The sequence below is a fragment of the Fundulus heteroclitus genome, unplaced genomic scaffold (genome assembly GCF_011125445.2).
Source record: "Fundulus heteroclitus isolate FHET01 unplaced genomic scaffold, MU-UCD_Fhet_4.1 scaffold_111, whole genome shotgun sequence".
Classification (NCBI taxonomy): domain Eukaryota; kingdom Metazoa; phylum Chordata; class Actinopteri; order Cyprinodontiformes; family Fundulidae; genus Fundulus; species Fundulus heteroclitus.
This window is the reverse complement of record NW_023396524.1, coordinates 140,277-250,533: the sequence shown is the minus strand read 5'-3', so window position 1 is coordinate 250,533 and position 110,257 is coordinate 140,277. Positions and strand designations below refer to the sequence as shown.

The following is a 110,257-nucleotide window of genomic DNA, read 5'->3' as shown; positions in this document are numbered from 1 at the left end:
TTCTGGACTTTTATTTTGACACAGGAAACGTGTGAACGTGCACACAGAGCCGCAGCGTGCACGGCGTCCTGCTGCTCCTCTTAAAGGGACAGTCCCACATTTTCAGCTTCAGGTACCTGTTAGCCCTGGGCCAGACTGACAGAGGCCAGGCTGCCACACATCGGCGCCACCGGGCCCTCTGACCACCGCCAGCAGCAATTCAGGTGAAGTGTCTTTGTCTCTTATTGGTCGGCTGTGTCAGGTAATTCATGTCTCTGAGAAAAAGCTGCTTTTAGAGCAGGGTTAAAGTTCTCCGTCGCTGCGATGGATCTCTGCCCATTTTTTTTCTTTATCTAACCCTTTCAGAATGTGAAACAATGTTCCCTAACCCTAAAAAAACGAATTATTCCAGCTGCTCTTTTCTGAAGCAAAGAAGGCAGAGCTGCAGTCAGAGCGGCTGCCAGTCAACATGCAGCAGCGTCCATCTAATGAGCCGCTGCTCACCAGGACACTCGTTAGATAAAATCACAAGGATTTAGATTATTATGCAAAATATATAATCATTTTTAAGTTAATAGCTCCACTAAGACTCCAGGTGCAGACCAGTACAGGAGTTATTTATGGGGGCTTTGCAGAATACTACTGTTTTCAGAACTATCTCATCATTCTCAATATTAGCTTAGTTAACTCCTAGAAACTGGCCAGGTCAGTTACTTCCAACTAATGGCTGAAGTGTCAGAAAGCATATGTCTGCTGGAGATTGAATGTCTGCAGGGTTGTTAATCCAACCCCTTTGGGAGTCCTTGAGGTGTTGTTAAAAGGACATGTTTGGGGTTGGACGATGAGACAACAGCTTAGGACCGCGCAGAAGACACTTTGGGGGTAATAGGCTACATGAAGGTGATGGTAAAAGTTTGTAAGTGTTGTCTCCCTTTTTGGAATTCCAAAATGAAATAAATGTACAAGTGTTTGGTCTCTGATAATTGTTTCTTCCTTTGTGACCAAATTCCTGGACCAGGGAGACGGGCCGTGGTGAAGCCACAGGAAACAGACCCGGAATCATAAGAAGATGCAAACAGATTATTAAGGAAACTGTGTCAAAAAAATGTAAAAAATAAACAGGAGAACAGGATCTAATTGGGTGAGGCCAGAGAAAGACGATTCTCAGAGAGCTTTTATAAAGTTATTTTTTATTTTTACACAGAGTGGAGCGCGATGTGAAGGAACATTATAGAAGCGAGTCGTAGTAGAAACATGTTAAAAAGCCTCCTGTGGATCTATGGACTCAATTTACTCCAACCCAAAAACATCTGCCAGACAGAAAGGTACAGCAGCCAAGATTACCTTCAACAATGTTTAAATTTATGCAAAACTTTAATAACATTTTTCTGATTAAAAAGTGATCATCTTTAAAATAAAGTTATGTTTTTTTCTGATAAAGGTCGTGGGGGGGGGGGGGGGGGCAAAGCAGAGACTGATTATTGTACTGTGAGATCTGTGTTAAATTAAAATGTCTGACGTCATCATAAGCTGTGTCTCAATTCGGCGGCTGCGTCCTTCGAAGGACCCAGCCTACTCAGCCTTAGGAGGACGCAGCCATCGGAGGATGCTCCGGAGGATCCTCAGCCGTTGGTAAATGGGACGGTCTAGCCTTTGGAGCACTTCCTGGTTGCGACACGACGTCATCACGTCTACCCCAAGCCCGGGGAAAACCAGCACCAGCGCCGATAAACGACGCAAAAAAATGGATATTGAATTATTTTTTTTATTTACTTGTTATTGGAGGAGGAGAGTCGGTTTACACGGCTTCGGCGGCAGCAAAACCGGCGACGAATTTTTCTCAGGCTGGGAGAGCGCAGTGGAGAGGTAACATTTACCTGCTATTATTTTCACCCACAGGGACCTGCTACTGATCATAATATACCAGTTATTAAACAAACGCTTGTCAGCAGATTGACGAATATGTTTAAATATAAAATGTTATATTTATTTGTAAGACTTGATATAAGCTTATGTTTGTAACTTTAGTAATTTGAATTGAATAGTTAAATGTGTACAAACCCTGTAAATAACTGACTTAAATCACTACTTTCAGTATCACTAATGTGTTGAGAAGCCAAATAAAACTAATATTGAGAAATAAATCATTATTTGTCTAAATTGTTATCCCCTTACTGCCTGATTTTATTTGTAATTATATAACTAAAAAATAAAACAGGAAAAATAAATCTAAATATATAACGTAAAAAAAAAAAGTTAAATAGTGGATCTAGATGAAGTAAAATAAGTAAAGGCCAGAATTGTTTGGTCACAAATTTGCAACACCAGGCGTTAAGCGGTTAACATTCACTAGAATTATATCAGCTAAAATGAAATTGCTATCATCTAATCCTGTTGTTCTTAATCTTCATGTCTCTATCCAGACAAGGCCGATGTACTGCTGCATCAACTTAAATGCACAACATCTGCCTGGGAGCCGGTGACATCATAACCCCAGACGATAAAGTGCAGGACGACATGCCAGAGGATGAGGAGAGGGAGAACGTGTTGGAGGCAGTCAGTGGTGCTCCTTGGTGGGACCAGCTGTCTGCTGAGGTGTCTGCCCTGGAGGAGGTTCTACCCGACCACGATTACATTTAGATGGCAAGTATAATCACTTTTTAGCTTTTCTCATGTAAGGGTTATGAAAACAGTTGTAGTAAAGTAATTTTCTGCATCTTCTTAAACTTTTTAGGAACATGGCAGCGGTCAGTTGGGTCAGCCCTGCAAACCCTGATGGACGATGTGGTGAACAGTGGAGAGAGGCATCCCCCACCCCCCAGATGATGTCCCACTCGCAGTCAGAAGACTCCAAAGTCATCTGTGTGGCATCCCATCCAGTCCAGCAGCACCACCAGGGACTCCTGCTCAGTCAAAATTGTATATATGTTCTTTAGTAATATTTATTTTATATCTTCTGTAAATAGTTGTAGTAGTTACTTTTAAAATCTAATGTAAATTGTTAAAATGTTTTTGATAGTTTATTGTAAATACTTGTTTCTCTAAAAATAAATTGATGTCGTCACTGAGAAGTTGTTCTAAGTTTACTTAAATTGTAAAGAAGTGATGAAACGGATAATGTAACAGATTAAAAGACTTTAAGAACACACAAACAACAATAACTTTTATAAACAATTTATTAATTTAATTTAACAATAACAGCAACACAGAACCTGAGGATAAACCATGGCCGGGTGGCAGCAGTAGGCTTCCCACTGACCCCCTGCCCTGTCCCTGGATCTTTGCATTCCTAAAGTAGAGGAAAACAATTTGTGTCAACAGATGCAATTTTCTGTAGTGTTTCTTTGAAGCTAGAAAAAAGGAGTGTTTCATATATATATATATATATTTGGCCACATATATATATATATGTGTGTGTGTGTGTGTATTTCATTACATTACCCAAACCTGAACATCCTTTGTATTTTTTTTTTTTCAAGTTGTCCCACTTTTTTCTGGCCTGTTGTGGCTCAACTTCACCCTCCAGACCCGTTTTTTGCAGGATTGTTCTAAACAAGAGAAATGAGAAGAGATAAACACACAAGGATCACTACTATCACAACTATAAGATTAAAAAAAGTGACATCTGGGCATCATTTGATGTGATCAAAAGATTATATTTGTACGTTGGTGTTTGAACAGGACTTCTTTGAACTTGTGTGACTTTTACATACAAATGCAACATGTATATGGAATTATGTCTCAACTCTTACCTTCATCCGACTGCGGCAGTGTTTTTGGCCCCGGTAAAGAGGTGGTCATTTTGCCCACGGAGTTTTATCAACTCCTCTGTATGCTCCCTGCTCCCCCTAGAACAAAATGACATGTAAAGCATATTTCTCTTATGTCAACAGGCAAAATGACTGTTCTGTATAATTACGCCGGTGTTGTTCTTCAAGTGAATTATACTTTAAACCTTATTATACTGTACTGTAAATTAACTATACGTTATTGAGTATTCAAACAAAACTTTTGCAGTATTGACAGCCCAGTACAGCTGGACTGATGTTATTTCTTCAGCTGCATTAAGCTTTGACAGTTCTAATCATTTGTAATAAACTGTATGAGAATAAATTGATCGAATTTGTGAGGGACACAGTTATCAGTGCAGTTACAATAAGATGTAGGTTAAAATTTTAATGTTGTTGAACGTCTCGTATCAACAGATTAGCTCTAAGCTTTAGCTTCAGCTGGTCCTACAAATTCCGGTGGCTCCGTTACCGTCATGTATTTTAATAGATGTTCAGTTAAAAAAATAAAAACAAACTACTTACATTTAAAGCTGTACTCAGCACTACTGCCAGCGCCGCTGCTGCTTTCCAGTCTTGATGAAAATCCGCCTTCTTTCTTTTTTTTCTTCAACTACTAAAAAAAAAAAGCGAGCAAAGCACCTTGGGAAATCTTATGGCAGGCGAGGCCACTAAGGATGGTAGCGATGCATCCTCAGAATTCGGGGAAAAGGAGGACGCATTTGAAGGCTGCATTTTAAGCATCCTCAAAATTTTGGCCAAATGGGACAGCCTCCGCGCATCGCTGTGACGTCACCGGCCTTAAAATGCGTCCTTCGAAGGACGCAGCCGCCGAATTGAGACACAGCTATAGTGTTGGTTGTGTGTCCTGAATTGTCCAGCTTGGGGTTGGCCTTGTATGATCATAGGATTAATTTATCCTGAATGTGAATACAGATGTGAAGTAGATGATGTAGTGATGCAGCTTTAGCGAAAATTCAGACTGAAGAAACACTATTGCCTACCTCCATCAATCAGGGACTCATCCGCCTCCAACGCAAGCCAATCAGCTTTGAACTGCTCCTCCTCAAAGCCAATCAGCATCCTGGGTTCATCTTAAAAAGAACTCCACATCCTCATCTCGGCCTTGTCCTCAGCGAGCAAGCAGTGGCTGCGCGTGTCCGGTTTGGACTCTGTCGACCGGTTTCAAGAGACAATAACTTATCCTGAAATCCTCCTGCCATAGGAATACCGTCTAGCTGCACATCTTCCTTTCCAACCTCTGTTTTCGTCAGCTCCGGTTCCTGGCGCAAAGAACTCGCAAGCAACGCAGACGCGTCGCAACTCTGCCTAAGTTCCGGTCAGCTTCGCTTCATAGCGCGCCGGGGGTCTTTCTCAAACTGATCCCGTGGGGCAGGCTCTTGGTTCGCGGATCCGCCGACTCATCCGGGACCTTCTCTGGTTCTCATCGGCTTTGCGGCGCCACCTTGCCGCTCGTCCCGGCCGCATCTTTTCCGCCGGATCTACTCTCTCATTCACTCGCTAATGCGTTCGGAGCCAGCTCAGGTAATATGTATTCACCCATGTTTGTTTTCGTTTTCTTCTTCTTCTGGTGTTGCCGGTAGCCACCGGGCTTGTGGTGGCATTGCTGCCACCTACTGGTTGGAGTATGAAGTGCATTTTAAAATTCAGCAATTGATACCAATCGTTATTAAACCGCTGCAACTCTGGTGCAATTTGGCATCTGCTTGGACTGGTCTGTATTGGGTTCAGACTTCTCATTTATGCTGACCAGGCCACTTCTGTCACTCTTGTCATTTCAATGTTTTGCCAATCAATTATTCAGGTGTTGTGAAATGATACATGTTAAAGTTATTTAAGGTTTAGTTAGTAGGTATTATCTGAATGTCAGCTGGGACCCTACGTACGGATGGCTGTGGGGGATGGTTTGAGTATTGGGCGATCTTTAACAGCAACTTGCTCATGTATTTAGGGATTGTCTATTTCTTCTTTTAGGTTCAAGGATTCATTCAAGATGAATAACCGGAGAGCATCACTGAAGGTGCTGTTGTCTGGTTGATACTATTTTCAATTACGGATCCTCTCTGCAGTTGTGAGGCTAACTAAAGCTACTAAGCAACGAGATCATCAGTCAGCAGGATGCAGTGCAGAATCTGAATTAAATTATTAAATTCATCCAAATGACATGGAATAAGCTAAATAGCTAATCGATTCATAACAGCATTTGGTATGCGTTTAGCACTCTACGTATTTATGAGCTAAGCAAACATTATCGATTATGTCTTAAGAAGTGTTAACCGTGTTTAATGGTCCTTCATTTTCTGGATGTTTTCTTCTTATAGATATTCTTTTCACTATTCCCAGTTATTTTCTCAAACTAAACCTGTCAGCCTGCATTGAGTTCTACGTATTGATCTTAACCTAGTTCCATGATGGCTTTTGCCTGCAGACAAGCTCTCGAATTCTGGATATCAGTTTTATTCTCATATCAGTTATTTCTGAGCGTCAGCTGCTCTCCTCGCTCGGTCACCTCAATCTCGCAGGTGCATCATTTCAAGAGTCACGTTTTTATTTCCAGGCAGCTTGAGCTCACTAATTCCGTTTCCTTCCCTCCTAGAACAGGATACTCTGGTTAAGAGTTGCTGTTCTGAACTTTCCTTCTGGTCTGGCATGCTTCCCGTCCGGATTTGGAACACACTTTCTATAATGTATTTTGTCTGTAGATGCGTTAAATTTTACGGATGTGCATCCGTAAGTTTTGGAGGATTCTAAAAACAGTTGGTTTGCAGATTCGTGAAATTGTCAAAGAAATCGTTAATCTTGTGACCTTTCATCTAGAGTTATTTCAGCATTCAGGATGTGAGCTGCGCAACAGCAGACGCTTGTGGAGCCCAATCGTAGGTGATGGCTATCATCAGCATGCCTCACATATCTGCTCTTACTTTTCATCTTAGCCGCCTAATGCTCATCTTAAAGGTAATCTAACTACGAATACTGGTGGTGGATTCAATCTCATTCAAGTCTCATTAAGCCCGCGTCCTGTCCTGTTCATTCCCTCTTGGTCACTCATTCATTTATGTGCATCATCCCTAAGCATCCTCTGTTATTTATTCTGTCATCCAGGCGTCCCGCCATGCAGGCATCCTGTTGTTCTGTTCATTCTTTCATGGTCATTCATTTATTCATGTTCCCTGCCATGTTCCCCACTACGTTCCTTGCATACTCCTTGCATGCTTCCTGCATGCTCCCAGTGTGCTCCCTGTGTGTTCCCTGCCATGCTCCCTGCCATGCGGCCTTCCCTGCCATACTCTGCCATGTTTCCTTCTATGCTCCTTGCCGTGTTTCCTTCTACGCTCCCTGCCGTGTTTCCTTCTACGCTCCTTGCCGTGTTTCCTTCTATGCTCCTTGCCGTGTTTCCTTCTATGCTCCTTGCCGTGTTTCCTTCTACGCTCCTTGCCGTGTTTCCTTCTACGCTCCTTGCCGTGTTTCCTTCTACGCTCCTTGCCGTGTTTCCTTCTACGCTCCTTGCCGTGTTTCCTTCTACGCTCCTTGCCGTGTTTCCTTTTACGCTCCCTGCAACGCGGCCTGCCCTGCCATGTGTTTCCTTCAATGCTCCTTGCCATGTGTTTCCTTCAATGCTCCTTGCCATGTGTTTCCTTCTATGCTCCTTGCCATGTGTTTCCTTCTATGCTCCTTGCCATGTGTTTCCTTCTATGCTCCTTGCCATGTGTTTCCTTCTATGCTCCTTGCCATGTGTTTCCTTCTATGCTCCTAGCCATGTGTTTCCTTCTATGCTCCTAGCCATGTGTTTCCTTCTATGCTCCTTGCCATGTTTCCTTCTACGCTCCCTGCAATGCCCTCCTCCCTGCCATGCGGCCTGCCCTGCCATGTGTTTCGTTCCATGCGGCCTGCCCTGCCATGTGTTTCGTTCCATGCTCCTTGCCATGTGTTTCCTTCTATGCTTCTTGCCGTGTTTCCTTCTATGCTTCTTGCCATGTTTCCTTCTACGCTCCCTGCAATGCCCTCCTCCCTGCCATGCGGCCTGCCCTGCCATGTGTTTCGTTCCATGCGGCCTGCCCTGCCATGTGTTTCGTTCCATGCTCCTTGCCATGTGTTTCCTTCTATGCTTCTTGCCGTGTTTCCTTCTATGCTTCTTGCCGTGTTTCCTTCTATGCTTCTTGCCGTGTTTCCTTCTATGCTCCTTGCCGTGTTTCCTTCTATGCTCCTTGCCGTGTTTCCTTCTATGCTCCTTGCCATGTTTCCTTCTACGCTCCCTGCAATGCCCTCCTCCCTGCCATGCGGCCTGCCCTGCCATGTGTTTCGTTCCATGCGGCCTGCCCTGCCATGTGTTTCGTTCCATGCTCCTTGCCATGTGTTTCCTTCTATGCTTCTTGCCGTGTTTCCTTCTATGCTTCTTGCCATGTTTCCTTCTACGCTCCCTGCAATGCCCTCCTCCCTGCCATGCGGCCTGCCCTGCCATGTGTTTCGTTCCATGCGGCCTGCCCTGCCATGTGTTTCGTTCCATGCTCCTTGCCATGTGTTTCCTTCTATGCTTCTTGCCGTGTTTCCTTCTATGCTTCTTGCCGTGTTTCCTTCTATGCTCCTTGCCGTGTTTCCTTCTATGCTCCTTGCCGTGTTTCCTTCTATGCTCCTTGCCGTGTTTCCTTCTATGCTCCTTGCCGTGTTTCCTTCTATGCTCCCTGCCGTGTTTCCTTCTATGCTCCCTGCCATGTTTCCTTCTATGCTCCCTGCCATGTTTCCTTCTATGCTCCTTGCCATGTTTCCTTCTATGCTCCCTACGTTCTCTGCCATGCTCCTTGCGTGTTCCCTGCGTTCTCAGCCATGCGTTCTCAGCCATGCGTTCTCAGCCATGCGTTCTCTGCCATACTCCCTGCGTTCTCTGCCATGCGTTCTCTGCCATACTCCCTGCGTTCTCTGCCATACTCCCTGCGTTCTCTGCCATACTCCCTGCGTTCTCTGCCATGCGTTCTCTGCCATACTCCCTGCGTTCTCAGCCATGCGTTCTCTGCCATGCGTTCTCTGCCATACTCCCTGCGTTCTCTGCCATGCTCCCTGTGTGTTCCCTGCGTTCTCTGCCAAGCTCCCTGCGTTCTCTGCCAAGCTCCCTGCGTTCTCTGCCATACCACCTGCGTTCTCTGCCATACCACCTGCGTTCTCTGCCATGCTCCTGTGTGTTCCCTGCCATATTTCCGGCCATGCTCCTGTGTGTTCCCTGCCATGTCCCCTGCATGCTGCCCGCCTTGCTCCCTGCCATGATTATTCATTCATCACGTGCATCAGCCCAAAACTGACCATTAAAATCACTTTCCACCTCTCCATCAACCTCACCTCATCTTTCCATTCATCTTGTTTAATCCTGGTAAGCCTTTGCAGCAATGGCCCTCTTTGCTAAGCTTTCACATATTTTCTCCTTCTTTACTCATCCTTCTCTCTGCCTTCTGAACTTGCTGACGCTCTGGCCTGGACCTCAGCATTTTTGGGGGGTAATTTCCCTATTCTCATACATCTGCTTATCTACGTTAAAGTATAAATCACTGTTTATGTTCCTGCCGAGGTCCGAGCGCCAAAGTTTAAACTATTGTATCAATAAATTCCTATCGCTTTTCTCTCTTTGTGAGTCTTTAGTTTGAAATGATGCTAAAGCGGAAATACAACCGAAGAACTCTTGCTTACTTCCATTCAATCAGAGGCTTGTCCGCCTCCGATGGAGCATTTGCTTCAAGCCACACCTCCTCGAAGCCCAATCATCCAGTGTTCACCTTAAACAGCAACTCCAAATCATCTCTCAGCCTGCTTTTGGCAAGCGCAAGAACCATTGCACTAATATCGTATTTCGCTTCAGACATTCCCCTTTGCAAGCCTTTCAGTTCCAAGTATCATCCCGTGACCGACCATCTCTATTCATGCACTTTACCATACACCTCACCTCATCTCCCCATTCATCTCACTCAACTTTGGTAGGCCTTCGCGGCAACCGGCCCTGTTTGGTAAGCCTTCGCAGCACTTTTCCTCTATAGCTCATCCCACTTGTCTCTGTTTTTAGTTTAATCCAAGTCTCATTGTCTTTCAACCATGCAGACGCATCGGCCTCGACCTCGGCAATTTTTGGGGGGAAATATCCCTATTCTCATACGCCTGCTAATGCATATTCAAGTATAATTCAGCGTGAATTTTTCCTGCCGAGGTCTGAGCGCCAAACTCTTAAAATATTGTATCAATAAAATTCTTCTAATTGCCTTTTCTTTCTGTGTGAGTTTTTCAGATTGAAATGCAGCTTTAGCGAAAATTCAGACTGAAGAAACACTATTGCCTACCTCCATCAATCAGGGACTCATCCGCCTCCAACGCAAGCCAATCAGCTTTGAACTGCTCCTCCTCAAAGCCAATCAGCATCCTGGGTTCATCTTAAAAAGAACTCCACATCCTCATCTCGGCCTTGTCCTCAGCGAGCAAGCAGTGGCTGCGCGTGTCCGGTTTGGACTCTGTCGACCGGTTTCCACCCACCTCTATCCCCTTCTCCACCATCGTACCAAGCTTCGCCTGGCTTTCCTACGGTGCTCCTTCAACCTCGTTCCTATCAGAGTGTAATTCCTGCTGGACTCTCATGGAATTCCCAGCCACTCATTAAAACGGTCCGGCAGAAGACCGCCATGCTGAGCCTGGTTCTGCCAGAGGTTTCTTCCCAAGGGGGAGTTTTTCTCTCCACAGTCGCTTCATGCTTGCTCATCATGGACAGTTCATGCAAACCTGTGTTTATCAAGTTGGACATCAAGCTCAAACAGATCATCATATGGACTGAACAAACTTTGCTTATCTCCACTCCACCACCAGTTTCAGACCCGGGGGGAAATATCCCTATTCTCATACGCCTGCTAATGCATATTCAAGTATAATTCAGCGTGAATTTTTCCTGCCGAGGTCTGAGCGCCAAACTCTTAAAATATTGTATCAATAAAATTCTTCTAATTGCCTTTTCTTTCTGTGTGAGTTTTTCAGATTGAAATGAAAGCTGCTGTCTTTGGTACTAGTCGTAGTTTATGGAGGTTTTCTGAGGGACAGGGAGGGAAGAGAGCTGAAATTATAACGTCAAGCGGAGAGTCGACTGAACCATTTAGTTAAAAGTGTGAAGGAAGAAGTTGATGCTGTAGAGATGAAAGTGAACCAGGTGATGTTGTGGATGTGGAAAGTGAAGGAGAGGATGGAGAGGCTGTCCAAGATGACACCAAGGCTCTGAAGCTAAAAGGTGGAGAGATACAGGAATGGTCAACGGATAATTTAAAAGTACCAGACTTTGCACAATAAGCACATGAGGTAATTAATGTGGCATGATGTCGACGGCCCGGGAATTGATGGGCTGAATGGAAAAAAATTCAGTCAAATTGATTATCTTTGCTTTAACCCCTAATTTAAAAGGGAATGTCAGTCAGAAAGCAAAATCAACATTAAAAACATCCCAAAAAGTTAAAAAAACAAAACAACTGGACTTTTTTCTGAAGTTTGAAGATGTTTAGCTTCCCATCCAGGAAGCTTTCTCAATTTAAAAGTCTGGAGTAATGTGGCGTTCCAAGCTTTATATTATTGCCCAAAAAAAGGTTTTGTTATGGCTTAGATAACATGCAAATTGAACCAAAACTGGTCCCCCCCTTTTCAATGGGGAGTCGTTAGGGTCACTGTGTTCTGCCCGACATTCTCAAATGTTAACAATTTTGCCCTAATTAAGAATAAAAAGTCTTCATCATTCAGATGTGCTGCTGCGTCAAATAATTGTTTCAGTTATGGGCCACACAAAATCAGTCCAGAGGCCAGAAATGGCCCCCGGGCCACCCTTTGGACCCCCCTGCTCTAAATGCTGAAGCAGATCCAGTCTGGCTGAATTCATTCACCTGCAGCTCGGACCCATCAGAACCTGACGGGTCCTGGGGAGAAGTCCATTTAGTGCTGATAACCGCTGACAGGAAACTGCAGTCAGATTAAAGCTGCTGATGAGGCTTTTTCTGAGGAATTACCTGCAGTCTGAATGAAAATCATGACAATAATGGTTTATCAGGAGAAAAACCGGGTTCTGACTTCTGGACCATTAGACGGTCTGGACCAATGGTTCTCCTGAAGGAACCTCAGTCCTGAACGTTTTACGCGGAAAACATTCATCACGTCTGCAGTAAATCATTTAAAACCTTCAGTCACCGTCCTGACTGCCACCATCTGCTGCAGGTCCAGGTCCGAATCGTCTGGGCCTCCATCCCCGGTGTGTATCTGGACCGAACCGGGCCGGTCCTGCTTGCTGCTAAACGCTGCATTCAGACCCGTTTTATGCATCTCAGTGTTTCCTGTAGCAGCGAGCCGCCAGCAGCGGATTCTCAACCCTCTGATGATCTAAAGCAGCTCCTACGGGCCTGTTGGAGCGGATCAGAACATTTGGTACCAGCGGATCAGAACATTTGGTACCAGCTGACACGGCATCAATAACCCAATCACACATCGTCTCCTGAAGCCTCATTAGGAGCCTCGCTGGTGTTTGATCAATAAAGCATTTAGCTGTGATGGTTCCATCAGACAAACACGCCGTGTTCTGACCCGGTCCGGATCTAACCCTCTGGGTCCGGTTCCCTGCAGAGCTGAGCAGTCTGGATGGATGGAGGAGTCTCTGTTTCATGCAGGGAACCGGTGGAGAGGCAGGAACTCTGACATGTTGCTGATGTTCTGCAGGCCCGTCTGACCCGGCTTGTTGAAACATGTCAGAAATAACCGGATCATGATGCCACTGTGGAGCACCTCTCAGCACCGGCTGCATGTTTTTCTCCGACCAGAACCAGAACTGTTTCCTCCTCAGGCTGAGAGGCCACCGAGGCCGTCCTGGTACCAGAGCCGCTCCAAACGAACCCAGAGGTCCAGATAAACCCGGCCTGACCCTGACGGTCTGGAAGGAAATGAAACCATAACAGTGAGAATGGACTTCAGAACCAGAGGTTCTGAGGAACAGATGGGTTCTGACTGCCGGCCCAGATAAAGGCGAGGCCCACTTCCATCTCAGGGTCGCTCCAGATGAACGGGTTCACAGGACACGGTTCGGTCCAGATGGGCAGATGGAGCTTTACCATCTATGCTGGTGTTTGTGACCCGTTTCCTGTTTTCTGGTGTGGCTGGACCTAATGGAACCAGAACCGGTCCCTAAAGCTGCAGGGTTCCAGGTTTGGGTCCAGGTGAACCTTCAGAACCAACTTAAACAGCTGCAGGTTCAAATCTGAAAAAGCAGAGAGTTTCTCTAATGCTGCTTTTAGCCAAAACAACAAAGCTGTAATAGGAACAGCGGGTCAGCGCCGCAGTAGAACCAACAGAACAGCACCGACCCAGAATATTCAGGCACCGAGAGACAAACCTCTGATTAGAGTTTGTGACTGAAACCGTCTCTATCAGAGGAGAACCGGCAGACTGGTACCAGAAAGGCAACAGAAGCCCAGACAACCACTGGTCCCGTCCAAGTTCAGCAGAACTTAGAATCCAACTCATCTCCATCGTCTTATTTCTAGTGCAGTAAATCTGAATATCTTAGTTTAGGGGTTAAAATTCTGATTACATCTGCAGATTAGATTATTTAGCTGCTCAAATCAAGAAGAAATAAACTAATTTTACTTTTTGTTCCTTGTTGCAGTGTTTAGGTACCAGGTTACAGGAACAGAATCTTGTCCTTCATTAGTAAACGGACCTAATAAAACCGACCCACCCCTGAAATAAACGTCTGGCTCCACCAACGTGATTCTGGACCGAGCTTCAGACAGACGGACTCAGATCTGGTTCTGCTCAGTGACCCGGGTCCTGAGGCAGCTAAACAGGCCCAACCATGACCCGTCCTCCACCGTGCTCAGCAGCTGACACCGGCTCTGTTTTTAGGTTTCTACCGTCTCGGTGCTGTAAACGGTCCAAAGCACTTTGGTCCCCAACTCTTCCTTCAGACGCAGATTTAGGAACCAAAGCTGAGCTTCATCTTCTCTTTACTGACGATTTCAGACAATCTGTGAACCGTGTTGCTGCAGCAAAGTTAAACTGGGGTTAAAATCAATTAGTTTATTCCATTTGTGGGAATTAGGCGCTTCTGTAACTCAGCATCCTGTAACGGACTTTAAAACCCAGAGAGACGACATGAAACCTGAACTAAAACCTTTAAACGCTTCCTGCTTCACCGCGGTTCTCAAAGACTTCTTGAGCTCCCACATGGATGAGGCCCACTTTCACAGCCACCCTTCCTCTCCCTCATCTTCCTCATCCTGTGGTTCCGCTCGTCTCTCCTGCATTCATCCTCTGTTCCTGATCACGACGCCTCAGGACGACGGCCTGCGCTCTGCTGCAGAGATCCTCCAGCAGGTGGACGTCCAGCAGCGCCTCGTCCTGTTAGTCATCAGGATCGCTAACATGGTTCTGGTTCTGGAGGACCGTTTGGGACCCATCAGGTCAGACTGTGGGAGAAAAGCTGCTGAGGGACTCTGAAGGTGGTTTTCTGGACCGGTGGACAAAGCTGGACCGGCTCTGTAATTCACTGACCATTGATCCAAAGAAGTTATTGAGGTACTGGTTGGTGAAAGAAACTAGGTGTGGACAGCGTTCTAAAGATAAATTTAACAACCCCATTAGCTCCACCCACAGGTGATGATGGGTAAAGTTCACTGGTGAAACTATTCCATGGTGATTCGTCTGCATGGTCGACATAGAAGGAAATATGCATCTATTAGCAAGACATCAGAGAAAGACTCAAGTATGGATTTGAATTTTTAAAATATCTGTTGATGTCATTATTTAAGATATGTTTAATTTCAATATATATGAACATGTATTTGTTTTACAAGTGTAAATATTTTTGTAATTTAGATGTTGTCTGTGGGTATTTTTGTCCTTTTAAGTCAGAAATGACAATTGTTACATTCTAACTGGTATTTTTTACAGGTGAATTCTGACAAATACAGGAGCATTGTGACATTTGTCAATGTCAACCAGAGTTACTAGAAGCTTCTGGTTAGTAAGCAAAAGTTCTACCTAAGAAACACATTGTGTCATTTCACAATGTTGTGATGTCAGGCACTAAATAGCTTCTTTCTATCAGTCCATAAATCAGGAGACAGAAACAGTTTGTCTGGTGGATCAAATCCGGCAGAAAAAGATGAAACTCAACTGGCTGCAGATAAATTTACGTCAGTATTTAATAGAAAGAGGACTAAAGTAGATAAAGTCAATATGTTTACAGAGCTTCACTGACAGCCAATCAGAACTGCTCTCTGACGGTCTCATCAGGTCAGGGAAGTCTGAGGCCAAAGGTCAAGGTTCAAGGTCAGGTCCAAAATCTCTTTCCATTCATCGGGTCCAGCAGGAAAAGCCCAGCCTAGGAACTACAGACGGGCTTTTATCGGACCGCTTCCTTTAAACAAGAAATTATTGAAGGTCAAACTTGATTTTAAACTAAAACGATCGTTCTTCCTGTTTTCTCCAACCGAGCAGCAACAGAATCAAACATCAAAGCTGCGTTTGGAGCTTTAATCCATCGCCAGAGAAAACTGGGATGGAGTTTTAAATACGATTTGTTCTCGTTTTTATTATTATTCTCATCATCACACTGCAAAAACAGAACTAAAAATAAGCAAAATCTTCTTGAAATAACTGTATTTTTCCTTGATTTGAGCAGGTAAATAAGATTATCTGCCAATGAAAAGAGTAATTTTACCCCTAAAATTAGATAACTAAATATAATGCATTTAAAATAAGTTGATGGAGATGAGTTCTTCCTATTTTAAGCGTAAAAATCTTATTCCATTGGCATTATTTTACCTACTCAAATAAAGTACAAATACACTAATTTCAAGAAAATTTTAACTTATTTTTAGTTAAGTTTAGTCTGTTATGTTATCATCAGTTTCATCATTATCATTATAACTAAGTAAATATGATATCAGAGGCTGGGACCTGGACATGCAGACTCGACCACCAGCTGCTTGGTTTCCTGCAGAAATCTGCAGCAGCAGCTGATGAAGAGGAGGAGGGACGAAGCTGCGGTTCTGACGTCAGAATGAAGGTAAACGTGGCGCCGCCTCCAGCAGGAAACCCAGCAGGTGGATTCATATCAGGAGAAATGTGGAGCAGCTAAAACCACTGACCTGGTGAAGCCTCTTATTAATGACGACTTCTTCACCTTGTCAGCCGTCTCCTCCATGCTGTCCTCCATCAGACTGGAGTCTTGGTCTTCACCCTGCTGGACGGATGTTTTAGATATCAGGGATGACTGAGACGTCAGCAGCTACACGGCTAAAGGCGACTCCTTCCCACCTGAAGGTCTTCCAGACTGGCTTCCCAGCCGGTCAGGGAGCTGCTGCTGCTCTGCAGCGTCTTCCTGCTGCAGGAAGCAGGAGGAACGACGGGAAGGAGCCTGGAGATCACAACCTCCACCTGAAACAAAGCCAACAAACTACCTTTCACATTTCTCTCTGTTCTATCCACCTTATTTTTGAACAAGGAAGTAACTCTGGGTCCAACTTCTGTTTTTTTTGTGCTCCACTTCCGTTTCAGCGCTTCCTTCGGCCAAATAACATTAGCTTGACTGAAATGATAAACTGTTGCAGCAACATTTCCAATAATTGCAGAGCGATGGAAGTGGCAGGTCAGCGCCGCAGCCTTAAACTATTCATGACTGAGAGGATGACATGAAGAAGTGGCCTCTTAGAACTTACCAGGACATTTTAAACCATCTTGGGTCGTCACTTGGTGCGGACGGCTCTGCTATGTGAATGTACCAAGGCGAGCCTCCACAGTGGAAAAGTTAGCACGGTGTTAATGAACAGCAACATGGATGACCTGGTATTCATGGAGGCTGATGTCCGTTCAAGCCAAAGCAAGTCCAGCGTTCACTCTGCTGGATCCTGACCACATCAAGCGGCTCTACCGAGACCTCAGAGCGCTCTGGTGCTGCGGCTCCAGGGGAAGTTCTTCAGTCATGCAGCGGTGATCTTAGGGAAGGTAGGCTGATGAATCGTCTGAGTCAAAAACATAATGGCTGCTTCCCCGTTGTGATTAGATTGCTGGTCAGTTTATTTCACAAAGACAGCAGTGCTAAATGTTTGGGAGTGAACTGATGTTCTAATTGGATATCAGAACTTAAGGCTCAACAACTTGAGGACGTTGAGGGTCTCGTCGTACATGGAGGCACACTGGCTGACGTTGACCACCATGCAGGCCTTGCTGCTGCTGCAGAAGAAGCCCTGCAGGTAGTGGGTCAGCTTGCTCTCCCTTAATGGGACGTGCTGCAGGAGCCTGGAGGCAGCAGACAGCGGGTCACTCAGGACGCTCCAGGACCAGAACTGGTTCCCAGAACCATGAAGGTCCTACCCAGTGTGCTGGTTGTGCTGCAGAGCCTTGATGCATTTGCCCAGAATGAGCAGCGAGGCGTTGATGTTTCCAGCCTCCTTCAGGTCCTCTCCTTTGTTCTGGGTCCTGGAGCTGCGCTCAGAGCCTGCCAGGTGGCACAGACACAACCTGCGGGACGTTAACACCGTTAGCACAGCAGACGCTCAGAGACGCTGAGGTGGCGCCGGCTACTCACGCGCTGACGGCGTGGACTGGTGGCGGCTCGCCGTCCTCCACTCTCAGGATGCGGATGGAGAAGATGCTGTGGCTGCAGCAGAAGCTCAGACTTGGAGCCCAGCAGGACCAGAACCTGCAGCCCCATAAATACAGATAATCCCCATAAACACATTTAATAATGTAGCTTTTATTAAAACTAAATGTGTTCCATTAAGAAATGTGATTTTTAGCACTAAACTACACACAGTAACTTTTTATTTTTCAGTGTAGTGACATTTATTGATGACTTTCTCAGTACTTGATAGTTTTAGAACATAACATAAAAGTATAAGGCATTTAACATTTTAAAAGTTTTAAGCCCCCCTGAACATGAGAAAATCCTCATTATTTGATGCTGTAGCGCACATATTCCCTAGTTACTGGAGGAAAATAGGGAGTACCAATATGGCGGCTGGTGGCTTCACAGCGACTCGTTCTAACAGCGGCTATTAGCACTCCAGTGTATAATAGAGATCAGTGATCAAAACCGACTCATACAAAAAAAACAACCTGCATAGAGCAGCAGCTTTTACATTAATCTCTTTCTCTTTTTATACATTTACCCAAATCAACTATACAGTATTTATCCTCTTTTTAATCTTAAATCAATGAACGTGAACCATTCAAATTGACAAAGTATCACATAGAGCTATAAAATTAATTTTTAAACAGCCCACACACACAAAATGGTGTATTTAAATTATTTTAAATCACATTTCAATCATGTTTGTTAATCATTCATTAAATTACTGTCTCTCAATAACTCAAAAGCACACTGTTGCTTGTTTTAGCTCATAAAACCAGCTCGCTTAACTATATAGCATTAGTTGGCATATAGTAATAGTACAAATCACATGCAGCAATAGCTCAATTAACACAGATAATTTACACAAAACACATTTTTTTTTACATCCTCAATTCACTCATATACCTTCCTGTCTCCAGCTGGTTTTAAACATCGTCTCCAAGCATAACAATATAACAAAGATACTTTCTCCATGAAATCAGTGAGCAATCAGCCAGAATCAGCAGTAGTTAGCATGCTATGCTAAGCGCTAATCATCATTACTCACCGCAGTTTTCACTCGACAAAACACAACAACACGGTGATGTCCCGCAACCAGAAACCCTCCTGGCAGGTGCAGATAATCTCCTAGGATCAATAACTCAAGATATAACACAGTTTTAATCAGTATTTACTTAGTAACTAGTTATATTGACGCCTCCTGTTCTAACTCTCTCTAAACTGCAGTAACGGCATCAGCGCAAAGAGAAAAAAGACAAAAGAAGAAGCGCGTAGAGCTTGTAGTTGTGAATACGCTCCCTGCTGGCAGAAATATGGAACTACAACAGAAACAAACTATTGAATATTACAAATAATACAAAATTAATATTCTGCCTTTTTTTTAGATCACAAGGGAAGTGAGGAAAGCTTTTCCAAATATTCCAGCCATCAGCTTTTCTACATCAAAAAGAAGATGGAAAAGGAAAGAGTTGCTCTGGGTGAACAAATACTGACGGCATCAGGTAGGACCAGGCAGGGATTTTAGGGCTAAATATTGCCATGTAGAGCTAATATATAGAATATGCAACTAGAGTATATTGCAAAGTGGTAAACATTGTTTCAGTGTCTAAGCTCTGTTTAGGGAGATGCTACAAAATCTGCTGGCCACGCCCACATTAAGACATTTATGTCATGTGGAATATGAAACGCATGGAAGTGATAAAAGCCGACTATTTGATAACATTTATAGTTACATAGAGACAAAGAAAAAGAAACTTCATGTCCTGTTAAATCCCCAAAGAATGTTTTTTAGCCTGTGGAACAAGCAGTGATCAGGTAATGCTCCACAATAACCACACTAAAATGTTTTCACTTCAATTTGATTTTATTTCTATAGCGCCAGTTCACAACATGTCATCTCAAGGCTCTTTACAAAGTCACATTCAATCAGATCCTAAAAAGTAGCTCTCAGTGTTTCCAGTCCAGAGTGCATGTAGGAGGGAAACATTTGGTACTAAAACGCCTCTCACTGCATGGCAGAAATTGTGGCATTAAGCACATCTGTGGTCAGAAGCTTTGGGCATTACGCCATCCAGTTGAGTCCCAACAGAAACAGTTTATGAAATATGGAACCTGGCAACTTCTCCCCTTCATGATACGCCTTCACTCAAGGCTTTGGATGCAAGCATAGAGACATATGCAGCAGCTTCTTCTTCTTATTTGATTATTATTCTGCTTCCACACAAACATGAGTGTCAGATACACTGGAGTGCTAATCAGGCTTCCGGTTTGGGCAGCGCCATGTGAGGACGTGTTTTACTGAGCTCCTCACCAGCACTATTAATAAATATTGAAGCAGCTATTTAAGGAAAGAAACCTTGAGCCCCACATACCAAGACGACGAACCAGACTTTAATCTTTGGATCAAACGTCTGCTAACAATGTCTAAAAACCAACGGAAAGCGCCCGACACAAAGGCTAGCTCTAAAACTAGCCCGGAAGCTAACGCCGCGCCTGACGCTACACCCGACCGAGGACCCGGGCACCAGGCTATCCTCTCAGCGATCGCCGAACTGAGGACGGAACTGCTCACTAAAGCAGAGGCACAATCTGCTGAAATTCGCAACCAGGTCGACCAACTAAGAGCAGAGATTAAACTAGCAAACGATAATGCTAATGCCAAGAGTGAAGCCCTAGATAAACGAATGGTCGCCCTTGAGTCTGCAGCTGATAGCCACTCCGACCTGATTGCTGCTTTGGAGCGGGACATGGCTAACGTGCAGAAGGAGCTCGCTGTCCAGAAAACACGTAGTGAGGATTTGGAAGCACGATCTCGCCGTAATAACCTGCGCATTACCGGGATAAAGGAAAGACGAGAGGACGGTAAGAGCATGACGGACTTTATATCTCAATGCCTGAAGGAGACGCTTGGTCTCGATAAACCTCCTTTATTGGACCGGGCACACCGCACGCTGCGCGTGAGACCGGGCAACAACGACCCGCCGAGGGCCATCATTATCAGATGTCATTATTATCGGGAGAAGGAGGAAATGCTTAGAAAAGCGGTGCAGATGAAACAACTGACTACAGGGGACGGTGATAAGATCCGCATCCAACCAGACTACACACAGGCAGTAGCCAAGCAGCGGGCGGAGTTCAACAAAGTGCGGGGCTTATTAAGGAGCTGTGAGGGAGTACGCTATGGCCTGTGGTACCCAGCGGAGCTGAGAATAACGACGCCCGATGGTGTGCGCAAAAGCTTTAAAGATCCTAGACCGGCTAAGGATTTTATAATGGAAAACCTGAAGCACGTCGCCTGAAGACTTGATAGCGCTGAAGAGAAATACTCTGTGGTGGCCCCTATCCCGTACAAAGAGGTATGTTTGAGTAATCGTCACCCTTTTAAGGACTTTAGTTTAAATAGAGGGGATTTTAATGTCCCCAATCATAAGACTGACAGCGGGGCCACAGATATGCGGCAAACTTTCGGTTCTGGACTAGATCAGCCCCAGGGACGCAGGACTGGTCGGTCTGAAATGGGCACTTAAGCCTAAAAAAGTTCTTAAGCATTTTCAATGCCCATTTTTGGACCACAAGACCTGGTTAACATAAGTGGAGGGTTCAGACTCCACTGAAGGTTAATAATTTTCTTGGGTGTTCAGTTGGTGCAAGTAGAAATTTAGTCCTTTAATTCTTTATTAAAAAAAAAATTGTTTTGGATTGTCAGAGCCCTGATAGGATATGATGGGTGAGTTCAGACACTTTGTTCATGTTTTTTGTCATTGTTGTTTGTTTATGTCAAGGTTACTTGCATAAAGTATATAGAAATAAGTTAAGGCACGAGAAACTCATTGAGTGTGCACTGTAACAGATTATGGTTAGATTAGCTGCAGCATATTGCTCTGTCATTCAGATAGTGTTGGTGAGACTCGGTCTCACAGGGTAAGTTTTGTTATGTTGTGTGATAGAACACGACTGGGGGGGCATGCAGCCTTTCGTTTGGGGAGAGGCCGGCAAGGGGATTGTGTAGGGGATGCGTTTGATTTTATGTTTTTGTATTTCTTATGGTTTTCATGTTTTACATTATCGACTCCAACTGTACAATGTCTAAACAGAGATCTGTCATGTATAAAAAGGTTTAATGATGAGGTTGTTTCAAAACAGGCTGCTTTCAGACCATTTCAGATACCGGAATATGATTACCCCTAATAGTAGCAGTGCAGGGGGGAATATTAAATTTACAAACTGGAACGTCAAAGGGCTTAACCATCCAGTGAAGCGTAGTAAAGTGTTTTCTCATTTATCAAAGCTGCGAACAGACATAGCATTCTTAACTGAAACACACCTGCTTAATAAGGATCACTCCAGGCTTAAGAGAGGGGGGTTCTCCCAGATTTTTCACTCCAGATTTAACGCTAAATGTCATGGAGCGGCCATTCTTGTACATAGAGAAGTGCAATTCGTTCAAACAAACATGATCCAAGATAAAGATGGCCGGTTTATTATTGTTCAAGGACACTTATTTAATTTACCAGTGGTACTGGCCTGTATTTATGCTCCAAACTGGGATAATTCTAAATTTTTTACCGACTTTTTCTCACGCCTTCCAGAGTTAAATAGTCACCAGCTGGTCCTCGGGGGAGATCTAAATTGCGTTCTGGATCCCAATATGGACCGTTCTAGAGCTGTAAGGGGATCACTTAGTAAATCAGCGGAGACTATTAATGCTTTTCTCCAAGAATATGGGGTGATTGATGCATGGAGATACAGAAACCCGTTTTCTAGACAGTATTCATTTTTCTCTCCAGCCCATAATTCCTACTCCAGAATAGACTATTTCTTATTAGATAAGAAACTCCTCCCCCTACTGAGATCTAGTGATTATGAGAGCATTGTTATATCTGATCATAGCCCTATGACAATGGTGCTTTGCTTCCCAGATAATGAGCCCTCACAACGCACCTGGAGACTTAATCCAAGTCTTTTGTCTGACGAAGATTTTGTCAATTTCCTGTCCACTCAAATTGACTTCTTTCTAGAAACAAACCAATTACCAGAAACAAGCCATTCTACCCTGTGGGAAGCTATGAAAGCGTATTTACGGGGTCAGATAATATCCTATAATGCAAGCATGAAAAGAAGAAGGTCAGCACGCCTTAATGAGTTGATGTTTTTGATAAAGGAGGTTGATCAAAAAAACTCTGAAGTTCCATCTACGGATCTCAGTAAAGAAAGGATAGGTTTGCTGACAGAATTTGATATTCTCTCATCTGAAGCTGCTGAGGAGCTGCACCGTAAATCTCGTCAGGAATTCTACGAACATGTGGAGCGAGCCAACAAATTACTTAACCATCAGTTGAAACGTTCCGCAGAGGCGGGGTTTATAGCAGAGGTTAATGCTCCGCATGGGATCACCACAGATCAAAAAGACATTAATAAACAATTCCAAAAATTTTATGAGGACCTTTACACTGCGGGAAAATGTGATGGTATTAAATTAGCTCGGTTTTTCAATGGTCTTGAGGTCCCTACCCTAGGCAGACAAGACAGGACTGACCTCGATAGCAGCATCTCAACAGTTGAAATTGATCGGGCAATTAAAAAAATGAAAAACGGCAAGGCTCCAGGGCCGGATGGCTTCCCTATTGAATTCTTTAAAAAATTCTCATCCAAACTAAGCCCTCTTTTAAAAAACGCAAGACTCTCCCCCCTACAATGACACAGGCCACTATGTCATTGTAGGGGGGATAAAACACGTTTTCCGCGGACAGACTCGCGGAGCGGGGGTATCCATGCTGTTTTTTCCCTGCCATTCACGCACGCGCAAAAGCAACAACAACAAACCGCGTGTTAACGTCACTTTTTTTTTTTTTTTTTTGTTGGAATGTTGGCGTGGCGGTAGCGTGAGTTTGGCGTGGCGGCCGCCACGCCAAGATAGCGCTGCGGGAAACACTGTTTTCAGTTCAAGGACCCCCTGAAATGTGAGTCATTCAGGCCTGTGAGTCTACTCTGCTGTGACTACAAGATCTTGACTAAGGTTCTGGCTAGTAGATTAGAATCAGTTATGTGTACAGTGATTCATCCAGATCAGACTGGTTTTATTATAGGGCGGCAGCTTTATAGTAACGTACGGAGACTTTTTAATATTCTTTATTCCTCGGAAACCTCACCTATAGCAGAGGTTTTGCTCTCTCTTGATGCTTACAAGGCATTTGATCGGATTGAATACGAATATCTTTTTGCAGCTCTGGAAGCGTTTGGTTTTGGTCCGGCTTTCTGTTCGTGGGTAAGGATTCTATATGCTACACCACAGGCCTCTGTCCGTACCAATAAAATAACCTCGAACTATTTCCCTGTGTGTAGAGGGACAAGGCAGGGCTGCCCATTGAGCCCGCTTTTGTTTGACCTAGCCATAGAACCACTAGCGGTTGCACTGCGGGATGCGAAGGAGGTCGTGGGTGTTGTCAGAGGTGGTCAAACTCACAAATTGTCACTATATGCAGACGACTTGCTACTTTACTTGTCCGATCCTTGCACCTCTATTCCCAAGGCTTTGGATATAATCTCTAGTTTTGGTGAGATCTCAGGCTATAAGATCAATCTCTCTAAAAGTTTGCTCTTTCCTATTAACGACCAGGCTCAACAGATGTCTTTTGGGTCATACCCACTGAAAGTAACTCGCAACACTTTTACATACCTTGGCGTATCAGTAACCCAAAAATATAGTGACTTATTTAAACATAACTTTAAGCCTGCCCTGGAGAGGGCTAAACTAGACCTTACCCGTTGGTCAGTGCTGCCTATATCGCTGGCTGGCAGGGTCAACTCTGTGAAGATGATAATCATGCCCAGGTTCTTATTTTTGTTTCAAACAATACCTGTTTTTATCCCGAAATCTTTTTTCAGAGAGCTGGATAAATTTATATCAACATTTATCTGGAATAAGACCATCCCAAGAATAAGGAGAGCACATTTGGAGAAACAGAAAGAGGCTGGAGGCCTAGCTTTACCAAATTTTTTGCAATATTACTGGGCAGCTAATATTCATAAGTTAATATACTGGGTCTCTTCTTTTTACGAGGGGAATGGACCTGTATGGGTTGAAATGGAACAACATTGTGCTTATCCTGTGTCCTTACCTTCTTTAGTATGTGCACCATTGCCACTCAGTAAGCAGCGACGCACAAACAACCCTATTGTAAGTGACACACTTCGAATATGGTCCCAATTCAGAACCCACTTCAAATATAGACAGGCTATGCCTTCTATGCCGATCTCGGCCAATGCACTCTTCCCACCCTCACTCATGGATACAGCATTTAAACAATGGTCCAGGAGTGGATTGAAACGGGTAAGGGATCTTTTTAAGGATGGTGTGTTCATGTCATTCGAGCAACTGTTAAAGGAGTATAATATCCCCAGTTCCCAATATTTCAGATATCAACAGGTGCGCGTCTTTATTCGGAAACATTTTCCTTCCTTTCCGTTACTCCCACCAAATGACTGGGTAGACAAGTGGTTGGAAGAGGTTCTAAAACAAAGAGGAGTGAGCAGAATATATGAGGATATCCAGAGGATCGCTTCGCCATCTATTAATCATGTTAAGACACAGTGGGAGGAGGAGTTGGGATTTGGGTTGTCAGATGTCTCCTGGCAAAGCGCAATCAAGAGAATACATTCAACTTCGATTTGTATCAGACATGGTTTGCTCCAGTTTAAGGTGCTACATAGGCTTCATTTATCTAGGAGCAGGCTGGCGAGGATTTATCCAGATGTCGATCCGACCTGCTCTCGATGCTGTCAGGCTACAGCTACCCTCCACCATATGTTCTGGGCATGCCCAAAGCTGAGACAGTTCTGGTCTTTAATTTTTGACACATTTTCTTACATTTGTGACAGAGAGATAAGCCCTGCCCCTGAAATTGCCATATTTGGTGTGGCCCCCGCTGAGATGGTGATATCTGGTCCACAATCAGATGCCATTGCATTTTCATCCCTATTGGCCAGACGTCTCATTCTGTGTAATTGGAAGTCAGAGAGGCCTCCCACATATAGACGCTGGGTCGAGGATGTAATGGCTCATTTAAAACTCGAGAAAATCAAGCACAAGATCAGGGGATCAACCCGGAGATTCTATAAGGTCTGGCAGCCGTTTCTAAATTATTTTCACTTACAATTCCCTGCTGGAAACACTGGAACATAATTAAGTCATAGACTCTGTAACCCTACTGTAACATGTCGATATATTATTATTTATTTATTTTGTTATTTATTTATTTATTTTTACTTTTATTTTTATTTTTGCCAATGTTATTGGAGTTTGTTGTTAATATTGGGGTTATTGTTTGGCTGTTATTTTATGTGAAGAATTCAAAATCCAATAAAAATATTTGAATATATATAAACATGAGTGTCAGCCGCATCTTGGCTGAAGGAAGAATGATGAGGGCGGACTGCAACAAGTTTGGAGTTAACACGGTGAAATCTAGCCAGAGTTGAACTAAACTGGAGCATTAGAAGACAAAAGGGCAGCTAGAGAGAGCAACGGCAACGACATAAAGCAACTGGAATCATTCTAGAGCTCCGTATACGCATGAGGTGTTCACTGTCAACATCTGGTTGAAATCACTAAGGTAGTTGAAAAGATGGCCCAGACAAAAAAGAATTTAAAAGGTGCACCAAGAGGTAAAAAGCTATTTATTCAAGGATTCACAGCACACCTTCATAAATATGAAACCATTTACTATTTACATAAACTGCATTTATTTCACATTTCAAACACACATCACTGTCACATTTAACTCTTCCAAAGAATGTCAAGAATCTTCTTCAAAATGAGCAGAGCTTAAAATGTTGGTCTCTATGTAGTAATAAAGATTCTGTGCATGTGTAACAAAGGCAGGTTTTTAGGTTGGCCCTGAAGTGTTAAGCTTTACTGTAAATGTCCCAGCAATAGGTTGGATGATGTGGGCAGAGAAAAACAGCGTAGCTGCATCCCTGTTGCCTTGCTGGCCACATCTAGCTTCAGCAGATCATTTGGTTTTCACAAACTCTGTCACACTTCATTGGGATTGTCTGCAAACTGCATTGCTTCATTATAAATATGATCTGGATGTTGACAGATAACAATGATCCTGTAGTTTAACACATAGCAGCAAAAGAAAAGGATGGAAGCTTGTTTTCTATGAAGATGTGGTAGTGTGACCTCTGAACATGGAGCTGATCTTAGTGGATGGAACACATGGAACCATAAAGGTGATGTTACCTATTTTCTGCCATTGTAGACTTTGATTCATGGAACAACTGCTCCTTGTGTTCTATGGTAAAAGCAGCCAGAGCCTCCAGTTACAAACTGGCTGAGTAAATGTATTGTTTGCTGCTGATTTTCTGCCCTTTAGTAACTGAATCCTCAGTATGTGGAGCATTTCATGGTGTCATAATGGACGTGTGATCATGCTATATTCAGCTAATCCTCAGCAGGATCTGCAACATGAAAACAGTAGACGGCTTTCAGATTGTCTGCAGGTAACTAAATGCCAGCTTAGTCAGCTACTAAGTCAGATGAAGGCCTGATTGCTCACTCGCATTAGCATTTGTAATTATTTAGTCATTTGTATACCTGTAGCTCAGTAACAATGCTTATTCAGAACGTTGTGAATCTGTGAACTGACTTAGTTTTAGAGCATAAAGTAAAAATACAGGTCTAACAGTCATTGAGGGAAAGCAGATCATCAAGGGTTTCAACATGAAAAAATAATAATATTACCTTTAATTGGATGTTATTGGATGTACTGTTTTAGTGGAATATGTGAAATGAAGCGATTTGTGTTCACATGTTTTATGTGCCATTGTTATAGATATATCAGTATTTAGAATACACTGTAAAAAGATAATGATGATAATGATGATGTGGTGAGGGAAAATCCCCAGGGATTACTTCAGGAGAGTTTCCTATGAACATATTACTGAGATAACTTCATCAAAGAAGCAGCTGTGACTTTTAAAAGTCATTTCTCTGTGTTCCAAAGGTAGTAAAGTGATTGGCTGTAGAAGTCAGTGTTTGGATGAAGAACATTTACCTCCACAGAAATCTACAAAACAATACATGTGAAATTCTTTGAGTTCATTTCATTAAGCTTCCCAGTATTTGAGCTGATGTGGCGGCCATCTTACCTGGGGCTGACTCCCACATTTTAATCATTTATTGATTTGATAAAAACTCATTTTCTGGAACATAGCTTGACCCGTTCTGTAGTTGTTCAATAACCAAATGTGACGATGAAAAGATAGTATAAAGCCAGCAAAAGCCACCTCCTTGTCCCCTAATGTGTATATTGTGTAAGTTGTTGTGCAGATCCAGGGACACGTGTGGCAGATGGTTCCATGAGCCGTGCCTAGGCTGACAAGAAGATGTCCTGAAAGCTCTGAGGGAATCCAGCTGGAACCGTCTATTGTGTTGTTGGAACCAAAGTTCTGTGGCAGCAAACTATGGAAATGTTCTTCATCATTTCAACATTTTATACTTACCTGTTTCTAGTTCAGCTTTTTCTGGACCTTGTTTTATTTTCTGTGTAATTAGTATGTACATAGTGTGGCAATGTAAACCTCAGCAGTTTTGATCAATAGAATTGTAAAGTCACATGTTGATGAGCTTTAAATGTGAAATTCCACATCATATCTTAATGAAATGTGTTGAGTAACATCTGGAGGTGTTCTCCTGTCAAGCTGAATCCAAATTGTCCACTGAACACGTCCTAAAGGTTTACTAGCAACATTGACAGCAAGCTAACATGCGAACTGTGGAGCTGGAATGTTCCAGATGCTGGAAAAGTGCAGAAATCAACGTTCCAGAGCCGTTGTTCAGGAACCAGAAGCTGCTCTCACATCAGTTTTAGTCCAGATGTTTGTGTTGCACTAAAAGCTGAAAAGATGAAAGCCATGAGTTGCTTTTAAAAGCAGAAGCTTCATGTTTCTACTGTGCTGTGTGTGATGTGTTGCCAACAATCAATGAGCTTCATGGAAGGAAAGAACGTCTGAGTCGCTGCTTTGATTTTCTTTTGCAGCTTTTCTCTGACTTCTAACTTCAGCTTTAAGCAACAGTTCTGGTTGCTGCTGAAGCTCAGAAATCTGATCCACACTTGGAGCTTTTTACTAAAAGCCATTTTCCATCAATACACACAGAACTGTTAGAGGCTTTTTCTTTGTGCTTAGAAATCAAATGGAGTTGATTCAGATCAAGTCCTGCTGGGTGCGCTCCATTGAGCCCACCTGAACACCACTGGATGGGAGGAGTGAAGATTTCAGAGCTTTCCCTCTAAAGAAGCACAGCTCTTCACAGCTCTGAGAGACATTTTCTTCACAAATCCCAGTCAGTGGCATCTGCAGACCTGATCACATCCAAACATCCCATTTTTCAGGACTCAATCATTTCATCTGTGCAATTGTTTCAGCTGCTGTGGGAAGAATCCAGCTGTGAACATCTGGAGCTTTAATGTGCCGCTTCTCTCCTCCCAAACATCCAGCCTCCACCTGTGGAGAACAGCTGGAAAACAGCTGCAGGTGGAAAGAAGGAGTTTGGACCAAGCTGCCTCCTCTCTGCTCTTTTCTCTGACTCTGACTTTAAATTCACTTTGATGGTTTGAAATGAAATCAGGGTTTCAACCTGGATCTTCAGAACATCCTCAGCTGATGCTGATTTTAACCAGAGACTGTCGACGCTCTGCTCAGCAGCACTAAAATAAGGAGAAATAATTCTCTAGGAGCTCTAGTAATAATCTGCATTAGAACAACGGCTCATTTTAGCAGCAGCAGTGTGCTGATATTAAGGACTACAGTTTACTTTGTTACTTTGATGGATTTTTATCATTATTTGGTGTTAGTTTGTGTTTTTAGTGTATTCTTGTTTTTTATCTTGTTTTTCTGTTTCTGTTTTGATGCCATAATTCCACCAAAGCATCAACTAATTGTTGTTTAGTGTTAAAGGGCTAAAAATGGTTAAAGTGCAGATTGTCATGTGATCAGCAGCTCCTTGCAGCTACTGAGCCTCTGACCTGCTGTGGAAGCAGAAAGGATGGACTTAGTTTTTCACTCACTGCTTCAGGGTTCTGCTTCTGGTTCTGTTCACTAAATAATGACCCAATGGAATCTGTGCTGCTGTTGTATTTCCCTCATTTTAAGAGCTGCTGAGGAACAGATGATCTTTTATTCATGTCCTGATAAATGAAAGCTTAGAACTGACTGTGGTTCTGCTCACTTTTTACCATCACTGACATGTTTGGATCATTTAAAAACGCAGCAAATGGGTTTAATAATCAGACATCATGCAGTTTATCTTTTCACCAGCAGAAGGAGACAAATCTCCAGCAATGAAGAGTCCAGTTGGTTCCCAGTTAAAGCAGGTTGTGGTTCCATCAGAGCTGAACAGAAGCTGGATCAGCAGAACAACAATGAAGCCATTTAAACAGCAGCAGAGTGTTTGTGTTCACACTGGGAGTCATGAGAAGGCTTCATGTCTTCAGACGTCAGCAGGTGAACTTTCCTCTGACTCCCACTCAGCCAGACCAGTCTGAGCAGTTCCTGCAGCAGGAAGCAACCAGCAGCTCTGTTCTCTGGGCTCATTTCTCCTCAGGACGCCATCAGGAAACATTTTCAGCACAACTTCTCTCCTTTCTCATCAAGACTTTATCAACCTGCCTCTGATATCACTGCAGACGCTCTGCTGACTGTTTTAGTCTGAAAGGAAAACTACAAACCAGGTGAGCTGTGACGTCATCAGAGGATCAGAGCTGATGTGCAGATGAATGATTTGTGTTTCCTCTGCAGGTGAAGGTAGAAAGTGTTTCTGAGCTCTAGAACTACACTGAACAGAACTAGAAACATGAACTTCCAGAGAAATAGTTCCTGTTTTGCTGCTTTGAGCAGAGCCGTGCATGGAGCCAACGTGATGTAGCAGAAAGTAGCAGCGTTCACATGCAGCCCTACCCTGAGAAAGGCATCTAGCTTCAACAGACTCGCTCCATCATGTCAGAAGTAATGTGGAACATTTAGATCCAAGACTAAAACTACAGCCAGCTTTATGTTCTGTTCTCCAGTTTTTAGACCCAGTACCATCCCAGCTTTATTTATAGAGCACTTTCAGCACCACAGAACCAAATTACTCTATATGAATAAACAGCAGCCATATGATAACATGACAAGACATTAAACTTTAAAACTTGAACACATTTTACTCTTTGGCCTAAAACACAACATGAGACTTCTGGTTTTTACAGTTAAAAATGTTGATTCTATTGTTTTAACTGTTTTTCTTTTGACATAAGCAGCTTTGATTGTTTTAATGTGTTTTTATAAATAAAGTAAGCAAATTAAAACCAATGGTATATAATAAATAAACAGCCCTATGCTAAAATGATACAACAATCATAAAATCTGTAATAAATGAAGTAAAAGGAAAGAGAATCAAAATGTTATTAATGATAATCAGAACAGTTTAATGTCTCTGATGGTGTCAGAGGTCAATGAGAATAGATGGTTTTCTAAATGAATGTGAAACACAGGGAGGAGAACTGTCTGGTGTCCAAGGGAAGGTTGGTTCATAATTCTAGATCTGCTGCAGCTAAAGCTCAGTCACCCTGAGCTTAAGCTTCATCTTTGGCTGACTCAGGATCAGCTGATCAGTGACCTGAGGGAACAGAGGATGTGCAGGATGTACTAGTTCAGACAGCTAATGTGTGGCAAGGCCATTTAGAGCTTTAGAAGCAGATAAAAGCATTTTAAAATGAATCCTAAAATGTTCAGGCAGCCAGTGCAGAGAGACTAAAATAACAGAAATGTGGTCAAAGCTTCATGTTTCATAGAGTCTAGCTGACCACTGATCTAGATCCTCACAGTTCTGGACTAAAAATGATGTTTTCTGTCTGCATGAAGCTGTAGCATATTGTGACTGATGCGCTCATTGATATTATGGACACACTGACTCAGTGAGTGCAGTGAGCCAGGCTCAGCAGCAACATGGAGATTACAAGTCACATGTAGTCAGCATGGATGTTAGGAGATGCTGGAGAACTCTAGAATCTGACCTGTTGGCATCAGATGGAGGAGAAATAATAGTGGCTGAAAATGGATCCTTGAGGAACCCCACGTTTAATTTTTGTTGGTCCAGATTTATATTTATTTACCAAATGACACAAAGTCATCCATGTCTGCCAAATATGGTGTGAACCAGTTTAGCCCAGAACCAGATAATCCAGCCAGTGTTCTAGTTGGATCATCAACATGTTGTGATGAACTGTGTTCAGCAGAACTGAGATCCAGTAGAACCAACAGAGGAGTTCTGGAGCCATTCCAGTCAAGATGAGCATCATTGTAAACGTTTAGCAGTGCAGTCTCTGTGCTGTGGTCTGAAGCCTGACTAGAAATCACTGAAGAGATTCATTTCATCAGAAAGTCATACATTTGTTCATCAGAACCATTTTCAATGATCTTTTCCAGAACCAGTGGATTAGTTCTGATCCTGTAGGGACTTATTCTCCATGGATCTAGAGTTGGTTTCTCTAACAGAGGTTTGATCTCTGCAGTTTTCAGCCTTTAGAAAACAAACTAACTGGAGGGAAGTATTTATTATCTGTAATATTTCAGGAGCATCACAGCTAAAAACTGCTTTTAGAAACTCAGAGGGAACAAATCCAGGCAGCAAGTTGTGGATTTTCTCTTCTGATGTGTTTCTGTCAAGAAGACATAATTCAGTTTGTTAAAGTCATTTAGATGCTGTAATGATTGTGGAGGCTCAGGAGACATCAGCAGGTTCTCAGAGGTGGAGATAGATGGTGCTGGTCTCCATCAGGAGGGATGATTGGTGAGCTGTTGGTCAGCCTGTCAACAATAGCAAACAAAGTTCTGCTATTATTAGTGTTTTTATTGCTGAGATCAGAGAAATAGAACTGCCTCGCTGGTTTTAACTCCACAAACTCACATCATGATGGTAAGATCTGTTTCACTTCAATCATTTCTCTGACTGATCAACACTCTGTAGACATGAAGTTTTCTGCATCACTGATGAGGAACCTTCAGGACATCTGAGAACAAGAACAAGGCAGAAACATGGAACTTATTCATGATTATGTGTTTATGAATCATAACACAGATTAAAATAATTCAGGTTAACATTATTCCAGCACAGTGACTACATGTGGGGATAATAGCTCATCACATGTGGGTCAGAAAAATGTCCAACAGTGAAGCAAAGAATGTGGTTTAATAGTGAGGAACACATTCAGACTGATGTTCTAGGCTGAGCAGAAGAACGTCAGAGTTTCTCATGGAGATCCTGCAGGAAGCAGCTTGTCTTCTCAGTCTGTTCCTCAGAGTCAGACTGGTCCCTCTTTCTGGAGAAAAGAACCAGAGTTTCTCTGAATTCACTGTTAGCAGACAGTTAAACTGAGTTTTTACATCACCTGCTTTCTAGGTAGCACCAGGTTCTTCAGCAGAACAGCAGAGATGAGTCTGAGAACCAGAAGGCAGTCAGATCTGAACTCCTCCCACTAACCTACCTGTCCTGCCTCCATCACAGCTGAAGCTCCGCCTCCTTCCAGGTAGCAGCTCACCTGTGTCTCAGTGGTTCACATCTTGTTCTTCAGCACTTTGGACCGTCTGAACAAACTGTAAGTTTGCTTTGTTTCCTACCAGAACTTTGTCTTGAGGAACTTTCCTCTTTGTTTCTGCTCTCTGATGTCTGGAGACTAATCTATGAGAAATGGTGTTTAATTTGTCTTAATCTGAATTATCTAAGTGCTAGAATCAAAAGTAATGTTCCTTGTTTAGATTATTTTTTTCAAACAGAACAGAATATATATGTTTTTACGGCACAAGTAGGTTGTTTTTTTCGTTTAGTGGGCTGACAAAAAGGGGGAGAGACATGCAGCAAAGGACCAGAGGTCAGAGTTGAACCTTGGTCGGCCCCCATATATAAATCGTGTCGCTATCCACTGCAGCAACGAACTACACCCAACAAAAACATTTTTATTTCCTGGTTCTAAACCGTCATCTGTGGTTCTGCAGCTGCTTCGGTTTTTCAAGTCAAACTGGAATCACTGGGGTCCTTCAACGTCTTCCTTTAGTTTGTTGTCAACAGATTTCTGTATTCATATTTTACATTTGATTTAGTTTGTCTGACTTCCAATGTGATAAAATGAGAACAAATAGTTTAATCTTCTTTATTAAACTCCTCCCAGCTGCTGACATCTAACATGTGTTTGTAACAGCAAACAGGCTTTAATCAGAGGAAACCAGACTTTGGTTCAGTTCTTTCTGAAAACATTTCTACATCTATCCAGGAGTCGTTGTAAATTCTGGTGGCTCACACCTGAACAACCTGCAGTTGCTGTGCTGCTGTTTTTACCCACATGGAGGCCCATCCTCCTATAGGCACATTCTGAGTCAGACTTCATTCCCAAAGTCTAACACCTGAGACTGGAACCAGAGGAAACCATTGTTTCCTTTGATGTCACCTCTCTGTTCACCTGCATTCCTACATCAGAGGCAGTGAACCTGTCAGGACATGATGGAACATGATGATTCACTAAAAGACAGAACCAATTAACACCAAACCAGATCAGTGACTTTGTGGACCTCTGTCTCTAAACCACATATTTCAGGTACAGAGCCAGCTTTTACCAAAAGAACATGTCTGTGTCCATGGAGGAGGTGGAGAGAAGGGAACTCCACCAGCTCTCTGGTTCAGACAGCTGAGCGGCGTTGTGTCTGCGGTCCAATGCAGTGATGACGGCTCAGACTCCTACATCAGAGAAACTAAACAACAGCTACACAAACGCATGGAGCAACACAGGAGGGTCAGCAGCTCAGGGCCAGATTCAGCAGTCCTCACCAACAAAGAGCATTTTTTAGACAACAATGATGTCCAGATGTTGGACAGATGGTGAGAAGGAGGGGTGAAAAGAATCCATCTTGGTGAGAAGAGAAAACGCCGTCACTAAACAGAAGAGAGGATTGAGCTTCCAGCTCCCCCGTGTTTACAGCTCAGTCCTCCAACACGTTCCAGAGAGATTACATCAGCAATTTATCATCATTCAGGTGACCAAGTCCTCCACTCAACCAAGCAACAACTTCTAACGAACTAGTCACTGATTTGCATCTGAACGAGAATATGCCTAGGATGCACCTCCATGTCCTTTAAACACCAGAACTGATAAAGACTCTTTGGTGTCCAAAGCTTTTCTGATTTAAACTTTTGCTGTTGAGATGACTTGGATATCTGATAATTTGCACAGCAATGTCTGTTTGTAGTTCCATCTCCAAAATCCTCTGAAAACTACCCATGAATAAAGAATCTGATGCTTTGAGCTCTGATGATCCTCTGCTGCATAAACCATCAGCTGAAATGGTTTCATGTGTTGAACTGAGTCAATGTGACGGACTGAAGCTTCCAGTCAGAGTGAATCAGTGTCAGTGGATGAAATGTTGCTCCATGGCTCCATCTAGTGGACTGATAGTAGAAGTACAGCAGCTGATGGCAGCTTCCTCTGCCTCTCACTGCTGTCTGACTGCATTCAACTGACACTGATATGAAGCAGAGAAGAAGAGCCAATCAGAGGAGGAGCAGCTGATCTTTTTCCAGCACTAATGATGTAAAGGATGATCAGAGTTGATGTGCAGATGAATGATTTGTGTTTCCTCTGCAGGTGAAGGTAGAAAGTGTGTGTGAGCTGATGTGGATGTGAATTCAGCAGCATGGATCAGTGTGAGGACAGAGAGGAGGGAGTCCCTCCCTCTAAAACCACTCTGTGTGGGGAAGCTGAGAGCCAGAGCCACGCTCAGAGGTGAGATCAGCATCTCTAAGTGTCCAGAGCCCTTTTCACACAGCGTTCTCACTATATCAGGCCAGAAGAGACCAAGTGGTCCTGAAGCTGCTGCTGTTCCTCTTTGCTGCTTCATCCAGACTGAACAGAGCAGCTCAGCATGGTACCAGTGGGTTCTGACAAACAGCAAGTCAGTGTTGCACAACCAGCTGAGTGACACCAGCCTGTTGCTTAGAGCTCTGGGTTCCAGCAGGACACATCTGGAAAAACTCACCAACTTCCAGAACGTTTCCTGGATCTTGATGACCAACATGTGTTCAACATTATTCATCCTAGAAAGAAGGACGGCTGATCAGACATTTATGGAAGAATCTTTACATTTAGTTTCTGTCTAAATACGATTAAGACCAACAGAACCAGCTGGTCCCTCTATGGAGGTGTTAAAATAAGTTATGTGTATGTGTTAAAAATAAGTTTTCTTCTTACAGAATGCTTGAGAGACTGAGATGTAAACCTCAACCAGAACCAGAACCCAGCTGTGTGTCCTTTAAGAGCGACTGGTCAAAGGATGACTTCATTAACTTCAAATCTTCAGGACCTGCATCCTCAGAGAGGTGAGCTGTATCTAACTGCTGTAACTGTGGAAACTGAGTCAGTCTGAAATGTTTATTCCAACATGTGTTTAACGTGAGCTCAGCTCTTTTTCCCACATTTCTATGTTCATATGTGAAGCGGTGTGTGTTGGATGTTCTCCAGAACCACAGCAGTGAAAGTGGAAAGAATGGATGTTGTTGGAGGCGTCCTGGATGCTGCTACATCATGTTTAACAGCTCTGATCTGTTTGCTTTTGGGCCTCATTGATTAGTCGCCATCATTAAACACTTTTCTCTGCTTAAAGTCAAAGATTTAGTTTGGACTGGAGCTCACTCTGATTGGTTCTGTTCCATGTTAATGAGCTAACTGGACTGTTTAGCAGTGTTGTATAGTAATGAAGTAAAAATACTTCACTACCGTACTTAAGTATATTTTGGAGTACTTTATACTTTTCTCGAGTGTAACATTTTTTGATAACTTTTACTTTTACTTCACTATATTTCTGAACTTAATTGCATACTTTTACTCCAATACATTTTCAATGCTTGGTTTAGTTACTCGTTACAAAAGGAGAGAGAGAGACTCGTATAGGTAGAGCATCTAATAGCAGAGACTCCTAATTTTCTTAACTAAAGGATAACCTGCAGGTGTATCTATTAGCAGGTTTACCACTTCCTGTAGGTTAAATAAGCCTGCTTTATCACTTAACCATGTTCTTAGTATACACCCCCTGGTCTAAATTTTGCCTGCACTTGGTTGTGTACAATTTTAAAGTGTGTTCTGACACTGACCTTACTTGAAGAAGGAAAACTGAAAGCTTACAAAAAGGTTGTATTTTCTGTCTAAACTTGGTCTAAATTTCTCCTGCACTTGGTTGTTTATATTATTTCAAGTGAATTTGACTTTCAAAGTTTACCAAAATCTAAAAATGTCATTCAAACTGCATTTGCTTTGTTTTATTTTTTACTTGTACTTTTTATTACATTACTTGAGTACATCTATTTTTACAGTAATTTTCATACTTAAGTACAAGACATTTCAGATACTTTAAGACTTTTACTCAAGTAACATTTCAGTCAGTGACTTGGACTTTTATCAAAGTCATATTTTGGAGAAGTACTTATACTTTTACTTGACTCTGAGATTTCAGTACTTTAAACAACACTGCTGTTTAGTCCCTGTCCCATATTCATAGTGATTGAATCAAATCCAACTGTTCGGTAGAACCCTGTTCTGTTCCTATGCACCACTAAAAGTCCCTGAACCTAAGGCTTCTTTATTATAATACAAAAATCTAATCATGATTATTTTTCTTCATATTGAAGTAAATATTTAAATTATTCTTATGGCGTTTAAAAAAATTAACAGTTTATTCCACTTGGAATTCAGTAAATTTTCTTGACAATGAACCTTTCCCAGAAAAACTTTATTATTGAACTTTCCCCTAAAATAACTGATAAATTATTGATTTAAACATAAAGAAAAATACACACTAATAAGATAATCCACAACATCTTAACTGGCTCCCCCAAAGTTCCAACAATTCCTAACAAAATATACCCAAATTAAATTAGACGCTGCTCCTGAACCCTTTGGAGAAGAGGCAAAGGTTTGGTGTCTCTGTAAAGATAACACTTTGTAGTTTTAAACAAAGTCTAGTGTGGTTTTCTGGTAACCAGTTTTTAGTTATTGTAGTTGGAACACACATAAAATTGTCCGTTGTTTTGCTCAGTTTCTTGTTTCTGGTGAAAATGTACGTCTAACAATTAAAAGCTGGCTTTTACACACAAGAATGCAGTAATCCAATGGGCACAGAGAGTGCAGTAATCCAATGATCTTTACACATGCTGTTGCTATGGAGCTTTAAATGTCCTGCTCCACAAGTGATACATCATCATGACGGTAATTTCACTGGTTATAAGATAAGATAAGATAGTCTTTATTGATCTCACAATGGAGAAATTCACTCGTCGCATCGGCTCATACAAGAAGGTGCAGAGTAGGGAAGGTGCATTCAGTTATATACAGTGAATCTTCATATATACAATGGATCAGAAAGAATACCAAAAAATACAAAAATAAATAGGAATGGGCATATGATGTCTTATTTACATTCATAGTGGTCTATATCTATCTATCTATCTATCTATCTATCTATCTATCTATCTATCTATCTATCTATCTATCTATCTATCTATCTATCTATCTATCTATCTATCTATCTATCTATCTATCTATCTATCTATCTATCTATCTATCTATCTATCTATCTATCTATCTATCTATCTATCTATCGATGGTTTTCTGATGCCTTTTAATTTTCAATGTAATATTAATATATTATATATATTAATATAATTATATATATTGATAATGGGCAGGTCAGCAGGTCGAGGCATTAATGAAGCCATAGATCAGAAATCGACCATATGCTCCTCATCACTGCATTTTTTTTATTTATGCAAGGTTTTTGCTCTTTATTTGACAGAGAAGACTCTAAAACTACAACTGAGCATTGAACAAAAGGTGAAGAAGCGCCAATTATAAAGCCGCTTCATTACATTTAAAGTGATTTATAAAAATCTGTAACTCAAAGGCCAGAGCTTAAGGAAGCTGTGGCATCATATAGCAGTTTTTCTTTCTAAGGCTTACTTCAGGAGGTTGCTTAAATGCAATTACTTATAGAAAGATGCTGGTTTGGTTCTCCCTCTTCTTCGTCTGTATAAAAGTGTGCTTTATAATTTATCAAGGAACGTTTTTCCTAAATGCACATAATGTGTGGTCATTCAGTTATATACAGTGAATCTTCATATATACAGTGGATCAAAAAGAATACCAAAAATCTATCTATCTATCTATCTATCTATCTATCTATCTATCTATCTATCTATCTATCTATCTATCTATCTATCTATCTATCTATCTATCTATCTATCTATCTATCTATCTATCTATCTATCTATCTATCTATCTATCTATCTATCTATCTATCTATCTATCTATCTATCTATCCATATACCTATACGCCTAAATACATACGTACCTACACGTATATATGGGCATATACATACGTGCATACATTTGTACATACATACATACATGTGTACTGACATATGTTCAGGTGTTGATAGCAAGAGAAGTCACTTCTTCAGGATTATTGCACGGGTTGTAGCCCAGTGTATTAATTAGATTATTGCACATTAGTTGTTACAGTTACAGTGCAGCATTGTAAGATCTGATAGCAGCAGGAATGAATGACCTGTGGTAGCGCTCCTTTTTACAGACAGGAGGTCTAAGTCTGGCACTAAAGGAGCTGCTCAGCTCCTCTACAGTCTGGTGCAGGGGGTGGAAGGTGTTGTCCATGATGGATGTGAGCTTGGACAACACCCTCCTCTCAGCCACTTCCTCCACTGAGTCCAGAGTGCAGCCCAGGACAGAAGTGGCCTTCACACTTCTCTCCACATGTCGCAATGATCGTCTAAACTGACTGGTCTGACTAACGTACATCAATCCAGGAGGAGGGAGTGTTTTAGAAATGAGCTATGGTGAATAACATTAGCTCTGGAGAAACTGGGGATCAACACAGTTGGTCAACAGAGTCAATCAAAGGAGGAGGGCCTAGACGGCCATGTTGAAACAAGAGTTTTTAAAATAGAAGTTTACGGTAGGAACTACATGACTTTGAAGTCAAAATTACGTTCTGATGGGGCCCTGGTGACCGGTTGCCAGTTCTCTGTAAATATTTTGTGTAAAAATCTCTAAACTGGACATAAAGAAAGGAGGCGTGCTGACCAGCACAGCTCCACAGGGTCCAGAGCTTTCAGCATCTCAGGATGATTCAGATTTCTCTTTATTTGCCGTTTGCAGTTTAAAAAATCAACATTGGAATAGAGATGCAAGTAGCTGAAGTGCACAATTTGACATTTAAACGGCCAGAGGGATGAAAACCATAGTTACCCAATCTGATACGACGAGAGGGGCACATAAACATGTTAGACAAATACTAAAACCCTAATAAATAAAATAAAACAAAGAGTTACAAGTGCTTTTATTGTTCATCATAGAGTCTGTATGTTTAAAATCATCACAGCTTGAGGAAAGAAGCTTTAATTGTGGCGTGATGTCCCACATTTATTCGCTCCATAGCTCCTCCCAGAAGGGAGAGGTTCAAACAGCTCTCTGGCAGGATGCAGAGGGTCCTTAATGATGCTAAAGCCTGAGAGCAGACAGGATGATCCACTCCTGTTACCATGACAACAGGAAGCTTTTTAATTCCTTCACTGACCTCGAACAAAGTAATGGACTCACCTTCCTGCAAGCACTCAGACTCTTCCTCCTCCATGGAAGACATGGTGACCAGATGGAGGAGATCCTTTGAGTGCTTCTTCCACTATTCAACAAAATCCTAAGTCCAGGTCTGCAGTCCCTCCCAAACCAGACCCAGCTGGGGATGTACCGTTCTGAACCTTTTGGACCCATCAGTTTACAGAACTTCTTCAAAGCCAACTGAAGGTCCATGGACCACCAGAATCCTCTCTGGGTAACCCTAGAGGAGGAGAAAGTCCAGCCCCTCTGCAGGAGTTTGTTTCCAGAACCCCAGCTGTCCATGGAGGTGAGTCCAAACATCTGACTGGTACCAGTTAACTTCATCCACCAACTCTGGTTCCTGACCCACCAGTGAGATGAACCTCCCTGTCTCTAGATCGAGTTCAAGATCCCAGGAATTATAACACCCAGCTCCCCGTCCTCACCTGTTACCCAACTCCTATAGAACCCGACCTCCCTGCAGATGGTGGCCCACATGGAGGGGGTTCTGTAGCTTCTTGGACCCGGGTCCATCCAGGCTCAAGGAGTCAGGGCTAGAACATTAGATGCCCACTTCTGAACCCCTCCTGACCCCCACCCTGCAGGCCTGGCTCCAGGGAGGTGTCAGATCGTTCTTTGTCTGATCCTCTGCTGAGGTCAACATGACATGGAGACCCAACCAGCCCAGAAGACCATGGTACCAGGATCTCAGGAACCAAGAGAACTGCTGTTTCTGCTCTTGAAACAAGGCTGGACTTTATTCTGGAGGATCAATGATCAGGAACATTATGGAGGACCGGTTCTGATGGGAACCATTTAGAACATCAAGTTGTAACGGGTACCAGGGTTCTGAACCCGTCAGCAGCAGATGTAGCTGAAAAACAGCATGTAAATGAGCACACTGGAGACGCAGTCTGTGTTACTCCAATTTCTCTCAGCTTATTTTATTGAACAAACCAGCTCCTTTAACTGTCAATACAGCTCCATTTATAGTTCAGTAATTTACTGTACATATTAGACATATTCCATCATACATAAAATCAACATTAGCTTTCTTTAAGACAGAAATAATCCATTTGTTACAATCCCCTCAAGTAACCTTTACCTTCAATTCACTGCACTTTTTGTGCACATTTAATCACACACAGTGACTTGTTTCATGGGCAAGTATTTTACAGTTATTGTAAACTGGCATAACTATTTTCAAATTCAAACCACTTTAATTAAATGTATGCATTAAATCACAGTTTAACCATTCACCACTGTGTTTAGAACACAAATAAACCATGGAGCCTGATAACAGAATATAACTCACATACCATAGAATATACATATGCCAATTTCCTTTACCAGCGGTTACAGTTAGTAATTCAGTGGTTGCACCTACATAACCCGCTATTATCCGGCGCTACTGTGTGCTGGCCAACTAGCATCATTGCATGTTGGCTACTTCCTTTAGCTGCTGCTGGCTCCGAAACACTACAAAACTCTCCCAATATCCTTCACACATTGACGCATTTCTCTAACCATTTCTCAAACAGTACCAAATAATAGATAAAACTACTTTATTAACATAAACTTGGAGCTTATTCTCACCTGAAAAACAGCATGTAAATGAGCAGTGTTGTATAAAGTACTGAAATCTCAGAGTCAAGTAAAAGTATAGGTACCTCTCCAAAATATGACTTTGGTAAAAGTCCAAGTCACTGACTGAAATGTTACTTGAGTAAAAGTCTTAAAGTATCTGAAATGTCTTGTACTTAAGTATGAAAATTACTGTAAAAATAGATGTACTCAAATAATGTGATAAAAAGTATAAGTAAAACGTAAAACAAAGCAAATACAGTTTGAATGACATTTTTTAGATTTTGGTAAACTTTGAAAGTCAAATTCACTTAAAATAATATAAACAACCAAGTGCAGGAGAAACTTTAGACAGAAGTTTAGACAGAAAATACAACCATTTTGTAAGCTTTCAGTTTTCCTTGTTCAAGTAAGGTCAGTGCTGTGCACTTTAAAATTGTACACAACCAAGTGCAGGCAAAATTTAGACCAGGGGGTGTATACTAAGAACATGGTTAAGTGACAAAGCAGGCTTATTTAACCTACAGGAAGTGGTAAACCTGCTAATAGATACACCTGCAGGTTATCCTTTAGTTAAGAAAATTAGGAGTCTCTGCTATTAGATGCTTTACCTATACCACAAGGTTAATTTAACCTGCTTTACCACTGGACCAAGCTTCTTATCCTGTTGGTGGTGATGAACAAGCCCAGGCAAGTCCCGACTTTGTCGCAGTCAATCAATAAGTGGGGTCAAAACACTTGTGTGCGTGAGTCTCTCTCTCTCCTTTTGTAACGAGTAACTAAACCAAGCATTGAAAATGTATTGGAGTAAAAGTATGCAATTAAGTTCAGAAATGTAGTGAGGTAAAAGTAAAAGTTATCAAAAAATGTTATACTCGAGAAAAGTATAAAGTACTCCAAAATATACTTAAGTACAGTAGTGAAGTATTTTTACTTCATTACTATACAACACTGTAAATGAGCACACTGGAGTGGAGACGCAGTCTGTGTTACTCCACTTTCTCTCAGTTTATGAGAAACAGCAGAGCAACAGGCAGCTCAGATTCTCCATGCGCCATCTACAGGTGAAACACAGTTACTACACCCATCGTCTCCTGTTAACAACAAATAAAATAACTACTGATTATAACCTAGGAACATTTAAAGAAATGCATGCTCCTTTTTTTTCTATTGTGGGCACACATCAGTGGGCATCACAAAGTTTATGAACCATCTGGTTCTGTTGTGTCTCACAGCTCTTTATTTTTTTCAGTCATATTTAAAAATAAAATAAAACTCTCTTAAACTATTATATTTTTTTTCCTGACAGGATTCCTAAGACGCTGACAGATAAACATCAACCAGAACCAGAACCCAGCTGTGTGTCCTTTAAGAGCAACAGGTCAAAGGATGCCATCATTGACTTCAGATCTCCTGGACCTGAATCCTCAGAGAGGTGAGCTGTATCTAACTGCTGTAACTGTGGAAACTGAGTCAGTCTGAAATGTTTTTATTCCAACATGTGTTTAACGTGAGCTCAGCTCTTTTTCCCACATTTCTATGTTCATATGTGAAGCGGTGTGTGTTGGATGTTCTCCAGAACCACAGCAGTGAAAGTGGAAAGAATGGATGTTGTTGGAGGCGTCCTGGATGCTGCTACATCATGTTTAACAGCTCTGATCTGTTTGCTTTTGGGCCTCATTGATTAGTCGCCATCATTAAACACTTTTCTCTGCTTAAAGTCAAAGATTTAGTTTGGACTGGAGCTCACTCTGATTGGTTCTGTTACATGTTAATGAGCTAACTGGACTGTTTGGTCCCTCTCCCATATTCATAGTGATTGAATCAAATCCAACATGGAACCAACTGGACTTTCTTTCTTTGTTCCTGAACCGTTTTGTCATCGTATCTGAAAGTCTTCCTCAGTTTTAGTGACTGAAGAGTTTCAGTTCTTCTCAGCTGGAGCTGGAACAATCACTGGGATCAGAACCAGAGACTTGGTGTTGTTCCCTCACAGGAGTTTAGAGCTGCAGCTGTTCTTCAGCTCTTAAATATCTCAATGGATTTATTACATTTCGGTTGAGCTTCAGACAAGTTAGCAGAACTGCAGCAACTCATTAAAATGGGTCCAGAAATGCTCTGGTCTAAATGCTTCTCTAGATTTTTCTTCAACAGCTTTATTGTTACTTTGGGAAACTAATACAATCCTGATTTCACTGCAAGGAATCATGTTGTGATATTTTAGCCAATCACCAGCCCTAGTATGGACCGGTCTCCTCAGTCGGGGTCTGAGGTTCTGGAAATGACCCGTTACATTTCTTTAAGAGCCAAGAACAGAAACCCAGTTCCTCCCAGTGAGCTCTCAGATGTTCCAGTTCTATTTGCAGACAGAGGTTTGATCCGTTATCTCCAGAAATCAGCTGCCCTGTTCTGATGAAAACACCTTCATGTCTTCATGTCTGGAGTGTTGATGCTGATCAGGAGGTTCTGCTGCTTCCTGGCTCCATGTCAGACTAACAGTGGATCACATTTCCACGACCCGCTGGGAAATAGCTGGTAGAGCCAGTCTGACCCATCAAGACTTGGTTCCTGTGTGCGTTGTGAGAACAGTTCAGCAGGGAAGGAAAGCTTCATCATGTGGTTGGTGGAACCAAGCTGAGCTGAAGTGGACCATCAGAGGTTCTGCTGGTTCTTAGTGGATCAGCAGGAACATTAAACATCTCCAACTACCTGGATCCTCTGGTTCTCTGCTCACATCCAGATGTCCTTCATGGACCTTTACCTTCTGATTGTCTCTGTGTGGACAGATATAATGTGAGCTCACTGGCTTCCAGGGACCTACAGGATCCATTTTAAAATACTCACCATCACATCCAGGACAGAACCTTACATGGACACACAGCCACATATCTCAGACCTCCTCCAGGTCCACACCACCTCAGATCTAGTCATCAGAACCTGCTGGATGTCCCACACACTGTCCTGAAGACCTGTGTGGACAGAACCTTCACCTCCACTGTCTCCAAGCTCTGGGTCACTGTCCCCACCAGCATCAGATCTGCTGACAGTGAGGACAGTTTGAAGTCCCAGTTCAAGACCCACTTTTTAAAATGTCTACTGGGAGGTTCTGGTGGTTCTGGTCTTCATCCTTTTATTTCATCTTCCTCTTTTTAACTTATTTGTATCGTGTTCATTTGATGCTCAGTTTCTCTGTTTTAAGGACTTTTACTGTGAAGCTCTTGGTGATTTCATCTGTGAAAACTGCTGGATGAATATTTCCTTCCTTCCTAATTGTTCTGGTTCCTCCACAGAGTGGACCAGCAGAACTCAGAGGTTCCCAGAGGTCCGTCTGCCTGGCAGCATCAAACCCAGCTGGACTCCATATTTATGGTCTGTACATGTACAACAACTACTTTTCCATCGGTTCTGTTCAGTCGTCTCCATGCTGGACTTTGTGGACCAGTGGACCGTCAGTCTGTCCAACATGGTTCTGATGTTTGGATCCATGATCTCAGTCTGATGTGTCCTTCATATATTATTCTGTTCCAGCTACTGGAGGACAACATTGTCACTTTTGTGAAGAAGGAGCTGAAGAAGATCCAGAAGGTTCTGAGTCCAGATGACCCAGACTGCTCAGAGAGTCAGAGAGATGATGAGGAGGTGTTGGAAGGTGAGGATGAAGAGCAGAGGAGGAGCAGCAGAGAGGCACTGATGAAGATCACTCTGAACTTCCTGAGGAGGATGAAGCAGGAGGAGCTGGCTGACCGTCTGGAGAGCAGTAAGATGATTTCTACAAAGATTTAACCTGATGGATAAATCACACATTTACTGATGTCTGAAGAGATGGAATCACATTTATTCACATCATCTTCACAAAATCATTTGGTTTCCTTCCTGATTTCACTTTTTGTGTTAATTTAGAACATCTTGCTGCAGTTTGTCAACATCAACTTAAATCTGGTCTGAAGGAGAAGTTCCAGTGTGTGTTTGAGGGGATCGCTAAAGCAGGAAGTCCAACCCTTCTGAACCAGATCTACACAGAGCTCTACATCACAGAGGGAGGGACTGGAGAGGTCAATGAGGAACATGAGGTCAGACAGATTGAAACAGCATCCAGGAAACCACACAGACCAGAAACAACCATCAGACAAGAAGACATCTTTAAAGTCCCACCTGGAAGAGATCAACCAATCAGAACAGTGATGACAAAGGGAGTGGCTGGCATTGGGAAAACAGTCTTAACCCAGAAGTTCACTCTGGACTGGGCTGAAGACAAAGCCCACCAGAACATCCACTTCATATTTCCATTCACCTTCAGAGAGCTGAATGTGCTGAAAGAGAAAATGTTCAGCTTGGTGGACCTTGTTCATCACTTCTTTACTGAAACCAAAGAAATCCACAGCTTTGAACACTTCCAGGTTCTGTTCATCTTTGATGGTCTGGATGAGAGTCGACTTCTTCTGGACTTCCAGAACCAGGAGATCCTGACTGATGCTACAGAGTCCACCTCAGTGGATGTTCTGCTGACAAACCTCATCAGGGGGAAACTGCTTCCCTCTGCTCGCCTCTGGATAACCACACGACCTGCAGCAGCCAATCAGATCCCTCCTGAGTGTGTTGGCATGGTGACAGAGGTCAGAGGGTTCACTGACCCACAGAAGGAGGAGTACTTCAGGAAGAGGTTCAGAGATGAGGAGCAGGCCAGGAGGATCATCTCCCACATGAAGACATCGAGAAGCCTCCACATCATGTGCCACATCCCAGTCTTCTGCTGGATCACTGCTACGGTTCTGGAGGACGTGTTGGAGACCAGAGAGGGAGGAGAGCTGCCCAGCACCCTGACTGAGATGTACATCCACTTCCTGGTGGTTCAGACCAAAGTGAAGAAGGTCAAGTATGATGGAGGAGCTGAAACAGATCCACACTGGAGTCCAGACAGCAGGAAGATGATTGAGTCTCTGGGAAAACTGGCTTTTGATCAGCTGCAGAAAGGAAACCTGATCTTCTATGAATCAGACCTGACAGAGTGTGGCATCGATATCAGAGCAGCCTCAGTGTACTCAGGAGTGTTCACACAGATCTTTAGAGAGGAGAGAGGGCTGTACCAGGACAAGGTGTTCTGCTTCGTCCATCTGAGTGTTCAGGAGTTTCTGGCTGCTCTTCATGTTCATCGGACCTTCATAAATCATGGTCTGAACCTGATGGAAGAAATAAAAACATCTAAGTCTTTATTTTCTAAGGACCCTAAACCAAAGTCTCTTCACCAGAGAGCTGTTGATCAGGCCTTACAGAGTCCAAATGGACACCTGGACTTGTTCCTCCGGTTCCTCCTGGGACTTTCACTGCAGACCAATCAGAGACTCCTACAGGGTCTGCTGACACAGACAGGAAGTAGCTCACAGACCAATCAGGAAACAGTTAAGTACATCAAGGAGAAGATCAGTGAGAATGTGTCTGCAGAGAAAAGCATCAATCTGTTCCACTGTCTGAATGAACTGAATGATCGTTCTCTAGTGGAGGAGATCCAACAGTCTCTGAGATCAGGAAGTCTCTCCACAGATAAACTGTCTCCTGCTCAGTGGTCAGCTCTGATCTTCATCTTAGTGTCATCAGCAGAAGATCTGGATGTGTCCTCCCGCCTCAAAGAACTGGACCTGAGTAACAAGCCCCTGCAGGATTCAGGAGTGAAGCTTCTCTGTGCTGGACTGGAGAGTCCAAACTGGAAACTGGAAACTCTCAGGTACAAAGTTCTCCATCCTGTTGAAACCAGATTTCTGTCCATTACCTGCTAAAACATGATGGAAATGTTAGTTCACTGATAGATTTGTTAACTTTTGTCTGACCTTTATTGCCTATGAATAGAAACCAGGCACAGATTCACCATATATGATTGATTCTCAAAGGTTTTTTTGGTGCCCCATTAAAGAATTAAACATTTTCAGGACCTCCCACAAGAAAATGTGTCAGAAATTAAACTTTTATTGTTTTCTGTTTTAATGCATTAAAGCAGTCACTTTTAAGATTATGCGGAATTTAAAATTTAAATACATTATAAAACAAAGGTTGACACAATGCTAGACCCATCACTCTCATTTACAATGCAGACTAACTTGGCCTTAGAACATTAGCTAAGATTACTGTATTGACGTTGTATAATTTTCTCAGATTTACCGAGTGGTTGGGTTGCTTTAACCTGCTCATTACACAGCCTTGTGTTCTGAAAGCAGCCCAGCTTAGCGCAGGTTCGGCTACATGTTGCTGCCACTGAGAGACCTGATGTCTCCGCCACCGTCATCATCAGCCATGGCAGCTGTTGACGGCCCTGCCACAACCATTTCTGTTATTTTTGAACATTTGGCAGCAAGTGCTTGAAAAGCAAGTTGTTTTTTTTATTCACACAGTTTCTCTAAACCTCTTCACTTTTTCTCCTTCTCAGCATCATAAATTACACCTAAAGGTAGTTTATTTATAATGAACCAGTTCACAATAGAAGGGAGACATAAAGATGTGTAAAATCAGACAGATCCATCAATCTTTCCAAGGATAACATTGGTGACTGTAAAGAAATCAACAATATTTTTGATGAATTGTTAATTATCAGATATTTCTCCCTGTCTCCTCAGACTGAGTGACTGTAACATCTCTGAGAGAAGCTGTGAAGCTCTGTCCTCAGTTCTCAGCTCCCAGTCCTCCAGTCTCAGAGAACTGGACCTGAGTAACAACAACCTGCAGGATTCAGGAGTGAAGCTTCTCTCTGACGGACTGAAGAGTCGAAACTGCAAACTGGAAACTCTCAGGTACAAAGTTCTGCATCATCAGAATCAGAATCAGACATACTTAATTAATTCCAGAGAGAAATTACTACTATACAAACATTTATATATGTATATATATAATTACAACATTCCACACAAAGTAATATAAATATATACGTATATAAAGTGAAAAAAAATTATATATATATATATATATATATATATATATATATATATATATATATATGTGTATATATATATATATATATATATATATATATGTATATATCTATATATGTATATATATATATATATCTATCTATATCTATATACACACACACACACACACGTCAGTGCCACCGGTCTGTAGTCCTGAGGGCCGCTAGGACGGGGCATCTTTGGCACAGGAACGAGGCAGGATGTCTTCCACAGCACAGGGACTCTCTGGAGGAGCATGCTCAGGCTGAAGACTAGGCTAAGTACTCCACACAGCTAATAGGCACAATGTTTGAGAACCCTGGGGAATACACTATCAGGGCCTGCAGCTTTGCCGGAGTGGAGTCTGGTCAGCTGTCTTCTAGCCAGGTCATGAGTGAAGGACACTGTAGAGGTAACGGTTGAGGGAGGGGTGAGGTCCTCAGGTTGTGGAGGACATAAAGTGAAGCAGGGGGAGGGGTGGAGTCGGTGGATGTGGATTGAGGAGGTGAGGAGCTGCTAAGGGGTCTGAAAGGAGGAGGAGTAGGGGAAGGTGGAGTGGTCGTTGTCGGGAAGCCAGCAGCAGAGAGTTGTAGGGGATGGGCCGCAGTATGGTCCACACAACCTTCCAACCCCATGCCAGTGGACTTCTGGAACCCTGTGATGGTTCTCATCTCACTCCACACATCCCTCATGTTGTTGGTCTGGAGTTTATTCTCCAACTTTCTCCTGTATTTGTCTTTAGCCTCCTTAATTTTATATTTGAGTTCCCCCTGCACTCTCCTCACCTCCTCACGGTTGCCATCTCTGAACGCCCTCTTCTTCTCATTTAGAATGGCCATCGACGGGCTCATTCTGAATGAGCCCTTGTCGTTGGTGATCCATGGTTTATTGTTGGCGTAACACGTGACAGTCCGAGCTGGAACATTGCAGTCCACACAGAAGTTGATGTAGTCCGTGATGCACTCTGTGAGCCCATCGATGTCCTCCCTGTGGGGCTCACATAGTGCGGGCCAGTCAGTCACCTCAAAGCAGGCCTGCAGTTCCTCATAAGCCTCCTCCGACCACCTCCTCACAGTTCTTGTGGTCGTAGGCTTCCTCTTCACCAGAGGCACATAACAGGGTTTGAGGTGAACCAGGTTGTGATCTGACCTGCCCAGAGGGGGGAGAGAAGAGGAGATGTATGCATCTTTAATGTTAGCATACATCAGATCCATGGTCCTCTCCTCTCTGGTAGGGCAGCTCACATACTGTTTGAAGGTCGGCAGAACTTTGTTCATGGTGACATGGTTAAAGTCTCCCCACATGATGATGAGGGCATTAGGATGTTGGGTCTGTAGTTTGGAGATGGTGGTGTGTATGATGCTGCAGGCAGATGTTGGGTTTGCAGACAGAGGGATGTACAGGACAGCAGTGATGACGTGTGTGATCTCTCTGGGCAACTGATATGGACGAAGTCCAATGGCTAGCAGTTCAACATCCGGGCTACAGAGCTGTTCTTTAATGGTGATGTGACCCGGGTAACACCATCTAGTGTTTACTAGAATGGCAAGCCCTCCTCCTTTCCGCTTACCACTCTTAGTGTCTCGGTCGGCCCGGACGGTGTGAAAGCCATTCACGGAGACAATCTGGTCCGTAATGTCCTTGTGCAGCCATGTCTCTGTGAAACACATCAGACTGCACTCTCGGTATTCCGGTTGGCTCCGCGTTAGCGCCATTAGCTTGTCCATCTTGTTGCTAAGGGACCGCGCATTTCCCATAACAACAGAAGGGAGACAACGCTTAAATCTTCTCCTTTCAATAAGCCCGTCCTGTCTCGACCCTCCTTTCATCCCCCAATGTTGCTTTCCTCTTCTGCAACCTCGGTGTGTTTTTCTCCAGAGTTCGGGTGGTATTTCAGCTGGTCTGGCCACTACGACCGGTCGGCATTAGAGCGATCAGCTGTTCTCCGGAGTAAACCAAGGCAGCGTGTCGTGGTAGGAGCAGCATGATTTAAACAACAGAAAAAAAGCACAAAAACTCTATGAAAACCACCTCATTAGAGAGGACAATACTTCACAGAGTTACTGTGAAAAAACAAGAGCAATCAAAAAAGATAAAAGTAAGAAAGTTAAAAAGCAAGCCAGAGTGGTGTAACGGCAGCATGCTGCTTTCGTACATTCGCACTAACTGTTGAAACCAGATTTCTGTCCATTACCTGCTAAAACATGATGGAAATGTTAATTCACTGATAGATTTGTTACCTTTTGTCTTACCTTCATTCCTATGAATAGAAACCAGGCACAGATTCACCGCATAGGAGTGATTCTCAAATGTTTTATTTTGTGAACACTTTGAATAATGAAATGTATTCAGGAGCCCTATCCTAACAGAATGGGTCAGAATTGTAACTTTTATAGTTTTCTGTTTTAATGTATTAACAACAAGAACAATAATAATAATAATAATAATAATAATAATAATAATATATAACAATATTATTATTTTTATTATTATTGTCCTGCCTTTTTTTGAAAGACAGCAATAAAATTATGCTGTGAATAAATTACATACATAAGATGATAAATAAGTTAATAGTTTCAAATTAGTACAAGTAAATTCATGCTAAAAACTGTTAAAAAGGTTTTGGGTTTGACGTTTAATCAGAGTGAGACATCACATCTTCATCAGATCTGTAAGAGAATTACGTGACATAGTGAGATTTCTTACCTTAAAACTTTTTTAAGGTAAGAGATTTGCTGTATTTTTTGCTGTATTACCGCTTTTCTCCGTCAACCAACCCCCGTAATCGTTTGTGGTCAGAGCTGCGGGCGTGCTCGCCCTCCAGGGGCTGCACAAGTGATCATTGTTGTGCCTACGGATCTCACCTGCTGTCCAGTGAGTCTGTTTTCTTTCGTTTTCTGAACCCTGTGGGTGGCGTCTTGCCCTGCTGGTGTTGTTTAATATAGCAGCTGGTGGTTTTTATAGGTGATGACTGCTCATTTTATTTACTCATCAGTGGAGTTTTCTGCCCGCTCTGAATTTTTACACATAAACACGACCACAGTGTTGCATCACGGACAATCTGCTTTGCCGAGCCTATGATTCAGGGGCTTGGATGGGGCGTATTGGAAACTCCCTCTCCCATTTCCTGCTGGGTCTTGCATCTTCCATGGAGGCCCAATCGCTTGACCAGTCGACTCTCTCCAGGCTTTTGCCTTGATGTCAAGGGAGCTGGGTCGTACATTGTCCACCCTGGTCTGTGCTCGGTGGCAGGTGGGGCTGGCTCAGTCGCCACTCACTGAACCCTGCAGACGGACCCGTCACACCTTGCAGGTGGTTCCAGGGGAACTTTTTGGTTTGGCTGCGGTTGAGGCTCTAGAGCGTACTGCCCAGGCTTCTCGCACAAGGCAGCAGCTTGCGGGGCTCCACAGGCATGACCGTCGGCCCGCTAATGCTTGGGCAGCTTCTGGCTCAGGAAGGCGCTCCTCTCGTTAGTCCGTTGCACCAGCCTAGCCTCAAGATCCCGCTTCAAGGGTGACTCGAGACCAAACAGTCTGGTCAGGGGCCCGGGCTTCACACCCCTTTTGGGCTGTGGAACCAGTTCCCCCACTCCCCCCCCCCCCCCCCCCCCCCCCCCCCCCCGGGCCCCCAAGAGGCCGAGGGACCCGTGGGTGATGCACTGGGGCTGGTGGTTGGACATTTTACCCCAGGTCAGCTTTCATACTGTGGCGAATGCACCCCAGATTTTTGAGTGCTCTCCACTCTGACCAGGGGATACCATCTCCAGTTCCGCCGCCAGCCCCCAGTCTTATGGAGGGGTTCAGATGACCACCATCTGGAACACTCTGATGGCACAGGCACAATCGAATTCCGCAACTCACAGTCAAGCGTTCTGGGACACCCAGTTGGTGCTCTCCCATGTGCACCGGCTGGGTTTGAAGGTGAATTTGGAGAAGAGCAGCCTCACCCCGAGGTGACAGTGTTCCTGGGTATCCTCTTGAACTCTGTCTCCATGACCGCCCGCCCTTCTCCCCAGCGGGTGACCGGTATTCTAACCACGTTGCCTGCCTTCCAGCGTGGCCCAGCACCACGGTTCTTGGATTATCTGCGCCTTCTGGGCACGCTTACCGCTGCTTCCAATGTGGTTCCACTGGAGCTTCTCTCCCTGCGCCCTCTGCAGATGTGGCGGAACAGCCTGGCTCTGAACCCCGCCCGTCAGGCACACAGGCACAGACGAATTTGTGTCGCGCCGCACTGGTCGGACAACACAACAGTGGCCTCCAGGTCCCCGAGACTGCTGTCCCTAACACACCAGCTCCTGGTTTGGGCGTCATCTCTCCACACCAGCCTCAGAGTGGCCTATATTCCAGGCTGGTGCAATGGACACAACGGGCCCGCGGACTTCCTCTCCCGCACACCACCTCTCCCGGGGGAGTGGCTGCTCCACCCGGAGGTGGTGGATCACATCTGGAGGACATTGGGCAGAGCAGGCGTGGATCTCTTTGCCTATAGGGACACTGCCCACTGTCCCCTCTGGTTCTCCCTGTCAGACAGTTCCTGTGGGATGTGATGCACTGGCCCACGATTGGCCCAGAACTCTCCTGTATGCCTTTCCCCCGTTGGGCCTGATTCCCCAGACCCTCCTGCGGGTTCTCCAGGAAGGGCACAGGCTCCTGCTGGTAGCCCCCTTCTGGCCGGCAAGGACTTGGTTTTCTCTGCTGCGCAGGCTTTGTTATAGCTTGCCGATGCGCCTCCCATCCAGGAGGGACCTCCTATCCCAACTGGGGGGTCGGGTTCTCCGACCCGGACCACCTGCGCCTTTGGCTTTGGCCTCTCCAGGGTCCAACCCAGCGTTCTTCCGATTCTGGGGCGACGTGGGCCACACAATAGCTTATCCATGGGCGCCATCCACCCAGGCTGTTTACACTGCCAGACAGGCAGCTTTTGCTACCTGGTGTAAGGATACGGGGTTGGACCCCATACGTCCCATTCGACACTTAAGGCCCGTTTACACTACACTTTTTTAACCGAGCTGAGACCAGTCCGAGCTCAGTAACCGAGATAACTCTTGTGTGTAAACGGTCAGCAGACTGAACTGGACCTCGCTAAACATAACCGGATAACGAAGAGCGCATGAGCAGACCGCGTCATCCCCTTACAGTCAGCTGACTGTCCACAGGTTTTCTGGCATGTCTGGCTGCACGTCCCGATTCACACTCCATTCAGACAAGTTTCAGACATTCATAAAAATACTAGCTTCCTTACCGTGACACACGGTTTCCAGAGATGATTCTGCTTAGCAGTGTGATGAACCTCAGTGTCTGTTGTTGTTTCCTGCGTCTGTAAATCCTTATTAGATGTTTGTTTGTCTTATCCACGTCCCAAAAGCCGACTCTATGTCTAACCATAACATCCTGAATGTTACGGGCGCCGCCATTTTGATTTGCTCGGTCCCGCCTTCAATTCCAGAGAGCGGTAGTACCGCAGATCGCCACTAGGAGGCGAGGAGCAACCAAGGAACCGAGATAACCGAAATAACTCTTGTGTGTAAACAGCCGTTTTTATCTCGGTTAACTGATCCAAGCTCGGACTGGTCTCGGCATGGCTCGGTCTTTAGGTGTAGTGTAAACGGGCCTTTACTGGCCTTCCTTCAGGGGTTACTTGACCGGGGCGGTCCCCTGAAGGTCTATGTGGGTGCCATTTCCCATTGGTACACTGGGTTCAATGGCTGCTCTGTTGGAAGGTGTAGGGACATATCGCTGTTCCTGAAGGGCACTAGACATTTGCATCCTCCGAGGCGCTGGGTGGCTCCAACCTGGGATCTTCATTTGGTGCATGAAGCTCTTCATTCCCCGCCCTTTGAGCCGATTGCAGCAGTGTATCTAGAACGGCTCTCAATGAAGACTGCCTTCCTGCTGGCCATGGCTTCTTGTTGTCAGTGGAACCCGGATGGCTCCGGGGTTACCCTGTGGACCAATTCCTCATTCAGCTGACTGACAGCCTCTTTTTATGTTATGCTGGCCCTCGGCGAGGTCGTGCCCTTTCCAAGCAAAGGTTGGCACGTTGGGTCATGGGGGTGATATCTGTGGCATACTCTGCAGGATTAGCCCATGCCTCAGGGAGTGCGGTGCCACTGGAGTCCATCTGCGAGGCGTACTCATGGTCTGTGCCGACCACTTTCATGAGGTTTTATAGGGTTAACATGGCTACGCCTCATCCTCTTCAGGGCATCCTGCAGCAACCACCTGGTGCATCTTGTTAAGGTAAGTGCTTCTGCCGGGTTCCGGCGAGTTGTTCCTTTTCTTTCTGCATCCCTCGGGACCTGGTTGGCATACCTCTGGCAGTCAGTAGGGATGAAATAGAACGAGAGTTACTAATGTAACTCCGGTTCTATGAATCCTGGATGACTGCCAGAGCGTTCGGTCCCACGGTATTGCTGGCTCACGAGAAGATCAAGGGACTGAACTACCAGTGTCACGTGCCTATATAGGCTTCCTCTGATCACCGGTAGGTCACAGGTGACTTTGTTGATACTAATTCTCGACCTGCGCAAGTGTAAGAGTGATCACTCAGTGCTCGAAGCACACCCTCTGGCGGTCATCCAGGATTCATAGAACATAAGTAACTCTCGATCTGTTTACTTTCTCAGAACGTGTTATATTTGGTGATCAATCGAGTTTTAACCAACATAGTAATCCCCTACAATAGCACTAACAAGTGTTACATTTTCAGTTTTAACCCACTAACTGAACGATAATGTAACGACACCATTGCTATAGTTCATTAAGAAAAGTAAAACATCTTCATTTCCACGCCTAATAGGTTAGAAATGAGGCGGAGTTGACTGGATTCATTCTTCCAGCTGAATGCGCTCCCGACGCAGGGGATCCAAATTCTGGCGGGGATAAGTTGTTTGGCACGACAACACCTGTGCTATTCTAGCACAGCAGGTCTTGGTGATACTACAGTAAATTGGGCAAAAGACGGGGCTATTTCCTTCCTGGGATGGACTGGCGACCTGTCCAGAGTGTACCCCGCCTCTCGCCCATTGACAGCTGGAGATCGGCACCAGCACCCCTCGCGAATCCAGCAGGGATAAGGCAAGGCAAGGCAAGGCAAATTTATTTATATAGCACAATTCAGTACAGGGACAATGCAAAGTGCTTTACATGATTAAAATATAGCAAATTAAAACAGAATAAAAGCAAGTAGGAATAAAATGTAGATAGAAATTAGAACAAAGAAGTGGTGATTCAGTTAACTAGAACAGTTGAAGGCAATCCTAAACAAATGTGTTTTTAATCTTGATTTAAAGGAACTCAGGCTTTCCGCACTTTTACAATTTTCTGGAAGTTTGTTCCAGATAAGTGGAGCATAGGAACTAAATGCTGCTTCTCCATGTTTAGTTCTGGTTCTAGGTATGCAGAGTAGGCTGGAGCCAGAAGACCTTAGTGGTCTGGATGGTTGATACACCAATAACAAGTCTGTGATGTATTTAGGTGCTAAGCCATTTAGGGATTTATAGACTAACAGAAGTATTTTAAAGTCTATTCTCTGAGATACAGGGAGCCAGTGTAAGGACTTTAGAACTGGGGTTATGTGCTCTACTTTCTTAGTCTTGGTGAGGACGCGGGCAGCAGCGTTCTGGATCAGCTGCAGCTGTCTGGTCCACTTTTTAGGCAGACCTGTGAAAACACAGTTGCAGTAATCTATTCGACTAAAAATAAACGCATGGATTAGTTTTTCCAGATCCTGCTGAGACATCAGTCCTTTAATCCTGGAAATGTTCTTCATGTGATAGAAAGCCAACCTCGTAACTGTCTTTAGGTGCTTTTGGAGGTTTAGGTCTAAGTCCATCACTACTCCCAGATTTCGGGCCTGATTAGTGTTTTTTAGCTGAAGCAGCTGGAGCTGTGTGCTAACTTTTGATCTCTCCTCTATTGGTCCAAATGTTATTACTTCTGTTTTGTTTTTATTCAACTGAAGAAAATTTTGGCACATCCACGTATTGATTTCTTCTGGGCATTTACTCAGTGCCTGAATTGGTTCATAGTCACCTGGTGACATGGTGATGTAGAGCTGTGTGTCGTCTGCATAGTTATGGTAGCTGATGTTATTTTTTATTATCATGAGCTAGAGGGAGCATGTAGATATTGAAAAGGAGGGGACCCAGGATGGACCCTTGGGGAACCCCACATGTGATTTTTGTCATCTCTGATGTAAAGTTACCTACTGATACAAAAAAGTCCCTGTCCTTTAAGTAGGATTTAAACCAGTTGAGAGCTGTACCAGAGAGACCGACCTAGTTCTCCAGGCGCTTTAACAGAATGGAGTGATCGACAGTATCAAATGCTGCACTGAGGTCCAATAGAACCAGCACGGTGGTTCTTCCACAGTCTGTATTTATATGGATGTTATTAAAAACCTTGATAAGGGCGGTCTCTGTACTGTGGTGAGCACGGAAGCCAGACTGGAAAACGTCAAAGCAGCTGGTCGTTGTTAAGAAGGTGTTCAATTGTTGAAATACAGCTTTTTCAATAATCTTACTGATAAAGGGGAGGTTTGAGATGGGCCTGTAGTTCTGGAGTAGAAGTTTGTCTAAATTGTTCTTTTTCAGCAGTGGTTTGATAATTGCTGTTTTTAGGGACTGGGGGAAAACACCTGACAGAAGGGACGTGTTTATTATCTGAGTCAACTCAGACGCTATGACAGGTAAAACTTTCTTAAGGAAAACTGTGGGTAGAACATCAAGGCAGCATGAAGAGGAACTTAGCTGCTGAATGATCTGCTCTAAGCTTTTGTGGTTTATTTGGCTGAATTGGGACATTTTGTCAGGATAAGTTCCAGCTGAATACGGCTTTGGTTCTGGAGCTGGTGTGGATGTATAAACTGATCCTCTAATTTTTAGGATTTTTTAGCAAATTCATTGCAGGCCCTGGTGGAGTGGAGTTCAGAAGCCACGGACACAGGAGGATTTGTTAACCTGTCGACTGTGGAAAATAAGACACGAGCATTATTAATGTTTTTCTTGATGATCTCTGAGAAGAAAGATTCTCTTGAATTTTTCAGTTGTAAGTTATATCTGTAAAGTCTCTCTTTATAGATGTCGTAGTGAACCTGGAGTCTATTCTTTCTCCACCTGCGTTCAGCTTTCCGGCACTCCCTTTTTTCACTTCTAGCTGCTGGAGCATTTCTTCAAGGAGATTTTTTCTTCCCGGAAACAACTTTCACTTTAACTGGAGCAATGCAGTCAATGATGTCTGAGACTTTAGAATGAAAGTTATCTACTAGCTCATCTACTGAGTTGCAGCCCAAGGTTGAAGTAGCAGAGTAAGCTTAAATAAAATTTTCTGTGGCATTGTCCTTAAAGGTGCGTTTTCTTACGATGTCCCTTTGGCTAAATGAGTCACTGGAAATGATACATTCAAAGGTAACGGAGAAGTGATCGGATAAGGCAACATCAGTTACATTGACCTGTGAAATGTTTAGACCTTTAGTGATGATCAAGTCTAAAATATGTCCGTGTTTGTGTGTTGGCTGTTTAACATGTTGGGTTAAACCAAAGTTTCTAAGTGTGTCACACAGTTCTTTTGCACTTCTGTCTTTAGGGTTGTCAACGTGAAAGTTGAAGTCTCCCACAATAATTAAAAAGTCATAATCAACACATATCACAGTCAGCAGGTCACTAAAATCATTAAAAATGTTTGATGTGGACTTAGGAGGCCTGTAAACATTCAGAAACATAGTTCGTATCGGGCCCTTTACCTGGAGAGCCAAATGTTCAAAAGAGTAAAATTTTGCCAAAAACACCTTTTTAAACTTTAGTGAATCATTAAACAATGTTGCTACTCCTCCACCTTTCCTTTGCTGTCTGCTCTCACAAAGAAAATTGTAGTTTGGAGGTGTCGACTCCAACAGAATAACTGCTTCATTAAATTCATGTAACCATGTTTCTGTTAAAAACATAACATCAAGATTATTGTCAATAATGAAGTCATTAATTAAAAGGGATTTTCCTGACAGAGATCTAATATTTAGTAAACCCAGTTTATATGATTTGGTGGTTGATGATGTCTCTGTTGCAGGTTGCATCTGACAGTTTATGACTTTTAAGTACGACTGATTATTCCTGTCTGTTTTCCTTTTGCTTTACTTATTTCTGCCACGTACCATAACAGATATTCCATGTTGTCCGTCAGGAGGCCCAGGCTTATGCTGGAAGCGGTCTTGACTGATAAACGTACTGCCAGGGCCCGCTGAATATCACAAGGAAGTTATCCGAAGGTCTTCAGGACAGGCATGTTCTGTGATATGTAGAGGAGGAGGAGGATCTGGACCTCTGCGTCCTTTGGAAGATGCTGATTTAGTCACAGAACTGCGGTATTCAGAATTAATATGTGGGGAGGATGTCAACTGTAGACCAATCTTAAGGACTTTGTTCATGTTATGAGAAAATTCCAGAAAAGGAACCTCTGGGCTTTGTGGAGAGGAAGGCGAGGCGGGTGTAGTCTGGATCGGTGTTCGTGACGATGGCGGTTCTTGGTCCTGTCTTTGTCCTGCTGAGATCTGGGATGAATCGTCCTGTAGCTCTGACAACGCCTCATTCTGTGTCATCTTTCTGGCCGTCTTTATCTTGGCTTGTTCGGGCTGCACTGGGCTTATCTTTTGTTTAGGCACTGGATGTACTTTGTTTTAGAACAAAGCTGATGGTGCATGGTTCACAGAATAGAAGATGTTTGAAATCAGTCGTTTTGCACCTGACCTATTTAGAGAGAAACCATCTCTGTTGAACAGATGTCTTCTTTCCCAAAAGATGTTAAAGTTGTCTATGAAGGTTACAGTTGTTTGTTTGCATGTTTTTTCCAGCCATTTGTTTAGCATCAGAATTCTGGAAAAAAATCTCGTCTCCACAGGTCACGGGCGTGAGAGGGCCGCTGAGAAGCACCTTGACATTTTTGCCATGAACTAAGTTTAACAGACGAATGTAATCCTCTTTCAATACGTCACCCAGAGCTTCAGCTTGTATTATGAGTTTTTCCAAGGTCGGGCGTTCTTTCAAGATCCTTGGAAGGTCTGTCTGAAGGATGTCTAATAAATCAGACACCAGGCCATAGTTCAAGTCGTTATAAATTAACATAACATAAGCGTGTTAGAAAATGGATGGATGAATCGATGGATGAACTGGGCTATTTCTTTTTCCTTGACATCAAGATCTCTGTCAACTCGCTCCAAAAAAATGCTATTTGGCTTTCTTTGTCTGGAAACAGATGCATACAGACATCTTATGAGCACAGCCATGATGAACTGGTTGAACTCGCACAGCTGACAATACAGCAATCTGATTGGCTGAGTAGCAAAACTCGAATCACGTGACCTCTTGGACCGGAGCGCAACTGTTTAGATTTTTTATCGGCTATAACTTATTAATGTGCAAGTGAAAACGTGGGAACATTGGTGTTTTAAGATCACTGCTATGTGTAGCAAATTATCCAAGTGCAAGGGAGTTGCCCCCTGATAGTTCATACGAAAGTTCTTAAGGAGACGTCCTACAGATTCTGGCCCACGGACTATTAGGCTTCTTTTGAACACATTGAGCTGGAACAAAAATAGCTTATGGGCAGGTTGTAAACATTTGGGAAGCTTTTCACAACATTTGTTAGGCATTTAGAAATAATTACTAACAATATATATATATAAATAGTTGTCAATGTCTGGAAGAAAGCTAAAACCATTTTAATAAAATGCCATCTCCTTGAACTCATTTTACTGGTCAATTTATTTTTGAGTTTATCTGAGTTGAAAGCTGCTACTCTGAGTAGTTCTACATCACTCTGTCATACTCAACGTTTCCGATTTCAGAACTGAAATGAGTCGAATCTGACATCAGTGAAATATAGTTATGATGAATAATATTGATTAATAGTTGTAATAACACAAGAAAAGAATAATGGTTAATCAAGTGTCACTATGAAATAGTATTGGTCAGTGTAAAGGGGTTGAGTTCTACTTATCAACTTAAAATATTCATGGCTGTGAAAGAGAAATGTTTGATTGAGCTTTACGCTGTAAGAGAAATTAAGTTTATATTAAGGTAGATGTATAAGTCATGTTGGGAAGCTATTGATCAAAGTTTGTTTTCTGGTTGATATATCATGATTGTTAAAGTGATCAGTTTGTGCGGAGCCTGTATGCACAAAGTTTTTTTTCTTTGCTTTAGTGCAGTTGTGTGCTAATGGCATGTTCTGATGTGTTTAATAGTTCTGTGCTTTTAACATGAGAGAGTTTGAGATTTGGGCTTGTTTTTTCTTTTAAGTTGGGCAGGTTTTATGCTGGTTTGGGCTGGAAACTAAAAGTCAGATACGGTAACCTGTAGTGCTGCGTCTTGACTCAGAAGTCAAGCATAAGCTACACCCTGATCAAATATGAGCGCTGGTGTCAGGCTGAACATTAACTGAAGTAAAAATTCATACTAGAAAAATTTCTGTAATTACAGCAGCTAGAGAGCACCAGGAGCAGAACAAAGCAGAATTCCCTTCTACCTGCAAGTACCTCAAGTCTCTTCAGTTTGGCAGTTTTAGTGCTTGGTTCAGCTCCTGGTGCTCCTAGCTGTCTAGCTAACCCTCCTAGCGTGAATGTTTACTCCAGTGTTGACTTCAATGCTGACGTTCCAAACAGAAATTAATGGAGCTGCTTCCAGCTCGCTTTCCTTTGCTTTTTTGTGACTTCTTGTAATTGTTTGGTAATCAGACCGAATATCCATCCCTACTGACACCTACGGTGAACACAGCCATAGTGTCTCTGAAGGCTATGAACGTCTGGCCCAGTGACCCACCCCTCTCCAGCTGTAATTGGCTAGCATGTGGTCTTCAGTCGTTGATTTGGTTGGTTGAATTGTATGATTGACAAATCAAACATGGTACCAATAGTACAATGGCCTCTCTGACGTATAAATTGCATTATGAATATAGGTTCTTCAGAGAACTCAAGAAAATCAAGCCTTGTGTGGAAACCTTTTTTCATATTGTTCGCTGACTGTCTAGCTTCACATAGTCACCAGTTGTGAGGACAACAAGATAATAATAATAATAATAATAATAATAATAATAATAATAATAATAATAATAATAATAATAATACATCAAAGTTATCAAGTGCTTTTTGGACACTCAAAGATGCTTTACAAAACAGTTTTTAAAATAACAGAAATATACGAAGTCATACCACAGAAAAGCAAGTTCACATAAGTGGAATTTGTAGTTCTGTAATGAGTCTGAGTTCCTGATGGTTTGGGGCAGCAGCAGAAGCGAAGTTTTGGTCCCTAAAAGCCGTTGATCTGATGATTACTCAGAATCCATTTAAAATTGAAATGCATTATATTAACAGCTACAATTCTTCAATATTGCCACAGTTTTTTAACTATATAATATAAACAACAAAATAAAAGGTTTTTAGCCCAACTCGTACCTGCAGTTAAAACAAAGGCTGAAACTAAAATGTTCACCACCTGCAGACACAGCTCCTTCTCTCTCTGGAAAGACGGCTCATGTTAATTTTAACTATCCATGAACCTCATCATCAATAAAATTCAGAAACCCAAAATCAGCAAGATCAAAATAGGGCAAAAAAATGTCAAGCCATTAATATTAAAGAAAAAATTCAGTTACATTAGATTTTATACTTTTTTAGGAGTTTATTAACATTATGATACGTTCTGAAAGCAGTCCAGCTTAGCGCAGGTTCTGCTACATGTTGCTGCCACTGAGAGACCTGATGTCACCTCCACCGTCATCATCAGCCATGGCAGCTGTTGACGGCCCTGCCACAACCATTTCTGTTATTTTTAAACATTTGGCAGCAAGTGCTTGAAAAGCAAGTTGCTTTTTTTATTCAGTTTCTCTGATCCTCCTCGCTCGGCATCCTAAATTACACCTAACGGTAATTTATTTATAATGAACCAGTTCACAACGACTTGTAAAATCAAACAGATCCATCAATCTTTCCAAGGAGAACATTGGTGACTGTAAATAAATTAACAATATTTCTGATGAATTGTTTAACAGCAGATTTTTCTCCCTGTCTCCTCAGACTGAGTGGCTGTAACCTCTCAGAGAGAAGCTGTGAAGCTCTGTCCTCAGTTCTCAGCTCCCAGTCCTCCAGTCTCAGAGAACTGGACCTGAGGAACAACAACCTGCAGGATTCAGGAGTGAAGCTTCTCTCTGCTGGACTGGAGAGTCCAAACTGCAGACTGGAAACTCTCAGGTACAAAGTTCACCATCCTGTTGAAACCAGATTTCTGTCCATTACCTGCTAAAAATATGATGGAAATGTTAATTCTTTGATTGATTTGTTATGTTTTGTCTGACCTTTATTGTCTATGAATAGAAACCAGGCGCAGATTCACCATATAGGAGTGATTCTGAAATGTTTTATTTTGTGAACACTTTGAAGAAAGAAATACATTCAGGAGCCCCATCCCAACAAAATGTGTTTTGTTGCTGTTATAGTTTTCAGTTTTAATGCATTCAATAATAATAATAATAATAATAATAATTGTCCTGCCTTTTGTTAAAAGACAGCATTCAATTCATGCTGTGAATAAATTACATAAATAACATACTAAATAAGTAAATAGTTTAAATTTAGACCAAGTAAATCAATGCTAAGAACAGTTAAAAAGGTTAAGGGTTTGATATTTAATCAGACTTACCTTCGTCAGATTTGTACTTGAATTACAGGACATAGTGAGTGCTCTTACCTTAAAACTATCTTTGATTTATTTTCTCCGGGAAAATCGATGTTCCATCAAGTAAGCTAGAAAAAACTGTTCATGTTGAAGTTAAATGTGTTCTACACGCTTCCTCCTTGGAAAACATTCGTCTTTGTGAGAATTACTTTGCTCAGAAAGAACTTGAATATGATTTGAAAGTATTTTGTGTAAAGAATAGAAAAACATGTGTCACCGATATATTTGCGTGAAGCTAAGGTAGCTGAGAGTGGAATGTTTTGGTAATATTCAGACATGGATATTGGTCAGTAATTAGTTTTTTATTCTGTATATTTCAGTTATTTCAGTTTCAGTTATATCGTGATTGTTAAAGTGATCTTGTGTGTTATTTGGTTGCCTGATTGAATATTTTGTGCAGAGCCTGTATGCACAAAGTTTTTTTTCTTTGCTTCAGCGCAGTAGTGTGCTAACAGCATGTTCTGATGTGTTTAATAGTTCTGTGCTTTTAACATGAGAGTTTGAGATTTCCAACATTGCAGGTGTTTTTAACAACTGTTTCGAACTGACTGACGCACCAAACTGTTTCTGTTCCCTCTAAACTGCGCACGTGTGCATTCGCGCCAGCATCTCGATTCAGCGCGCACAGCAAAGCTATGCTGCGCAGTAAATAAAATCCAAGTTTAACTTTAAACAATATATATTATATATATATAATTTTTTTTTTTTTACCATTTTCCAATTCTGGTGAGATTATATACCACGGTCCGGCTCTGTGAGCGCCAGGTGCTGATCGGAGCGCACCACTGATGGGTTGGGCAGACGCCTTTATGGTTGGGCAGGTTGCGCTGTGCGTCTTTGTTCTGAGCCTCGTTTCAGAAAATACGGCTGATCTACACTGGGTAGAAAGCTGCTACTCTGAGTAGTTCTACATCACTCTGTCATACTTAGCATTTCCGATTTCAGAACAGATGGTATCAGTCAGGTAACAAAACACAGCGTCCGATCAACCATTGAACGTGAACATGAGCATGAAAAAAGCCCAATCACTGTAACGCAAATAACGTGATTCACCATGGCAACGACAGGAAATAAGCTTGGAAATGCGCATGTCCTGCGAGTAGAATTAGAAATCTTTAAAGAAGGCATATGGACAATATTAAACCATAAGAAACAATGCTGTTGCTGCTAAAAACCGCAAGAGAGAATTGTTGAAAAACTCAATGCTTTCTCAGAGTGGCCATCGTTCTATTAGTACTATCTTTGATGTGTCAATCATACAATTCAACCAATCAAATCAACGACAGAAGTCAACATGCTAGTCGATTACAGCTGTAGAGGGGCTGGTCGCTAGGTCAGACATTCATATCTTTTAGAGACGTCATGCTCAGCTGTGGTCACTATCGGTGTCGGGTGTATGAGGCGTCATGAAGCGTTTCGACACGTTGCCCAACTGTATTGATACTGTGTCACTGAATACTGACACCTGCTGGACCTTAAAAATCCCTACAGGCAACCTAGTTGACAGAGTTAACTGACACTGATTTGATGACCAAGTATACACAATAATAGAATTTAAGTCATTATATGTTGCATTGTAATATTTTATATTTTCATTTGAATTTAAAATATATTAGATTTTTTTTAGATACAATCAATAAATAATGTGAACCTGTATCATAACGTAATAACCTCTAAGTAAACATGTTGTGAATGAGGATGCTTGTGGACTGGCTTTTTTATTTTTTTACAATTTTTTTGCTGCCATGTCCTTTCAATGCACCCCCCGCACACACACACACACACACACACACACACACACACACACACACACACACACACACACACACACACTCACTCCCCCTTTTGTGTTGAACAGTGAAGTGTGAGAAAACAGCTTTAATTCTCCATTACATAACTTTCATATCACGCATGCATTGACTTTTTCAACAATACACCCATCACCGACACCGATAGTGACCACAGCCGAGCACGACGTCTCTAAAAGATATGAATGTCTGACCTAGCGACCAGCCCCTCTACAGCTGTAATCGACTAACATGTTGACTTGTCGTTGATTTGATTGGTTGCATTTATGATTGACACATCAAAGATAGTACTAATAGAACGATGGCCACTCTGAGAAAAAAAAAAGAAGACAGACAGCTTCCAGTCCAGGGCGGGCACGGCCCCCCAATGCCCCTCCCCCCATGCTGCCGGGTCTGCATCTCAGCATCATAAATTACACCTAAAGCCGGGCGTACACTGTACGAGTTTTTCCCCTTTTCGGGCCGATTCTTCAGTCGTGCGAGCATTTTTTGAATCGGGCCGAATTTCAGCTTGATCGTAGAGGGGGGGAGGAGGGGGGACTGGCTTCTCACGACTACCTCCCGATCAGGAATCGGACGATCGTGAAAATCAAACATGTTTGAAATTCAGTCGGCTGTCGTGAGGTTTTCGTGAGCGCATCCTGCTGTTCAAGCAGAGCTACGAGGGGGCGCCCTCCCCTCCTCTCCGTCCCCGCCAGCGGAGGGAGGGAAGCGGGCGTCCCTGAAGCAACCTCCGGCCGGTGTTGGGGAGGGCGAGCCGTCCGGTCCGCGCAACGCGCTGGCCGCCTGTTTCGGCACTCCTCCGCGGTCCGCTGCCTGTTTCAGCTCTCCTCCGCGGTCCGCGCTGGCCGCCTGTTTTCGGCACTCCTCCGCTCGCGGGGGGTGCGGGCCGGGCGACCTGCCGTGCCGCGCGGCCGCCGGTGCGTCTCGTCCCTCCACTCTCCCCTCCGTTCCCCCGACGCCCGGTGCCTCCTGCGGGCCTCGCCAGAGCTGGGCTCGAACCCCTGCTCTGGGTCCCTGTCACCTGCCACCACAGCGAGCGGTCCCAGAGGGGACACGACGTACAGTGTGAGCAGTCCGGTCTCGTCCGAGCGTTGCGCTGCACAGATCGTGAGCGGTGAACTTTTTAAACCCCGCGGTTCCGTCGCACAGTTTGAGATGTATATAAGTACCACGACTGAAAAACTCGTACAGTGTACGCCCGGCTTAAAGGTAGTTTATTTATAATGAACCAGTTCACAATAAAAGGGAACATAAACCGTGTTAAATCAGAAAGATCCATCAATCTTTCCAAGGAGAACTTTGGTGACTGTAAAGAAATTAACAATATTTCTGATGAATTGTTTAATAGCAGATTTTTCTCCCTGTCTCCTCAGACTGAGTGGCTGTAACCTCTCAGAGAGAAGCTGTGAAGCTCTGTCCTCAGTTCTCAGCTCCCAGTCCTCCAGTCTCAGAGAACTGGACCTGAGTAACAACAACCTGCAGGATTCAGGAGTGAAGCTTCTCTCTGCTGGACTGGAGAGTCCAAACTGCAGACTGGAAACTCTCAGGTACAAAGTTCTCCATCCTGTTGAAACCAGATTTATGTCCATTACCTGCTAAAACATGATGGAAATGTTAGTTTATTGACATTATTCATCATTAAAAAAAAACTGCAAACTGTAAACTCTGAGGTACAAAGTTCTCCATCCTGTTGAGACCAGATTTCTGTCCATATTGACACTGTACAATATTTACAGTTTCTATCCTACAATGTGAAATATTTACACACATATTTAACAATCTATAGAGTAATATATCTTATGTCTACAATGTACATAACACTACTATACTGTATATATTTTTGATTATCTGACATTTTGACATTAGTGCACTGGTTGGAGCTGGCTTTAATCTCGTTGTACATGTGTGGAACATGATGTACAATGACAATAATGAACATTCTGATTCTGTTATATTATTCATCTACAGACAACAATATGTTACCTCAATGCAGAGAAGCTGAAAACAACCACCTGGCTCCTGCCAGTAATGGGACCCGCTGCTTATCCAGCCATTTAACAGTACCCATTAATTATTATTATTAATGTGTTTGGTTCTGCGCAAACAACACATTGTTTGCGCGGAACCAAACATGCTGGACTGCTTCCGGTTGATCGTAAAGCCGTATGTTTTTACAATATACGGCTTATACCCACTTATTTTTCAGTCATCATTGTGTACCAACTTCTGCAGCGATATTTGTGTGTTTTGTTTGAGCGCGCAGTGACACAGGTATTCAGCGTTTAAACATCACGTTCTCAAATGTGCTAACTCTTCTCAACCCACTATCCTCGCGCTCGGTTCCGTGTCTGCTTGCACTCTCAACCTGATCCTTCCACGCTCAGCACCAGCTGTGTGCTCGCTTGACTCTGGGCGCTCGTGACTTAAAAAACTGTCCACCACACCAGCCAATCAGACAGGTTTCTTTCCATCCAATCAGAGTATTTTTGAATTTAAAATATATTTGATTTTTTTAGATACAATCAATAAATAATGTGAACCTGTATCATAACGTAATAACCTCTAAGTAAACATGTTGTGAATGAGGATGCTTGTGGACTGGCTTTTTCAGTTCGAAACAGTTGTTAAAAACACCTGCAATGTTGGAAATCTCAAACTCTCATGTTAAAAGTACAGAACTATTAAACACATCAGAACATGCTGTTAGCACACTACTGCGCTGAAGCAAAGAAAAAAAACATACGTGATATGAAAGTTATGTAATGGAGAATTAAAGCTGTTTTCTCACACTTCACTGTTCAACACAAAAGGGGTAGTGTGTGTGTGTGTGTGTGTGTGGGGGGGGGGTGCATTGAAAGGACATGGCAGCAAAAAAATTGTAAAAAAATAAAAATAAAAAAGCCAGTCCACAAGCATCCTCATTCACAACATGTTTACTTAGAGGTTATTACGTTATGATACAGGTTCAAATTATTTATTGATTGTATCTAAAAAAAATCTAATATTGATTGGTTGAATTTATGATTGACACATCAAAGATAGTACTAATAGAACGATGGCCACTCTGAGAAAAAAAAAAAAAAAAAGAAGACAGACAGCTTCCAGTCCAGGGCGGGCACGCCCCACCCCCCTCCCCCCATGCTGCCGGGTCTGCATCTCAGCATCATAAATTACACCTAAAGGTAGTTTATTTATAATGAACCAGTTTGCATCAAAAGGAAACACAAAGACGTGTAAAACCAAACAGATCCACCAATCTTTCCAAGGAGGACATTGGTGACTGTAAAGAAATCAACAATATTTCTGATGAATTTTTCTCCCTGTCTCCTCAGACTGAGTGACTGTGACCTCTCAGAGAGAAGCTGTGAAGCTCTGTCCTCAGTTCTCAGCTCCCAGTCCTCCAGTCTCAGAGAACTGGACCTGAGTAACAACAACCTGCAGGATTCAGGAGTGAAGCTTCTCTCTGCTGGACTGAAGAGTCCAAACTGCAGACTGGAAACTCTCAGGTACAAAGTTCTCCATCCTGTTGAAACCTGATTTCTGATGATGTTGCTTTTACCACTTATTGTTTTTACCTGTACAGTGTCCTTAAGTGTTATGAAAGGTGCTTGAAATAAAATGTATTTTTATTATTATTGTTATTATTATTGTTATTATTATTATTATTATTATTATTATTATTATTATTATTATTATTATTATGGGTACTTGTTGATGGCATTAAAATTATTTCTAAGAGCATTAAAAGAGCAGTAAAAAGCATTAAATTAGAGTTACTTGTTCCTGCATAAACCCTGACTCAGGATATCCCAAACACACGCAGGCCAGAGCCCAGAGTAAAAGTGAAAATAGTGATGAGACAGCAAGAGAATGAGCTGCAGTAAGTGGGGAAAATTTGGGAAAAAGTTTAATAAAGAGTGGAAGAAAGAGAGCAAACTGAAAGACTGGATCTTACCTCAGATGGGAGATGTCTCAAAGACATTCTGCTGATTCTGCAAGTGTGAAATATGTGCTCACCATAAGCTGATCCATACCACTGCTTTATTCTTTATCACAGCTTCGATTCTTGACTCCATAAATGAGATTAAAGCGATTTAAACATCAGACGAATGGTTCTACTTGGACCACCAGTTTGTGTTTGGTATTTTAGGTCCAGTTTGAAGTGTGCTTAAAGCCAGAACCTTCTGCAGAGGTTGTCAGTTTGTACAGTTTCCATCCCAGTGGAGCTCTAGTTAGGATTAATCCGCTTAAATGTGTCAGATATTACTTTTTATTACCTGCAGAACAAAATACAGTTTGATTTCTAGTTTATATATATTAGAACCAGCTGAGCAGCAGCTTTTTGAGCACTACTTTCTCATGTTAACATCATGTGTTGAATTGTGTGTCTGCAGCTTGTCCGGCTGTCTGGTCTCAGAGGAAGGCTGTGCTTCTCTGGTCTCAGCTCTGAGTTCCAACCCCTCCCATCTGAAAGAGTTTGACCTGAGCTACAATCATCCAGGAGACTCAGGAGTTAAGCTGCTGTCGTCTGGACTCAAGGATCCACGCTGGAGACTGGAAACTCTCAGGTATGGAGGAATAAAGGTATAGAGGTACTTTATGACAATGATTGATCAGACTGATCAACCATTGCAGCCATCTGCAGCCACTGGTACGATCCAATTCCTATCTAACTCAAATCCTCTCTGTGTGCTTGGATGTGGAAACAAAGTAAATCTGTAAGCATGTGAGCTTGTTTCACATGGGAAAGTTATGCAGGTGCATAACATGTTAGAAGAGTCATGTTAGAAGAGATGTAAAAATTGTGTTTCTAGAAGCAGTGAGGATCTTTACAAGCTGATTTTTGGAAGCAGTCTATGTGGTATTTCCTGGCAGTGTGCGTCCTTTAGACTGCTGAGTTTTGTTTATTGTTCAATCAGAATAATTTGTTAAGTAGGTTTATCGTTCTGGATCTTTTCTATCAGCTCATTTGACAGCAGATATGGCTAACTAAGCTAACTTTTTCCCTTCCATTGGTGATTCTGATCAAGTTTAGTTGCCTTGTTTGATTGATCTCCACATTATCATTGATTTAAGCACAGGACTGGAAGAAGATAAAACAGTTTTCATTTGTTCCCAGATCTAGTTTGGGCTCCAAAAAAAGACCTGTTAGGTTTACTAGGCTGTATTTGGCTGTAATTATTAGTGTCATTTACTAATGTGAGAGGTTGTAATAACATAAGATTATAATTTGTGTTTTTATTAGTTTATTATATTTTGTAGGACCACACACATACAGAGACCTAAATCTGCTTATTAAAGAAAGCAGAAAGCATCACTTGGCCTGGTCATTGGATCTGGGGTCATCCAGGCATTTAACCAGAGCCAACCCTGCGATCACGACCATAGTGAGCCGGATGTTAATTTTAGAAATAATCATTACAAGTGGAGAAGAGGATCCAGATTCTGGCAGTGTAAAAATGAACTCAGAAACCTGATGTTAGAACAGACACTGAGGTGGAAATGATGGTGATGGTAAGAGGACTTCCAGCCTGCAGGATTCTGAGCTCCAAAGACAAATGTCAGAATAACATTAGAAAGATGTAAAAAGCTTCTCAGCACTAATTAGATGGGTTCCAGTGCTTTACAATCAGTAAAACTTTTAACATTCATTATTAAAAAGTCTACAAATAATTTTTAACATGCCATTCTAATAAAATATTTAGATATTTATTTTGAAAGCTACCAGCCTCATTTCCTTCCTACTTCTTGGTTGAATGAAAATCTCTTTAAATCTAGATCAGCCAGAGTTAAGAATCATTTTGGTCTTAACTTTATTCAGTTTTTATTTTATCACATTTGTGGAGCTAAATCTGGAGCTGCAGAGATTTGGTTCCCTTCTTTCCCTTTGACTCCAGACTAGATGATCCAGGTACGGAGCTGAAAGCAGCAGCTCAGGGTTCATGTGTGATTATGGAGAAATGTCACATCATTCATGGTGACTTTTCCTCCAAGATGGCAGGAGGTTGTTGTGATGAGAGGTGAAAACGTGTTAAATGTGTTAAAAAAGCACAGATGGTTAAAATGTGTGTAGCTGGGGCACTATGGCCCTGAAGCATGGTGCTGCACACCCTTCCTTGTGCCCATATATGGAAGAGGCTGCAATGGAGCACACCTGGCTATAATGAGCACCTACATTTAAGAGCAGGTAGCTCACTGAGGAGATCAGATGAGCAGGGGCGTTGACGGAAGGGGCAACGGAGCGCAGTGGTTTTGAGTTGTGTTGGAGTTGCAGTCGGAGCTGGGAGTTGTGAACGCAAAAGGTGGTCGGCGCTACGTGAAACCAGGAGACGCCGCAGAGCTACGGGCAGGGAGGAGGACAGCTCATCGGCGGTTGGCATAAGCTGGTTTGTGAATGGGTCAGAATGGCTACTCAGGAAGTAGAGGAAGATGGGGAAATGGATTATGGCGACTGGACTCCAGTGGCTAATAGGAGAGGAGGAATTGGGTGAATAGAGCAGAAGGAGGGTGGATGACGAGTCAAGGAAGTAAAAGGAGTTTGGAAGAGAGCAGTTCTGATGAAGCTAGTGGGTTTGTGCGAAAAAGGCTGGGAAAAAGGAAGTTAAAATCATCCTGAAATTTAGGAAAGAAGATGAGCATATCAGTTTAAGCCCTATAGCAGTATCCAGGGAGTTAAAAAAGAAGCTTGGAGATGTGGAAATGGCGAGGATTTTGAGAGATGGAAGCCTGTTTATAGTGTGCAAAACGGAGGAACAGAAAAACAAAGCGTGGGAAGTTGAAAGTGTGTGTAAGAAAATAATTAGTGAGAGAAAGATTGTGGGTGAAAGTAAAGTCACAAGGGGGGTGATAACAGGGATACCAGTGGAGGAAGACTTGGACAAACTTAAACGCAGTATAAATGGAGGTGAGGTGAGCAGAATTAAAAGACTTATGAGAACAGTAAATGATGAAAGAGTTGAGAGCTTGTCGCTTCTTCTGGAGTTTCAGGAGTCAGTGTTGCCAGAAAAAGTGAAAATAGGATGCATGATTTTTCCAGTTAGGCCATACATCCCCCCACCACTACGATGCTACAAATGCCAGAGATATGGACATATAGCAGTGGCTTGCAAAGGGAAACAGAGATGTCCTAAATGTGGAGATGAACATAGGGTGGAGGATTGTAAAGAAAATGTGCAGGATAAATGTTGCAATTGTGGTGGCCAACACAGGGTAACGTATGGAGGATGTGAAGTTAGGAAAAGGGCTGTAAAAAATACAACAGGTTAAAACAGTTAACAACATAAGTTATGCAGAAGCAGTGAAGACAGTACAAGGACAAAAAGGAAGAGTGGAAACTCACAATGTTATACAGGTGTCGAGAAAAGAACCAGGTCAAACAGAGAAAGCAAATCCAGGACTGTCAGTGGATAAGATTATTTTGTTTATGGCATACGTGATCAACTGTACGGATCAAGTTAAACATAAAACTGAGAAAATTAAAATAATAGTTAAGGGAGCTGAGAAGTTTTTGGGCATAAAATATATATCTTGGGAGCAAATTAAAACAAGACTTGAAGCAGATGGGAAAGCAGGAGGAGCAAGTGATAAGGCAAACTGATTATTTTACAATGGAATGCAAGAAGCTTAATAGCAAATGGGCAGGAGTTTAAAGGGTTTATTAGAGATTTAAAAAATAAACCAGATATCATATGTGTTCAAGAAACTTGGCTTAAATCAGAATTAGTTATTTGTTATTAAAGGGTACGATAGTATTCGTAGAGATAGGGGGGAGGGTAGTGGAGGAGGATGTATAATATTTATTAAACAAGGAATGCAATATAGAGTTATAGGAAAAGGGAAAGAGTTAGAATATTTAATAACTGAAGTATGGACTAAAGAAGGAAATATTAAAGTTGTTAACTTTTATAATCCATGTAAAAAATTGTCTTTAGAGTTGCTAGAGGAACTAGTGGTACAGTTAGTAGGGAAGGTGATTTGGTGTGGGGATTTTAATGCACATAGCTCATTATGGGGTAACAGTAATGATGCTAATGGGATGGTGATTGAGGAGGTGATGGATATGACAAATTTAGTGTGTTTAAATGATGGAAGAGGAACAAGATTAAATATCAGAATGGGTACAGAAACAGCACTAGATCTCACATTAGTTTCAGATTCATTAGCAGGCATTTGTACATGGGAAGTAGTCAGAGGAACAACAGTAGGAAGTGACCATTATCCAATCATAACAGTAGTAGGATTGAATGTAGAAGAATATGAAACAGTAGGATTGCAGAAATGGTCATTTAGTAGTGCTGACTGGGATAAATTTAGAAATATTAGCGAACAAGAAATTGAAAAATTGATAGAAATGAAGATGTTGAAAATTTAAATATTTTAATTTGTAAAGTTATTATACAGGCTGCAGAAAAGTCAATAAAAAAGAAGGAAGGAAAGCGTAAAAATAAGATTGTTCCATGGTGAACAAAGGAATGTGAAAAAGCGATAAAATCTCGAAATAAAGCTTTTAAATTGGTAAAAAGAAATCATTGTTTTGAGAATTTTATTAATTATAAAAAATCTTAAGCAAATGTAAGGAGAATTATAAAAAGTGCAAAGAAAGAATACTGGAGGAAGTTTTGTTGTTCAGTAGGAAGAGAGACAGAGATTGGTAAAGTTTGGGGTATGATAAAAAGAATGAATGGTATAAAACGAGAGTATGGATACCCAGTTTTAAAAGATGGACAAATAATAGCAGTGAGAGATGAGGAGAAGGCAGAGATGCTGGCTAAAACTTTTGTAAAAATTCACAGATAAGATAATATTAGTGAAGAAGGAAAAAGAGGGAGAGAAAAAACTGTAAGGGAGAATGAAGAGTTACAACAAGAAGAAAATTATAATGATTTATTAAACAAACCTTTTACAATGACAGAACTAAAACGCGCTATCCAGAAATCTAAGACGTCAGCACCAGGAAAGGATCAGATTTGTTATGTAATGATAAATCAACTCAATGAAAAATCAAAGGAAGTATTACTAGAATTATATAATAAAGTATGGGAGGATGCGAAACTGCCACAGAGCTGGAAGGAGGCTGTGGTGGTGCCAATACGCAAACCAGGAAAAGATTGTACTAATCCAGGAAATTATAGACCAATTGCTTTAACATCTAAATGGAGAAAATGATAAATGAAAGGCTAACATATTATATGGAAAAGAAAGGATATATAGCTAAATACCAAAGTGGTTTTAGGAAAGGGAGAAATACAATGGATCCAGCTGTATGTTTAGAACATGAAATTAGAAAAGCACAGGTTAACAAAGAAAGTGTGGTGGCTTTCTTCTTTGACATAGAGAAGGCGTATGATATGATGTGGAGAGAAGGATTGTTAATTAGACTGTGTCAATTAGGAATTAAAGGACGAATATTTAGATGGATTAAGGATTTTTTACAAGGGAGATTAATACAAGTTAGAATAGGGAAGAATTATTCGAGGAAATATAGGGTAGAGGACGGAACACCTCAAGGGAGTATAGTGAGTCCTTTATTATTTTCTATATTAATTAATGATGTGTTCAAGGAAATAGGGAATGGGATGGGGTTTTCTCTTTTTGCGGATGATGGGGCAATTTGGAAGAGGGGGAAAAATTTGAAATTTATTATTAAAAAGTTACAGGATGCAATAACAGAAATAGAACAGTGGTCATATAAATGGGGTTTCAAATTCTCAGTAGATAAGACAAATACAATGTTTTTTACAAAGAAAAGAATTAGTACAGAGATAAAACTAAAAATGTATAATCAAGAATTAGAAAGAGTAAAACACTTTAAGTTTTTGGGGTTATGGTTTGATGAGGGGATAACATGGAGTGTACATATACAGAAAATACAGGACAAATGTAGGAAGGTGTTAAATGTTATGAGATGTTGGTGGGAAGTGATTGGGGGGCTGATAGAAAAGCATTGAAGGCCATTTACTGCGGATTAATCAGGTCAGTATTGGATTATGGTTGTGTGGTGTATGGATCTGCATCGAGTTCATCTTTAAAAAAGTTAGACAACATCCAGTTTCAGGCTTTGAGATTATGTACAGGGGCATTTAAAACAACTGCAACAGCAGCACTCCAGGTGGAAATGGGAGAAATGCCATTAGAGCTGAGAAGAACTCAGTTGTCTTTAAATTATTGGGCTAATTTAAAAGGTCATAGTGATAATCATCCAGCACAAAGCACTTTAAAGTCTTGTTGGGAAATGGAGAAAAGGGAGAAAAATAGCTTTGGATGGACAGTTAAACAAAAAGCAACAGAGTTAGAATTAGTTGATTTAATTTTCAGTCCGACAGTACCAATGCCAGCAGTTCCACCTTGGATAGTACCTGAAGCAAAAGTAGATTTTAAATTATTAAAAAAGAAAAACAAAGATAGGGAGTTTATTTTGAATTCAGATACAATACAGAAATATATTAACAGTTATTATAGTTTCATCCAGATAAACACAGATGCATCAAAAAGTTTAGTTAATAAGATAGGAGTATCAGTTATTGTTCCAGAGTTTAAAATTACAATAGGAAAAAGGATCAGTCATAACATATCAGTATACACAGGAGAAATGGTAGCAATTCTGTTGGCAGTACAATGGGTAGAGGAAATAAGACCACTGAGAGTAATAATTTGTTCAGATTCATCTTCATCATTAATCAGTTTACAGAGAAGTCATTCAGATAGTAGACCAGATATTTTAATAGAAATCCAGCAAACATTGTTCAGAATTCAAATGATGGGAATTACAGTTATATTTTTGTGGGTACCAGCACATATGGGAATAAAAGGAAATGAAAAGGCAGATAAGGTTGCAAAGGAGACTACAATTAGAGAAAACATAGATATCTCAATTAAAGTTAGTAAGATGGAAGTAAAGAGCATTATTAAACAGAAGATGAAGGAAAGGTGGCAAAAGCAATGGGAGGAAGAGAGGAAAGGACGGTGGCTGTACATGATTCAGAGGAGAGTGGGAGAAATGAGTTGTGCAGGGAGGAGCAGAAGGGAAGAAACAATCATATCAAGACTTAGATTTGGGCACACAGGATGAAATGGAACATTATTCAAAATAGGGAAGCATAACACTGGAAGATGTGAGTATTGTGGGGAACAAGAAACAGTTGAGCATATTATGATATACTGTAAGAAATATGAAGAAGAAAGAAGGGAAATGGTTAAAAATTTAAAAAGGAAAAGAATAAAATTTGATTTAATAGAAATGCTTAGAAGTAATTCAAGAGATGAGTGTTATGGGATTATGTTTCATTATCTTAGACTAAGTAATTTAATTGATAGGATTTAATTTGTTTTTGTTTGTTTTTTTGTTTTTTTTGTTTTTGGGTGTTTGTTTTGTTTTGGTAGTTTGGTTTAATTTATTTTAGGTAGTATAAGTCATTCTGATCCACACTCCAAACCAGTTGGTGGCGGTAATGCACCGTAAGAGTGCGGATCTAATTTGATCTCTCTTTTGTGTGCAGGTTGACCTGCTATTGTTTCAGCCATTGTTTTAATTACTGTTTTAGAGTTTTATTTTTACTTTTTAGTAAAAGAAGGGTTTTTATTGTTTAGTTCCCTGGCCTGTTTTTAACCCACCTGAGGATCTATGCTGTCCCTGGGTCTTGTGCTGGTTTTATTTAGATTGAGGAGACTAGAGGAAGGGGAGTTTTTCTTTTGTTGTATTCACCAGGGCTTGTGGTGTGAGTGTGCTTTTGTTGGGGGCCACTTGGGTGTAATTAGTTGTATTTTGTCTTTTTCCATATTATTCCTCCCCCAGCAGTCTAGCTTTATTGGGTTTTAACTGATTCACAGCCATAAGGATTCCAGGGTCAGCATGGACCCCTATTTTTAAGGTGGAACTTTTTTTTTTAGACTGAAACTGACTTGCCCACAGGAACTTTAGAATTTTAATGAAATTGTATTTAACTTGCAACAGTGCCTCTGACCATTCTTACAAACTTATCTGTGATCTGGTAAAACGAGGTTATCGGCATATAACCAACGGTGCCTAAGGTCACATGTGTAAAAGACAAAATAAAACTGTAACTAGTTTTCTGAATAAGTGGAGATGTTTCAGTGACAGGAAGAAAGAAACAGGAGGAGGATGTTCAACACTTAGAAAAGATTATCTAACATACAGAGAAATAAGTACAGGAACTGATCTAGAATATGTAGTAATAGGGGGAAGAATAAATTAGGTTAATTAATCATAGTTAGCTATTATAATCCTTGTAAAAAGTTAGATCTAAATCAGTTAATGTAGATTAAAGGTGGAGATAATCAGTGATATGTGGTGACTTTAATGCACATGGAATATTATGGGGAGGAAACAGAACAGATTGAAATGGAGAAATAGTAGAAGAACACTTAGAGGATAATAATAATTTATTCTATTGAATGATGGAAGATGGACCAGAACAGATGTTCATCCAGAAAATGGATCAGTCCTTGATTTAACACTTGTGACCAGGAATATTTCAGCTGGTTGTGAAATTGGATTTATTAGACGACTCCACTGCAGGCAGAGATCATTTCCCAGGTGGCTGTAATATTCTCCTCACTAAGAACGGCTCACAGGGAAAATTAAAGGGCTGAAGGTCTTTAATGGTGCTGAATAGGAACTTTGAATATATTTATGAAAGAGAAGTTCACCAGTTAAAATTCACATGATGAAACACTTTAAACACACTTTAAACTTAATTTTATTCAGTTTTTCATTTTTTTTAACAACAAAAAGAGAAAAAGAACAACAACCAGATCATCAACCAGTCTTGGGTCAGAGCCGTGTTGTCACAAAGTCTCAGATCCTCCATCTAACAATTATCCAATTACTAATTACTACCTTTAGTTTTATTGCCGCTCAACTCTGTGAAACCGGTCATCAGCATCTGAACAGACTGCATGATCAGTTCATAGAGTATTTTGGAGAGGAGCCACTGGGAAACCAGTGGGTCAGAAACCCCTTCTCTTTCCTCCCCCCCCCCCCCCCCCCCCCCCCCCCCCCCCCCAGATTTGAGCTCAGCTCAAATCTGGACTTAAAACAGAGACTGGTGGAAATGCCGATTACGCAATTCTGGTTGAGTGTCGAGAGTGAGTTTCCCCACGACGCCAAAGCCATGAGTCCTGATGCCCTTCACCTCCACTTACCTGTGTGAATGTGGGTTTTCTACTCTCACCCTGATCAAAAACGAATACCGGTCAAGGCTACAAGTGCAGGATGACTTGCGGCTGTTTCTTTCTTCTTTAGAACCCAACATCGAACAGCTTTGCAGGTTTAAGTTGTGTATAATTAGCCTAAAAAGTAAATCAGAATATGGAATATGTTGACATCTGTTAAATTCAGATTTTTTTTAATTATTATTTCAGTTGACGTCTCCTGTTGACGTGAGTTCAGTTTGACATTGGCGTCTGTTTAGTTCAGTTTGTCTGCTGTTGAAAACAATCGTTTATGAATTTGCTCTAATGATACATTTTAAAAGTAGGCCCTCTGTTTGTGATGTTTCAGTAAAAGTAGCCTGTAAAATGGAAGTGTATTTTCCTACGCTGAGCCAGTCATTGAATGCATCGTGAGTTTGGGTGAGAGAGCGCAGCAGAAGTGCCAAGAGATCCGGTTCTGCGGCCAAAAACCAACATCTCCATGATAAACTGGCTTGTCTTTGGACTATAAACAGTAATGTGTGCCGTGGATTGTCCCCACGATGATCCACAGTAAGTAAGTATGCTTAAGTCCGAGGTAGAAGACACTGAAGTTTCTACTGGAAGCTTTTTGGACTGTGTTTAGCTGCTAGCTTAGCATTGCAACTAGCCGATGCTAATGGACTCTAGGCTAACTCAGCTGGACCTAGGAGCTTGTAGAGGATCGTTACCCAACCGGACAACAAGAGATTGGACCCAGCTAGAACTCTGAGCCACCCGGAAATGCTCAGAGGACCTTTGGAGACGAGGACCAAAAATTAAGAGTGAGAGTATGTTAATTTTTGGCGGTTTGGGGGCGGGTTAAAACAGAAAAAAACCCACAACTGTTCAGATAATACTGAATAAAATAAAGTAGTTTTATTTTATTGACCGTATTATTAATGTTACACATTAATCTATGGGTTTGTTTCAGTGTAGATCTATAACCTCATTGGTGAATCAGGCTGAGTTTCATCAAGCCTGTATGGTCTGACATTTTCCCCTCAGCAGGAACACTTAAAGCACTCAGGGGTTCACGCTGCATCTTTATGCTGATCCAGCTGCTGATGTTTCCCTCTTTTCAGCTCCATTAACTTCTATTCTGTTACAGTTTATAACCATCATCACCTTTCACAGCGACAGGTTTCTCATCTCAGTCTCTGCTCTGACCAGACAAATCTCCTCTATTGCTCTCCTCAGGGCGCTCTGGTGCGTAATTACCAAGCTGAAGGCTCAGTTTGAAGTTGTTCTCTGAGCGTTTTGTTTGTGGTCAGAGCGGACGGAATAATGACTTTCTGCTTCGCTTTTAGCCAACTAATAGTCTTTATTAGGGAATCCTACAGGAAATATAGCACTTATTATGCATGGCAACCCCAGAGTTGATGAGTAAAGGTGCAGCTTTTCAAGCTCTGCGTCTCTCTGGTTCTTAAGTGGCTGTAGAAAAAAACACTTTTTTTTTTTGGTAACGTCTGGTATCAGCATAATTTATACTAATGATATCGGTTTGAGGCAGTGAGGTGGGCAGATTTTACCCCCATTGGTGCTCTGCACGCGAGGGATAAACAGTGGGAAAAATGCATAAATAAATAGTGTAAAGGGCTCCTTTAGAGGGAAGAGGAGGAATAATGGGTCTGAGCTGAAGCCACTGATGTTACAAGTTCCTTAAAATGACCCTAAAAAGTCCACACCTAAATTACATTTAACGTAATTATGCTCAACTGAATTAAAGAGCAAGGCAGCATTCCATTGAAGCACCGCTGGTTCTGTGTCGTTAAAAACAAAATACCATGAAACACAGCTACTGACTCTCCTGTTGACTTTAATTGGGACATTTTGGTACGAGTGGAAGGACATTAAATGTAGTGATTCACGTTTTGAAGACTGGCCGCTGATAAAAGCACCTGGGTCTGAGGGAAGGGAGGAGAGAGGAGCAGTAAGAGCACTGAGGCACAGAAACACAGCGCATGTAGTTAAAATAATGCAAAATTGATAAAAACCAAACTGATAAAGCAGGTGGCCTAGTATTGGAGTCAGAGCCGTGACTGTGGGAGCTGAGTTTTTTCCACTGGGGAGGAGGACTAAACGGAGCAGAGCGTTTCTGTTAGGATTATTATTCGTCTGGCACAAGGGACCTTTTTAGTTTATTATTTGCTCTTTGAGAGAAACGACCACTGAGTTTGGTCTCCATATTCACAAGCAAGGAAACAGGTCTGCAACATAGGGTTAGCTTGGTGTTTGCTGGCTTTAGGTTTAATTAATCAGCATTTAAGCAAATATTATTGAACTGTGATTTCAGATTGACAACCTGAGTGTTTCTATTTTGGTTATGTATATAGAAAAGCCCGTGTTACTTGTCTTTATTTCATGTAAAGGTCCTAAAGTACATTTATTTTATTCACCTTTCCTAAATTAAACGGGAAAAATTAACACTTTATACCAGGGGTGTCCAAACTTTTCTAGTGAGGGCCAAATCCAGAAAACTAAACAAAGGGCCACACTAGGTGCCATATTGCCACAAATACTGTGTGTATTTCTAAGTCAGCTATAATGTGAAGAACATTGCAGTCAGTGGGAGCAGTGATGCTGTCCTTTGATTGAAGGATGGCTGACATGTCAGCAGAAAGTTTGGTGGTTGAGACACGAAGGACTTCACAGAGATGCTGTCAGTCATTCTGCTTCTCAGTCTGCTTTTGTTCTGATTTAACAGAGAAAATCTTTGTTCACATCTGGATGTTGAGCCCAACAGGCTCATCATTGTTTCTGCGAGGCGTCTCATCAGAGGAAACTTGGCATTATCCAAACTGAAAGAATTCAGGGAGGGAGAGAAGCTGATGTTGACTCTGCAGAGAATCATCACATTGCATTTCAATCAGTTCTGACTGCAGACTCTCTTCCACTTCTTCTGCATCCACCAGGAAGGAGGTGGAGAACAGCTGGATTTGTTTTTCAATGACAGAAAAGTCTTGGAGACGCTGGTTGAATTCTGTCAGCAGAGATGCAATCACAGACACATATTTCTCCTTTTTAGCAGAAAGGTCGGCCTTTGGAAAAGCAGACGTGATTTCAGACAGAGCAGGGAAGTGTGCAGCATTAAAGCCTCGTAGTTGTGTCTCAAAGAGGCGGAGCTTTACCCAGAAGGCTTTCAGGTGTGCATACAGGTGTGGCACCAGCTGTTCTTTGCCTTGTAGCTTCTTGTTCAGTGTATTCAGACGATGCGTAAGATCAACTAAAGATGCCAGGTCTGCCAGCCACAGAGGGTCACTTAGTTCATGAAGAGGTCGGCCCTTCTCTTTTAAAACCTGCTCCATTTCTGATCTCAGCCAATCAGAGCGCTGCAGCACAGAGCTGCGGCTGAGCCAGCGCACATCAGAGTGGTAGAGTACATCCCTGTATTCAGCATCCACATCAGACAGGAAAGCCTGAAATTGTTTATGTGGCTTCATCTAGTGGTGAAACTGAGAAGTGCAGCAGAGTTGAGCTCAAGCTTCTTGTGCGGCCATATTCAGTTATATTTTCAAAATTTGCTGTGGCCAATAAAAAGTGGACTAAGGGCCGCAGTTGGCCCGCGTGCCGTAGGTTGGACAGCCCTGCTTTCTACCTTGTGTCAAGTGGTGATTTAGTCTGTGCCTCATTATTCCAGTGTTCAGTGGAGCTAAAACCTGATACCGTGCAGAGATCCCAGATAATACTTTGAGGGAAATATTGAAGAGATTGATAAAACCCAGAGCCCACCCACTTCATTTGTGAGGATTAAAGGGCTACAACCAGAATACATCCAGCTTGGGTCATAACCAGAACACATGGCTTTGATCTGCTATGTGGGTTCTGCAGGTTCTCCAGCATAAACTGGGTTATTTGGGTCCATCTTTGCTGTAATTCCTGGAGTTCTGAAGAACCTCATCATCATTCTCCACTTAAACTCTCTCCATGTGTCTGAATTTGATGTGACATCAGGGAGGATCTGAGCTAAGAGCATCTAAAATGATCAGTGTTGGCAGTTTATCTTCACTTTTAAGTCCTTTAAATGTTTTAAACTGGCTTTTAGCAAATAGTTTATGAATGTAATGAAGTTTATATTCTGCCCATTTTTTTAAACTAATATCCAGGTTATTTGGAGCAAAGGACTTCATGTATCCAGTAGATGACAGGGAGAGATGGAGGTTGATGTTCCAACGTTTTCTGGATCTTGATCCATAGTTGAAGTGTTCTGCTTGTCCCTTCTGTTGTCTCCTTAAACTGAACCGGTCTAGAACCGGCAGGATGTGCAGGGGTACGGTACCTGAGCTCTGCTCAATATGAAGCCAGAGCGTATCTCCATCATTCATGATCCAAGTCATGATGGATTTCATTCATGTAGCAACAATTCATCTCTTTCTGAAAACCAATGAGACATAAAACGATGGAGGTTTTTACCATCCAGACCTTCAGAACCAGTTCAGCTCAATAAATCAGTTGTTTCTATGGAAGATAACCAGATTGGATCTAAAATGATGAAATTCTTCACTTCTAACCGATGTTCCAGCAGATCTCTAGAAAATGGAGCTGCAGCTCTCAGATATTTTAGTCATCATGTCTTCTATCAATGTATCCACTAATTAAAGCAGTAATCTCAAAGACATGTGCTACTCCAGAGGTTCCCAAGGTTTGTTCCTGGAAGCTCCTACTTGGACCTCCAATCCAGGCTCCGCCCCTTTAGAGAAGATCTTTCCATAGATGAAGCTAAGAGTCACCTTGATGCTGCAGACCTTTGTTCAGGGAGGAGATGTCAGGATGTTCGTGACAGTCTGTTCCAGGCTTTAGTTGTTCTCCTCATGAGGAGCTGAAGTCTCTGACAGGAACGTAGAGCTGAACAGGAGAAGAACTTGCAGCTTTCTTCTTGGCCTGTCTGCTTGCAGCAGCATGACAATCCAACATTTTAGTCTGACTTCATCTGGAAATATTTCTCTGAGCCTGAATCAGTTTGAAGGCAGGTGAGCTCCTCATCAGAGCTGAGATCTTCCATGTCCTCCATGCTGGAAATGTAGAAGTCCAGCAGCTCCTGATCTGTGATATCAGAGCGTGTCATCATCAGTAGAACGGGACTTCATTTCCCTCTCAAAGCAGGTTGGAAATCTGTGTGGAAAGATGCAAACAAAGACTCTCTGGACTGTTTTATCTGCTGGGGGCCTTGTTCCAGAGGCTCCTTGGACACTTTCACAAGCCATTACAGCAGCTGCTGGATTCAGGAAGCTGCATCTTCTTCTTGGTCTCATTGTAAATGTGTGCAGCGCCACCTGGTGGTGCTGATTGGTAGAGGAAGAGCTGAAAGGTTGGAGGTGTTTGTCAGAGGTCTGTGATGATGGAAGCCTCTCCCTGGTTTGTGAGTCTGAGCTCAGAGATCAGATCTTTGATTCTTGTTGAACTCTTTGTTGTATGTGATGCAGCTTCTCCTTTTTAATGTTTGTATTTCTGGATCTTCCAGTGTGGCCACAGCAGATTTCCACAGGGCTCTTTAGTCTTTCATTCCTCCATCTGTGTGTGGGAGTGTGGATGGAACAGGGATCCAGAGTTGGTGTCAGTCTTTAGATTGATTGTATTTTAATGCTGATTATTAAATCAGGTGGAGCTTCCAGAAATGTTGACTTAGTTTCCTGATGTCCTTTTAGGCTTCAGGCTGTTTCTTCAGGTTGTTACTGAGGGATTTCCTTTCTCCTCTCTGTTGGAGCTTTTCCTCTGTTTGGACAAATGAGTTGTGCTACAGCGCCACCAACTGTCCTCACTACATCCACTGCAGGTTGTAATGTTTTCATCATCATCATCATCATCAATCATCATCATTGTCATGGTCATCATCATCATCATCATCATCATCATGTCTGCTCTCAGCTCTTCTTTCTTTCTCTGTGGACGTGTCCAAATGTTGGTCTGGTCCTTTCTCAGTGGAGGACAATGTGTGTCTGAGAGACATGTAATGTCCATGTTTGCTGCTGAAAGAGACTGATGGTCTGACCCCCCTCCTCCTTTCAGGGTGGAGCCTGCTGGAGTCCGATGGTTGACACCAGGTCTGAGGAAGTGTAAGTGTGTTTTTCATTTGATTCATGACAACAAAGCAGCTCACATTCAACCATCTTCAAACTGTCCATCACTCATTCAGGAGTCATCATCAAAGTGTCAATAAATGATCAATAACTGCAGCTGGATTGTCTTTGTTCTCTCCATCAGATTCCTGTCAACTCACAATCGACACAAACACAGTGAGCAGAAACCTCAAACTGTCTGAAGACAACAGGAAAATTATATATGTGAAGGAGCTTCAGTCATATCCTGATCATCCCGAGAGATTTGATGAACCTCAGCTGCTGTGTAGAACTGGTCTGACTGGTCGCTGTTACTGGGAGGTCGAGTGGAGAGGAGAAGTTGAGATATCAGTGAGTTACAGAAGAATCAGGAGGAAAGGATTCTGTTGGTTTGGAAGAAATGGTCAGTCCTGGAGTCTGAGATGTTGTGATGATGATGGTTACTCTGTCTGTCACAATAACAGAGAAACATCTATCTCCTCCTCCTCCGTCTCCAACAGAGTAGCAGTATATGTGGACTGTCCTGCTGGTATTCTGTCCTTCTACAGAGTCTCCTCTGACTCACTGATCCACCTCCACACCTTCAACACCACATTCACTGAACCTCTGCTTCCTGGCTTTGGGTTATGGTCCAGTTCCAGTTATGGTTGCACAGTGTTTTTGTGCTGATTGAGTCTAAATAGTCTCCTCCTGTCAGAGAAAGTCTCTCCCTGTTGAACAATTAGTTCAATCTTTAGATTCAGATGTTAAATCTTCCTTTTTTATATTTGCTGCAGTTCTACTTCATGTGTTTTAATGAGAAATAAACAGATTTTCTTCTTCTGTGTTTGATTCATTTGCTGCTCATTCTCTTTTGTTCGTCTGATCAATTTTCAATATTTCAATAAAACAGATTTTTTTCTATCAACACTGACTTTCAAAAAGTCCTAATTTACAGTAAAACATTTCCATCTTCTTTCTGACATGTTTTTAAATGACAGATTTTGTTCTTTAGTTGAATAAATCAGCAGCAGAAACTCAAAGCACTGATGAAATGATATTTCTGCTCCATCTTTCCAAACCTTGAAAACACGTTGAGAATGAAAGAAGAGCCGACGCTGACAGTCTGGGACTAAAATCAGCTTCTTTACTTCCAAACTGCTGACTTGGACAGACTGAAGACCAGTTTTTACTTTTCTAGCTAAACTCCTGCAGCACCAAACCAGAAGCTGAACCAACACCAACAACAGAACCACATGGAACATTTCCACATCACAACTTCTTCCTATTCTGGACTTTTAGTTTTACACAGGAAACGTGTGAACGCGCATACAGAGCCGCAGCGTGCACGGCGTCCTGCTGCTCCTCTTAAAGGGACAGTCCCACATTTTCAGCTTCAGGTTCCTGTTCCAACGGTGTCCAGCTCCAGTCCTGGAGGGCCGGTGTCCTGAAACTTTTAGAGGTTCTCTGGTCCATCACGCCTGAATCAAATGGAACAATCAGCTCCTCAGTCTGCAGTCAGGTTCTCCAGAGTCCTGATAATTACCGGATTATTTGACTCAGGCGTGTCGGACCAGGGACACAAATAAAAGTTGCTGGAAACAGGTGTTGTGCTGAATTCTGAAACCCTGTGTCGGGAGCACGCATTGCAGCCAGACAGGCGGGTTTTCACGGCGCTTCTGATCGATTTCTCGTCCACCAGGGGGCGCCACAGGGTTCAGTCCTTGGTTCCTTTTATTGTCTATCTGGGTCTAAACGTGTTGATGCTAATTTGCATCTTTATGCTGATGAGGTTTTTACTGTTGAGCTCTGACAGCAGAAATAAATACTTTGATGACCTTTAACCCCCAGGTGGAGAAACTGGAAGTAGCTGAGAATAAAGATATTTTTGTTGTAACAAGTTTTCATTTTTTTAATGTAAAATCAGCTTAAAGCTGCAACATTTTATCTGGACTGGATTACGGAGATGTTTTATAAATGAAAGCTTCTTATTTTTTGAGCAATAAATTTCTGACCAACTCTGCTGAAAATGCTTTAAAAGGCTTTTTGACATTTGGCAGATTTTTATTTCCAGTTGCTTTGACACTTCAGTGCCCGGTTAGTGACATTTCTCAACAATTCAGGTTGCAATTTATGTTACAGTCCTGCAAAGTGAACTATTTCAATGTTCTGTTGACTGACGGAGGTAAAAAATGCTTTCAAGCGGGCACTGTGCCATCGTTGCTCTGGGATATCAAGGTCTCATTTCTTTATTTCACATTTGGTCTGGACTCTGAAGACATTTAGGAAGCACAGGTAACCGCCTAGTTAAAAGAGACCTCAGATTTTATTTTTAAAAAGACACCTTTGCAACATTGGCCTCATATTAAATCAAACTCTTCACATTTGCTCCCCTCAGCCGTGAGTCTTCAGGATGTTAAATTTGTGCTTTTTTTCAAGCTTTCAGCACAAAGTCCTTCAAATATAAACCGTTTTCCTTAAAACTGATGAAATTAACTTCTTAATCTGGACGGCATTAAATTAGCCTCTGGTAATAAAGTAAAACCCGTTTCTGACTCTGGTGAGCTTCAGCCCACCGGTCCTGGTTCTGGGTTCTTGTCGCACGTTTCTGACCTTTGGAGCCCAGCAGAGTCGGGGAGCTCTGCAGGAAGTCTCCGATCTTCTGCAGCGTGCCGTCCTTCCTGCTGCTCTGGGAGTCAAACCGACAACCTGAGGAAGAGCTCTGACCACAGAAGTACAACAGATCAGCTCTTTGTCTCCAGGTGACCAGTTCAGCTGTTTGGTTCTGGTCGGTACCTCTGCTTTCTTTGGAGTGAGCTTGGTTCTGGTGTTCCTTCGGTTCTCACTCCCCACTTCCTCCTGCTGACACAGAAACGGACCATGAGCAAGGCATCAGGATTCACAGGGGCAGGTGGGCTTTTAATAAATTCATTAACTTGAAGAGAAGTTGTCACTCCTTATTCTATGTGTGCAGAGTTTGCTGTAAAAAGATCATCAGTGCTCGAATTCATCCTTTTCATCTATTGTCCTGATATCAGCTCTAGAGCCGATATTCACCAGACAATAACAGAGTTATTTATTAAATAACTTTAAAACGGTGTGTAATTGCACAACACTGAAGTCCCGATGTTTGTAAAGCTGTTGAGATTAAACTTTTACTCTTTTGTACAGTGGCTAAACTTGGTGTAAAAGCAACACAGCTCATCACCCTGAATGCACCATCCCCACTGTCAAACATGGTGGTGGCAGCATCATGGTTTGGGCCTGCTCTTCTTCAGCAGGGACATGGAGGATGTTTAAAATTAATGGGAAGATGGATGGAGCCAAAAACAGGACAATTCTGGAAGAAAACCTGTTGGAGTCTGAAGAAGACCTGAGACAGGGACGGAGATTTGTCTTCCAACAAGAAAATGATCCAAAACATAAAGAAAATCTACAATGGAATGGTTCACAAATAAACATATGCAGGTGTTAGAATGGCCTAGTCAAAGTCCAGACCTGAATCCAATCCAGAATCAGACATACTTTAATAATCCCAGAGGGAAATTACTTAAGAATCTGTGGAAAGAACTGAAAACTGTTCACAAAAGCTCTTCATCTAACCTCACTGAGCTCTATCAGCTTTGCAAGGAGGAATGGGCAAAAATACGCCAAGCGACCTGCAGCTGTAATCGCAGCAAAAGGCGGCGCTGCAAAGTATTAACTCAAGGCGGCTGATTAGTTTTGCACACCCAATTTTTCAGTTTTTTATTAGTTAAAGTTTGAAATATCCAATAAATTTTGTTCCACTTCATGATTGAGTCCCACTTGTTGTTGATTCTTCACAAAAAATCCATTTATAGTGATGATCCATTTAGTTATAAAGTCAATTTAGGAGAGAAATCAGAAAGTTTTCCTCCAGACGTCAGAACCTGTCAGGACGGCGTAGGAAGCCTGGACCGGCGCCGGTACCGGCAGACCGGCTGAACCCAGTCGGTTCAACAGCCTGGGCCTTAATGGACAGAACCGGATGGTTTCTCTGCTGCTGGAGGCGTTAAACCTTCAACTGATGGTGATCAGGAGATGGAAACACCAAACATGGCAGATGATGATGGAGACTGATGGTGAAATGGTTCTGAGGGGTTCTGGATGGGAACGTGGTTCTAACTAGAGAAAAGCAAACGGTACCTTATGTGTTGTTGCTCGTTTACTCCTCCTGAAGATGTGAGACTTAAAAACAACAAGAATTTGGTTAAAAGCTTTAAACTGGTCATATTCTGCAGATTAAATGTTAACTTTGAATCCGAGTATTTCTCTTCTACTCCAGTAAAAACCAGAAACTGAAGACCAGAGCTGAGAACATGAGCAGAAACGTCCTCAAACGGACCAGAACCGAACCTCCTCCAGCTTCAGTGTTAAATAATTTCACCTGATGGACCTAAAGATGGACCCACTGAGACCATAAAGTCCAACAGACATGTGTTGGGTCCAGATTTATTCACATGTAGAGCTAAATGAGGACTGGAGTCGGTTTAGGAACCAGTTCAGTTCCTTGGTGGATTCAGGGAAGAGTTTCTGACCAGGCTGCCTGAAATGTTTGGTTACATCCTGAGAATTAAACTGATTTTAAGCTCTGAATGCAGAGCTTCAGGTGTCAAAGGTCACCTCCATTCCAGGTTCTGAGCTCTAAAACATTTCCTACAGGTCAAAGGTCACGTCCTACAACAGAAACAGCAAAGCAACCAGAGCTCCTAATGATCTATATTCTAGGAAGGTAAACCCTAAACTCTGAGTACAATAAACTCTCAGGAATGTAGAGTTTATATTTAGTATTGTCAGGATTTCTCAACATGCTAAATCTACGTCAGAAACCTCACCATGTTTACGTTTTACTTTTCCAGACATCAGCAAAGAGAAGATGAACCTTGAAGTGGAGACTAGTACCGACAGGCTGGAGCTTCAGAAGCAGAAAAGCCCAACAGAACCGCGCAGTAAGTCGAGTAAAGGCCTAAAAGCTTAAAGCCACAGGAATGTAGCAGTGGAGTAAAAGCTGACCTGTTTTCACTCTAAGCCAGAGTTTCTGGCAGACACACGCTGGACATCTGAGGATGGCTGCAGCTAACATCTCCCTAAAATAGAAATGCAAACATGCGTTTCTATTCTATCCCAGTGTCTCCTGGACCCAGATCCCAACAGAACCAGGGATCTGTTCAGAACCGGCCCTCCAGGCTCTGAGGCTGGAAGGAGGGGCGCAGCGCTGACGCAGTGTGAGTCGAGCTAACAGCAGCTAGCGTGTTAGCTATGTAGACCGTTGATGTCGCTCTCCAACATCGATACATTTAAACCAAACGATGCTCAGCCTGACGGCCCACTGGGTGGAGTCTGCCTCGTCTGATGTGCCGTCCTTCATGAACTCATTTCCATGAACAGAGTAAGTAGACCTTGGATTACATTTGGTGCAGAAAGTTTACTTTTAGCAGCTCATTTTGCCCCAAACACATGAAGAGTGTTAAATCTATTGGCTGGTTTGCTGCTAAAGGCCAAAGAGAATAAAGAAAAACCTGATTGAAGAGAATCTCCATCAGGAAAAGGACGTGTTGAAGGATAAATAAAGACACTTTGCTGTGTTACATCAAGCTTTATCAGATAAAAACGCTTTTCAAAGACTTAACAGCGCTGGAACTAAAGCTGTGACAGACTGGAGCCTAGAAGCCTAGAAAGCAGCTTCCTGTGAGCCGTCCTGAACATTTAGACGAGCCTGAAGGAGATCCAGCAACGGCTCACCTGTCAGAAACCACAGGTACAGTTCACCTGGTGGACACCTGGACAGCCATGACAGCTTAACCTCAGAGGTCTCCATCTCAGCAGGTCTCTCCCCAGGATAAATAAAGGTTTAATAAAAAACACTGAATAACTGACAGGCAGCTAATGTGGTCCAGTTATTGGTACAATTATCAGCTGCATGTCGGCATCTGGAAGGAAAAGCAACTGGTGCTGCTCGTCTTTCTCCCAACAGCTCAGAGAGACGCTCAGACGGATCCGTTTGTTTTCTTAAGAAATAATTTAATTCTTAACATTTTAATTTAAAATTAATTCTTAATTTAACAGCAGCTCCTTTTTATTCTGAAATACAAAACAACAGAATTACAGGAATTTGGCATCTGTGTGTGCAAACTCACCTGATTTCTTGTTAGAATTATTTTTATTATTTTCTACACGTTTTATTTTATTTACCGTATCCATTGCATTTATCACATATTTACTCATTACTATTAAAAATGTTTTGAGGTTTGAGTTTATTCAGATATTAAAGTGTTTTTCAGATGACTAATCTTTCTCTTCTATGTTACAGAGCAAGGCTTTGTGAAGAGAAAAGGTCTCCTGATAAATGTTTTTGTGTGATTTATTGCACCTCACCATCTGTGGTTACTCCTTTCCCTGAAAACTGAACTGCTAGTTTATGAGGTCAAAGGTCACATTGCAGTTTGCTTGCCTGAGAAAATAAAAAGCAACCAAACAGCAGGTGTACTTCAGAACGGATAGGGGGTTTGTAACTGAGCGTGTCCCTGTGTCGTTCTCCTTGCTAGAGAAGATCTAACGTCTGTTGTCTTTCCTCTTTGTGTTTAATGAATGTTTTAGGCGCTTAAACCTGACATTTCTAATTTCTAAAATCTAACGTCTGTTGTCTTTCTTCTTTGTGTTTAATGAATGTTTTAGGCGCTTAAACCTGACATTTCTAATTTCTAAAAGCGGTCCTGGTTGGACCTCGCCTGTTGAAGTAACTAATCTGAATGAACCATCTTCAGATAAATGAAGCCGTTGGCGTTTCACCTAAAAAGCAGATTACAGGTTCAAAGGTCAACAGGCCGACCGCGTTTCCTCAACCAGAACAACAGGATGTTAGGCTTTAATAATCTGTGGAGGTTCATCTTCTGAACCACAGCTTCCTAACAGAAACGTATCAAAGCTCCGTCGTTGTGTTGAAACGACATTTCTGCTGAATAAATGCTGTAATTAAACCACATTAACGGGTTTTATAACCAGTGTTTTTCTGCAGGGCCTCTGGAAGCAGCAGAGGCTTTAAGCTCCTCCTCTGAATCACATCCAGAGAGACGCTGACCTGAACACAGCGCTTCCCCTGCAGGGCAGCCTCTGACGCACCTGGTTCTGCTGACACCAGGTCCAGATGTTCACAGCAGCTGCACTGGGTTGATTCACATGTTCTGTCCACAGCGAGCGGCTCAGGATTTCCTCCAGACTGAAGCAGCAGCTGAAACTAGTCAGAAAAGGAGGAATAAAAGCAGCAGATCCAGTAAAGGTCGCCGTATGGAGGCTAAAAGCAGGGAGACGTCTCAGAGAACCCAGCAGACACACGGGTCCGGTTCTGATCCGGTCCAAGCTGTTCTGCGTTGTCCTCAGAGCGGGCCTCCCTGACGCTGAACATTTCCAGACCCTCGCTGCGTAACTCAGAGGTTTTCAAAGGTTAGGAGCAACCTGGGCCTCAGAGGGACGATTGTTCTGCAGCCGTGGCATCAGAACATCTTGGAGTTCTGAGGAAGGATGGACCTCCTCTCTCTCCTGGGAGGAGAACCAGGCTTCCTCCACCTCAGCTGCAGCTTCTCTGTCATCCTGGATGAACACATCACCTTCCTGCATTTGATCTCATGCTGTCCCTTTAGACGCCATGAAGCGCGGCTAACACCAGGCCTGAATCAGTCACCAGCTGGACGGCAATATTTCACACTCATCATGTAACAGAGGCTGAAGTTGTTAAAATAAATGAAATAATCACTCAGCCAAAGTGGTTCCTGCTTTACACTTTCAGGTCAGAGCCACAGATGTTAGCCTAAACAGGAACTAGGATCTTACTTTAATCCTGGCTGCAATAAATACCATAAAATCATCTAAAGTCCTCAGCAGTAGCTCCTCTAACTGGACCAGACATCCTGGGTCAGCGACCAGAACCTGAGGACGTTTAAATGTTAATTATAGGTTTAAACCAGAACCTGAGGACGTTTAAATGTTAATTATAGTTTTGAACCAGAACCTGAGGACATTTAATTGTTAATTATAGTTTTAAACCACAACCTGAGGATGTTTAAATGTTAATTATAGTTTTAAACCAGAACCTCAGGACGTTTAAATGTTAATTCTAGTTTTAAACCAGAACCTGAGGACGTTTAAATGTTAATTGTAGTTTTAAACCAGAACCTGAGGACGTTTAAATGTTAATTGTAGTTTTAAACCAGAACCTGAGTACGTTTAAATGTTAATTATAGTTTTAAACCAGAACCTGAGGATGTTTAAATGTTAATTATAGTTTTAAACCAGAACCTGAGGACGTTTAAATGTTAATTATAGTTTTAAACCAGAACCTGAGGACGTTTAAATGTTAATTATAGTTTTAAACCACAACCTGAGGACGTTTAAACGTTAATTATAGTTTTAAACCACAACCTGAGGACGTTTTTAAACTTTTTGTTACTGGAGGAAAATAGGGAGTACCAATATGGCGGCTGGTGGCTTCACAGCGACTCGTTCTAACAGCGGCTATTAGCACTCCAGTGTATAATAGAGATCAGTGATCAAAACCGACTCATACAAAAAAAATAAACCTGCATAGAGCAGCAGCTTTTACATTAATCTCTTTCTCTTTTTATACATTTACCCAAATCAACTGTACAGTATTTATCCTCTTTTTTAATCTTAAATCAATGAACGTGAACCATTCAAATTGACAAAGTATCACATAGAGCTATAAAATTAATATTTAAACAGCCCACACACACAAAATGGTGTATATGAATTATTTTAAATCACATTTCAATCATGTTTGTTAATCATTCATTAAATTACTGTCTCTCAATAACTCAAAAGCACACTGTTGATTGTTTTAGCTCATAAAACCAGCTCGCTTAACTATATAGCATTAGTTGGCATATAGTAATAGTACAAATCACATGGAGCAATAGCTCAATTAACACAGTTAATTTACACAAAACTCAATTTTTTACATCCTCAATTCACTCATATACCTTCATCTGTCTCCAGCTGGTTTTAAACATCGTCTCCAAGCATAACAATATAACAAAGATACTTTCTCCATGAAATCAGTGAGCAATCAGCCAGAATCAGCAGTAGTTAGCATGCTATGCTAAGCGCTAATCATCATTACTCACCAGAGTTTTCTCTCGACAAAACACAACAACACGGTGATGTCCCGCAACCAGAAACCCTCCTGGCAGGTGCAGATAATCTCCTAGGATCAATAACTCAAGATATAACACAGTTTTAATCAGTATTTACTTAGTAACTAGTTATATTGACGCCTCCTGTTCTAACTCTCTCTAAACTGCAGTAACGGCATCAGCGCAAAGAGAAAAAAGACAAAAGAAGAAGCGCGTAGAGCTTGTAGTTGTGAATACGCTCCCTGCTGGCAGAAATATGGAACTACAACAGAAACAAACTATTGAATATTACAAATAATACAAAATTAATATTCTGCCTTTTTTTTTTAGATCACAAGGGAAGTGAGGAAAGCTTTTCCAAATATTCCAGCCATCAGCTTTTCTACATCAAAAAGAACATGGAAAAGGAAAGAGTTGCTCTGGGTGAACAAATACTGACGGCATCAGGTGGACCAGGCAGGGATTTTAGGGCTAAATATTGCCATGTAGAGCTAATATATAGAATATGCAACTAGAGTATATTGCAAAGTGGTAAACCTTGTTTCAGTGTCTAAGCTCTGTTTAGGGAGATGCTACAAAATCTGCTGGCCACGCCCACATTAAGACATTTATGTCATGTGGAATATGAAACGCATGGAAGTGATAAAAGCCGACTATTTGATGACATTTATAGTTACATAGAGACAAAGATAAAGAAACTTCATGTCCTGTTAAATCCCCAAAGAATGTTTTTTTAGCCTGTGGAACAAGCAGTGATCAGGTAATGCTCCACAATAACCACACTAAAATGTTTTCACTTCAATTAGATTTTATTTCTATAGCGCCAGTTCACAACACGTCATCTCAAGGCTCTTTACAAGTCACATTCAATCAGATGCTAAAAAGTAGCTCTCAGTGTTTCCAGTCCAGAGTGCATGTAGGAGGGAAACATTTGGTACTAAAACGCCTCTCACTGCATGGCAGAAATTGTGGCATTAAGCACATCTGTGGTCAGAAGCTTTGGGCATTACGCCATCCAGTTGAGTCCCAACAGAAACAGTTTATGAAATATGGAACCTGGCAACTTCTCCCCTTCATGATACGCCTTCACTCAAGGCTTTGGATGCAAGCATAGAGACATATGCAGCAGCTTCTTCTTATTATTTGATTATTATTCTGCTTCCACACAAACATGAGTGTCAGCCGCATCTTGGCTGAAGGAAGAATGATGAGGGCGGACTGCAACAAGTTTGGAGTTAACACGGTGAAATCTAGCCAGAGTTGAACTAAACTGGAGCATTAGAAGACAAAAGGGCAGCTAGAGAGAGCAACGGCAACGACATAAAGCAACTGGAATCATTCTAGAGCTCCGTATACGCATGAGGTGTTCACTGTCAACATCTGGTTGAAATCACTAAGGTAGTTGAAAAGATGGCCCAGACAAAAAAGAATTTAAAAGGTGCACCAAGAGGTAAAAAGCTATTTATTCAAGGATTCACAGCACACCTTCATAAATATGAAACCATTTACTATTTACATAAACTGCATTTATTTCACATTTCAAACACACATCACTGTCACATTTAACTCTTCCAAAGAATGTCAAGAATCTTCTTCAAAATGAGCAGAGCTTAAAATGTTGGTCTCTATGTAGTAATAAAGATTCTCTGCATGTGTAACAAAGGCAGGTTTTTAGGTTGGCCCTGAAGTGTTAAGCTTTACTGTAAATGTCCCAGCAATAGGTTGGATGATGTGGGCAGAGAAAAACAGCGTAGCTGCATCCCTGTTGCCTTGCTGGCCACATCTAGCTTCAGCAGATCATTTGGTTTTCACAAACTCTGTCACACTTCATTGGGATTGTCTGCAAACTGCATCGCTTCATTATAAATATGATCTGGATGTTGACAGATAACAATGATCCTGTAGTTTAACACATAGCAGCAACAGAAAAGGAAGGAAGCTTGTTTTCTATGAAGATGTGGTAGTGTGACCTCTGAACATGGAGCTGATCTTAGTGGATGGAACACATGGAACCATAAAGGTGATGTTACCTATTTTCTGCCATTGTAGACTTTGATTCATGGAACAACTGCTCCTTGTGTTCTATGGTAAAAGCAGCCAGAGCCTCCAGTTACAAACTGGCTGAGTAAATGTATTGTTTGGTGCTGATTTTCTGCCGTTTAGTAACTGAATCCTCAGCATGTGGAGCATTTCATGGTGTCATAATGGACGTGTGATCATGCTATATTCAGCTAATCCTCAGCAGGATCTGCAACATGAAAACAGTAGACGGCTTTCAGATTGTCTGCAGGTAACTAAATGCCAGCTTAGTCAGCTACTAAGTCAGATGAAGCCCTGATTGCTCACTCGCATTAGCATTTGTAATTATTTAGTCATTTGTATACCTGTACCTCAGTAACAATGCTTATTCAGAACGTTGTGAATCTGTGAACTGACTTAGTTTTAGAGCATAAAGTAAAAATACAGGTCTAACAGTCATTGAGGGAAAGCAGATCATCAAGGGTTTTAACATAAAAAAATAATAATATTACCTTTAATTGGATGTTATTGGATGAACTGTTTTAGTGGAATATGTGAAATGAAGCGATTTGTGTTCACATGTTTTATGTGCCATTGTTATAGATATATCAGTATTTAGAATACACTGTAAAAAAGATAATGATGATAATGATGATGTGGTGAGGGAAAATCCCCAGGGATTACTTCAGGAGAGTTTCCTATGAACATATTACTGAGATAACTTCATCAAAGAAGCAGCTGTGACTTTTAAAAGTCATTTCTCTGTGTTCCAAAGGTAGTAAAGTGATTGGCTGTAGAAGTCAGTGTTTGGATGAAGAACATTTACCTCCACAGAAATCTAGAAAACAATACATGTGAAATTCTTTGAGTTCATTTCATTAAGCTTCCCAGTAGCTGAGCTGATGTGGCGGCCATCTTACCTGGGGCTGACTCCCAGATTTTAATCATTTATTGATGTGATAAAAACTCATTTTCTGGAACATAGCTTGACCCGTTCTGTAGTTGTTCAATAACCAAATGTGACGATGAAAAGATAGTATGAAGCCAGCAAAAGCCACCTCCTTGTCCCCTAATGTGTATATTGTGTAAGTTGTTGTGCAGATCCAGGGACACGTGTGGCAGATGGTTCCATGAGCCGTGCCTAGGCTGACAAGAAGATGTCCTGAAAGCTCTGAGGGAATCCAGCTGGAACCGTCTATTGTGTTGTTGGAACCAAAGTTCTGTGGCAGCAAACTATGGAAATGTTCTTCATCATTTCAACATTTTATACTTCCCTGTTTCTATTTCAGCTTTTTCTGGACCTTGTTTTATTTTCTGTGTAATTAGTATGTACATAGTGTGGCAATGTAAACCTCAGCAGTTTTGATCAATAGAATTGTAAAGTCACATGTTGATGAGCTTTAAATGTGAAATTCCACATCATATCTTAATGAAATGTGTTGAGTAACATCTGGAGGTGTTCTCCTGTCAAGCTGAATCCAAATTGTCCACTGAACACGTACTAAAGGTTTACTAGCAACATTGACAGCAAGCTAACATGTGAACTGTGGAGCTGGAATGTTCCAGATGCTGGAAAAGTGCAGAAATCAACGTTCCAGAGCCGTTGTTCAGGAACCAGAAGCTGCTCTCAGATCAGTTTTAGTCCAGATGTTTGTGTTGCACTAAAAGCTGAAAAGATGAAAGCCATGAGTTGCTTTTAAAAGCAGAAGCTTCATGTTTCTACTGTGCTGTGTGTGATGTGTTGCCAACAATCAATGAGCTTCATGGAAGGAAAGAACGTCTGAGTCGCTGCTTTGATTTTCTTTTGCAGCTTTTCTCTGACTTCTAACTTCAGCTTTAAGCAACAGTTCTGGTTGCTGCTGAAGCTCAGAAATCTGATCCACACTTGGAGCTTTTTACTAAAAGCCATTTTCCATCAATACACACAGAACTGTTAGAGGCTTTTTCTTTGTGCTTACAAATTAAATGGAGTTGATTCAGATCAAGTCCTGCTGGGTGCGCTCCATTGAGCCCACCTGAACACCACTGGATGGGAGGAGTGAAGATTTCAGAGCTTTCCCTCTAAAGAAGCACAGCTCTTCACAGCTCTGAGAGACATTTTCTTCACAAATCCCAGTCAGTGGCATCTGCAGACCTGATCACATCCAAACATCCCATTTTTCAGGACTCAGTGATTTCATCTGTGCAATTGTTCCAGCTGCTGTGGGAAGAATCCAGCTGTGAACATCTGGAGCTTTAATGTGCCGCTTCTCTCCTCCCAAACATCCAGCCTCCACCTGTGGAGAACAGCTGGAAAACAGCTGCAGGTGGAAAGAAGGAGTTTGGACCAAGCTGCCTCCTCTCTGCTCTTTTCTCTGACTCTGACTTTAAATTCACTTTGATGGTTTGAAATGAAATCAGGGTTTCAACCTGGATCTTCAGAACATCCTTAGCTGATGCTGATTTTAACCAGAGACTGTCGACACTCTGCTCAGCAGCACTAAAATAAGGAGAAATAATTCTCTAGGAGCTCTAGTAATAATCTGCATTAGAACAACGGCTCATTTTAGCAGCAGCAGTGTGCTGATATTAAGGACTACAGTTTACTTTGTTACTTTGATGGAGTTTTATCATTATTTGGTTTTAGTTTGTATTTTTAGTGGATTCTTGGTGTTTATCTTGTTTTTCTGTTTCTGTTTTGATGCCATAATTCCAGCAAAGCATCAACTAATTGTTGTTTAGTGTTAAAGGGCTAAAAATGGTTAAAGTGCAGATTGTCATGTGATCAGCAGCTCCTTGCAGCTACTGAGCCTCTGACCTGCTGTGGAAGCAGAAAGGATGGACTTAGTTTTTCACTCACTGCTTCAGGGTTCTGCTTCTGGTTCTGTTCACTAAATAATGACCCAATGGAATCTGTGCTGCTGTTGTATTTCCCTCATTTTAAGAGCTGCTGAGGAACAGATGATCTTTTATTCATGTCCTGATAAATGAAAGCTTAGAACTGACTGTGGTTCTGCTCACTTTTTACCATCACTGACATGTTTGGATCATTTAAAAACGCAGCAAATGGGTTTAATAATCAGACATCATGCAGTTTATCTTTTCACCAGCAGAGGGAAACAAATCTCCAGCAATGAAGAGTCCAGTTGGTTCCCAGTTAAAGCAGGTTGTGGTTCCATCAGAGCTGAACAGAAGCTGGATCAGCAGAACAACAATGAAGCCATTTAAACAGCAGCAGAGTGTTTGTGTTCACACTGGGAGTCATGAGAAGGCTTCATGTCTTCAGACGTCAGCAGGTGAACTTTCCTCTGACTCCCACTCAGCCAGACCAGTCTGAGCAGTTCCTGCAGCAGGAAGCAACCAGCAGCTCTGTTCTCTGGGCTCATTTCTCCTCAGGACGCCATCAGGAAACATTTTCAGCACAACTTCTCTCCTTTCTCATCAAGACTTTATCAACCTGCCTCTGATATCACTGCAGACGCTCTGCTGACTGTTTTAGTCTGAAAGAAAAACTACAAACCAGGTGAGCTGTGACGTCATCAGAGGATCAGAGCTGATGTGCAGATGAATGATTTGTGTTTCCTCTGCAGGTGAAGGTAGAAAGTGTTTCTGAGCTCTAGAACTACACTGAACAGAACTAGAAACATGAACTTCCAGAGAAATAGTTGCTGTTTTGCTGCTTTGAGCAGAGCCGTGCATGGAGCCAACGTGATGTAGCAGAAAGTAGCAGCGTTCACATGCAGCCCTACCCTGAGAAAGGCATCTAGCTTCAACAGACTCGCTCCATCATGTCAGAAGTAATGTGGAACATTTAGATCCAAGACTAAAACTACAGCCAGCTTTATGTTCTGTTCTCCAGTTTTTAGACCCAGTACCATCCCAGCTTTATTTATAGAGCACTGTCAGCACCACAGAACCAAATTACTCTATATGAATAAACAGCAGCCATATGATAACATAACAAGACATTAAACTTTAAAACTTGAACACATTTTTACTCTTTGGCCTAAAACACAGCATGAGACTTCTTGTTTTTACAGTTAAATAAATGTTGATTCTATTGTTTTCACAGTTTTTCTTTAGACATGTGCAGCTGTGATTGTTTTAAAGTGTTTTATAAATAAAGTAAGCAAATTAAAATCAATAAGACCTACAATAAATAAACATCCCTATGCTAAAATAATACAAAAATCATAAAAATCTGTAAAAAATGAAGTAAAGGAAAGATAATCAAAATAGTATTAATGATAATCAGAACAATTTAAAGTCTCTGATGGTGTCAGAGGTCAATGAGAATAGATGGTTTTATAAATGAATGTGAAACACAGGGAGGAGAACTGTCTGATGTCCAAGGGAAGGTTGTTTCATAATTCTAGATCTGCTGCAGCTAAAGCTCAGTCACCCTGAGCTTAAGCTTCATCTTTGGCTGACTCAGGATCAGCTGATCAGTGACCTGAGGGAACAGAGGATGTGCAGGATGTACTAGTTCAGACAGCTAATGTGTGGCAAGGCCATTTAGAGCTTTAGAAGCAGATAAAAGCATTTTAAAATGAATCCTAAAATGTTCAGGCAGCCAGTGCAGAGAGACTAAAATAACAGAAATGTGGTCAAAGCTTCATGTTTCATAGAGTCTAGCTGACCACTGATCTAGATCCTCACAGTTCTGGACTAAAAATGATGTTTTCTGTCTGCATGAAGCTGTAGCATATTGTGACTGATACGCTCATTGATATTATGGACACACTGACTCAGTGAGTGCAGTGAGCCAGGCTCAGCAGCAACATGGAGATTACAAGTCACATGTAGTCAGCATGGATGTTAGGAGATGCTGGAGAACTCTAGAATCTGACCTGTTGGCATCAGATGGAGGAGAAATAATAGTGGGCTGAAAATGGATCCTTGAGGAACCCCACGTTTAATTTTTGTTGGTCCAGATTTATATTTATTTACCAAATGACACAAAGTTATCCATGTCTGCCAAATATGGTGTGAACCAGTTTAGCCCAGAACCAGATAATCCAGCCAGTGTTCTAGTTGGATCATCAACATGTTGTGATGAACTGTGTTCAGCAGAACTGAGATCCAGTAGAACCAACAGAGGAGTTCTGGAGCCATTCCAGTCAAGATGAGCATCATTGTAAACGTTTAGCAGTGCAGTCTCTGTGCTGTGGTCTGAAGCCTGACTAGAAATCACTGAAGAGATTCATTTCATCAGAAAGTCATACATTTGTTCATCAGAACCATTTTCAATGATCTTTTCCAGAACCAGTGGATTAGTTCTGATCCTGTAGGGACTTATTATCCATGGATCTAGAGTTGGTTTCTCTAACAGAGGTTTGATCTCTGCAGTTTTCAGCCTTTAGAAAACAAACTAACTGGAGGGAAGTATTTACTATCTGTAATATTTCAGGGGCATCACAGCTAAAAACTGCTTTTAGAAACTCAGAGGGAACAAATCCAGGCAGCAAGTTGTGGATTTTCTCTTCTGATGTGTTTCTGTCAAGAAGACATAATTCAGTTTGTTAAAGTCATTTAGATGCTGTAATGATTGTGGAGGCTCAGGAGACATCAGCAGGTTCTCAGAGGTGGAGATAGATGGTGCTGGTCTCCATCAGGAGGGATGATTGGTGAGCTGTTGGTCAGCCTGTCAACAATAGCAAACAAAGTTCTGCTATTATTAGTGTTTTTATTGCTGAGATCAGAGAAATAGAACTGCCTCGCTGGTTTTAACTCCACAAACTCACATCATGATGGTAAGATCTGTTTCACTTCAATCATTTCTCTGACTGATCAACACTCTGTAGACATGAAGTTCTCTGCATCACTGATGAGGAACCTTCAGTACATCTGAGAACAAGAACAAGGCAGAAACATGGAACTTATTCATGATTATGTGTTTATGAATCATAACACAGATTAAAATAATTCAGGTTAACATTATTCCAGTACAGTGACTACATGTGGGGATAATAGCTCATCACATGTGGGTCAGAAAAATGTCCAACAGTGAAGCAAAGAATGTGGTTTAATAGTGAGGAACACATTCAGACTGATGTTCTAGGCTGAGCAGAAGAACGTCAGAGTTTCTCATGGAGATCCTGCAGGGAGAAGCTTGTCTTCTCAGTCTGTTCCTCAGAGTCAGACTGGTCCCTCTTTCTGGAGAAAAGAACCAGAGTTTCTCTGAATTCACTGTTAGCAGACAGTTAAACTGAGTTTTTACATCACCTGCTTTCTAGGTAGCACCAGGTTCTTCAGCAGAACATCAGAGATGAGTCTGAGAACCAGAAGGCAGTCAGATCTGAACTCCTCCCACTAACCTACCTGTCCTGCCTCCATCACAGCTGAAGCTCCGCCTCCTTCCAGGTAGCAGCTCACCTGTGTCTCAGTGGTTCAGATCTTGTTCTTCAGCACTTTGGACCGTCTGAACAAACTGTAAGTTTGCTTTGTTTCCTACCAGAACTTTGTCTTGAGGAACTTTCCTCTTTGTTTCTGCTCTCTGATGTGTGGAGAACATGTTCACTTCTGATTTCAGCACAAAGTTTCATCTCTGCTGTCTGAAGACTAATCTACAGGATTATTAGATTATTGATGAACTGGAACCAAACAACATGATGAACAGCTGATGTTCAGATGTGATGTTTTGATGAGCAGAACTCTGTCGACCCAATCAGAGCTTCACGGCTCCAGATGATCCGTCTAAAATCTAAATATCTGGGAGCTTAAAGACAGGAACGTCCTTCATGTTGAGTTAAAACCACCTTTTAACCTCCAACCAGAAACTCTGGACTCTGAGAAAAACATGTGATCTAAAGGTTCTGCTGCTGTTCTGCTAAAGTTACAAAGGTCCACTTGAAACCTGAACCGTCTCTTTAGAGCACAGGTGTCAAACTCAAGGCCCGCGGGCCGAATCCGGCCCGTCAAGAAAAATTATCCGGCCCTCAAGAGCCAAAAAAAAAAAGGCATATCATGTCATAAAGTAGAGGTATATATCCTTTTAAAGTGTATAAAGTGGCTAAAACTGTGCCTCCTGTAAGTCTAACTCACTCAATATCAACTTTTGTTTGCAGATAAACTATATAAATGGTGCCTAAGGGTGCTACTTTTATGTTACTGTGCATTTTTTATACTACTATGTGAACTAGAATGAAATTATGAAATGAAAAGTATCGTCTCTACACATGCAACCGGCCCTTTTAATGACTTTGTGACGCCAAAGTGGCCCCATATAGAAATGAGTTTGACACCCTTGCTTTAGAGGTTCTGCAGCTCCTTAAACTTTGTGGATTGTCTTAAAATGTGTTTCTGTCCCTTTAAGAACAATGGTTGGTTTGATAAATTCAGAGTGACTGAAGCAGAACTTCTGAGGTTCTGGTTCTGATATTTCTCCAGCCTGTTGTTTATGGCAGCTGTAAAATATCTGCTGTTCAGAGAGCAGATTGAAGAACAGCTGAAGACCTGAAGGTGGGTCCAATCAGACCAGGAAATGTTAACAGCTTTAAAGTTTTCATCATCAATGTTTTAGATTTAAATCCATTAAAAGTCAGATGATCCAAACGTTTAACATTGATCTAATAAATCTATTAATAAAACAATAATATTTCCAGTAATCAGACTTAAAGGCTGATTTGCTGCTAAAAGTGATCAGTCTGTTGTTCCACAGTGTTTGACCCATGAGGGACAATTATTAGTTAGTATTTTATTTCCTAAATGAAGAGTCTGAGGAGTTTAAGAACTTGTTGGGAACATTGTTTTCCTTAAATTCATGTTTCAAACTAAAGTTTCATTAAACAAAGATCTTTGTTCATGAAACCACAGAGAATCTGGAGCTCAAACTGGTTCTGATCCAGTTAATATTAATGGTTCTGGTCCAGTTTCAGGTCCAAGGCTCTGATGTCCACCTTCTTAAACTCTGTCACCAGCTGGGATCTTCTGATGCTTTGATTTCTGCATAAAAACTAAAAGAAGTGAGTTTGCTTTTTAATGCTGTTAGTGACACAGGAAGGGATCAGCATGGAGAAATGGACCTGGAGAGGCCTGCTGCTTCACACTGAACTACCCGACCAGATCTAGTGGGTCGGTTCTGAAGCAGAGGCTGAGGCATGGTCTCATATCTGCTCTACAGCTCAACATGTTCTGGTCCTCCTTCTAGCAGAACTCTGAGAACCTGTTGATCCAAAGTTCTGAACTTCAGCTCCAGCTGATGAAGCAGAGGAGTCTGAGCTGGTGTCAACAGGAAGTAGTTCCCTTTTCTTGGTGCTGAGAGATCTTCCTGATGCTTTGGACCCAACGGTACCAGTCATGTGGACCATGGAGCTGCTGTCTATTAACACAGAAGCATCATCAGCTTTGGGACTGAGTTTAATCTCCAGTTAGAAAAACTGTGATATTACTGAGTTCTGATCATTTTAATGAGCAGAGAGAGAAACTGTGGCTAAAATCAATGATTCTGGAGGAACCGGGTCTCCTGGCTGAATGTTGCAGCTTATTTTAAACCCAGAAGTCCTTCCAGGAGTCCGGGAGGAAGTACACATGGACAACAGGTCAGTTGCCACATTCAAAATAACTTGATCCTGACAAACGTTTACATGAATCTCAATCAGCATAAATCACCCTTCTCATTGGATTACAGTTTCATTCCAATTGATCTCAATTTGATCACTATTTTTCACCCAGCATGTTAACAGGACACATTTCTATTCCCATCGGCTGTTTATTCAGATTGCTCTTGTTTGTGTAAACTGTAACTGTAGCTTTTCTTTTTAGGGCATTCAGTGTGAGAATAGACAGCTGAGAGACTCAGAGGTGACAGGACAGACGTGTCAGAAAGTTATCACTGAAATTACCAGTTCAACGCCCAATAATCTACATAAATGCATTTTTGACCAATAAAACTTGTTGAACCATTTACAAATCTGAATGTTTTCCTATATGCGTCTTCCCCAATGTTCAACACATTCCTACACCCTTGACTGACATGTTTTCTAAGTTGTATACTTTATATAATCACTGTGGTGTCATCCATAGTTAAGTCCACATTTACTGAAAACTTTAAGAATGTCAAAAACACTTTCCATGACCTGTCTTCTCTTTCTGACCTGGTCTCACTGAACTGACATTTTCTTATCACTGTATGGATTTCTGATTTGCTGCGTCTGAGTAAAGGGGTTATGCGGTTTCTCTATCGCCTTTACTTTTCTCGTGCTCTTGAATATGCCGGTGGACATGTTTCCATGTATACATGCCTCCTTTGACAAATGCACTGTCAGAAGCTAAAGGTTTGAAAATGCAAGACATACATAACAGAATGGAGAGTGATTGGCTTGATTGTATGGCAGCCATTTTCTGTTTGTGCCAGAGTGAAATACATTTGGAATTATTCTTTTGCTTGTCTGATTTGGGTGGGTACTGAAAATAGGTCAAATCCTTGGAGTGAGGGTGTGAAAAATAATCAAAAGGCTTAGAGTTCCATGATTCAGTGTCCATATCTCTCCATATCGGGCTTCTTTGTGAAATGAAAATAACATTTTAAATGGTTGCATCAACACTGATAAGGTTAATTGTTGACCAATTATCATACATGAGACACAAAAAAAGTTCTAAGAGTAGATTGATCTGTGTTCTTAAGCTGTACCTGAAGGTATATATGTATGTATATGTAGTTCTGGTAGGAAACAGCAGAGGCCGTGGGCTGCAAAATACTCCATCTGCAGCTGATAATGCCAGCGGAGCAGCAATTCTCGAGAAACAAAGAGCAGGTGCAGCAGTCAAAGACCAACCAGACTGGTTGAAAAATGGCACTTATGATCTCAGATAAGCAGAGATCCCAAAAAAAACAGCCACACAAACAGCTGACATGCAACAGGAATTGCAATGACGCACACTGTCACCTCCCCAAATAAAAATAAGTAACACCATCTAACCACAATTGCAAAATGGTACAAAATAACTTTTTTTTTTTTACTATTATTTTGTTTTCAGTTCAGTTTTGACTTTTCTGCACTCCATTTAGTTTTGCGCTGAATCCAGATGCAGTGTACGTTAGCACATTCATGCAGCTTGGTGGGAAAAGTGCCTGTATGTAAAGATTCACATATCAATGTACAAAGTACTTTGATTTATATTCCAAACTGTTAATGTCGTGTGGCCTGACATGATTTAAATCAAATGTGTTGTTGTTGAAAGAGATGATGCTGTGTACATGACACCATTGGCAAACATTTATGAAAGGGTTTAAAACTTTTTCAGTGAAGTGAAGTTAATGTTTTCCTCTGTATGTTTTTAGGTAAATGTAGATACATAAATTGAGTACATGCACTATTTACTATAAACATTTAAAATTCAACACTATGTGATCTTGAACATGTAAGTTTATAACAGGGGTGATACCTCAAAGCAAAGTGTGTAGTGGAAAATGTAAATGTAGCCAACCTGATTCTGTTCTGAATCAAGATATTCTAGTTTCGGCACTTTGTGACAGAAATTAGTAAAAAGTACACCAAAAGTGCAAGTATAAGCTTCAGTATTAAAGTATAAGCTTAAGTCTTAGTGTTAATGTACTAAGTCTTAGACTTCTGATTAAACTTAAAACGTGTACACTTCACTATAAACATTGTTAAGCATATGACATATATATAATATAGTTTATAAAAAGTAAAATTCAAGTATGCTGTCTCATTTTAAGTAGGAAAAAAGTATATTTGTAGTTGTACACTTGAATAAAATACTTTCTGCTAGTTCTCAGCTGGCAGTAGAAAAAGAAGTTGTTGATGAGGAATGAGCCTCATTTTATTTCCTTTGTTCCTTCTTAGAAAAACCAGAAAGGAACAGAAACTGTAATGTCATCAAAATAACTGAAGTGCCTGTTTTTGATTTCATTTTGAACCCAGTCTGGTTCTACGGTGGTTCTGTTTGGTCTCAGTCTGTTGTTCACATCTTGTTCTTCTGCACTTTGGACCGTCTGAACAAACTGTAAGTTTGCTTTGTTTCCTACCAGAACTTTGTCTTGAGGAACTGTCCTCTTTGTTTCTGCTCTCTGATGTCTGGAGAACATGTTCACTTCTGATTTCAGCACAAAGTTTCATCTCTGCTGTCTGAAGACTAATCTACAGGATTATTAGATTATTGATGAACTGGAACCAAACAACATGATGAACAGCTGATGTTTCTTTGTTTTCTTTACTCAACAAACTGCTTCATGTTTTATTTCCTGGAATCAAACTCTGGGCCGTTTCTCAATTCACGAGAACGCGAGTACGGACTCGCGTTCTCGTCAAGTCCGGTCTTGGCGAGAACACAGGAAGATCGGACTTGACAAGAACGCGAGCACGCAGCACGTATTGTGTATTGGAACAGAAGCTACTTGTGACGTCATGAGACGCACAGTTCTTTAGCATTTCTTTAACATTCAAAAGTATTTATATACTACACCACAATAAATCTTATTAAAAACATTTTTAAAACAACATTTTTAATTTCAAAAATGCCTAAAAATTATCTTGCCGCGGTGCATTCTTGGAAAGCGGTCAGTCTGAAGAACGCACAAGTCTGCTCTGATGCATGCTTGATAAAGAGGGCGGGGCGAGAACAACATCCGGGGATGTGGTGCGTTCTCGCTCTGGCGATCTCGGCAAATGGAACCATAGACATACAGTATATAAAGAGTAGACCCCGCATCGACCGCTCTCGCCTATAGGCGCTGACGAGATTTAGGGGCGCCATCTTGGGGCGGTCGACAACTCCGCTCAGTCTAATGTGTTAGCCAGGTGCAGAATCAATTTTAATCAACTATAACTTGTTTAATGTTGAACTAATTTTCACATTTGTTTTGCTTAAAACTTTAAAACTATAGCTATTATAACAAATGGTCCAGTGCGTTTAAATAATCTTAGTGGGGTTAAAAGTAATGGAATATTCTGACATGATATATGTATGTTTCAAAACACAGCCACTCGCACATTTTTATAAGTTTTTTATTACTATATAAACAAACACATTTGTACATGTACACATATATATGTACATATATATATATATATATATATATATATATATATATATATATATATATATACACTCCTGATCAAAATCTTAAGACCAGTCAAAAAATTGCAAGAATTTGCATTTTGCACTATTGGGTCTTAAGAAGGTTCTAAGTAGAGCTTCACAATGTTAAAAGGACAAATCAGTGCAAGAGACAAGAACATTTGAGCAGGGAATTGTCTGAAAACTGCATTTATACTCAAACATGATTTTTTCAGCTGATCAAAAGTTTAAGACCATAGCTCAAAAAAACCCGAACCCCCCCCAAAACAGAAATCAAAATGTCAAAAAAAAGGACTCAGTAATGAGTAGCTCCACCATTCTTGTTGATGACTTCAAACAATCGTTTAGGCATGCTCGATGCCAGTGTTTCCAGGAGGCTAGTGGGAACGTTGCTCCAAGTGTTGAAGATGGCTTCACGAAGGGCATCCATTGTCTGGAACTGATGTCCATTTTGGTAAACTTCCCTTGCCATCCATCCCCAAATGTTCTCAATTGGGTTTAGATCCGGGGAACATGCAGGATGGTCCAAAAGAGTGATGTTATTCTCTTGGAAGAACTCCTTTGTCAGGCGGGCATTGTGAACTGCAGCATTGTCCTGTTGAAAAACCCAATCATTACCACACAGACGAGGGCCCTCAGTCATGAGGGATGCCCACTGCAACATCTCCACATAGCCAGCTGCTGTTTGACGCCCCTGCACAACCTGAAGCTCCATTGTTCCATTGAAGGAAAACGCACCCCAAATCATGATGGCGCCCCCACCACTGTGCCGTGTAGAAAACATCTCAGGTGGGATCTCCCTGTCATGCCAGTAACGTTGGAAGCCATCAGGACCATAAAGGTTACATTTTTTCTCATCAGAGAAGACAACTTTCTTCCACCTTTGTCTGATGTTTGGTGCATCCTTGCAAAGTCCAAACGGGCAATTCTGTGGCGTTGAAGAAGACGTGGCCTTTGAAGACGTTTTTTGTTTCTGAAGCCCTTCTCTCGCAGATGCCATCTGATGGTTATTGGGCTGCAGTCAGCACCAGTAATGGCCTTAATTTGGGTAGAGGATCGTCCCGTGTCTTGACGGACAGCCAATCGGATCCTGCGGCTCAGAGCTGGTGAAATTTTTTGGGGTCTACCACTTGACTTTTTTGTTCCATAACCCTCAGGATCATTTAAAAAATGCAAAATGACTGTCTTACTGCGTCCAACCTCAGCAGCGATGGCACGTTGTGAGAGGCCTTGCTTATGCAGCTCAACAATCCTACCACGTTCAAAGTCAGTGAACTTTTTTGCTTTTGCCATCAGGAGGTCTTGACAGTGTAAAGACTTCACAGAAAATGACATGGAATCCAGATGTTTGCACAGCTTTTGGCTTTTAAAGACTATGGTCTTAAACTTTTGATCAGCTGAAAAAATCATGTTTGAGTGTAAATGCAGTTTTCAGACAATTCCCTGCTCAAATGTTCTTGTCTCTTGCACTGATTTGTCCTTTTAACATTGTGAAGCTCTACTTAGAACCTTCTTAAGATTCAGTGTTGCAAAATGCTAATTCTTGCAAATTTTTGACTGGTCTTAAGATTTTGATCAGGAGTGTATATATTTATATTTACAACATTCCATACAAGGTAATACCATATCACAATACTCATATCACTTCCCTTGGGAATCCCAGTGAAGTGATAGTGACTTGAGCAAGAACAGTTTAGAGAATGCATAAATGACAGTTACAGAGGGTGTGTTCCAAAAAAGAACCCGTGATAGGCGAAATCCGTGAAATAGTAACCTTTATTTATTTATTTTACAATTATTATACAATGAAATACTCCATAGTACATTGAAACCAAAGAACAAAATCTTTTTACAGTCCCAAGCATTTGTTTAACAAATAAAAGTACTGTATAACGTTTTTTTATTATTATTGACAAATGTGCTGTAAAATAATAATTTTAATCATCAATACGAACTGAAGGCTTCAAATCACGGAGATCAGCACCGCCCCACCGCGACCCGAGTCATTGTATTAGAACGGGAGAAAATGAACAATGATTATGAAAAAAATACGAAGTACAGTAGGAAAAATATTCACTCCTGTGTGTTTCACTGCTCTTCTGACTGAGCTGCTGCATCCTGACTCCGCTCTGTAGCGTTTTTTCTTCTAAAGCCCGCGGTGCTGGTGTGTGTTTTTGTCGGCAGAAGAACATAGTTATCGGTAGTTGTCGCTCTTCTTACTTCTGGGCAAAAAGATTCTTATAAACCGACATGCCAACACCGATTATTTTGAGAACTGTAGTGAACGGCAGCATCAATGCAAATCCAGCAGCGAGACCGTGAAAGGTGATCCGCGATATAGCGAGGGCTCACTATATATATATATATATATATATATATATATATATATATATATATATATATATATATATATATATATATATATATATATATATATATATATATATATATATATATAGATAGATAGATAGATAGATAGATAGATAGATAGTTAAGGGCACACCAGCACACGAGACCGCTCAAGAACGCATATTGAGAAACGGCCTCCGGTCTCCAATTAAAGTCAGACACAACACCTTCCTTCTGCTTCCTGTGAGTCCTTTCAAAACAAAATGACATCAGTGTTGAAATGTGTTTGATTCAGTCAGATTATTAAATACTTCAGCTTTGATGCAGCA

General features: G+C 41.9%; 5 long non-coding RNA genes across 6 annotated transcripts; 2 read left to right on the top strand and 3 right to left on the bottom strand.

The window, feature by feature from the left end:
* Positions 1–3,137: 3,137 nt before the first annotated feature.
* Positions 3,138–3,821, bottom strand: LOC118558219. The gene is made up of 3 exons (XR_004928232.1): positions 3,732–3,821; positions 3,427–3,527; positions 3,138–3,268 (listed from the first exon to the last, which is right to left on the bottom strand). It is a non-coding gene; the product is annotated as an uncharacterized LOC118558219 (long non-coding RNA).
* A 13,330-nt stretch (positions 3,822–17,151) lies between these two features.
* On the bottom strand, positions 17,152–18,512 carry LOC118558216. The gene is made up of 3 exons (XR_004928229.1): positions 18,458–18,512; positions 17,365–17,478; positions 17,152–17,297 (listed from the first exon to the last, which is right to left on the bottom strand). It is a non-coding gene; the product is annotated as an uncharacterized LOC118558216 (long non-coding RNA).
* Positions 18,513–30,985: 12,473 nt separating this feature from the next.
* On the bottom strand, positions 30,986–46,823 carry LOC118558220. The gene is made up of 3 exons (XR_004928233.1): positions 46,769–46,823; positions 32,360–32,462; positions 30,986–32,259 (listed from the first exon to the last, which is right to left on the bottom strand). It is a non-coding gene; the product is annotated as an uncharacterized LOC118558220 (long non-coding RNA).
* On the top strand, positions 35,185–45,012 carry LOC118558224. The gene is made up of 4 exons (XR_004928238.1): positions 35,185–35,222; positions 35,690–35,815; positions 42,994–43,119; positions 44,975–45,012. It is a non-coding gene; the product is annotated as an uncharacterized LOC118558224 (long non-coding RNA).
* Positions 46,824–62,800: 15,977 nt separating the features above from the next.
* On the top strand, positions 62,801–84,386 carry LOC110367708. Of its 2 annotated transcripts, none has more exons than XR_004928240.1 (3): positions 62,801–62,854; positions 69,544–69,717; positions 84,344–84,386. It is a non-coding gene; the product is annotated as an uncharacterized LOC110367708 (long non-coding RNA). The 2 variants fall into 2 exon arrangements; XR_004928241.1 differs by lacking the exon at positions 62,801–62,854 and adding an exon at positions 68,616–68,655.
* Positions 84,387–110,257: the final 25,871 nt, after the last annotated feature.